This window comes from Hyperolius riggenbachi, chromosome 1, assembly GCF_040937935.1.
Source record: "Hyperolius riggenbachi isolate aHypRig1 chromosome 1, aHypRig1.pri, whole genome shotgun sequence".
Classification (NCBI taxonomy): Eukaryota; Metazoa; Chordata; class Amphibia; order Anura; family Hyperoliidae; genus Hyperolius; species Hyperolius riggenbachi.
Window position 1 is genome coordinate 445,262,125 of NC_090646.1, and position 102,066 is coordinate 445,364,190.

The 102,066-nt window shown below is 43.2% G+C and overlaps 2 protein-coding genes and 1 long non-coding RNA gene across 3 annotated transcripts; 2 read left to right on the forward strand and 1 right to left on the reverse strand.

Moving 5' to 3' along the window:
- Nucleotides 1–2,232: 2,232 nt before the first annotated feature.
- LOC137519668 (uncharacterized) lies at nt 2,233–31,783 on the forward strand. Its single transcript, XR_011021073.1, has 3 exons — nt 2,233–2,316; nt 19,935–20,084; nt 31,664–31,783. It is a non-coding gene; the product is annotated as an uncharacterized lncRNA (long non-coding RNA).
- On the forward strand, nt 8,462–18,604 carry PIK3IP1 (phosphoinositide-3-kinase interacting protein 1). The gene is made up of 4 exons (XM_068238632.1): nt 8,462–8,595; nt 12,878–13,066; nt 15,127–15,205; nt 17,670–18,604. The coding sequence occupies exons 1-4, from the start codon at nt 8,502–8,504 to the stop codon at nt 17,872–17,874; spliced, it is 567 nt and encodes a 188-aa protein (XP_068094733.1). The 5' UTR covers nt 8,462–8,501; the 3' UTR covers nt 17,875–18,604.
- On the reverse strand, nt 22,062–101,400 carry LIMK2 (LIM domain kinase 2). The gene is made up of 16 exons (XM_068238624.1): nt 101,250–101,400; nt 64,689–64,752; nt 59,692–59,791; nt 58,301–58,410; nt 47,756–47,920; nt 47,566–47,656; nt 47,267–47,430; nt 42,865–43,039; nt 42,699–42,785; nt 39,198–39,326; nt 39,021–39,077; nt 38,183–38,248; nt 34,580–34,754; nt 31,707–31,762; nt 28,911–29,068; nt 22,062–23,425 (listed from the first exon to the last, which is right to left on the reverse strand). Exons 1-16 carry the CDS (start codon nt 101,317–101,319, stop codon nt 23,266–23,268), a joined length of 1,827 nt encoding a protein of 608 aa, XP_068094725.1. The 5' UTR covers nt 101,320–101,400; the 3' UTR covers nt 22,062–23,265.
- Nucleotides 101,401–102,066: the final 666 nt, after the last annotated feature.

Below are 102,066 nucleotides of genomic sequence, written 5' to 3' on the forward strand. Positions count from 1 at the left end.
AATTACTGCATTTTTTGGCATATAAGATGCACTTTTCTCCCCCAAAAATGAAAAAAAGAAAAAGTCACTGCGTCTTATATGCCAAAAACAGGGAGGTCCCCGACTTACAAACCCCACCGTAATGTCAGTGACTCCCTGTATTTTCTCCATGTCTCCTCTGCTCCCCCTTGTGTTCTCCTCTGCTTCCCCTAAATAAATGCAAGCAGCGGCAGCACAGCTCACCTAATCCATCAGCTCCAGTGGTGATCAGAGACCTCTCCTATCTTCTACTGATCCCCTAGTGCCACTTCTGCTGATCGCGTCATCAGCAGAAGCCAGCACTAGGGGAGCAGTGAATGAGAGGAAAGGTCTCTGATTGCAGTGGGCTCCAAAGGTTTAGGTGAGCTGGGATGCCACTGATTGCATTTATTCAGGGGTAGAAAAGGAGACATGGGGGATAGAAGGGGACACAGGAAGAAACATGAGGTACAAGGGGACGCAACAATTGGGAGATAATTGCGTCCGCCTTGTAACATATAACATCTACAAGATGCTGCTGGACCATGGACGCACCAGGATTAGTATATTTTTTCCCCTGGCTTTTGTCCTCTAATCCTAGGTGCGTCTAATAATCCGGAGCGTCTTATGTGCTGAAAAATACAGTACTACATAATGAGTATATTTAGCATTGCTTTTCTCTCCTACTACTGTACATAAATACAATCCTGTTGACTCTGGGTCAACATGACTAAACTGGACTACTTCTCCAAACCTCGCTACATACAGGATCATACAAATACATACCTTGCAATGGAGAGAGGCTAATACTATTAAACAGCTTGCTGTAAATTTGATTAATGATTACCAGAATGTGCAATTAATGGCTATAAGTGTGCTACAAACCAGCAAGTTTGATTGCATTTTCTGGCTCACAGGTGTAATGAGAGTGTTATGCATTTCGCCACCCACTTTCCTGAAGTTATTTCTTGTGAGAAAAGTGATCACATGCAATTCTGTTTGAAGAAGGCAAAGGGAATTAAGTACTTACGTAATTTTTCAATGCTGCAACTATTCTACATACATACTACATGCTTTTATAACGCGAATGTTTAAGATATGCTTCACAAGTGCTGTGGCATGTTTTGATGCATTCATAGCATATAACAGACTATGCACACCAGTGTAATAGTATGTATATTAGCTCTGTTACAGTAGCATGGATGGACTATGTTACGGGCACACCAGATCATCCTGGGCCGAAATGACATTTTCTGTTTGCCTCTAGAGTGTTCAGTTTCCCCCTTCCCCCCACCCAATTGTTGTCCTTGGTGTCCCCTTCAGTGAATTGGCAGGGCTGAGGACTGTCCTCCAACAGCTTTTATCTCTCTACAGGCACATCAAGTTAATACTCCATGATACTGAAAGTGGTACAGGACTTTCAAATCACATTGTGCCACAGATTTTTTTTTCATTAGAGCAGGCAATACAGGCAGAACTGCTGCTTGCCTCAGAAGTTTCTTGTTTCAGATTGCAGTGCAGGAGGGCACATAAAATAGCTGGTAAAGGGACTCCTATCCAAATACTTTATGAATTGGTGTGCATGGTCATTGGCTGTATAAGTGTAAAAACTTGGATGTGTTGGTGTCGGCTAGTGATCCTTACACTGAGTTCAAAGCATTCAAGAGCAAACTGCGAACCCAGCACAATGGACCAGCCTTGAGAAATACAAGCAAACTGCAATTCTTAAATGTATTTTTTATGTTGACTGCTCCATTAAATCTCATTCCAAATGCAAGCCCTACCATTCAGAGTGCATTTATCAGTGAATCGAAGAGCTCCTCCACTGAACTAGGACAGTACACAGGACTAGAAGACATCTTGGCTTGGATTTGGCTTTTTAGAATGGTGACTTTCCTATACTGTCAGCTGCTGTGACTGCCTCAGCCGATGGCTGCAAAGGCTGCACTGATTAGTATGCAAAAGCTCACACAGACCCTGTGTTATAATTCTTTGTTGATTATGTTGTTAGTATGATTAGCTTTCCTTTAACAAAGAGCTCATGCTTCTCTCAGTATGTGGGATGGCTGCACTCTCAAACAAAACAATACAAAGCCATAGAACCATGCCACAGATTCACATTCCTGCATACTGTTGTATAAACACTTTAGTGGGGATCTGATTGGTTGCTGTCAGTTACTGCAGTTGGCACTTTTGTTAAATGACTGTTAGTGACTGTTTTCACTAGCTTTTGCCAAGGATTTAGGTCAGATGTATAAACATAGCGGGAATATTTGACCATTATCTTTTAATTTATCAAGGCATGACAAGAAAAATACGGTATGTTTTCTTTACGAAGTGAGATTTTACAGACACACTATATATTTTCTTGGTACAAGAGTATATTTCTTGTATAGAACAGTTGATTTGTGTTATATTTTTGTGTGTAATAATCCTATTTACTCATACAACTAGAAAACTTTTTTGTAGAACACACCAGTTTCCTAGTAGTAATGCAGGTTTCAGCAGAATCTGAGTCACATAACTGGCACAGGCATGCAGTCAGCACAAACAGGGCGCACATGCGCTGGGTCAGTGACTCAGATGGTACTAGAAGCAGATGGTCTGTCAATTCGGCCATATAGAAAGTAGAAATAGCATTGTTACAATCAGTGTTGCAGAACTTGCGGAGAAGCATGTGATCAGTATTAGAAAGCTCTGATTTGCTAATCAAAATCATGTGCAAAGCGGGAAAGTGTCACAGCAAATCATAGCCTTACAAATAATCACATGCTTTACCTTGAGTTCTGCTACACCTCAGTAGCTCCTAGATACCACTTGTACTTCACAGTTCAGGTTTCCTTGAAATAACATCTCCATGTAAGTGGACCTACAGGGTATAGGCCACATCTGTGAAATTGGCATCTACCAACTGCTTCTCATCACCCACAGTTTTAAAGGGCCCTTCCTCTCTCTTTGTGTCTCCGATGTGAGCACTCCTGGCACACACAGACAGCCAGGCCCACAGGTTCTTCCGTAAAGAGCCTGAGCATCAATTGGATGAGTTGGAGCAGTATAAGGCTCAACACACACCATACAATCTTGGTTGTTCAATCTTACCACTTTCATGTAGTATAAGGCTACTTACACACTAAGACGTTACAGGCGCATGTTAGTGCAGCCTGTAACGCTCCCCCAACGCACAGCAATGTAACACAAGTGGGCTGTTCACACTGCCCACATTGCATTACATGTAACGCTGCACGTTCTTCAGGAGGTGCAGCATGCTACGGCGTTACAGCGGCTTAAGCCGCGTTAGACTGTTTGCACATGCTCAGTCATGTTGGGGAGGAGCGGAGAGCGGCCAGGCACATGGCTAATTAATATTCACTGCACGTTGTGACGTGCAGTGTTTACTTCCTGATGCGGCCGCTCTGTGCGGCGATTGGCCGGCGGGACCACGTGATGCCGCATGCGTCCAAGAGTACGCATCACGGCAGCCAGAGTGAGCTGCACAACACGGCTCACTCTGACGTCCACATCGAAGAGCACCAGGCCTTGCGTTAGGTGCACGTTATGCGATCTTAACGTAGCACCTAACGCAACGTCTTGGTGTGCAAGTAGCCTTAGAGTTTATCCAATCAATCATTCAAGGTAGTTTCAATCTGTTGGCCCTTATACTACATAGATTTGATGAATCTGTACAACCAAGATTGTATGGTGTGTGTTGAGCTTAATCACTTAAGGACCAGGGGTGGTTTGCCTGATCTGTGCTGCGTGGACTCTCCAGCCCGCAGCACAGATCAGGATAGAGCCAGGGCGATCAGACTTACCCCCTTTTTTCCCCACTAGGGTGATGTCCTCCTGGGGGGGTCTGATTGCCGCCGGCTTGCTGCGCTTTGCGGGGGGGGCTCTTCAAAGCCCCCCTCCGCAGCGTTTTCGGCGCTCCATCCCTCTCCCTCCCCCTGTGAGCTGCGCAGGACAGATATCCGTCCTGCGCATTGTAGGATAGCCCTCAGCCTATCATATGCCGGCGATCCCCGGCCAATCAGAGGCCGGGGATCACCGCTCTGCCTTACGGCGCTGCTGCGCAGCAGCGCCGTATGATGTAAACAGCGGTGATTTCTTCCCCGCGTGTTTACATTTTGCCGGCGAGCCGCGATCGGCGGCTCTCTGGCTGTTCACGGAGACACCCTCCGTGAACTGACATGGAAAGGCCGTTTCCATAGTAACCCACTTAAGACCTGCTGACGCCTATGGGCGTTAGCTGGTCGTTAAGTGGTCAAGGTGTGTGTGTGTGTGTGGGGGGGGGGGGGGGGGGGGGGGTCGTGTGGAAAGGGGATGGAGCCTTCTTAGCACTTGAGGCTCTTTGATTGCCATGTGGCACAGACAACTGAATGCAGATGGATCCATAGGGATAAATCGCTTCAGTATGAGGTTTGTTTGCGGAGACTTAGGGCCCTTTTCCGCTAAATCGCTAGTGATTTTTAAATCGCTAGGGTTGTTACTTTATCATAGAAATCATGAGACGTATTTTCCACTATAGTGATTCAATTTGTAAATCGCAATCGCTTTCTGGTGCGATTTTAAGATGGATAATGCAATGTAAATGAAAAATCGCAATCACTGGCGTTTGTGATTGCTAGTGCTAATGGAAAAGGGCCCTCACCTTGTATCATTGTACCAAGTAAGCAGGATTAGTATAGGTGCACTTACAGTACTGCATTTTGTTCTATTTGTATCCCCTTTAGTTTTATGCTGCTTGGGAAAATTTGTATTGAGTCTTCATTGTTCCACAGATCTGAAAGAAGCTTGGAAAAGCTCAACCCCTCAAAAGCAACTGTCCAACTCCTCTCTGTGCTGCTGAGATATGACCTCTTTGTGGCTAGCATTGCAATGCAGTAGTTTGTCTTTAAAAGACTGAGTTGTAGCTTCAGCATTGACCACAATGAATTAAGGTAGCTATGCACATCGATTTTACTGTCTCTCCCAGCAGATGCGATCACTCTGTTAAAATATGCCAGAAATCGATCACTCCAACACATCTGATCAATCATTTTGACCTAAAATTGATTGAAACTATCAGACAGGATGGAATAATATTTGTCGATGGGGTAGTGCAGGAGCAGTGGTCAATCAACGAGCCGTAGTGTTTCATTGCATCGATGTTCAATACATTTCTTACTGAAAATGTATTGAAAATAAATGAGCTGTGTATGTTAGGAATCTATCCCTCTGTGATCAGATAGGAGAAGCAATGTGTTCCATGTCCAGTAAAACTACACTTAACCCTACAGGAATTGAAGATACAGGACTCAGCTAGGTATTTTAAAAGTGTGTGTGTGTGTATGTATATATATATATATATATATATATATATATATATATATATTCTTTGTAACAAAATACTCAATTGCAGCACAAAAACATGCATTACTAATTAATACAAATTTACTGCATTTAAAAATGAGTATAAGCCTCCGGTGATCATTTTATTTACGCCTGTTAGAATGTACCAGTTGTAGCTAGAGATGCCAATCAAGCATTTTAACCATTTGAGGACCACAGGCTGAACACCCCCCCCCCCCGCCCCCCCCCCCCCCAGTGACCATGGCCATTTTTTTTTTACAATTCAAGCCACTGCAGCTTTAACAGCTCGCTGCAGGGACATACAGCTCGGCACCCAAATAAATCTTGACTCCTTTTCTAGCCACCAAAAGAGCTTTCTGTTGGTGGCATCTGATTTGCTCCTGCAATGCTTTCTTTTTTTTAAATTAATTTAAATGTTATTTATTTTACAATTAAATGTCTTATTTTTCACCAACTGAGAGCCAATCAGCGTGATTGTCTCTCATAGCCTAGGAGAGCCTATTAGAGTGATCTGTTTGTGAAGCTCTCCTGGGGACAGCTCAGTGACAGAGCTGTCCCCCCAGCGCTGCACTAGATCGCAGCGCTGTACAGGTTTTGGCCTTTTAAAATTTTTTACAGCCTGCCAGCCGCGATCGCAGGTTGTTTACAAACTCGGTGGGGATGCGCGATTCCTGCTAATCTCCGCCCCAGGACTTGACGTCGATTGCCGTTAGGCAGTCCGGGGAAGCCACCTTCCCGACTCCCCAGGAAGGGGTTCATTTATTAGGCCCCGTTCACACTTGCGTTTTGCCATGCAAACGGACCGGATCCTGATTGGATCAGGACCTGATCCGGATCCGGTCCGTTTGCATCAGGCATGCATCAGGCTGCCATCCGGATCCGTGGGCAAAAAATAGCGAAATTTTAAGAAAAAAATGTTGGGGCCAGCAGAATGTGCACCTGTAGAATCAGGTTCCTCCGCTGTAGGCCTCACCTCCACCTCCGACATTCTGCCAAACAGCTCCAGCACGTCTGTCACTGCTGCTCCACTCCAGACATGCTTGGCCCATGTGTCCCCATCCGAAATGGCCGCTTGGATACGCATAGGAAGTGGGGTAGAACGTCAGGGTTTTGTAGGCAGTGTGTTCTGTGCCTTCCATTTCCCATTGGTTTCTGTGTTCCGGATGGTGCTGTCAGGCTCAGGTCCGGCTCCGGTCCGGGTGCGTGGGCCAGAGATCCGGACCCAAAAAATAGCGCATGTTGGAAAAGAGTTCGGATCCGATCCGGCTCCGGTACGTACGGAACGGACGCGTGTGAACGTCCGCATAGACTTTACATTGCTATGCGGAACGTACGTTCCGTTTGTACAGTATGCGGTCCGGATCAGATCCGGAAAATCCGGATAGCGAACGCTAATGTGAACCGGGCCTCAGTCAAATTTACTAATACCGAAAGTAAGCCTGGTACAGACACAGCTTTGTTACCTGAAATGATCTTTGCAGCGCTTATGTCCCTCTCTGTTCCAGGACCCACTGCATGGGATTTGTATGTTCTCTCTGTGTTTGCACATCTTTCACTTGGATTTCTTCCACATCTCCCCAAAAAAACTGATAAGTTAATTGGCTGCCCCGTAAACGACCTAAGGTCATGATAGGGACATTAAACTGATTAAACTGTGTGTTCCTCTGAAGGACAGTTAGTGACATGACTACGGTATATGTAAAGTGCCGTGTCACTGCTATATAAATACAAAATAATAATAAGTTCCCATGCAGAGTGACATCAGGCAATGTGTTCTGCCCTGGCAGGTCACAGAAGACACCAATGCTAATGCCTAGCACACACGTTTTTCAATCGATTTTCCGATCAGAAAAAAGATTGGAAATCAGATCGGTCCTGTCGGAAATAATCTATTTGCCCGTAAATTTTATGGAAAATTGCATTGTGTGCACTAGGCCTAAGGTTTCTGTCTGTGTAATAAGAATACTTTTTTATTCTGCATAATAAAGAGTTTAAATATCTAATAACTACGATTCTTAACTGATAGCACAGCTCAACAGATGCAAACAACCACATTGGGCCAAGGAAATTCTGAAATGTGTACATCCTTGCTAGCAGTGTTAAAAGCAGATTCTATAGTTATTTTGCTTTTTATGGTTGGTTCGGTCTATTTTTTCTTACTTCTCCCCATTATGAAAGTATGTAATTTTCCAGAGCAGGTTGATGATTTTTGTATTCCCAAATCTAACATTTTGCATTGAAAACGTCCAAAAAGCAAGAAAAGGAAAACAAACACCGTTATACATTGTCCATAAGAAGACAAGGGGGAAAATGGTTGCGATGTTGTTAGGAGATGACTGCAGCAGTAAGTTGAGCGGATGTAGAAGAGCCTTGCACAGAAATCCTGTCCAAACCGGCTTCTACTGACTGCTGCTGTGTGCTGTGCCAGGAGCCCCCCTCCCACCGCTCCCCCCACAGCACAGCTGAACAGCCTGTCCCTGCTGGAGCAACACAGAGACACAGCAACGGTCACCTATCACTGTTATCACACGGCCATGGCTACCTAGGTGAAGCGCTTACATGACGTCATTACATTCTTTACTTTCTTTCCAAGCTTGATATTAATTATGTTAGGTGCTCAATCCCCTAGAAAGATAGAAAGAATGTTGGATACAAGCTCCAACTTTCATGCTGTTTTAGTGCAAGCTGCTAAACAGCTTATTGTTTCTACATAAACCATATGATACAGTAGTTAATTAATATTGCCTACCTAGCTTCACATCAATCGGTACGATCGATACAATTTGCTATTATGTTGTAGAAGGGTCTTTTCTGGATACAATTACACCTTCATGTGGAATATGTTGACGCTTTACAAATCAATAATAATGCAATGCAGTCCTGGTATTACTAGTGATCGGGCAGAAGAAATCTGAGGGTCTGTAGCATGATTGCACGGTGGTGGGGGCACAAGCCTCATGCCAGGGAATGATCATCCATAATATAGAACACACACATCACTTGTTACAGAATAACTCCCCTACCCGAAGCATGCTCAGCACAATCCCTGCAGTGCAGACGTTTCCGCTTTCTGAGCCTTTCTATGCCGTGACGTCTGCAGGAGGAGGGGCTCGCAGCCAGCTAATGTGGAAAAACAACCCTGAACAACAGCACTGATGCTGGAGAGACTAGCAGAAAGCCAGCAAAGCAAGATGATGTTCCATGCACTGCTCCTGATCCTGGGCTGCCAGCTCATCTGCGGGACCCCAGGTACCCCTTCATATGCCTTATTATATATCTAGTCATTAGCAAGCACATCTCATTCATGGATGTGGATATTGCATGCATTTTAGTGTTTAAGACTGATAAAGAGATACAGATACAGTATATGCTGTGCAAGTGAAAAGTGTAGCACTGTGCAGTAATGCACACTAAGGTAGGAGGATACTTGTCCCTTGCAATATATAATGCTATTGATAGTGTAGTGCAGTACCCCAATATTCATGCATACATGTGAAAACACCAACTCTTCTGCACATCATTACAGAGCCTGATCAGGATAATGCATGTGCAAAGATAAGGGAAAACGGCTCAATAACGTCGGTTTTTAGTTTTAAATCACTTTTCTATGATGTATTTATCGAGTTTTAGTGCGTTTGCGGGGTGCACAAAGCCCTTACAGTTTAACCCTTTCTTTGCTGCAGTGCATCCACGGTCACATGACCTTGTTTTTCTGAGCTGAGTTCTGGGGCGGAGAGAACATTTGGCCTCCTCCCATGCCAGAATAGAGAAAGGATTGGGTGAGCTTGTCGTTGAGCTTTTCTTCACTTTCTATTGGAGGAAAAGTTAAAAGCTTTTGCCTCGGCCCATGCTACATGGGGATTTTAAATAACATATGGCACACCTAACCGCACGTTTCCTGCACCTGTGGCATTTAACTGTATACACTGTACTTGCATGAGAATCCTATTCTAAAATTTTAACAAAGGAATAAGTTTAGCACTGAACTAAGACGTTTATAGTCTGATTTGTCTCCATTTTATCAGGTCTTAACTCTATCTGTTGTGCAGAGTCTAGCTATTGATATAAATTCCACAAATAGTCTGTTCACTGTAACAAGCATCAAACAGTTTTTATTTCTTCCATATACCCTAAATTTCAGTTACTATATAAATGTATAATAATTTGGTACACAGCAAAAATTTGCAAGAAAGTGTTTAGCTTTTATTTTAAAACTATAGCGGCTGAAAACTAAAAATGTTCTTTTCCCCTTATCCTCATTAAAATGCATATAAAATTAAATAAAATCTTAGAAGATATAACCCCAAAAAAGCCCAGTTTGTGGAAAAAAAAATCCCCGAAAGAATGGGAGGAGCTCTGAAATGTGACAATTGCTCTGGTCCATAACGGAAAAACCCCTTATGGTACCCATACATGTAGCTTTTTTTCGCGATTGATCGACCAATAGTTCTCTCTCTGAATCTGATTAGAGAGATATGTTGGCTACCATAAGCTGCAGGCTGATTCCTGGTCGATTTGTCGGCATGAAACTTTTCAGCAATCAGCCTTGTGATGTACTCGGCTGCTGTCCCCCCTTATGTACCCACCCACCCAGGCACATGGCTTGAGATTTTCCAGCATGTCCAAACAATCCATGACCAATTTTGGGCCAAAATTGGTCGCATCATTGATCGGTCATGTGATTATCATCCAATTTTATAATTATCGAATCAGATGGTCGTTTGACTGCTAAATCTACAAATGTATGTCCATCTTTAAGGCTGCCATACACTGGGCGATTGCCACCAGATAGCTTCCTCTGATCGAATCTGATCAAAGAGGGATCTATTGGCTGCCTACACTGCAAACAAATTTTGAATCGATTTCACTATGAAACCGATTCACAATCTGTGGAGCTGCTGCTGTGTGTAAGTGTATGGGCCCTTTAAGTGGTGAAAGAGAAGTCCTCATTGTTTTGCAGTTGTAGTGCAAGTCTCTTTGTCCTCGGCCAGGCAGACCTGCTGCACAGGATGTAACAACAACAACAAAAGAGCATAGGAGGGAGGAGGCACACAGAAGGAGAAATACATCTCTTTATCTATTGCTAGACATATAAGAACTAATTCAGCTTCAACAAAAACACTAGAGGACCTGAAAAACATTTGCAAAATGTTCAGCAAAGCTTTCAACATTTTAGAAAATGTGAATGTTGCCAGTGCCACTGTGCACCATGTTTCAGGATTGTCACAGTATCTGTTCCTACACAACAGGGGTGGAAATACCCAAACCCACAGATTACAGATAAGGGCTCACCCTGACTTCACTACCATGCCTATGGAAGTCCTCAGAAGGATTACCTTCACTGCTTTGATCATTATATTGACCGTGAATATATAGTGTGCTCAACTACGTGCACATCATTTTTGCATTATTAGGTGCTGAGTTACAGCTATTGCTGTATATAAAGGACCAAAACTGTTCCTATGTCAGCACAGGCAGGATCGTTAAAAAGATAAACATTTAGCTTTGTCACATTAAGTTTGCTTATTTTGATGTCCCTGCAAATTGGAAAAAAACAACTGAATGCTATTCTCTACCCAGGAGCTGCTGTACCACCTCTTTGCACTCCCTGTTGACCATCTACAGGTGGCTATGCACTATAAGACACTCACAGTCTAGCACACGATTGAGATTTTAGGTCTTTCATTTACAAACTTGCCCCCTCTATGCACACATTCTGCGCAGGTTACAGGGGTGTCCTCTTTTTAGATGTCCTATTTTCACCACTGCATCAAATGATCCATGTAATGGCCTAAACTATTCCATAAAGTGCCAAAGCATTGCTATCATTTCTGACCTATGCAGAATTAGGAATCAGGTTCATCTTGCTGACACCCCAGGATGAAGCAGGATTAAGTAAAATGTTATGCAAATGTATGCAGCTTGAAAATAAACCAACTCCCACTTCAACTTTATTTCATTGGTCTGTTTTCAAGATGCATTAATTTGCATTAAGAATTTACATAACCTTGCTTCAACTTGGAATTATTGGCATCTAATTGACCATTCCAATTCAGAAAGCCTTTTTCAAGGAACATTGAGTTTGCTACATTGTATATTGAGCACTTTGAGATAGGGGTCCTTAAGGGCCCTTTTCCACTAGAGCGATTGTGATTGCTGAATCGCAAATCGCTATTGATTTTTAAATCGCTAGAGTTGTTACTTTAACATAGAAATCACGAGAGGTATTTTCCACTACAGTGATTCGATTTGGAAATCGCTAATCGCAAATCGCAATAGCTTGCTGGAGTGATTTTTACAATGATAATGCAATGCAAATGAAAATCACAAATCGCAATCGCATAACAGAATTAATGAAAAATCGCAATCGCTGGCGTTTGTGATTTGTGATTGCGATTGCTAGTGGAAAAGGGCCCTTAAGCTCTAAACTGCTGGTGATTGTGAGTAAAGATTTTGTCCTGCTTTGAAATGAACCAGAACTTGAAACAGAAATGTTCAGATTTTAAGGGCTAAATGCTAATTACTTGACAACTTGTTGCTTAATGCCTGGTACACACAGTGCAATTTTCCCATCAGATCGATGGGCCGATCGATCATTTCTGACATGTCTGATCTGCTCCCGATTAAGAAATTAATAGATGTTGTACAGTACTGATCTGAAAATTGATCGAGATCAGAATTTATCGATTGACCCATTGATCTAACTGAAAAATTGTATCAGCCTTTAAAGAGTCTTCACTAGAGCACTTGCACTTTGTCACTTTAGAATTTCAGTTAATGGGAGGAATCTATTTTGGTAATTTCTCTTGTATGGATCATTAGGTGCACAGGAAGGATTAGCACCCCTTGGAGGCCTGCTACACTATAGATAATGGCTGTATACTGCAGCATCTACAACTTGGCTACAGAAGAAGATAAGATATATTTATCACACCTGTCACTCTGAAGTCTTTACAGGCATGCCACCCCCATCTTTTTCTAAATAGGGGTGACGTGACAGGCAATCAGATGTAGCAGAATTCGGCCAATTGCATTGTCTCCAGCTTCTCCACCCTCTCTCCTAACCATAGGACAGTATTGCCACTTGGCTGAGCCAATTGTGCACAAACGGTGATAGGCTGCTGGCAGAGCATAAGCTGAAACAGAAATCTCCTTGTCTGTACAAGGCTTGACAAGAAGGCAGCAGGAGATATACACATTCAGATTTGCTGGCAGGGTGTGCCACTTGCTTCTTAAGCTTAAAGGTTGAGTGAGCTTGTTGTTTTTCATTTATCCTTAAACACACATGGTTACATGATTTTTTTTCCCTCAATAACTTATTGTTACACCTGCGTAAGTGAGAAATTTCTCAGGGCTATATTCACAGTACGGTTAAAAAAAAAAGTTATGTCTCCTTGAGCATTTGTGAATAACATGAGTTCTGGAGTCTGTTCTTTGTTCAGCCTGTCACATATACTGACATACTGTACATGAAGTACACACAATGGTAAGCAACGTATAATGCTGACTATACTGCTTCTTTGGCTTACAGCTCCAACAAATGACATACCAAAGTCTGACGAAATAACAGCAGAACCATCACACAGGCCGGAGGAGTCAACACCTCTCTACAGTGAGCCATTCCAACCTCCAGAGAAACTCAACATTGCACAGCCTGTCATCAGCATCAGCGAGAGAGTCCAGGTCAAACCCCGGGAAAAGAAGGATCTGGGTACATTAGGTAAATCAGAAATACTTTCCCCATTTTTTTTGTAGCACGTGTGCTTCTTTTATTTGCAAAAATAAAGAGCAATGCAATCACTTCAAAGCAATAATAAAAAAACAAAAAACCTACACTGATTTTCATTAGATTCAATGCTTTTACCAACCTAACATTTTATCATGTCAAAATCTTTAATTTATGCCTGCCTAAAAGACATCCAATGTGATATGAGATAGATATTTGTACATACTGTGCCAAGCACACACCAAAAAAAAACTGTGCTGCGTTCTTTTTTTTTTTTTCTTTACCTGAAAGAGTTAAGCATTAGGTATGAAAGTGACAGCTTTTGTCTGGGTTGGGACTGGGTTGGACTATGGCATAATAAGTATAAACTAAAACTGTGGGATGTCTTAAACAGCCATTTTTAGGAGGAAGAGAATAGATACTATTGTTTATCTCATCCGTTTGTTTTCACCTCGGATGTCCTTTAAGCCACTGCATAGATGTCCTATTTGTTTTGGGAGTGTCCGTTTATTGTAATCACTTTACCAGTCCTGTGTGAGAAAGTGAGAACATGAGGTTCCTGGCATGACTTGCAGATCTGCATAAGATTTCATAACATCAGTAAGCAGATCATGCCAGGTGACTTGGTGAACTTTACTTACCTCTCTAGGCAGGTTATAATTCATGCTGTAACATAGGACCATTCTGTAATATCAGACAGTGTATGGTTTACCATACACTGTTGTCAGATACACTGACAGGCCCTTAACGGTACAAGTATAACAATAAAAAAGATACTTTTATTAAGTGTAAAAAACAATATTTGTACAGGACTCTACTCTATAGAGTTGTCACTGTACTATAGGAAAACAAACAAATCACTGTTAATCCACTGAGTCAAATGAACTCAGGTCACTTGGGGTTGCAAAGGAGGTCTTTGCCTATCCCCCACTGCTCACAAATGTATTTGAGCGTGGTGTGGCTGTTCCCTCGCAAATCCCCGATCGGACTGAGTATGGACCGTTTGGGCCATCAAAGATCCAATGTGACCCACTAGTCTGTAGCTGTGTCAGTACACATTAGAAAGACCCATATCAACGGTAACAGTGATATAGAGGGGGTTCTCAGACAGGACAGTGAAGCTTATAAAGTGCTCATAATATATACAGTGCAGCCTAACCCTCGACCGGTTTCACCCTTATGGTTTCATCAGGAGGTGACAGTAGTGCAAACACACATATTTACAATATATACAAGTACTCCCCCCACCACTGTACACAGATAGAGTAACACCCCAAAAAAGCCCAAGTCAGAGCTGGCTGCACTGTATATATTATGATTATATATTATTTTCCTATAGTACAGTGACAACTCTATAGAGTAGAGTCCTGTACAAATATTGTTTTTTACACTTAATAAAAGTATCTTTTATTGTTATTATACTTGTACCGTTAAGGGCCTGTCAGTGTATCTGACAACAGTGTATGGTATCAGTTTCCTGGGTACCCCTTCGGAAAGTGTATATTATAGTGTATGGTTTACCATGGTTTTAAACAAACTGGAATAGAAAATACATAGCTGCAAATTAGCTTGAGTAGCATACATAGTTGGTTTCCCCCTTTTTACAAACTGTGGTGTTACACTCAAGTATAAACATTTTTCAAATCATCCCCCAGTAATCAATCGTCCAGTAAGGCAGAGTTTGAAAAGAGAACAATAAACAGGTTTCAGTATAAATCCTTGTCATAGCACGGTTTCGTGTTTGTCTGCTATAAGTGGGAGATAGTAGGAATTACTGGAGGGCCAGGGTGGTGCATTGTATAAATAGTAGCTGTCCAGAGATATTAGTGTGGAACAAAAGCTGTAACCAGAATTATCAGTGAAAATTAGCCTGGACCTCTGTGCTGCTCCCCATGTGACTTCATGCACATGCTGCTCCGTCAATGGGGCGCTGAGCTGTTCCACAAGTGTGCAATCTAGTCATCCATCTGAAAGAGGCCTTAGTGCAATTACCACTGATTAATCTTATGGTACTTGTGCTGAGTTACACTAATTTGTATTAATTCATTTCACAGGTTATGTCCTTGGCATCATAATGGTGGTGATAATTATAGCTATTGGCAGTGGCATTGTGGTTGGATACATATACAAGAGGTAAGTAATCTGCTGCAAGTAGCCTTACCTGAAATTTGACTTAAAAGTTAAAGGAAAGTTAGGGTTTATTTGCATGTAACTTAGCCTTACCTAAAATTTGGCTTAAAGAGCAACTATTAGCCTGGAATGCCTGGAAAAAAACCATATGCAAGTGGATAATTACTTGCTCTACTTACATAGCAGATGTATTGTACTGTCCACGTCTTGATTTCAGAGAATTTAAAATAGTAAATGAAGAGAATTCTGTTTGTGGCAGGGGCCATCTTGGGTCCCAGAGGCTGAAACTTTCCCCCCTCCGCATCTCCTCTCCGCACTATTACAGAGCACAGCGGGGAGGAATAAAGAGTGCACACAGACTCCCCTACTAATGGTTTCAAGCATAGTGCAGAGGTTATAGACGGGATCTCCAGCGCCTGGAACCATTAGTAGGGCGAGTCTGTGCACACTGCCTTTATTCCTCCCCGCTGTGTGGAGGTGTGGACAGGGAGAACTGGAGGGGTAGAGGTTTCAGCCAATGAGGCTGAGTTAATATGCACTGCAACTTCCCTTCTGTGACCGTCCGTACGATATAAGAGCCTGGGGGCATGGGAAAAGAATTTCCTGGGGGCAAAAAGTAAGATTGATTTTAAGCTTTTGAATTGCCTGGATAGCATCAATTTTCCATATTTAACAACTACTAATAGAGAACTGTTTTTGGATTTTATGCCTAACAGTTACTCTTTAAAGTGGGGGTGTCACCATAAAAATCAAATTTCAACAGCAACTGGTCTGAGTGTATTAAGTGATAAAGATGCTAATCCTGCATTCAAAAAACTTTTTCTGCTGTTATGATTTGGAGTTATCACATACTTTAGGAGCACTGGCCCTTTGCCAAACAGTTGCATGCTGGGGGTTATTTTTATCTATAATATATTCCTCCTCTTCCCTTTATTTCCCTGCCAGCTGCTTATCTGAAACATGATCCCCTGTTCACTTGTGTTTACAAGCAAGACTGAGGTGACTCAGTTATTGGAGGAGAAAAGAAAAAAAGTAAAGGGCAGAAATGACATCAGGGCTTAGCCTAAACTGTGGGCAAAAGACATGGCCCCCACCAGGAACAGAATTCTCTTCATTTACTATATAAAAATTCACTGAACTCAAAATGTGGACAGTAAGTAGATAAAGTATTTATCTACTTATGTGTTTTTCCCCCTGGCATAGTATGGCTAATCCTAGGAAAGTTAGGGTTTATTTGCGTGTAATAGAAGAAAAAGAAAAAAAAATATCGACTGATACGGAGTTCACTTTTTGCAAAAATAAAAATAGAATATTGCCACTGCATTCATTCATCAGTCCAGAATTATTTGGGCCACATCAAGCTGCCCGCATGCCCTCTCCCCTCAGACAGGCACCACAGTGACAGTGCACTTAGTAGGGGAGGGCGGTGGAATATTATTGGCTGCAGCCAAAAGTGGGTGGAGTTCTGAATAACCAGGAGGGGCAGTACAACAGGCAGCTGTGAGTGACTGAACTAATGCAGCAGGCTCTTCCTTTGTTTTGCAAACAATAACATTTTTAAAGGGAACTAGAGATGGGGGCATGAAAAAGATGTTATACATACCTGGGGTTTCCTCCAGCCCCATATGCTCTGATCAATCCCACGCCGCCGTCCTCCGCTGCCTGCATCTACGAGAACCAGGTCCCATCACTGACGTCATCTGAGACAGCTACGCAGAAGTGCGCCCTCTACGTATCTCTCCAGCGGCTACTGCAGAGATACGCAAACAGTGCACTTCCCTTAAAGGGAACCAGAGAGGATGAAGAAAAGATGTTATACATACCTGGGGCTTCCTCCAGCCCCATACGCCTGGAGCGCTCCCACGCCGCCGTCCTCCACTTCCTGGATCCGCCAGTACCGGGTCCCGTCATTGCCGCGAGTCGGCCGGACGCGGCCAATTCTCCGCATCACGGCGCTCCCTCCATACAGGTACGCGTGTGGCTGCTTACTGCGCAGCCGCATGCGTACGTGTATAGAGAGAGCCCCTGTGATGCGGACAATTGGCCGCGTCCGCCGGAAATGACGGGCCTGGTATCGGCGGATCCAGGAAGCGGTGGATGGCGGCGTGGGAGCGATCCAGGCTTATGGGGCTGGAAGAAGCCCCAGGTATGTATAAAATCTTTTTTCTATTTTACCTAAGCATTCCTCTCTGGTTGCCTTTAAGCTCAGACTGGCTCCGACTGACGGCAGATCGGGGTCCCGGTTCTCATAGCTGCAGCAGCGGAGGGCGGCGGCGTGGGAACGATCAGAGTGTATGGGGCGGAAGGAAGCCCCAGGTATATATAACATCTTTTTCCTGTTCATCTATGGTTCCCTTTAAGAAAGCTTTTACACTTTATAAATGTACTGTAAGTAAGTTTCTAATGAACTGTATGTCTGCATTCTCATAAAACATAGTAGGCATCATTTTCTCCATTTTCATTTTAGGGGCAAAGACATAAAGAAGCAACATGAACAAGAGATGGAGGAAAGGAGACAACAGAGGATTCATTTACCCCTGTCTGCTTTCTCGAACCCAACATGTGACATTATAGATGAGAACACAATAGAGGTGTCATCCAATCACACACCAAACACGGTTCCAGAGGGCGTGGTCCCTCTCATAGACAGTGCTGGCACTCCAGGGGCATGAGAAAATATGGTGCCCTATGTGGACACTCATGTGGATTAACAATGCTCCTCATTGTGGAAATGATGGCAGCGTTCTTCACTTCATCATATCGTGGAACAGGCCCAGGGCTCTGTGGCAGAAGAATTCTATTCATTAACCAGAGTTATCTCATTTGGAAAGGGATTATGGATTTTGATGCCACCAGTAAAGCTTAAGATCCATCTAGACTGATGTGGGCCTGTCTATTGTTTTGAAGGCCAAAAAATGATTACTATAATTGCCCCTTTAAGCTTTTGATCTTACTGTGGGGGCTGCTTGTACAATCTGAATGTTGGAATATTGCTGCCAGGGGCAGCTCTTGTTCTATTTAAGCTTTCATATCTTGCAGACTTACAACAAAAGGAGATGGAAGTCATTCTAAACAATCATGGCTGATGTTAGACCTGCAAGCTGTAAGAGCTTAATACCATGTTTCACCAGGTCACTTCACCTCCTGGATGTACAGCCAGGCTTGTCGTAACTCTTGCAGTACGTTTTCTTCCAGTAGAGTTACTCCTTAATAATGTACGTCACAATGTTTGCAAAGACCAGGGTTCTTCCTCTTTTAAGGGTGCTGCTGAGGTTTTTTTCATGGACAAAGATGGATGTATGAAATTGTATAGAAAAATGGTTTTGTTTTTTTTATTTTGTACACGAGTGTTATGTTTGTATAAATAAAGCATTTTCGGGCAGTGCCTGACAATCAGACCAATCTTGTGCGAATACAATGGAATTATTTTCAGATCTCCTCCACTATACAAGCAACAGTCACTTCACTGTGTAGCTAAAACATAAGTCTGCATTAATGTAAACAAAATAACCAGGAGAAACCAATCAGGAATCAGCTTTCATTGCTCAGCCCACATTCATTTGCATGTTGGTCCTAACAATGCAACACACAAGAAGCAACAGCATGTGGATCAGTCCCTGCAATAAACTCCACTGATTTAATACTTTTAATGTAACCTGCCCATCACTAGCTGGTTCTGTACATCAAATACTAAAGGGGTTCCAGTACCCATTTCTAATGCACAATTGGCAATAAAAAAAAAAGTGTCAATAGTGCTTACTTAAAAAAAAAAAACCCCGTAGCTGCAAATGTTATACAGGCTGCCATTTTTATTTCCTTTTAAAAAGAAAAATACTACTTTTCTGGCTGACGTGCCATTTGCCTTTAAGGCAGGGGTCTCAAACTCGCGGCCCGGGGGCCATTTGCGGCCCTCGATACAATATTTTGTGGCCCTCGCCGGCAAAAGCTTCCTTATAGTTTGCTTCAGTGCTCCCAAGTAATCCGCCGCATCCCCGCCGCTAAACGAGGGCTGCAGAACCCCCAAATCCGCCGGCATTTCCTGGAAGGGGCAGAGCTTTCAGCTTCAGCTCTGCCCCTCCTGACGTCAATCGCCGCCTCTCCTTGCCCCTCTCTGTAAAGGAAGAGTGAGAGGGGCGGGCATAGGCTGCGATGCGCCGTGATTGTGAAATCCCTTATGCGGCCCAGCCTCATCCTGACTTTGCCTCCTGCGGCCCCTCAGGTAAATTGAGTTTGAGACCCCTGCTCTAAGGGCTAGCTCACACTGCAGCCTTTTTCTGTGATTTTCAGTGCTTTGTTGATCATGGGTAATAAAGGAAGCACTGTGACAATTAAAGTATTTTCACTGCAGCGTTGCTATGTGTATGAAATCGCAATCGTGCTGCTTGCAGCATTTTTGTTCAGCCAAGCAGTATCTGACATAAGTCAGTATCGCAAACTCAGCCAGTCAGAAATATAATGTGCATTGCAAATTGATATAATTACATAATATAGTTTTCAAAAAGCAAAACTCAGGACTAAAGCTTGAAATTAGGACAGTGCTAACAGCGCATGTATCTCAGGGTAACCCATGAATATCACCATTCTTAACTTGTACAGCAAAGTGCATTCCTATAAGAATATTCTGATCTCTCTAACCTCAGTTCTATCAGTCTGTACCAGCAAAAGTGGATGGCTAAATTGAAGAGTATTTTCTAGCCCTGAATGATATGTCTTCCCCTCCTTGTTTATGCAGAATGTACAGTACAACAGTTAATAAGCAGCGCCACCTGTTAGTAAAATGAGTCGTGAAGAATCCTGCAGTCCCAAATAGTGATATGATGAATGTGCCCTTCATATAAGGGCAGACATTGCCTTGAGTCAAATCTACGCAAGATAAACACAGGTATGTCTATGCTGGATCCACACAACACTGTGCATCAAAACGTCTAATTTTTCAAGGAGTGATCGAGGGGTGGGGGTTAGGATAACACACAGAGGTATGTGGATCTAGAAATAAAAATACTTATCACTTCACTTTCTTTTAGGCTGGTTGCACACCTGAGGTTTGTAATGCAACAGAAATGAGGCTTCATATAACCCTGCACCACTGTGCGGCAACCGGGTCAGATGCATAGGCCTGCCTCTGGCCACTGACCCTGCTGGGGAGGAAGCAGGTCACTGGGGATTCCCATGGGGCCATGCATGCGCACCGCATATTGACTTGCATAGCTGCATAATCCATGCAGTAGCATGTGACGGGAAAGCATCAGGGAAGTGTACCGTGGAGCAACGCGTTGTGAAAACATGGAAGCACCCATCACAAACCACCCACAGGATTCTGGCTAATACCAATCCTGTAAATTAATGCTGTCATCTGGGACATATCTGCAGATTTGGTCTTGTGATAAGTTTTTAACCTACAAACTTGCTACAGTTCAACAACTCTGGTACAGTAGCCAAAAGAGGTACCTTACAGCCACGTAGCTAACATTATCGGCTTACATATCTCGCATGACACACGTAATGGTTTCTACCGCCAAGTCTAAACCCAGCCCTGGCAGAAGACAACAGAAAAGACTCATATTTACATATAACATTTGCCAAGCTATTCTCTCACATGCATCCTAGTCTCTGCATCAAGTACGGTGTTACCAAAAGCAGAGGAGCCGGCAGCCTTGCACTATGGGAGAATACTATGGCCATTGGATAAAAAAAGCCCAACATGGTCATTTGCCATGCGTTACCTTGAACAGGATTGGCTGCATATTAGGAGGAACACCTAAACAAGCATAGGTCTTCTGACTTTATCCTGACATAAAATATCAGACTGAGCCACAATAGTATAATGCCTGTACACAGCTGTACTGGTATGTGAGAGATATGCAAGGCCCCATCTCCGCTGCTGATCTGTAGCTTTCCTTCCATCTGGAAACCAAGTCAGGAAAATTAATATTTGTACGAACTATAAAATCCATTTTCTAGTCCAGGTCATGGAGAGCACAGCTTTGTTGTATGCGCTGCAGTCAGGTCTGAATTTACATCACAGGAGTCTGTAGGCATAAATGTCCTGGCACCCTAGACTTCGCCCTCCATCAACCTACAAACACCCGCCGAACTGCACCGCAAGTGTGCTGGCTGGCCCAGCTGTCACCTCTCCCTTCCCTTGCTCGTCATAGGTAGCTACAGGTGCCCCTTAGCAGTATGCAGCCAGAGCTATCCTCAGTATTAAGTAGCTAGAGGTGCCCCCAAGTATTAGGTAGTTAGAGGTTCCCATAACTGAAGGGAAATCTGGTCAATGGAATGCTGAGAGCTGGATGAGAAACCTCATTTACACTATGCTCGGGACTCTGCATATGTAAGGAAGGTACTTGGGGAGAGGAGTGAGCCGCTTTTCCATCAGGCGCCCGTAGGCATGCGCCTACAGTGCCTTATGGTAAATCTCGCCCCGGCTGCAGTACAGGTTAAACCTTTGTTATATGCCCTGCAGTACAGGTTACACCTTTGTTCTATGCATTGCAGTACAGATTACACCAGGGCTGTGGAGGAGGAGTCGGAGTTGGGGAAATTTTGGGCACCCAGAGTTGGAGTCTGAGGCGTGGTTTCATAAACTGAGGAGTCGGGAGATTTTTGTACAAAATCCACAGCCCTGTTAAGCATTAGACTAAGGAGTCGAGGAGTTGAAGTTGGAACCATTTTGGGTACACTGAGTTGGAGCGTGGTTTCATAAATTGAGGAGTCGGAAGATTTTTGTGCCGACTCCACAGCCCTGGATTACATCTTTGTTATATGCACTGCGCATAAAGGGTTGGACATCAGTTAATAACTCTTCAGCCATTGCTATATACGTACTGTCAGGCACAGTTTAAACACAAAGATTACATTTTGATGTAGAAACCCTTTAATGAACAATTTTCAGATACTATATAACCCTTACAATGTCATATGTACTCTAGTTTACAAACACAAGGATAGCATATCTCCTCACTACATCTTATCTTGTTTGAATATATTTCATACCTTACCTAGGAGAACCTCATGTCCAGCTGCCAATCAACTTTGTAAATACATTGTAGTGGAATTTTATACAGGTTTGAGGCCTCGTTCACAGGGGGATGTTAAGGTGCAACATTAGGCAGGCATTGCAATGCGGAACTAGCAACCGCAATGATAAGTCTATGCGACATTCACAGTGTGGTGTTAGCATTGTGGTGTTGGTGTAACATGTTGTGGTATGGTAATGCACTGCATGCAGTGAGTTACCGCTAAATGCACACGGAAGCATACTTTTCATTGTCTGTCTGCTTCACTGTACCTCACTGTGTGCGGCCGTAATGCGTGGTACGACTTTTTTGTCCTGCTGCATTGTGTTCCTGAACACAATGTCCCACTGTGAATGAGGCCTGAATCTAGCAAAACCTGTAGTGCCAGACAACATGATACACGTATCACCATCATTATATACATTAAGGATAAAAGTGCAGTACAAATGCTTAAAAAAAAAAATAATCAGAGTTGAAATTCCAGTTTTCATGCAGAAATGCAGCATCTCCCCCTAGTGGAGAACAATTGTTTTGCAGAAAGTGGCTATTAAAATCACATTATTTCTCAAGAAATGGTTCACATGCTTCTATTAGAATAAATATGTAACAGGCTTCCACTTCCTGATACTTGGCTGTATTGTGGAGTGCTTCAAGTTTTGCTGTATGTAGGGAACTGGAAAAGTGCTCATAGCAACAATGGTTAAGAGCAGAAATGGACACTACAAAACCACTTGACTTTTAAGACCTGTGGTGGTTATAAAATGTGCATGTTTGGAAGCATTAAAACCCCTGAGAAATCCTGAATCTAGCAGGGTCTAGAAATGTGCGCACTGCCTAGTGAAGAGTTTTAGAAGCTGATCCAGCACTGGAGTCAGCATTACATTTCCTACTCCCGGCCTTTTGTAGAATTCCAGCAGTCCCTGAACAGTGACAATCTGCCACCTCCAGTCCATTGATTTAACAGGCTCCTTGATGAACACTGAGAGCCTTGCAGAGAAGACAAGTCTGACCTTGAAGCATAATGGTGGCACTCTGCTCAGGCATCTAAGTCTCATTGCCGTCTGTAGAGTCTTTCCGAATCAGACCATGCTGCAACCTCAGATTATGCTCCATCATTTCTAGTTCAGAAGGTAGAGGGATTGCCAGCTCACCCAGGAACAGAGACAGAGCTGTGAGGGTATCTTGTAAATACTGGAAGTCAGGCCTACGACAATAGGAAGAAACACATTATTAGATCATTTTAATTTTTGTAGCCAGACTGAATGGTGGCTATGTCACTAGCATTCTTGCATTGCGGTGCTACAGTATCAGGTTGAAGATCTAAGCATGCTACTATGAGGCCCCTTTCACACTTGATGAATTCCATAGTGGTGGGATTGTTATACGATTGCACCGCAATGGTTCTGAAAGATTGCACTGCACGATACCGCTGTGGTGCGACCATACTGTGAGGCATACTTCCCAATTAAAGTGTGCCTCACTTACGAGTTAGACTGTACTCTTGCGTCGCCAACGACGGGACCCACCAAGCGTGTTCAATATGGTAGCCCCATAGGACCATAAGTGCTTCTGTGGTGGGATGCGTTTTTGTGCGACACGATGGCCCGTGGTTGGTGTGAAAAAGGGCCCTCATGCTGCAATAAAAACAGACAGTCATAATCGGGAGGTATCCAACTCCAGACTGAATTATATCCAGTTAAGCTTATACTTATTACCATAAAAAAAATATATATCAACAAGAGAGCACAGTGGGCCGCCACTCAAAGATGTTGTGAATGAACCTGCTGTGCTTAAGTATGCTGCGGCATCCCCGAGGCACGCCCCTAGAGTTCAGCCAATCATCGATGGCGAGCGTGCCCTCTGACGTCCTGTCTATGAGCGCTAATGCGACTCTATGTGCCACAGAGATGCCCTTCCTTGGTGCGCGAGCCGCCCGAGGTGCGGGAACATTTACAGGCCGAGAGGCAGAGGCAGTTGCGGCGGTAGCGCTGTTCGCCGCAGCTGCCTCGCTACCATTCATTACATCAATCATTCGAAAGCCATTTCAGACCAGTAGAAAAGGTCCACAGGAGAAAATGGAAGTAGTAAAAATGAATGGCTTCAAAATGCTTGTCATGTGCTGCTTTCTGAAATACTTCAGTATGAGCAAAGTTAAAATACCTGGCACTGTTATAATGTCCATTTGTGAACAAACCCTAATTGTATGGTCAAAACATGGCCCAAAACTATGATCAGCAGCCTTGTGGAATAAATAGCAAACCAATTCTAGCATCTTAGTCCTGTGCATTCTATGTCAGTATTCTAGGCTCCAGTAAAAGGAAATAGAGTATATATTTGGGCGTCGAGTAGTTCGTCGCAGGGCAAGCTGGATAACTGCTCTCCCTGCTGCCGATAAAGTCCCCGGTGGCATTAAATACCAAACTGTCCCAACGAATACGAAAATACGAATTGTCCCAACTCGGAGGGAGATGCAATTCGGAGTCTAGCAAATGGCGGAACCCAGAAATACCATTATGTGGGGCGCGCAGCATAGCATTGTTGCTATGATGGTGCCCAGCTTCAGCGCTTGGCGCAGCTTGCCGAAATAACCTGCTTCGGAGGAAATGTACGGAGTGCTGTTCCTTATTGGACTCAAATAGGATTAGAAAAATCAGTGCAAAAAGCTTGTGCAAAGAAAGACTCTAGGTAAAAGAAGGAAGGAGGAAAAAGAGGAAACCCTTGCAGCCTGTCACAGCTACTTTATTCTGAAGTACCTAGTTCAAAGGCGACTAATTCAAACCTTAAAGAGGAACTGTCACGAAAATCCTAAAATTTAAAACACATACAAATAAGGAGTAGGTTTCCTTCTGAGTAAAACGAGTTATCAATTACCTTTCTCCTATGTTGCTGTTACTTACAGTAAGGTAGTAGAAATCTGACAGAACCCACAGGTTTTGGGCTAGTCCATCCCTCCATAAGGGATTCTTAGCTTGACCTTTATTCTCTTTAAAGACACTCCCTGAAAATGATTTATACAAAGATGCTGACCAGCCTTCCTGCTCACCGTACACTCTTTTGGCAGTTGGACGGAGCAACTGCCATTCACTAAGTGCATTTTGAAAATAAAGAAATCCCTGTGAAACCCCCCCCCCCCCCCCATGAGGAGTTGGGCTACTCCAAAGCATGTCAGTAATATCAGATTTCACCTACCTACTGTAAGTGGCCACAACATAGAAGAAAAGTAATTTATGGCTCGTTTTATTCTGGAAGAAAAGTACTCCTTAATTGTATATGTTTACATGTATTTTACATTTTAAGATTTTCATGACAGGAGGTCCTTTAACCTCCCTGGCGGTATGGACGAGCTGAGTTCGTCCAGCAAAAACTTGCAAAAAACGTTAATGACGAGCTGAGCTCGTCCATGCCGACAGGGAGAATTCCTGTTTCTCTGCCCCGCCGGCTGCATTTTTTTCTCATCAGAAGGATTCCCCAGGATGGCTGGATGCCTGACTGCACGCTGTGGGTAGCTATCTGTGCTACCCACAGCGTGCAGAACAAGCATCCAGCCACCCTAGGGAATCCCTGGGCAGCCAGAGGGGCAGGGAATGTGCGGGGTTCCCCCCTGTATGCGGAGGCTATGTGGGCGGGGGGAACCCCCTCTGTGCGGGTGGGGGGATCTCCCTTCTATGGTGGCTGTTGTGAGTGGGGATCCCCCTCTGTGCGGGTGGTGGGATCCCCCTTCTATGGTGGCTGTTGTGGGCGGGAATCCCCCTTCTATGGTGGCTGTTGCGGGTGGCCTATTCCCCCCTCCCGATCTCCTCTCCCCCCCCCCCTCTAAGCCCGTGGAGTAAATAGTTGTACTCACCAGAGGGCTTTCTCCAGCGACGCAGCAGCAGCACTTCCTCCTCCATCTCCGAAGTCCCGGTCTCTGTACAGTTACATTACGAGGCTTGGTGACGTCACCAAGCCTCATAATGTAACTGTACAGAGACCGGGACTTCGGAGATGGAGGAGGAAGTGCTGCTGCGTCGCTGGAGAAAGCCCTCTGGTGAGTACAACTATTTACTCCACGGGCTTAGAGGGGGGGGGGGGGGGATAGATCGGGAGGGCGGAGATCGGGAGGGAGGGGGGAATAGGCCACCCGCAACAGCCACCATAGAAGGGGGATCCCCCCACCCGCACAGAGGGGGATCCCCGCCCACAACAACCACCATAGAAGGGGGATCCCCCCACCCGCACAGAGGGGGATCCCCCCGCCCACATAGCCTCCGCATACAGGGGGGAACCCCGCACATTCCCTGCCCCTCTGGCTGCCCAGGGATTCCCTAGGGTGTGCTTGTTCTGCACGCTGTGGGTAGCACAGATAGCTACCCACAACGTGCTGGGAGGGGGGGGGGGGGACCGGGAGGGGGACATCTGGCTACCTATAAATCTGGCTAAACACCTGGCTCACTATATACCTGGCTAAACACCTGGCTCGCTATACATCTGGCTACCTATACATCTGGCTAACTATACCTGGCTGCACATCTGGCTAACTATACCTGGCTGCACATCTGGCTAACTATACATCTGGCTAACTATACCTGGCTGCACATCTGGCTAACTTTACATCTGGCTAACTATAACTGGCTATACCTGGCTGCACATCTGGCTAACTATACATCTGGGTCTTATACTCACCATTGGCGTGCTGATCCCTCGTCACGTACCTCTGATAGCTTCCCCAGTGTCTTCTTCCATGTCCCTTGGCAGATTTTGCTTCTCCCTCGGCGATCACATGTCCCCCGTTGATCGGCGTATATGACACCAGGGTCACACAGCGTCATCAACATCTTGCAGAAAACACTTTTTTTTTAAAATTGAATTCAATCCAATAACCTGTATTGAATTCAATATAAAAAAAAAATTGGTTGCAAAAAAAAATGGTTGCAAATTATTGGAAATTAATTGAAACACTTTTTGCACGGAAATCCTGGGGAAACTGAACGCCAGGGTGGTTAAGTGTATCCATAAGCAAACTGGGTAAAATGTGACTTAAGGTAATATTGCCACATCAGCTCATCTCTATCCAGCAACAAACACAAATATTTAAAATGGGGTTAAAATAGCACAAACACTGGGATGACCTAATCCCTATTGGCCCCTACACCCCTACCAGTGTCATATCCCCTTCCTCTTATATATGTTGTTGGTGATGGTGTTATAGCCCTAATTTTTATAGTAAAATACCTAATAAAAGTTATATTTTAGGTATTCTATTACCATTGTCAAAGGGGCCAATAGGGATTAGGTTATCCCAGTGTTTGTGCTCCATCCAGCAGCCCCAGCTTGTATGAAACTTTTGCGGCAGTTTGGGGAGTTCATGCAGATGCGGCGTTGGCTGCTCTGATCCGGGATTTTTGGGGCATCGGTTTTATTCCATATTATCAGGATTTTTCTTGTAGCACAATCAGAGTATTTTTATTAATGTTCTTTTAGTATGAATGATACCCAGGAAAACAGACTTTGGAGTAAGAATGGCAGCTCCAGTATATCAGAAATTATTTTCTCCACCTTAACCAAAAGGGGCATAATTGGCTGCACAAACAAAACATTTATAAAATGTACCATCACTGGCATGGCGTCTGGGCAGCAGATGGGTTCATTTTATGTAATTACTTTATAGTAGACTCTTTGAGGGCTTGTTCAGACTGCAGGCGTTTTTGTTATTTTGCTTACACAATGATTCTGTATGAGATAGTTCACATATGAGCGGCTTGTTTGCATTCCGCTTTGTAAAGCGGTGCTTGAGCCATTTTTGAGGCGATTTTGCCTCAATGGAAGGTATATAAAAAAAAAAAAATGCTTACAAAACCGCTTTGTGGAGCGATTGCGTTCGCATTTTTAAGAATAAATACATTGTATTCTTTTCCGGATCAAAAAGTTCATTTCCTGGGAGAGAATTACCAAAATGCTCAAGAAAAATGCGTCAGAAACCACTAACCACAAAAACGAATTGCCCATCACAGCGCCGGGAATTGGGGAAAAAAAATCTCCTAAAAAAAAAAAAAGCCCACCGTGGGCGAGCGGAACGCAATGTGAACAAGGCCTGATAGAGATGGCCTCATTTATTTCAAAAACCCTCAGACACCAGTGCAGTATAGCAAGCCTTAAAGAGCACCTGAGACATTACAAAGATAAATAAGTACTTACTCCAGAGGCTTCACATGCTGTCCTCTAGTCCCCTGCCGATTGCCAAAACCCTCTTTAACATTGGGGATGTGCTCCTCTTCACAGCCACACCTGTGTAGTAGCACTCACTGCACGGCCGTACATAAACTAGGCCCAGTACAGCTGGGCTTTTGCCTGAGAGGAGCACAGCCCCGAAGTGATTACAGACAAGCCCTTGTGAGTAATTTTCTGGGGGTCCGCGCTCGGCAACAGGGGACTGGAGGATTGTGTGGAAAGCCTATATAGGATTCAGAGGCTTCCAACTTCTTAAGTATTTACTTTGTGACGCCTTGGGTACACATTTTAATGCGACACAGGTTCACTTTACACATACACAAAAATAAAAATCTGTGGAGTTTAGTGGCTTGTCACGGGCAATGACTTCACCTTTCCTTTGCACTGTGTTATGGCTTAGAATAATAATATTCTGCCTGACTGACTTGTGTAATCTTCTACATACAAAATGAGAAAACAGGAGAAGGGACAAGTAAACTCACCTCTGGTCAGGCTCCAGCTGGCAACACGATGCTGCCAGCGGAAAGAATCCAGAAGGACAGTCCTTTGTAACAAACTTTTCCCAGAACAGGCGAACATTCAGGCCATAGTCGAGTGTACGTGGCAGGCAATCTGGATCAGCATACACCTGCCCAATAATCTACAAAGTACATGGAGACAGGTTACCAAAGAAACCGCCATAATGCATACTGTGATCATATTCATAAACGGTAAAAGTCCTGCCCAGCTAAACAGGGTCTAATTATTAATTTTATTTATAGTTCCAACATCTTCTGCAACACTGTACAGATTTGAAAACTGCCATCAGGAATTTTCAACTAATCCAATACAATTTGATTTCAAGATGGTATATTACCCCTATAAGCAGGGCTGTGGAGTTGGAGTCGAGGAGTCGGAGTAATTTTGGGTACCTGGAGTCAGAATTGGAGGTTTCATAAAGAGTCGGATGGTTTTTATACCAAATCCACAGCCCTAGTAAGTATTAGACTAAGGAGTTGGAGTCGAGGAGTCGGAGCCAATTTGAGTACCTTAAGTTGGAGTTCAAGTCGTTGGTACAAAAATTATCCGACTGACACCTCAGTTTATGAAACCAACGACTCCTACTCCATGTACCTAAAATGGATCTGACTTAGACAACTTAGTCTAATACTAGGGCCGTTGATTTGGTGCAAAAATCATCAGACTCAGACTGCCCTGTTTACAAAACTGAATCCACAGCCCTGCCTATAAGTTACGTTCTACAGCCCAGTCAATCAGCTGCTGGAGAGGTCAGGTGGCAGAGGTTACCAACCATCCATAGTTACTGAAAAGAAATAGAACTTTTCTGCCAGAGATCTATTGACCTAAAAACTTACAGCACTGCTATTCGGAATCATTGAACTACGTAATGAGAAGGAATTCCCCAACCCCCCCACCCCCTCCCAAATCACCACTGACCTTCTCATAGCCAAGAAACTTATTGCTCACTCACTCACTCACTCACTCACTCACTCACTCACTCACTCACTCACTCACTCACTCACTCACTCACTCACTCACTCAAAATTGGGGGGAAAAACAAAACTAGTCTGACATTATTATATACTATTATATTAGTATGGAGTATTCACATCTAAGGAGATATCAGATTTTCAAGTGACTGATCAGAGCCCATGTGCAAAACAATCAAATTACCACTTCTTCTCAGCACCTTTGAGCAGCCACCTGTGGAGCACAGACGAGACAGACCAAAGCATATTAGTAAGCAGCTTTAAAGGACAACTGTAGTGAGAAGAATATGGAGGCTGCCATAGTTATTTCCATTTAAACAATACCAGTTGCCTGGCTGTCCTGCTAATCTATTTGGCTGCAGTAGTGTTTGAAGCACACCAGATACAAGCATGCAGCTAATCTCGTCAGATCTGACAATGTCAGAAACATGGTCTATGGCTAAGGCCTCTTTCACACCAAGACGTTGCGTTTTAGGGGACGTTAAGGTCGCATAACGTGCCCCTAACGCAACGCATGGTGGTGTTGAAGTTGGACGTCAGATTGAGCCGCGTTATGCAGCTCTTGGTGTGCGGTTTTCGTTCCATCTATACTGATAGAACAGCCGCTCCAGGATAGTGATGGGAAGTCCGGATCGTTTGAAGGATTCGGATGATTTAAATCGGATCATTGAAAAGATCCGGATCTTTGAACCAAATCATTTAAATCATTTTACTAGGGAAGCAGACTGGGGGTGAAATGACTAGCAGGACACGACTTTCCCTGCACTGTACATTCTGTATGTTCTTGTTTCTTCCAGACAGACATCCACTGTGAACCGAATCATTCATTGTGATGATCCGGATGATTCGACTCACAAAAAAGATCCAGATCAAATGAACGATTCATTCATGATCCGGACAACACTATGAGTCCAGGTTAGTCACCACAGTGCAGTGAATATTAATTAGCCATGTGGCTAGTTACTGAGCATGTGCAAGCAGTCTAACCCAGCTAAAGCCCAGTATAACGCACAGCATGCTGCACTTTTATTCAACGTGCTGCGTTACAATGTAACGCAACATGGGCACTCTGAACAGCACATTGATTTTTCATTACTGTGAGTTGAGCTGCGTTACAGGCTGCTGTAACGTGGGACTGAGGACAGCCAGGCAACTGGTATTGCTTAAAAATAAAAATGGCAGCCTCCATATCATCTCATTACAGTTGTGCTTTAAGCAATGTTTTTGCAAAGTATATTGCTATACTGGAGGGAATGATCTATCTCCAAAAAATGGTATTACAGTTTCAAGGCAAATTTCAAAATACATTAACAGAAGCATTCCCCCAATTTATATTAGTGCAACTTATTTTCAAACAACTTTTCCCCTGCATATAATCTGTTTGAAAACACTTTGTGTCTAACTTTTCGTTTAATATGTAGTTAATATGTACTGTAATTTGCTATTAAAAAAAAAAAAAAAAAAAAAAAAAAAAAAGGGATGAAAGACTTCTCCAACACAGAGTCTATTGTTCCTCTAGATCACACCATTGCGTTTGGATGGCAAGTATGGCTATTTATCCATCTGACTAAATCTCAAGCATTAATCGGCATGATGATTAACAGACAAAATCTGAAAACTTTTCGGAACTTTTTCTGCAGATATTTTTTTTGTCCTTCAAAAGTTAATAGGTACAAATTACAAAATGTTGGTTCTGTTTAGTGCTTAGTTCAATGTCACGCAGTGTAAACTCCCTTCTTTATCAGAAAGGACCGAAAGTTATGTCAACTCCATTATTGATCTGCCTACCTCACAGAGGACGATTCCAAAGGAAAATACATCCACCTTCTCATCATACAGTTTACCTGTAAAAATAAAGAACAAATAGCATGAGCTGCTTGGTCCAGTTTCTTTTTATGTTATTCCCTCCGTAGCTTAAAGTGAACCAATCTTGCCCCACCACACTCCCTGCAGTGCTTATTCCAAAAACATACGCTGCAGAGCCCTGACGCTAGTTTCTACCTCTTGGTACTGTAGTACAAGTGTAATTGGAACTGTAGCCTGACCATGAGCCTGCCTTTACTATGAAGCAGTGGCTAATTTGCAGTTAAGTGGGTGTGGCCACCTGTTTGCTCTTCTGATAATACACCAGTCTGATGAGTGTGGGAAAGGTTGGCTTGCAGTTAGGTACAAAGGCAGAGATTTGTTAGGTGTGGTCCTGCCCACTCACCAGACCATGAGCCACTCACTGCTCCAATAGAGGGCTGATGATGATCAGGTTTGTGTAGGTCCAATTGGTAGTGTTTGGCTTCAGAAAATATTTAGATGGAAATAGCACAGGTTTGTTAAAGAAAAGTGCTTTCTTGTTAATCTGATGTCAGGAGTGGCTTTTCCCACGTGACTGAATTTCTGCATACAATCTACACAGACATCAGGAATATGGTTTTTAAACACTGCAAAAAGGATAGAGGGAAGAGCTGTCTTTTATAAAGGAACATGATATAGCATCTCACAAAAGTAAGTATACCTTTCACATTTTTGTAAATATTTTATTAGGCCTTGTTTACATCTGGGCGCTTCTATCCGCTTTTCATCAACACAATGTTACAGATTGATACATGTTGCTGAAAATCGGACAGAAGCGCACAGATGGAAACAAAGCCTTAGGGCCCGTTCACACCGCGCGATTCCCGCTCACGGCAAACCGCTAGCGGTTCTGCAAGAACCGCTACACAATGAAGCGAGTGGCAGTGTTCTCACTGCCGCGGTTAGCGATAACCGCAACCGTGCTGCATGCAGCGGTTTGCCGGCAACGAGCGTCCCGCGATTTGCGATCGTGATTAGCGTGCATAGCACGCTAATCGCGATCGCTCCAAAACCGCCGCAGTGTCCAGTGATTTTTCCGCGCTAATCGCGGGAAAATCACTCACGCAAAACGCCGGCAGTAATCGCCGGCGTTCTGCGATTTTAAGTGTAAACGGGCCCTTATGTCGCTGGAGATTACATTTTGATACAATGAAAAGTCAGTGTACAGCTTGTATAATGGTGTAAAGTTGCTGTCCTCTCAAAAAAAGCTCAACACAACCATTTAATGTCTAAAACCTTGGCAATGAAAGTGAATGCATTCCTAAGTGAAGAATGTCAACATTCTGCCCGATCAGACATTTTCTTTCCACAGGGTCATGTTACTCAGTGCTACAAGGTCTCAGGTGTGAATAGGCTAGAAAATGTGTTAATTTAATGTTATCACTCTCATACTGGTGATTGAAAGTTCAACATGGCACCACATGGCACCTCATGGCAGAGAACTCTCTGAGAATCTTAAAATATGAATTGTTGATTTACATAAAAATGGCATAGACCATAAGATAACTGGCAACACACTGAAACTGTGCTGCAACACGGTGGCCACACAGCAGTTTAACAGGACAGGTTCCACTCAGAACAGGCCACGCCATGGTCAACCAAAGGTTCTGAATGCACATGCTCAGCATTATATCCAGAGGTTATCTTTTTCAAGTAGACTTATGAGTGCTATCAGAATTGCTGCAGATGTTGAAGGGGTGGAGGGTCAGCCTGTCATTGCTCAGACCATGTGCCCCACACTGCTTAAAACTGCATGACTGTTGTCCCAGAAGGAAGCCTCTTCTAAAGATCATGCACATAAAAACCCGCAAACAGTTTGCTGAAGACAAGCGGACTAAGGGCATGGATTACTGGAACCATGTTGTGTGATCTAATGAGAACAAGATAAACTTATTTGGTTCAGATGGTGTCAAGCATGTGTGGTGGCATCCAAATGAGGAGTACAAAGATAAGGGTGTCTTGCCTACAGTCAAGCATTGTGGTGGGAGTGTCATGGTTTGGAACTGGCACTGAGAAGCTACGATTCATTGAGGAAACCATGAATGCCAACATGTATTGTGCCATATTGAAGCAGAACATGTTCCCCTCACTTCGGAAACTGAACCAAAGAGCAATATTCCAACATGTAGGCAACCCCAAACACACCTCAAAGACAACCACTTGCCTTGCTAAAGAAACTGAGGGTAAAGGTGTTGGACTGGCTAAGCATGTCTCTAGACCTAAACACTATGGCGCATCTGTAGGGCATCCTCAAAAGGAAAGTGGAATAGTGCAAGGTCTCCTCAGCACCGTGATGCCGCCCTGGAAGATTGCAAGATGATTCCAGTGGCAACCTGTAAATCTCTAGCAAACTCCATACCAAACAGAATGAAGGCAGTGCTGAAAATTAATGGTGGGCATATAAAAAACATTGACACTTTGGCCACAATTTCATTTAGGCGTGTTCTTAAATTTGTTTTCAGTGGTTTGGACATTAATGGGTGATTGGCTGTGTGCCGAGTTATTTTAAAGAGACAGGAAATTAACACTTAAACAAGCTGCACACTAACTACTTTACATTATATCAAATTGGCATATTTTCAGTATTGTCCCATGAAAAGATAGAATTAAATATTTACAAAAATGTGAGTGGTGTACTCACTTCTATGAGATCCTGTATATCCAGGCTAAAAATTACCTGAAGCTCAACTGGAACAGCAAACTACCAAGTCTAGTAATCTGCAGCCTTACCATTAGTGGGCACTGTGAGAAATTAGACACTTTCTGTAATAAATACCCCGAACTGGCTTCAGTTACCCTTTGTGCAAACTACAAACCATTTAACATCTCTGGTGCCATCCAGTAAGGGTTGCCAACTACTGTATAACGTTTCTTGCGGTCTGGCTTGCGCAGAGTTCGTTTCTTAGTGGGTGGCCGATCTGGTGGGGGTCTCGGCTTTTCCTCCACAATTAGTCTGGAGAGTCCAAAGTCAGCAACGACTACTGTGCCATCCTACAATGGAAGAGAGCTGGCTGAGAAATGAAGATGTACCGAATCGGGGAGAGATGGTAAGTCACTCAACACTGCTAAAGATCAATGAGACTAATGTAGAGGAAATATCCAAAAGAAAAAAATAAGGTAGCTTCAACTGCACAGATTTTTGTGCTCTAAAAGTAGAAAATGTTTCATCCTATAAATCACTTTAGAGACTTCTTCAGTCCTAATACGTGAAGGAGTTACCTAATCAATTAGATGCTAATAATTTCAAGTTGGTGTAAGTGTTATGTTAATTTTATGTAAATGTATGTAGCCTTGAATTGGAATAATAAAATGCGATGATTTTGATTGGTCCAATTCAAAGCTACAAACCTTTATGTAAAATGGCCATACAATTTGCATCATCTTAAAATTATTGGCATCTCATTGACTAGCAGTCTAGCTAACTGACTGTCACTTTGTAGATGTATGACTTTTCATATATATTATCAGTTTGATTTTAGATAAAATATTGTAAAAATATGAAAGTACTAAAAGATCTTCACGTCAATAAAACAAAAGCAATTAAATATCAATTAAATGCAGTAGACTGGTGGTAGTTGCTAAGGAGTGAGAAAAACACGTTTTGCAGAAAACAGAAATGTAAAAAAAAAACAACTCTATATTCACTGCCATTCAATAAGTGGAAATATATGCAATGCTGGAAGTGGCCCAATGCCAGGCTTGATGCTGGGCAGATCTGGCACCCAAAAGCACACAATTTTCATCTTCCCTTTAACCTCCCTGGCGGTCAATTGATTTGTGGCTGCGCGACCGCAAGAGGTTTTTTTAGCCTAATTTTTTTTTTTTTTTATCATGTAGCTAGCCTAGCGTCATCCCTCCCACCCTCCGATCGCCGCCGGCAATCAAGCCCATCCGGAAATTACGTTCTAAATGGGATTTCCTTCAGGGCTTCCTAGTCACCATGGCGATTAGCAGAGTGACGTCATCGACGTCGTGACGTCACAGGGAGTCCCGATCCACCCCATAGCGCAGCCTGGCAACGATTGGCGATCGCAACAAACACGCAGCTAGCAAAGTGCTAGCTGCGTGTTTGAAAAAAAAAAATTATGCAAATCGGCCCAGCAGGGCCTGAGCAATCCTCCGTGGCGGCTTACCCCGAGCTCAGCTCGGGATTACCGCCATGGAGGTTAAAGTAACGTTTAAGCATTTTACAATTGGGAAAGTACCTAAAAAAGTACTATCAAAATTATTTTCTCTTACTTGCTGGTGGTTTAAAAGGCATTTTATGACAAGGTGTGAAAACATCACCTAGGAGAAAACTAGGGGAAAAAAAACTGAATTGCAAATGGACCAATAAGAGAAAGGGGGTACTGGAAGTGTGTAGAATTTATTACAGGAAGTAACTTTATGCACAGATTCACTGTAATCCCAGAGACAGCCTACATCATGCAATTTGCTTCAAAGGTGCAATTATCCTTTAAGGGTCCCCAAACGTTTTGGGTTGAGGGCCGGCTCAACATACTTCAGACTGCTGGGGGGCCGGAACATAAATAAAATTATGTAGAAGTCTTGGCGGGCTAGACAGTGAAGCAAACCCAGGTGACAACCTGCAGTCCAATTGGACAACAGTGTCAACTGATGTGGAATTTGATTGGAAACCAGCAAATTACTGCTTTCTGGCTTCATTCTATATGCGAACCACCAATATTGAAAGAAGTAGCGGACTACATCTATAATACACTTTGTGTGGGGGCCGGGAAAAAATCCTCAGGGGGCCCCAATCGGCCCGCAGGCCTTTGTTTGAGGACCACTTCTTAACCACTTGACGACCGAGCACTCATAACGCGCGTCGGCAAAGTGGTAGCTGCAGGACCAGCGACGCACATCTGCGTCGCCGGCTGCAGGCTAATTAATCAGGAAACAGCCGCTCGCGCGAGCGGCTGCTTTCTGTCAATTCACGGTGGGGGGCTCCGTGAATAGCCTGCGGGCCGCCGATCGCGGCTCGCAGGCTAAATGTAAACACAAGCGGAAATAATCCGCTTTGTTTACATTTGTACAACGCTGCTAACAGTAGCGGCGTTGTACTAGATCAGCGATCCCCGGCCAATCAGCGGCCGGGGATCGCTGTCACATGACAGGCCGGAGCCTGTTAGAGGCTGCACAGGACAGATCCGGGGCAGGGAGGGAGGAGAGGGAGAGGGGGAATCCTGCGGTGGAGGGGGCTTTGAGGTGCCCCCCCCCCCGCCAGCCACACGCAGGCAGGAGTGATCAGACCCCCCCCAGCACATCATCCCCCTAGTGGGGAAAAAGGGGGGCGATCTGGTCGCTCTGCCTAATGTTTGATCTGTGCTGGGGGCTGTAGAGCCCACCCAGCACAGATCTCAGTAATCAGCGCTGGTCCTTAAGGGGGGGTAAAGGCTGGGTCCTCAAGTGGTTAAAGGCTTGAAGCATCCTTAAGTTTAAGATTTTCAAGGTCTTGAAAAAAAATATATATATAATTGGTTATAGAGAGCAATAAAGCAATTAAAAATAAAGTTTAAACTCCTTGCAGCGTGACATTGTTGGGACCCATTTTTTTTTGTACCGTAAGTGGTTAACAAAGCAGGACTGCATTGTCACATGTATATAGCTAAGGTGACCTGATAGAAACTGAAAGTCATCAGCTCATGTTGGATGCTTAGGAACGGTTCGATTTGGACATTTAGAAAACCAGTACAAATTATTAATTCTGATAAATGTAATTTTCTGAAATCACAATCCTCTCAGTAACTCCCCCCGCATCAATCTGGAGCTTATATGATACAGTAAGAAGCCCCAGTGTACCATTATAGCTGGAACTTTGGGGGTCTCATGGGGGGGCGGGAGGGGTAGACAGTAATACACTTAAAAAGTGTACATGAGCCTTCAATAAATTGGCATCTATAAAAGAAGTGTCAGTTATCAAGACTCTTAGCTGGAGTAAGTGGATTACCTGTACTTATAAATGCCTAGGAATCCACCTCACGCATTAGACCTGAAGACATCCTATATAATAATCCCCGTGTCTCTGCGTCCCTCTGTGTGTCTGTGCTTTGCGCTACTGCACATGTGCCGCATGGTCAGCCTTGACGAAGGGGGCAGGACGGGCCAGGGGGCTAACAGGCATGTGTGTGCACGGCTGATTGTGCGGCGGTCACAGGGGAGGGAGGAGAGGGCCTCCTTCCGACAAAGACCTAGAGCCCGTTTTTGAAACGTGCTTAGCTCTACTAGTTGCTTTGTAAAAGCAGTGAAATATCTTCGAGATCTAGAAAAAAAAAAAAAAGTCCAACTGAAGCCAACCTTATTTTTAATTTGGAAATACAATGACCTTGATAAACAAGATCGTTCCCACAAATACTGTGAAGTGAAGAAAATTAGAGACATTAAGCTACTAAACAAGAAGAGTTACAGCAAGACATTACCATTTTAATGAGACAGTTGTGCGAGTTGAGGTCTCTGTGTATTATGCTCATTGAGTGAAGATAGGCCTGAAAAGAAGAGACAAATAGCAGTTAAAAACAAAAAATTCCAGTTACAGAATAGGCCCTTCTTTACTAGTGCGCTGTGTGCAACACAGATGACCATAGCAATGCATGGTACTTGCTCTGCCATTCTCCATAGCAGTGCATATCCCATTAATTTATACATACTGGCTTCAGAACATATGAAAATGCTTTAAGCCTCATCTACACGCGTAGATGACGCTGCGATCCGGTGGCTCGATTAGCCACCGGATTGCCTCTTCTGCGTACCCGCCGCTTCCCCGCTCGCTGCGCGGCGGACTCGATCCGCCCTCCTCCCCGCCCGGCGCCGCTTATCTTCCGCTCAATTCCCTGCCATTGTCCCCTCATGGGGAGCGAGCAGGGAATTGGCGTGGCAATATCCGCACTGTCGGATCTTATCAATCGAGCCGCAGATAAGTAACATCGGATCGTCATCTACGCGTGTAGATGAGGCTTTAGACCTCTTCCCCACTAGCATGCTGCATGCAACACAGGTGGCTGTAGCAATGTACATCACTTGCATTGCTCTGCGATTTTCTCCAATGCAGTGCAAAGCCCATTAATTTATAATGAATGGAGTTGCACTGCGTTTGCACAAAATTGCATGCAACCATGTGTTGTGTTACTATGCTGAAGTGCAACAAATGGTTGAAAAGATCAGACCGTGCAGTCTATGCACTTCTGCTGTCCTTTCATATCACATATACTGTCCAAGGCACAAGTGGTGGACAGTCCTTAGAAACATGGAAAGACTTACCATTCCACATGAAATATCTTTAGCAAATGAGACCTTTTGTAGCCAAGGGCAGGTTTCCTAGACAACACAGACGTAAGAAGAGAAAAAGCAATGTAGTTTAGATCTTCTGTAACAACAAGGCCATTTTCTCCAGATCCTGAACACATGATAATGAATTATGAATTCTCAATGTCTCACCCCTCTCAGGAAATCTTTTAGGGTCCCACATTCTATGTATTCAGTCAGCAGGTTAAGCCTTCGATCCTTATACAGAACCCCAATAAAACGAAGAACGTTAGGATGATCCAGAAAGCGCATGACCTTTACCTATAACAGCAAAAAGGCAACTGCAGTTCAAAGATTTGAACAACAAAAAGTTTAAACAGAAATAACAGGTAAACTGAACGGCCTGGTGCACACCAGAGGAGTTTTTCTGAGCGTTTTGAGTTTTTAAATCTGCTGCTAATGTTATCCTATATGTCTGTGCACACTGGAGCAATGAGGTTTTGTAAAAAACCCCATAGCATTACATTGGGAAGAGCTTTTAGAGGTTTTAAAAGCTCTTCCCAATGTAATGCTATGGGTTTTTTTTACAAAACCTCATTGCTCCAGTGTGCACAGACACATAGGATAACATTAGCAGCAGATTTAAAAACTCAAAACGCTCAGAAAAACTCCTCTGGTGTGCACCAGGCCAACAACAGTACTGAAATGCCTGCATTAGCCAAGGTTGTATATGTCCATACAGCCATATGCTATTCACATACCTTACAAATGAGAGAGATTACGTTAAGACTACTTTTTATGTTTTTAATGGTTAAACCTCACGGGGAAGATCACTCATGGAAAAATACCGTAAAAAAAACAAAAGCACCAGGAGCGTCTCCAAAACAAAAACCCTAACCCCCTCCCTCAATTAAAATGAGCCTTAAGTAACCCCCTGCCCCATACTCACTCCACAGCAGTCTGAATATAATCAATTGTATTTGAATGGCTGGCAGTGGATTTTGAATGACTCTCTTTAAACGGCATAGAGGAAAGAAATGTCGAAAGGGAGGGACTGCCTTGTTGACCGAAGCATGCATATATTGATGGGTTTGAGATGCCTGAGGAAGCCCTGATTAGTGGGCGATACATGTTGTGGTCTGCAGGCCCCCGCCCCCTTCCCACATGACCAGGAAGCAGGAGAGCCAGCACTGGTGTGCACACACACACTGTTGAATGAACTGATGTGGTCTGCTGGATCTTTTAGATTGGTAAAAGAGCAGGCACTCTGCAAGTCGGCTGTGTAACTGAAGTGGGACTGAAAGCCTGTGCAGGTACTGCTTTTAAAGAGAATCTGTATTGTTAAAATCACACAAAAGTAAACATACCAGTGCGTTAGGGGACATCTATTACCCTCTGTCACAATTTCGCCGCTCCCCGCCGCATTAAAAGTGGTTAAAAACAGTTTTAAAAAGTTTGTTTATAAACAAACAAAATGGCCACCAAAACAGGAAGTAGGTTGATGTACAGTATGTCCACACATAGAAAATACATCCATACACAAGCAGGCTGTATACAGCCTTCCTTTTGAATCTCAAGAGATCATTTGTGTGTTTCTTTTCCCCTGCAGCTATCTTCCACTGAAGTGTCAGGCTGTTTCTTCCTGCAGAGTGCAGACAGCTCTGCCTGTTTGTAATTCTTCAGTGTGTGAAAGCCCAGCCAGCTCAGAGAACGATTTATCCAGCTTGTAAAAGATAAGAGAGAAGAGAGAAGCTGCTCTAATCCTAAATAACACACAGGCAGTGTGCATAGAGGGGCCTGGAAGGGGGAGTTTATAACAGAACCACAACACTGAAGAACTTGGCAGCCTTCCAGACACAGGCCTGACAAGTCTGACAAGAGAGAGATAAGTTGATTTATTACAGAGACTGTGATAGTACAAAGTGCTGCAGTAAGCTAGAACACATTAGAATAGCTTTTGGAACTTGTAGGATGATAAAAAACAGGATGCAATTTTTGTTACGGAGTCTCTTTAAGCATTTCTTTCAACATTGGTATTAAAGGAATGCTGTAAAGGGATACCTGCAGTGAAGGCTGTGAGTGTTCAAATGGTACGGGAAGGCCTAGCATCCATTTTGCGCTTCTTATGAGGCTTCGCTTTGACTCAGAGCCTCAGAAGAAGCGTTATAGTATGAAACGTCCAAAGCCTGGCACTATGGTACTTTTGTTTATATTCATTATGGTTGAGCATCCATCTTGAGCTTACTTCTGCACAAAAACCTAATCACTCCAAAAATTGCAATCACTCAAATCAATTTAAAATTTATTGTATTACTTTAAAAAAAACAGAAAAACAGTCAGCCAATTTAAAGACATAGGCCTCGATTCATGAAGTATTACCGAATGCTTACTGAACGCTTTATCGAGCGGTCGGTAATTTAGCACTATAGTTTTGCAGAAGTTAGTATTCATGAATGACATCGCATGTCAATATCTTGTGCGCTGTTCTGGCGGTAAATTTTCCGAAACTAGTATTCAAGAAGCAGAAAGGGGGCGTGGCAGGGCAGTAAATTCCGAGTGCAATATCGCCCGCACCGCCCTATTGTTATTTATGTTTCTGCTGTCGGTGTATTTAACGGGAACCTGAACTAAGATTATTTAAAATAAACGCATGATGTAGCTGCAAATGAACATTACATCCTTACTTCGCTTTCAGTTGCTCTCAGAAATTCACCATTTAATTCTTACAGTGATCCCTTCCAGTTCTGACAACATTGTCAGAACTGAACGATACCAGTTGCTGTCAGTTATATATCAGCTGCTGCCAGTAACAACTGAATGTGTAAGGTCATGTCCATGTTTCCCTATGGCTAAAGTGGGCAATATCACATATGGGGTAATGGGCATTTTTTTTTTTGATTACGTGTTTATGTTTATTTTTACTTTTCATTTTCAGTTCAGGTTCTGTTTAAATTGCCCACAATGCACCTTCCTTACCCACAATGCACTTTGAAAACTGCTTGTATTCGCTAAAAGATCACTAGTGTCGATATTTACCACACGCTTACCGCATCATTACCGAACACTAGCAATCTTTTAATGAACAACTGCCGACAACTAAAAAAAAAAAAAAAAAAAATTGCTCAATACTACTAAGCATTTAGTAAATTTTGCATGCGGTAAATTAACGAACAGAATTTTTTTTACCGCAAACTGTTTGATGAATCGAGGTCATAGAATGTGTCCAGAGGTCACATTAGTGATAGGACAGGGGTCTGGAGACTAGCTGCCTGCGCTGCCCCTGCTACCACATTTCAATGTGAAACTGAAGGTCTCCTTCTAGCATAGGGTATATAGTGAATTTGGTTCAGCCCATGCATACATCATAACTGCAGATCTGAACATATACTGTGCCTTTTAATTGGCTGACTGGCTATGCTCTGCAGACAAGATTAATTGAGGTGCTATTTGGTGACTAAGCATTGCCTTCCATGTGAGTTTTTGCAAGTTAGACAAGATCTTCTCAGAACTGAAAGGAATTGTTAGAAGAAAAATGGTGAGCTTCTGAGAGGAACTGACTGTGAGGCAAGTATGTAATATTCATTTACAAGTACATCATGTGCTTATTTTAAATCATTTTACTTGATTAGATTCACTTTAAGTTGCTTCACTGTTATTAAAATGTTCAGACAAAAAACAAACATACTAACTTGCCTCAGTCAAGAACGTTTTCTGTGTTTCTTCGTCAAACTGTATCAGCTCTTTCATAACCATTACTTTCCCAGTAGCTCTATGTGTGACCTGTGAGGAAGAGATCCTTGTGTATAGAGTCAACTGAAGGGCACTGAATAACAAAAGGAATGCACTGAAAAATACCCACCTTAATTGCTCTTCCAAAAAAGCCTTTCCCCAGTTCCTCCCCATGCAGCAGTTCACATGGTCGGAAAATCTGCTGTGCTCCACCAGCTGCACAGCGCAGAGATTCTGAGCGGGACACAGAGCGGGGGTCTTTTGGAGAACAAGGCCCTGGAGAATGGCAGTTACTATTGCTGCGTCTATATAAAGGGGAGAGTATATTGGAGAAAAAGTTGAAAAAAAAGTTATAAAATGATAAGGTGGCCTGGATGATTTATGCGAAAGAAAATGTAACTGGTAATCAAGAGTGTTCAATACTGAATATTTACAAAGTCTTTAAGCCCTTTTAAAATTCAATATATTTGCATAAATATGACAAAATATAAATTATTTGTACACACAAGCCCTCAAACTAAATAAAAAAAAAAGTGCAAACCAACCAGGGTGTAGCTAGAAATCCCTGGACACTATAGAGAGTTGTATTTGCCACCCCCCCCCCCCCCCCGACTAGTACCCCATCCCTCAAAACTTATATACTTGTTTTCTTGTGGTCTATGGGAAATGCCTTCCCCTTATAATATTTCCCAATGGTCTAGGGGTCCCCCTTTCCCTTATAGGTTTCTGTGGTGATCTAGAGGTCCAGCCTCCCTTATAGTTTTTCCTGGTGGTGTAGTGATCCCCCTTATCGGTTTTCCTGGGTTTCTAGTAATTCCCACTTATATAAAATTTCCTTAGTAGTCCAATACCAAGGGCTCTTGCAGAGCCTTCAACGAACCCTAGTTGAGAAAGCCTCACCTATATACTGATCCCATCACAATCCTAACCACTTCTCCTGGTCTAACCAAGCTGCAGCCACAACCCTCTGTGAGCGAGTGGCTGAAGTGTTTACCTAATGACTTCTTCTACACTTGCGCTGACCAGAGACACAAGCACACGCTTGTTTTTATATGCATCTTGTCTTTTGGTGTTAACTTCACATTGGTGTGCGTTAGTTGAGCTTTTCTTAATTGCTGTGCCTTCAGATTCTTCAATCCAGTACTGTTCTCTCAGTCTCCACAAGGCTTTAGTGGGTTATTCTCACTCTGCTAACTGCCACATATGACTTTCTATTTAAGTCAAAAGTTCTATTGTCTGAAACATCCATAGAATACAAGACTATCTATCCTTGGCTGTCAAACACAGTATTCTGGCTTAAGAACTTCTGTGAAACGTGGTGTTGACAGCATCATGGTTTACATCTGCTTTATTACATCTAGGCCAGTGTGGATTGCCTTCTATGATAGTACTATGGGGTCTACCAAAAATGGGTAAAGCAGTTTAAACTTAATGTGTTGAAATAAAAAGAGATCTTCATGCTACTGAAATGTTGTGGAAGGATCTGAAGCACACAGTTCAGTTAGGAAGCCTACCAACATCCCTGAGATGAAGCTGCTCTGCAGAGAGGAATAAATGAACATTCCTCCAAGCTGATATGCAGGACTGATCAACAGTTACTGGAAACATTTGGCTGCGGTGGGTTTTGGCCAAAGGTAACACATCAGTTACGGAAAGCAAAGGATAAAATACATTTGCTACAGTCAAATATGTATCTCTTCACGAAAAATAAACGAACAAGTATACAGTACCGGAAGTCCTGGACCAATAGGTTTCCTTGTAATTGTTATATAGTTTTAAGACTTAGATGGAAAAAAAAAAAAATCACGTCTTGTCATATTTATGCAAAAAATATTGAAAATTCTAAAAGGATTCAAATACTAAAGCACCACCATACATTTTCACATTTTAAATATTCCTCACATTCTTCAGGATTAAAATACCTTTAAAATATTCTAAGCAAGGTAAAAGCACTGAAACAACCAATGAGCATCGAGACTTTCCAGTTGTTTGCTTTCTTTTTGTGGACTGTAAGCTTTTGATTTTAGATGTTGGAAAGTTTGAAAAAAAAAAAAAGTAGTAATGCCCTTATCAACTGCATATATAGCATTACATGAGGGATTTTAATATTCCCTAAGTTTTATTTTTACCGGCTAAAATGGAGAACACCCTTTTTGGACCTCCAATGAGTAACTGGGGTATATGGAAATGTCCATGTTTTCATATAAAAGCGGACCTTTAGTTTGTACAGCATGGAGAGCTGTGTCTTCATCCAAGAAGTTAAGTCATTTTCCAATGAAAGAATGTGGCCAGTGCCCTTGGAGGTGGAAACTTTGGTGAAATGCAATGACTTCTTTCCACCATGAAGGCAGAAGAAAATGTTCCTTATTCAATTCACTTTTTTCCTGAGTTTTCTCACCTTATCAATAAAATAGATTTTAAGCCCTTAACAAGCAAAGAATTACAGGTGCTGAAAATATATTTTGGAGATAAAGTGACATGTCCGAGGAGAAAGATCTGGAGAAAGGTTAATAAAGGTCCAATGGTTGTCTTTGCAGAAAAAAATATGAAGGTTCAATGAGCAAAGGAGGAGTTATGGTTGTGTACCTTCCAATAGATCACAAACTTTACATGAAAAGCTTATTGACCACAAAAAATAGAAGACAGGCAGCTAGACAGTGTTTTGTTATCATTCATCATATGTCTGCACATGCTTTTACCATACTAGGCACATTTTGACATGGTAACTAAGTATTCAAAGAACACTTGACTGTACCAGCTATACCAGTGGGGCTCTCTCTAATTTCACTGGACCTTTAGAGTTCATGGCTTACCCTGGTCTCCAACCTAGCCCATTGTCAGCTCAGTGACTGACTCATTTTTTAAACAAAAGTATGTGCTGGCAGTTGCAATGGTGGCAATGGTATTTTTAGTAGCCATAACTATACACAGTGAGTAAGCCATTCACACTTAGTGGAGTTTTTTCTTTACAGAAACATGAATATTGCAAGAAGAACAAACGATCTGCAAAGAAGCCGAGCTTTGTTATTGCAAGCACAGAATATCATCACTTAAAGAGGAACTATAACCAAGGGTTGAACTTCATCCCAATCAGTAGCCGATATCTCCTTTCCCACGAGAAATCTTTACCTTTTCTCAAACGAACCATCAGGGGGCTCTGTATGACTGATATTGTAGTGTAACCCCTCTCACAGTGTGAGGTCAGCACCTAGGTACTGACATCACACTGTGGGAGCCTTGTTGTATTGTGGGAAATAACAGCTGTTTCCAGCTGCCAAGCAACCAGCATCTCCTTCCTCAGACATCAATCACCTGCCAGCAGTAAAAATGTGATGCATTTCAGAATGTAAATCAGGGAAAGGAAAGATTTTACAATGGGCAAACACTGACTAAATCATTTATAAATAATTATTGTAAAAAAAATTTTTTCCCATTATGTTATTTTCACTGCAGTTCCTCTTTAATCTGGCCATATATAGGTAGACAATATATATGTGACCTTTACGGATCTTTTTAACCTGCTAAGTATCTCAAGTAATTCTGTAGATGTTGGGTCATCTCACCAATATACTGCACACTTGTATAGCCACAGGACTGGCTTTCTATGCCAGCTCGGTATATTCCACAGTAATCCTCAAATTACACAGAAGTGACATCATATTTTTGCTCTATCATACAATAAAGATCATTCAAGGTTTGTTATAACGTAAAAAACTGAAGGATTCAATGACATAGGAAGAGGAAATAGAAACTTCTTGAACCTGTCTTGACCAACTTTTTGTTTTCTTTTTTGTAAAATGACATTTTGTGGTTCAACAGGGTGATCCAATTGATATCACAATCTGTGTATTTAGTTTCTGTTTTAGAATACAGTTAAGTCCCAATTATCTGGAAATCAACTAACCAGCAGTCTCAGCCAACCAGCACAAATCGCCGGCAGTACTCACAATGGTAAAGGCCAAATTCTTAGGCTGTCTGTGAGCTCTTCTGTGATTAAAGACTGTGTTCCATGGTCTCCCCAAGGTAATATACTTTCAATTACTGTATTGTAACATTTAATAAGATGAAAATATTTTTATTTTTTTATAATATGGCTGGCTGGATTTACAATGCTGAATTTCTATCATATACTGCTTGGCTGGAGTAAATAGCAGTGTAGGAGCTATTCATACTCCTATCTCATGTCCGTTCTCTGAATGAGGCATGTTTTGCATCAAAGTATATTTCCAACCAATTAGATAACAGTTTAAGATCTTCTGCTGACAGTGTTTTTTTACCAACAGCCTGAAACTTGTTGAGGCTTTTCACAGTCTGACTTCTTAAAAGTTCTCAAGCAAAGGATTGGAAGTATAACATAGGGAATATTTATGTAGCAAGAGTTGTAGAGTTACATGCTGCAAGGTAGTGAAATGCATGGGTTAGTAGATTTCACTAGTGCCAGTAGATCTAAATGCAACAGTAAAAGAAAAGCTGGTGATTTCAGCAGCGGTAAACTAGGGAAAGGAAAGCAATTTAACAGAGGGAAATCTGACCGGATTGAGGACCGCTTGGCGCTGCTTTCGGAGAAGCCCTTTGCATCACGTGGGTGAAGAGAAGATTTAGGAGGAGGAGTTGTATTCACTGGGGAAGTAAGTGGAGGGTTGTGCTCTACCAGAAGCTGCAGGGTCCGGTCTGAGCAGGTAAGCAGATTATCAGCCTGAGGAAGGATGGAAGAATGGGATATTGATCAGGAGATGCCAATTTGACAAAACTACACGTATGAGTTAGTCTTCTTGCCAACACCATTAACCATATAAGGTGCATCGGTTTTGACAGAACATGAGCTTCTGACCTCTATTGGTGGTAATGAACTGACGGATGAGCCATTAATCTCCAAGATACGGTCGCCTGGATAGATGAAGTTCCGAGCTTCAAAATTTACCCTGAAAGCATATGAAATAAAAAGGAAATGCAACAAATTTTTTCATCACTCATACATTCATCAAATGAAGCCTATGAAAAGATAGCAAATTTCTACTCACTCGGTGACATGCATGTCCTCTAGTGACACGCTGAAGCCTCTGTTGCCAGATACATGAGGAGGCAGACGTAGAAGTGTGATCATGTGGGGGTGCTGTTCCTCAGCAGAATCATTGCAAAGGCCTTCAAACTGCGGCTGCAGGAGAAGCAACTTGTGGCATGGACCACTATGAAAATAAGCAACAAGTAACGGATTAGATATCTGTAAGACAACTATGCTGTACAACTTTAAAATGTGCCTCTGGGTTGATTACTATATGCTTTGCCTGGTTTATTTTCACTAGCTGTATGGTATAATTTTAGGTTTGCTTCTTTTCTGACCACATGCAGCTATAAAAATATAAAATATTTTAGCCAACAAAAAATAAATAGGGCTGAAAACATGATTTATGCTGCTCTAGAATAGTAAATTCACAGTGGAGATGTAAGCTGCCACTAGAGGGCACACGTTTTTATGACAAGCCACAGCTTGGATCACTTTGACATAAAAAAAGTTCCCCAAATTGGAATAGAACTGATCGGTAGGCAGGTGAACAGATCCTCTGCAAGGCAATAGTCTGTTTGGTACAGATCTGCTCATTCACTTCCCATGAGCAGGCCTGAAGGCCATGTGGCACACAATTTTGGTTGGGGACTGGTACTTAATGGAGGATTGAGAATTTAATTGAAAACAGTTAAAAAACATTTTCTGAACAGACTGATGAAAAAATACGGAAATTAAACAGGGCAGGCTACTTCCTGACAACTCTGTGGTATTTTGGATGCCATTTCACATTCCCATTTTATACAACACTACATTTATAGCTTTTATCCATTGTCTAGAAAGCTGGAGAGAAAAGACAGCTGGCAGTGCAAGTGCAGATGGATCTGCCAGCAAGCTGAGAGCCAGCAGGTATGTGTTGTGGAAAGGCAGCATGCCCATGGGAAATATAAATCAGAATACAATATTTGTGGTAGTGTGTGTGTTGTTTTGTTTTGGCTGGGGAAGGGGGGGGGGGGGGGGGTGTCCAGGCACTGCTACAATGTTTTCACATACCAGACTAGAAGACAGTGGGTGCAGAACACAAGTCTATTTTTAGCATCCTCTCCTGTCTGTTCAGAAACACAACACAGATGAAAAGCGGATGCTAAACAGAACAAATTGATCCATTTTTAATGGAAAACACATACAATAAAATGTGAACAGTTTTCACATTGGGTATCAGTTTTTCATCAGCGTTTTCCTTTCCATTGCCACCCGCTCGGTTTACCTGTCGCAGTAACATTCACGTTCCTCTACCACTGCTGGCACCACTGCTCACGTTCACTGCATAGTAAAAGTGCCAATATAGAGATTGGAGCCCCAGCACTGAGGCTTCCCATTGGATTGCAACAGACCAATGGGAATCCTCCCTCAAACCAGGAAGGATTCTCAATAATCTGCTGCAATCCAATGGGAGGACAGAGGACCCAAATATGATGGCAATAGGTCAGTAACAATATCTGAAACGTACGCAGCGACCAATCTAGTCAGAACGGCCACTGTCCATTCTCATAGGCTACCACCAAACCAGAATAAACGTGTGGGGCCCATACTTGTGTTTTGCTTGTCAAAACAGACCGAACAGATCTGTTCCGAACGGTCTATTGTGAACGGATCCTATTGCTTTGCATCTGTTCTGCTAAACAAAACATGTAGGTCAATGTTAACTCAGCCTTACACTGCTGACATTTCTAAGCTAAACCTTTATTGACACAAGCATCCTCCCTGACAAATCCTCCCTATTACATTTTACACTTAATGAAAGAACCATAAACTTGTTTTGTGGTTTTCCACATTCACACACTTTATAGTGTTTTATCAAAGGAGCACTATAGCGAAAAATTGTAACATCTAAAATACTTGTGTACACATACTTATAAGGAGTACATTTCTCCCAGATTAACATGCACTATAAAATTACTTTTCTCAAAATATGCCTACCGCTTACAGTAAGCAGTAAAAATCTGACAGGTTTTTGGACTAGTCTATCTCCTCACGCGGTATTCTCAACTTTTTTTTTTTCCTTAAACAAATCTATACAAATATGCCCCCCAGCTTTCCTATTCCCTTGCACACTATTTTGGCAGTTGAACTGAGTGAGCAACTACTGTGCGGTAAATGCTTTTGTAAATAAAGATATAAATAAATACCTGAGAATCCCCCATATGGAGATGGATAAGTCCAAAAGATTTGTTACAACTTATTGTAAGTGATTGACATAGGAAAAAATAAATTTAGTGTGCATTTTACCCTGGAACCAATGCATCTTTTATTCATATGCATTTTATAATTTTTGCAATAGTGCTCCTTTAAGAACTCCAAAATTGGGAGATAAAGGCTATACATTTTGGGGATGGCTGTATATCTCTTAACTTTGTTACAAAAAAATAAAATAAAAATGAAAGTTCAGATTTTTACCCATATTGTCACTTTGACCAAGGTGTATAGTATACTAGAAAGTATGTTGCATGCAGTGATGTGCATACGATAACACACTTGGATTTTGCTCTGGGTTTCTGTGGCACAGACTTACCGAGACATCTGGTTTACACTGGGATTAGATAGTGATTATATAAGACTGGTGAGGTCTGTTTTGCATTACTTATGGCGATCACATTCAATGTGACCCAAAATGTGACTTCTATGGTTTCATTTCTGTTTTAATCTTTCGTAAAGATGAATTCCACTGTATTGCGGTATTCTGGCTATCAGGCTGAGGAGGGAGAGGGAGGGGTATTATTATTATAAAAAGACTGCCTTTAACTGAACGTTAAAGGGCTACTATTGCGAAAAATGGAAAATAAATGTAAACACAAATAAGAAGTAGGTTTCTTCCAGAATAAAATGAGCAATAAATTACCTCTCTCCAATGTTGCTGTCACTTACAGTAGTTGGTAGAAATCTGACAGAACTGACATGTTTTTGACTAGTCTATCTCTTTCATCGGGGATACTCAGCATTTCATTTATTCTTTACAGAAGCACTCCCTGGAAAGGATGTATACAAAGACGCAGACCACCCCCTACCTGTTTGCACACTATTCTGGCAGTTGGACAAAGCAAATGCCATTCATTACGTGCTTTTGAAAATAAAGAAAACCATGAGAATCCCCCATGAGGATATGGGCTATTCCAAAACCTGTCAGTTCAGTCAGATTTCTACTACCTATTATAAGTGACAGCAACATAGTAGAAAAGTAATTTATAGCAAATTTTACTCTGGGAGAAATGTATTTTTTATATATGTGTTTTCATGTATTTTAAATCTCACAATGTTTTGGGATAGTGGTCCTTTAAAGCGAATTTTAAGCAAAAGTAAAGTTTAAAATTAAATAAAGTGTTATAAAGCACTTAGTGCTGTTTGTTGCTTCCAGGATCGCTTGTACAGTGCATTTAGTCACATTTACGGACAATGCATGGTTTGGAACTCTGGCATTCCCAGGGTGCAGCGCCCATGATGCCAAGTGACACATTTGCGTCAGCTGGCATGGGCACAGGAGCGGCATCTCACCCACCTCCCCCCACCTTCTTCCCTGCAACCACTGCTCATACTACCTTCCCAGTGGCCGTTTTATGATGGTCCTCAGCGCCATCAGCTTCCATCATAGAAGTGTATCAGAGCAGCGCAACCCAGCTGCTAGGTGCAGAGGAAGGAAGCGGCACAGCGGCTCCCTCCCTGTAGCGGCGCCGGCGATGAACAAGAAACTTCCTGTACATTGCCTATACCAGGGGAACCGGTGTGCCTCTTTCTTCCTCTGCACGCAACAGCAGGGTCACGCTGCTCTGATACACTTCTATGATAGAGGCTGATCGTGACGAGGACTATCATAGGAAGCGGCCGCTGGCTCAGTAGGTAAGACAACGGCCGCCGTGGGGAGGGAGCAGGCTGGGCACCTACCTGGCTAACATATATACTGGGGGCAACTATACTAGCTACCTATACTGGCCACTATACTACCTATTTTGGGGGCAACTATACTACCTAAACTGGGGCAACAATACCACCTATACTGGGGGCAACTATATTAGCTACCTATACTGGGGCACCTATACCTGGCTACCTACGCATACTAGGGGCGCATTGTCACAAATTCTCAGGCAGCAAAAAGTCTAGAACCGGCTTTAGGTCTGTAGCATGGCCACAGGCACATCAGGATGAGGCGATTTATCTGCCTGTGCAACTAAATAGTAAATCCTCCTGGAACTAAGAATGGGAGGGGCCCCAGGAAACAACAGACAGACGGAGGTGCTTTATAAGACGTATAGGAGCACCTCACTAACAGTTTTACATTTGTTATACTTACCACTGCCCTTCAATTATGCGTCTACATAATATATCATGTTCCTTGCCATGTGACTACAGAAACTGAGAAAGCCCAGTTACATTAGCGTGGGAATGGGTCTATATATATCCCACATGCCTTCTCAGAGGTTGTTTTAGCAGCAACCCTGCTTTACAAGTTCCCTCCCTTTGCTTTTTATTACCATAATATTGATCCATGGTTTCCTAGTGTCTTTATTGTTGGAAGGTTTCCAGCCTCTCAGAACATTTACCTGGAGGTCAGCAATGTTACCATCCATATTTCTCTCATAAACAATATATACTGAACATATAAATGATAAAGCTCATGGGATCAAATCATAAAAGAAAATAAATGTATTTGGTCTTTTTTCACATCAAACAACCAATGTGACTGATGAAAAATTCTGTTTCTACTTTCTGATTAGCTATTGGAAGTGAAAACAGACAAATGAAAATGTATTTTTTTTTTTTTAATCCAGCCAACAGCTACTTGGCAAGATTTTTGTTATTGCTTCAAAGATATGCCCAGGAGAATTGTACCAAAATTAGCTGAAGCCTGTACATATGCTAGATGGAAATGGGTGAAAATAAACTATGTCGAATCAATATCAGGAGCGATGTGTTGGGTAAATTATAGCATACACACAGTGCAGACAAGAGCCCAGAATCCTTGGATGGAAGCTGATCTTACCTTAGTGATGTCAGATTCATGAATGCTAAATCTTCATAAAAGGTAACAAGTTTTATTATGCACATCAGACAACGCGTTTCATGGTCACACAACGCTTCATCAGGTCAGAGTTCAAGTGCCTTTACAAAAAATTTTTTTTAAAGGCACTTAAACTCTGACCTGATGAAGCGGTGTGTGACCGTGAAACGCGTTGTCTCACTTGCAAAGAGAAAGAGGCCTTGCACATCCCAAGTTAAAACTTCACTTTTAATTAACTTGTAGTAAAACAGGCATACTTTACATATCCATATGATAGAAAGAGAGGTACAGGCAGTATGAAGGGAGGTCGACAGCCGTTTCGCGCAGATTAGGTACAGTGGCGCATCATCAGGACAACCACCCCCTTTGATATCTCCCCTTATATAGGTGTCACTTACCCCCAGAGGAGTCTGCACAGCAGCCGCCATTGCCAGGACTTGGGAGCGCCTGTCGCGTCTGGAGCGCACGCCGGCCGCCTAGCCAAACTAAGACATCCTCCCCGTGGAGCGCATGAGAAACCGGAAGTGAAAATTACGTCACATCCGGAAAGCGTCAAAAATGACGTGTTCCGCTAAGTCAAAGCGTCCGCTATGACGCCTTTGATCTACTAGTACGCATATCCCACAGCTGTCCACCAGAGGGTAGACGGCAACCAAATAACAAAGTGTATAAATCCCAGGCTGTAGAGCCAACCCATCTGCTGACATCCAGTGGGCAAATATATTATAACTTCTAATGAGAACATCCTGTACTTTACAGCAGCAGATGGATTTCTCTAATTGTAGTTGAAATGGCAGCTGCTCATCAGACTCGACAATAATTGGATGAAACCATACAAAAGTTGCAGATGTTAATCCATCCAATAACTATATAGGCATGCCCCATCAATTTACTGACAACAGTCCATCACATTGGGGGGGGAGCAAGAAGGCTAGTTAAAAGAATTAATTAATTGCTGTGATTACATTATTTACTCACCACCCACTGAGACGGACCGGACGCAAAGTCTAGGGCATATCTATTGTGGGAATAAACAAACAAATAAATAAAAACCAACAGAGAGATCAAAACAAACAGGATACTAATATCACTTAAAAACAAACCACTAATGCTCAGATGAATATAGCCAAATTATTCCTTTTGTTTAGGCCCAAAGGTCCAACCGCATCAAAATAAGAGATCCAATAACTCTCCCTCTGCAAAAGTTTGCGGTGCCAATCACCCCCTCTTCTATCATGTCTAACCTGCTCTAATCCCAGGAATCTCAATTTCGTCACATCTCCATTATGAACCTCCCGCATATGGCTAATCACCCCTGGGCAACCCTCTCCACTGTGGACAGACCTGCAATGGGCCTGATATCTATCCTTCAGCATATTTGTGGTTTCACCCACATAAATACACTGGCAGGGGCAAATAAGTGCATAGATCAAACCTCTAGACCGACAGTTAATGAACTGTCTAATCCTGCACGTTCGCCCAAAGCGGGTAAAAGTATCGCCCAGTACAATGAAATTGCAACAGGAGCATTTTTGGCATTTGAAATTCCCTTTTGGACGGTTAGAACCTAGCCAGGTCAAAGATTGAGGACTGGTGAATTCACTGTGGGAAAGTTTATCCTTTAAATTAGGGACTCGTTTATAGGAAACGCAGGGAAGAAGAGCACCTCTAGACTTTAACATCCTGTCCTGTTGAATAATCCACCAATTTTTTCTAATTGTGTTTTTAATTTACTGAAACATTGGTGAGTATGTGAAATGCATGAAAAACCTCTCTTGATGGTTGGTCTTTCTACACCCCCTAGTCTGTTCTAACAGTGAGGTCCTATTTCTGGAAGAGGCCCTTGAGAAAGCTTGCTGAATAGTGTGTAGCTTATATCCCCTACTTAATAACCTTTGTCCTAAATCCTCAGACTGTTCTAAAAAGTCTTCCCAGCAGCTGGCATTTCTCCTCAGCCTCAAAAACTGCCCATAGGGAACCCCCCTGAGCGTGGAGGTGGGGTGATAACTTTTGGCACTCAATAAGGAGTTAACCGCAGTAGGCTTCCTAAAGGTTTTGGTAGATATCATTCCCTCCTGTATCTTAATGTCTAAATCCAAAAATTCTAGTTGTTGGTCACCCCAGGTACAAGTGAAAGACATATTAACATCATTGGAGCCCAAATATTTCATGAACTGATTGGGCTCCAATGATGTTAATATGTCTTTCACTTGTACCTGGGGTGACCAACAACTAGAATTTTTGGATTTAGACATTAAGATACAGGAGGGAATGATATCTACCAAAACCTTTAGGAAGCCTACTGCGGTTAACTCCTTATTGAGTGCCAAAAGTTATCACCCCACCTCCACGCTCAGGGGGGTTCCCTATGGGCAGTTTTTGAGGCTGAGGAGAAATGCCAGCTGCTGGGAAGACTTTTTAGAACAGTCTGAGGATTTAGGACAAAGGTTATTAAGTAGGGGATATAAGCTACACACTATTCAGCAAGCTTTCTCAAGGGCCTCTTCCAGAAATAGGACCTCACTGTTAGAACAGACTAGGGGGTGTAGAAAGACCAACCATCAAGAGAGGTTTTTCATGCATTTCACATACTCACCAATGTTTCAGTAAATTAAAAACACAATTAGAAAAAATTGGTGGATTATTCAACAGGACAGGATGTTAAAGTCTAGAGGTGCTCTTCTTCCCTGCGTTTCCTATAAACGAGTCCCTAATTTAAAGGATAAACTTTCCCACAGTGAATTCACCAGTCCTCAATCTTTGACCTGGCTAGGTTCTAACCGTCCAAAAGGGAATTTCAAATGCCAAAAATGCTCCTGTTGCAATTTCATTGTACTGGGCGATACTTTTACCCGCTTTGGGCGAACGTGCAGGATTAGACAGTTCATTAACTGTCGGTCTAGAGGTTTGATCTATGCACTTATTTGCCCCTGCCAGTGTATTTATGTGGGTGAAACCACAAATATGCTGAAGGATAGATATCAGGCCCATTGCAGGTCTGTCCACAGTGGAGAGGGTTGCCCAGGGGTGATTAGCCATATGCGGGAGGTTCATAATGGAGATGTGACGAAATTGAGATTCCTGGGATTAGAGCAGGTTAGACATGATAGAAGAGGGGGTGATTGGCACCGCAAACTTTTGCAGAGGGAGAGTTATTGGATCTCTTATTTTGATGCGGTTGGACCTTTGGGCCTAAACGAAAGGAATAATTTGGCTATATTCATCTGAGCATTAGTGGTTTGTTTTTAAGTGATATTAGTATCCTGTTTGTTTTGATCTCTCTGTTGGTTTTTATTTATTTGTTTGTTTATTCCCACAATAGATATGCCCTAGACTTTGCGTCCGGTCCGTCTCAGTGGGTGGTGAGTAAATAATGTAATCACAGCAATTAATTAATTCTTTTAACTAGCCTTCTTGCTCCCCCCCCAATGTGATGGACTGTTGTCAGTAAATTGATGGGGCATGCCTATATAGTTATTGGATGGATTAACATCTGCAACTTTTGTATGGTTTCATCCAATTATTGTCGAGTCTGATGAGCAGCTGCCATTTCAACTACAATTAGAGAAATCCATCTGCTGCTGTAAAGTACAGGATGTTCTCATTAGAAGTTATAATATATTTGCCCACTGGATGTCAGCAGATGGGTTGGCTCTACAGCCTGGGATTTATACACTTTGTTATTTGGTTGCCGTCTACCCTCTGGTGGACAGCTGTGGGATATGCGTACTAGTAGATCAAAGGCGTCATAGCGGACGCTTTGACTTAGCGGAACGCGTCATTTTTGACGCTTTCCGGATGTGACGTAATTTTCACTTCCGGTTTCTCATGCGCTCCACGGGGAGGAAGTCTTAGTTTGGCTAGGCGGCCGGCGTGCGCTCCAGACGCGACAGGCGCTCCCAAGTCCTGGCAATGGCGGCTGCTGTGCAGACTCCTCTGGGGGTAAGTGACACCTATATAAGGGGAGATATCAAAGGGGGTGGTTGTCCTGATGATGCGCCACTGTACCTAATCGGCGCGAAACGGCTGTCGACCTCCCTTCATACTGCCTGTACCTCTCTTTCTATCATATGGATATGTAAAGTATGCCTGTTTTACTACAAGTTAATTAAAAGTGAAGTTTTAACTTGGGATGTGCAAGGCCTCTTTCTCTTTGCAAGTGGAACTGTTTCTAGACGTCTTGGCTGTTTGCACTCCCTCAATTTATCTACATAGCCCTCTTGTGCATGGTGCCTTCTCTGCATATAGTGAAACGCGTTGTCTGATGTGCATAGTAAAACTTGTTACCTTTTATGAAAATTTTCCATACTTGAATCTGACATCACTAAGGTGAGATCAGCTTACCTATTTACTTACCTATTTACTGATACCTTGGGCACCTCCTACCTCCCTTAACATATACAGTTATCTCCTCGAGAGGAGGTCACGTAGTCTGACTCCTTTTGGAATAAAAAGACCCCTTTTTTGTTTTGGAGTTGCGACCTCAACATTTGCGTGCCATAAAGGCCGAGTGGGGACGGTACTTCCCCACATGCGATGAAACAGTGATTGCCTAACTTGCAACCCACACTTGAGTATACCTGTACTTCATTATAGACAACTATCCATGACTAAACAATAACACACGATATTGGGCTCCCGGTGTCCCTGTGTCTTTTTCTCGCCTCTTAAAGATCGATCCTTACTGAATAGGTGCAGGCTTACTGAACAGGAACACACACACACACACACACACTTTAATGTGCACTCATGAAAGAAGTATGGAAGTAATGTGGCAGATGTAAATAGATTGAAACTAGGTTACTTCCTTCTTTTCATGCAGCTGCACTTCATAGACACATTGTTAATTTCTGTACATACTGTCAATCAATCACGATCGACTGGAGCGCTCCGCCAATTGGATCCATCAAAATGCCTTAATTGTTGTTTATTGTAATAATTTTGCCATCCTATACAGCCTTTGTTTGGGACATCTGTCATGAAATGTTTATTTTCTCAGCTCTCTTTATTACATCTGCTCTAATCACAGGAACTAATGAAAATTTAGACATATGGCCTCAATTCACTAAACTTATCTCCTGTCTTTAATAACTCTTCTAGAGTTGTTACCATGGTGATAAGGCATGTAGTATTCAGGAAACATTTTACCTCAGGCAAACTTAAAGTTAACTCTTCTGTCTTTAAGTTAACTCTTTAATCCTTAAAATAACTCCAGAGTTAAAGACAGGCTGTTCATTAACTGCATGTGAAAATAACTACAGAGGAGGTAAATTAACTACAGAAGAGGTAACGTAAGGAATGAAGAGATAAGATAACTCTCTTACTAGTGGAGGTAAGATTTCTCTTGCCTTATTATCTCCAGCATGATCTTAGTGAACTGAGGCCATAGAATCTTCCCTTTAGTTTTGTCACTATATAGTTCAGGATCGCTTTGAGCTGAGCAAATTCACTATCTAGCCAAATGAAACACACACATTTTGTCGCTTTCCCTCAAAGGTGAACCATAGTTCTTACCAGAAAAGTGCAGTGCTCTCCACAAAGCTGAACGACTCTCCCTCCTCTATCATTGCTTTGCAGCCAGAGCAAGAGAAACATTCGGGGTGAAACTTGTAGTGTGAGACGACCTGTAAGACATTGCGAAAAATTTGAAGGGTGAATCATGTATGCAGCACAAGCGGAGGTGATTTGGGAGATATTAAACTTACAAGATCAAGAAAGGCATTTTTTTGGCAAGGATGCAAATTACAATTTATACCAATGTTTATTTTGATTGGGTAGAGAAAGATAGGGTAAAGCACCATAAGAAAAGGAAAAAAATAAGTTAAAGGACAACTGTAATGAGAGGGATATGGAGGCTGCCATATTTATTTCCTTTTAAACAATACCAGTTACCTGGCAATCCTGCTAAACCTCTGCCTCTTATACTTTAAGCCATAGACCCTGAACAAGCACGCAGCAGATCAGGTGTTTGACATTATTGTCAGATCTGACAAGATTAGCTGCAGGCTTGTTTCTGGTGTTATTCAAACACTGCTGCAGCAAAATAGATCAGCAGGGCTGCCAGGTAACTGGTATTGTTTAAGAGGAAATAAATATGGCAGCCACCATATTCTTCTCACTACAGTCGTCCTTTAAAAAACAACTGAAGGAGGGCTGGGGGGGGGGGGGGGAAGAGTTAACCCCCCCCCCCCCCCAAAAAAACCCCCCCCCAAAAAAAAAAACAAACAAAAAAAACTTACCTGGGGCTTCGAATGGTCCCCTGCAGGCGTCCTGTGCCCGCGCAGCCACTCACCGATGCTCCAGTCCCCACCTCTGCTTCACTTCTAGAATTTCCAACTTTAAAGTCGAAAAACCACTGTGCCTGCGTGGCCACACCCTCGCCCCAGCTGACATCACCAGGAGTGTATTGTGGCGGCCCAGTACGGTCTGCGCCTGCGTAGCACGTTCCTGGTGACGTCAGCGGGAACGAGGGTGTGGCTGCGCAGGCGCAGTGGCTTTCAGACTTTAAAGTCAGAAATTCCAGAAGTGAACCAGAGGGAGGGACTGGAGCATCGGTGATTGGCTGCGTGGGCACAGGACACCTGCAGGGGACCATTAGAAGCCCCAGGTAAGTTCAACTCTTTTTTCCCCCAACAGTCGTCCTCTGACTTATAGGGGATACAAACCATAAAAACACAGATAATAGAAGCATCACAAAGCTGATCCAGTACAGTATCAGTTACAGAAATTACCAATGCTCTAACACTCGGCCTAACCAGGAGCACAAATTCCGTTATATGCCCTACACAACCCCCCTTTTTATCCTCTTCTCATTTCACTCTGCTGTAATATGAAAAGACAGGCAATGAACACTTTGCATTTTGCCTTCAGGGTCACTTTTAGAAATGACAGTGCAAAAAGATTACCATAGCTGGTCCTGTCAGTCGCAGTTTGCAACTCACACATACTTCAGGCCCTACAGTCCAGGGCTCCACAGAGAAAAGGGGTCCTGTTGTGTCACACTTCCTACAACACAAAGAAACACATTCATATTTCATTTACTTTTTTAAAGCGAAACCTGAACTCAGAACTTCCTCTCTGCTCTAAAAGATAAGTAACAACATAACATTTTAAAGAAAAACAACATTTGTTATACCTGATACAAATCCTGCAATAAATCTGCAGTGAGTCTAGTTCCTGCTTTCATGGAAGCTGACATAGTGTCAACATCCTGTGTTTACCAATTAGCTGCTGTGGCAGCCAGCGGACACCGCTGAGAGATCAAATTACACTGGTGATTAGTCACAGATAAGGGGAATTTAGAGAGGCTAAACTCTCTAAATACATATATGGTGCATTTCTCTATGTTCCCCTTCTGTACTGTGCAAGTGGTCAGGTCCACTTTAAGAATGTTTAGGAATTTACAATAAGAGTTTTATTTGCAAAACAATACAGAGAGAGTTTATGATATTCATGTTTTTATAGCTTCATGGGTTTTCAAAGTGAAAAAAGCACAGCAATGGTTAAATAGATGACAAAGATTACTGGACATACGGTAATTATGTCAATTTGTTTGCCTCAATAAAGCTTTATGTCACTTATTGAAAGTCTTTGAGGATTATTAACAGATACTGACTTCCACTACTCAAAATCTTGTTGATGTTGAAAATCAAAATATAGTAACCATACAAAGGTATGCAATCAACAATTGCCCTAGGCTCCACAACCACCTACTGCTCCTGTCCAAAACGCAATCAAGCCTGACCCCTGGCACACACATCTCTCTCTCTCCACCCCCTTCCCCCCCCCCCCCCCCTCCGATATTTGCAATCAAATAGTTTTTAGTAGATTTGTTTGATTTAAAGTTGTTTTTTATTATTTTTTTATTGAAAATGAGATGTGTGGGAACGACATCGTGGGAGGCAGGGTTAGTAGGGAGAAAAAGGTAATCTCCTGTTGCTCAACTGAACTGATCTGCCAGAAGGATCGCTGGCCGAGCGGTCAAAGGACATCGGGTGATGCTGTATATGCTGGATTCTCAGTAGAGACGCTCGTTATAGGCTGTCTCGCCAAAGTTTCATCTTTTTGTGTACGGGGCCTGGTCTTATAATCTGATCTTACAACAGCCAGAAACTGCACATTATCTGATATTGCAGAATCAATGATCTGAAATTGTTTTACAATTGTTTAGCAATTCACTTGCTTAAAGCGGATCCGAGATGAAAAACTAAACTATAACAAGTAACTTGTCTATTTATCTTATCTAAAGTTTAGATAGTTTACACAGCAAACTAGCTGCAAACAGCTTTAATAGAATATGATTATATTTCTTCCTGTGATACAATGACAGCAGCTATGTGGTTTGTAAACAATATACAGAGGCAGGCTTAAATCTTGAGCAAAAAAACAAACAAACAAAAAAAAAACACGAATCCCTCCTCCTCCCCTCGGCCTCTAAAATCTCTGGCTAGCAATACCTCCCCCTCCTCCTGCCCAGACTGAGCTCCTCATGAGCCCTTGCTACTGTCTGCAAGTGCCTTGGCTCTCTGAAAACCCGTGGGCGTGGCTTGTTTAGTTTATAGAGAATTAGCATTAAAACAAAACAAAAACAAAAAAAGAAGTATTTGGCTTGAGGAATGCCCTATAAACAAAAGGAAAGGAACACAATTATGCAATGAGTAAAAGTTCATCTCGGATCCACTTTAACCCTCCTGGCGGTTTGTAAAAATCCGCCAGGGGGCAGCAAATAGGTTTTTTTTTTTTTATTTTTTTTTTTTCATGTAGCGAGACGAGGTCTCGCTACATGATAGCCGCTGCTCGGCGGCATCCCCCCAGCCCCTCCGATCGCCGCCGGCGATCGGAGATCAAGAGTTCCCGTTCAAAGAACAGGATCTCTTGGAGGGCTTCCCCCGTCGCCATGGCGACGGGGCGGGATGACGTCACCGACGTCATCGACGTCGTGACGTCAAAGGGGACTCCGATCCACCCCACGGCGCTGCCTGGCACTGATTGGCCAGGCAGCGCACGGGGTCTGGGAGGGGGGGCAGCTGCGGCGACGCGTATAGCGGCGGATCGGCGGGTAGCGGCGGCGATCGGACACTGCACGCAGCTAGCAAAGTGCTAGCTGCGTGCAGCAAAAAAAAAATTATGCAAATCGGCCCAGCGGGGCCTGAGCGGTGCCTCCCGGCGGCATAGCCCGTGCTCAGCACGGGCTTACCGCCAGGGAGGTTAATCAGGTACATATGAGACACTCACATGTATATTTTATTTTTTAATTGCTGTAGGGTGTTTCTTGGGAAACAGCTTCACTCCATCCTTTGTATTGCTGCACCCCCTCCTATCTTTCAACCAGATGAATGGTATGTCTTTGCAATCACACACTTCTCTGCACGCACAGGTGAACAAAGGAGAGATTTTTTAATTTGCCAAAACGCTTTTCCAAGCAGAAGCACATAGAGTTAGGTCCATAAATATTTGGACAGAAACAACTTTCTAACCTTCTAATTTTGGTTCTGTACATTACCACAGTGAATTTTAAATGAAACAACTCGGATTTAGTTGAAGTGCAGACTTTCAGCTTTGAGTGGGGCGCACAAAACTATTGCATAAAAATGTAAGGCAACTAAAGCATGTTTTAATACAATCCCTTCATTTCAGGGGCTCAAAAGTAATTTGACAAAATAAATGAATTGGAAATAAAATATTTCTAATACTTAGTTGAAAAGCCTTAGCTCACCAGCCTCATGGAGCTGGAGGAATCCCCAGGTAAGTATAAATACAGCAAATTAAAACCATCTCATGTACACTTTAAAGGAATCATTAGGCAAAAAAAAAAAAAAATATCAGCGTTACTCACCTGGGGCTTTCTCCAGCCCCTTGCAGCCGACTGTCCCACGCTGACCGCTCAGCTCTCCGCTGCCGTCCCAGGCTCCCCGCACGATGAGCCGCTGTCCATCATGGCCATGTTGTCCGCGGCGCACTGCGCAGGCGCAGTACTATGCCAGGACGGCGGCGGAGAGTGGAGTGGTCAGCGTGGGACAGTCGGTTGCAAGGGGCTGGAGAGTAACGCAGATTTTTTATTTTTTGCCTGATGATTCCTTTAAGGAACAGAAGGCAACCCGTGGTGGTAAACAGATCATATTCAAAATGGGAAACTGTTAGCAGTTGGGTCCAGCAAGGGTCAGTACTAGGTCCAATTCTTTTCAATGTATTTATTAATAATCTAGAAGACTGAATACAGGAGCAATGTTGCCATTTTTATAATTTTATATAATCTGCCAAGCACGATAGTGAAATTGAACAAGATGATATCGGCAGCATGACCATGGGCCCGATTCACAAAGCGGTGCAAAGTGTTTGCACGCCTGTGAAAAGCCCTTTATCACGCCTAAACTCCGTTTAGGCGTGATAAAATGAAACTCGCGCAAAGTTTTGCGCGCGCAATCGCCTGATGCATGGTGCAGTTCGCGCGATGTGCCCATTAAACCCTATGGGCGCTGCGCACGGAGTTGCGCGATTGCGCGCGCGGAACTTTGCGCGCAATAAAGAGCACAAAACGTGCTAACTCAGTGGTGCAAAGCTTATCACGCCTAAAGTCTTTTAGGCGTGATAACGGAGTTATCACCGCTTTGTGAATCAGGCCCCATATGAGACAGGCAGATGGCAGAAATCTATTGTAGTTAAAGTATCCCTGAACCAGAAAATGTTTAAGTTACTTTTAACTCTGATTTATGTGCAGTAGTACGCGGATATCCCTAAGCCCCCATAAGTTGCAGTTCTTCTGCACCGTGTGCCATTACACATGCTGATGTCGGCAACCATCAGCAGGGAGGGCAGAGCTTTGGAGTTGGTACAAAAATCCTCTGACTCCTCAGTTTATGAAACCTCCGACTCCAGGTACCCAAAATTGGTCCGACTCCCGACTCTGACTCCTTAGTTTAATTCTTACCAGGGCTATGGAGTTGGTACAAAAATAAACAGACTCGGTTTATTGAAACCACACACTCCAGGTACCAAAAATTGCTCCGTTTCCAGAGAGGAGGGGAACTGCCACTTCCTCCCCACCCATATCCAACGTCGGAGATTATGGCCGAGAAGAGCAGGGGACACAGGGGCGCTGGAAGGTGTGGATGGTGCTGTGACATATGTCACATCACCACACATAAATAGGAATTAAAAGCAAGTTAAACATTTTCTGGTTCAGGGGTATTTTAAATGTAAGCTTATGCATCTTGGACGTTACAACAATAAAGCGCCATATAAGATAAATGGCATACAGCTGCGATCAACAGATTTACAGAAGCACTTAGGAAAACTGGTTGATAAATTAGGGAAACGTCTTCAATGCCGAGCATCAGCAGCTAAACCAAATACAGTTCCGGGATGCATAAAATTAGAAATAAAATCATGAGAAGCTGGCATACTCCTTCCGCATGAATCACTTGTGGTTGGAAATAGGTGACTGGGAGCCCTGGCAGGCACGCGCAGATTTTCAATTGACTGAAAATCTATGTAGTGTGTGGAGGGATTCGTCCAGATAAATCCCTCTCTGGTCAGATAATGAGAGGGATCTATCTGATGGCTACATAGACCAGCGTATGGCCTCCTTAATATAGGACGTTAAATGTATATGCCAAAACTCTTGACTGTCTGGGAAATTTGAGTGCCCTAACAGTGTTTTTCTCAATTCCAGTCAGAGATTCCGAAAACGCTCTTTAGATTTATTGCTGTAAATTCAAATTATACTGATGTGCCACCATTTCCGGCACTGTGTGGTTTACGTGACTTCATCAAGCAAACCCTCCTGTTTCGCACTTCACGATCAGCAGAACAGAAGCAGGTAAGAATGCATAATACATTTGCAAAAAAATCCTTGCAATAAATGTGGGTGCCCTGGATGATAATTTTAATAACCAACACTCACCGGGAGTCAAGTACCTCCATCTGGGCATCATGAGCAATTACAACAGTGTCAGCGAAGTTTTTGTCTGAAATTAGAAGCACATCATACATTTAAAATGAGTGCACTGAGATTCTGTATGCACACATTAGCTTTATTGCACTGCATGAGCCTTTTATGTTTGTTTTTAGGCAAGTTCGTTTGACTAGGGTGGTGTTCAGGAGTGTCTTTAGTAAAGAAGAGTACATGGGAGACCTCAGCAGCACAGTAATTCTCAGCCATAACCTAAAAAGGATGCAGGGAGGAGAACCTACAAAGGTACACAGAAGTTAGTTAACAATTATGCCACCCACCAGTCAGCTTTGCAGTGTAGTATTCCAGGGGTGAGTGAATCACATGACTGAAAATATTATTAGCAAAGCACGATTAAGCTAAAGTTCTTAAACTACAACAGACTTTCTCATACAGTCAGATTACATTTAAAGCTGAGCACCAGGCATGAGTTATCAGGTTTCCTTAAAAAGGGAAACCTTAAGGGCCCTTCCACACTGTATACGCTCTGATACGATTTTCAAAGCGCAAGCGTTTTACCGATTGCAAGAGCCCAGTGATTAACATAGTAATCTCGGTGCCCTGTACAGAGTGGTGAGACCTGTTTTTAAGCCAATCGCAAACGTAGTGCCTGCTGCAGTTTTCCACTATGAGAGTTGCTTTGCGATCTATTTCAAAAATCTTTTTCCACATCAAAAATCTCAAATCGCGTCTGCAGATTACACTTGTAATCATGGCGAAATGCGTGCTCAAATACAAGTGAAAAATAAACCCACGATCACAGCACACCGTGATTTTCAGTGTGGAAGGGCTCTAAAAACCTGCATAAAACAAGTTTATGCTGCACAAGTCTTTTTGTAATCTAAAGAATGTATAAAATATTCACCTTATAGACAGCTATTCGTTTCCAACACTGGACAGGAAAACTGGGGAATGGCAGAGTTTTATAGTGTGTGAAAAAAAACCATAACATGAGCAAGCTGAAGTAATATTTGACATTAATCCTTGCACTGATCATTAATCATTTATTTTTACCAGCAAGAGATGTATGTCTGTTTGTGGCTTAAAGACCAATCATTTTTAGCACCCAGGGCATCTCAATAGCATATTTAATATGCATGCCAACAATGTGGCTCATTACTTTAAAAAAAAAAAAAAAAACTCCCTTGTACCTCTTCCTTTTACATTTAGTTTAGCAGAGAGTTTTATTAGTCTACTTCCGAGGCCTGCCCGACCACAGAAGTTTTAGGCAGATAAGGATCTATGTAATTTTATTGCACACTTTAGCAAAGAGCAAACAAAAAGCCTTCATTAGCAAAGGGAAATGGGGGTAGATTGGACACTGTGCTTCAAAGAGTTTACAGAAGTCATATAGATGATAGATACTATCTTCACACCTTCCCCTGGATAAACAATGGGCAGCTAGAAGGGGAGAGCATAGCAGCTCCTATAGCTTTTAGAAACCAGGAGACAAAAAAGTGGTGCTTGGTTTCCTTTAGGCTAGGCAATACTAGCTATCATCAGTTAGCTTTTAATGCTTTCACCTGAGTTTACCTCATGTCATATGACCAAATATTTAGGAACTTTTGGCTATAGAAACCTCATTTGACACAAACCACCACCACTTGGCCTCTCCCCTTAAAAACCTGACAGATTGCATATTTAGATGTACGCCTAAAGCTGGGTTTAAATAACACTTGCCATAGCGTGGTCATTTATGGAATGCCCAGGCTGTAAGACATTCTACTTTTCCCTAGAGGTCTACTTCCTGTCCGTCTCTCATATGTTAGTGTTTTAGAAAAATCAGTGCTTAACCAGCTACGTGGTAAATCACATGAATGCTGAACCCGTCACAAGATGAAAAGACTTCTGTATCATTGCGCAAGCTGTACATTTCTAATCCAGATGTTCATGTCATAATAACCAGTCTAATAGAAGGAGAGTCAAGTATTTTTATATGCACATGCTGTTGTGAGATACATAAACATGTTTACATCATGCACACATAGTATCAGATGCCTAATAAAGTAGAACTATGGACCTCATTATTACTTAAACTTTCAAATGTGGAGTAATGCCATCACTACAAAAAAAAAAGCAAAAAAAAAAAAAAAAAAACACAAAGTACAGAATGGGAGGCACCTTCTGTCCTCCGAGAGACTTGTTGACTGGGTTGTTTTGTGCTTCAAGTAAAGTCGCAGCCGTATAGGTTTGCATAGCTGAGCAGCGATACTCTTCCGAGTAGCTACGAGTCCGTCGTGGAACGGATGTGAAGGGAATGGAACACAGAGGATACCGCGGACTTATGGGTAAGTTAATTCCCATCACAGCTGATTAATCAGCTCCTCATTAACATTTATATTCCGAGTAGCCACGGAATCGTAGCTACTTGGAAGAGCATCATTACCGAGAATGACTTTTAAAGAGACACTGAAGCGAAAAAAAATATATGATATAATGAATTGGTTGTGTACTATGAATAATTACTAGAAGATTAGCAGCAAAGAAAATATTCTCCTATTTTTATTTTCTGTTATATAGTGTTTTTTTCTAACATTGCATCATTCTATAATATGTGCAGATTACAGAACACTCAGCATTCAAAATGATTCTTTCAGAGCAGTCTGTGAAGTAATGACCTCTCCTCTAGCAGAGAAAAAGTAAACAGTTCAATTACAGTTGAGATAATAAAAGTCAGATAAAAGCCCTCTCCACGACTAAGTTAGTCGGAGAGCTTAATAGCTTTTTTGCATAGAGATAACAACTGGAGTTTCTCAACTCTTTCTGCACTGGAAACAATTAGACTGATGTATCTGATCTTAATGTTTTATTTATTAGCTGTACTACACATACAAATCATAATATCATCTTTTTTTCGCTTCAGTGTCTCTTTAAGTGGACCGTATTTTAAACCAATTTTAGGGTTAGTTCACACCAAAAATCTCAAAGCCTAATCGCAAACAATTTGCAATTTGTGTAGCGAATTGCAGTAGCAATTCCCGGCCTAGCGATTCTATATTTATGCCTTGTGATGTTGGAGTGTTTGTATTTAGCAATTTAGTAGTTCTTGTGGCAAAACAGGAAGAACACTGACCTGGAAGTGAACAGATTTTGGCATAAAAAAAAAAAAAGCTTTGAAAAATCGCTCTGTTGAGCATTTTTGAAAGTGATTTTACAGCTTTCCTAAATTTTACATTGAGGCTGAATCACCTCCAAAATGCTGCAGGACCCACATTTGTGTAAAAAACATAAATAAAAAATAAAATCACATCGCTTTGGTGTGAACTAGCCTATAGAAATACATTAGTCAAGCGCTTTTTGAAACTCTAGCGCTTTTGAAAGCACTCTTTACCTAGCCCTCAATGCTAACTAGCACTCATTGAATACCTTTTTTGATATATACGGTATGTATTAATTAAATTAGGAATTTATATTTTTCTCTAACGATATGCATTCTAAGGCCCCGTTCACATCACAAACGCGGATGGCCATGCGTGCGGAACGTGTGCGGACCGCAACGCGTACGAACGCACGCCATCCGCGTTTGTGTGCGTTGCGTGGCTGATCCCATCCCTGAAAAGTGAATGGGACAGCCATGCGTTTTTACAAAAAAATGCGTGCAGCATGCGTTCCCGGACCGCACAGGTCCGGAACGCATGCAGTGTGAACATCAGACATTGCACTCTATGCAATGTCTGATGTCGTGCGTGTCGGCCACCTGCACGCGTTTCCAAAACGCGGCTGGAAACGCGTGCAGTGTGAACGGGGCCTTAAGGTTATTTGATATATTATTTATGTCATTTTTATTAAAGATTTGCTTTCTTGCCTTACTCAAATGTTTCCCTACCCTCTTTCCACGAAATTAAAACATCCCCGAAAGTAAGCCCTACCAAGAATTCCGAGCACGCTGGAAATATAAGGCCTACCCCGAAAGTAAGCCCTAGCGGCAGTAAGGGGAAAAAGTATGGCAACTTGTGTTATTACTGGAGTCCGGAAACACAAGTTTTCCTTCCCCATAGGCTGAAGCATGGTGACACAGCACCATGGAGCTAGGGAAAGAAGAGGATGCAGGGAGATATTGGAGGACACGGGGGACAGCGGAAGACACAGCGGAGGACACAGGAGGATAGGATAGGATAGAGGAGGACACAGATACAGAGGGGGACACCAGGAGGACACTTAAGGTACAAGGGGGACACAGAGGCACACAAGAGGTGGATCCAGCAGAAGAAAAAGGACAGCACAGTGGGTAAGGCCCCGTTCACACTGCACGCGTTTCCAGCCGCGTTTTGGAAACGCGTGCACGAGGCAGACACGCACGACATCAGACAGAGCATAGAGTGCAATGTCTGATGTTCACGCTGCATGCGTTCCGGACCTGTGCAGTCCGGGAACGCATGCTGCACGCATTTTTTGTAAAAACGCATGGCTGTCCCATTCACTTTTCAGTGACGGGATCAGCCACGCAACGCACACAAACGCGGATGGCATGCGTTCCGCACGCATGGCCATCCACGTTTGTGATGTGAACGGGGCCTAAGGCAGGAGGACCAACAGCACAGGAACTTCTATGTTCATAGAAATGTAAGACATCCCCTGAAAATAAGCCCTAGTTAGCACATCTTTTGGTTAAAAATTAATGCAAGACACGGGCCACTACACTACAGAGTCTTTTTTAAATGAAGAAAATGTTAGCAAAGTAAGCAAAGCCCCATGCAGCACTATGGCTGTATTTATAAGCCAGTGCCAGATGTGTTCCTAGCTCAGCTTCTTATATTCTACAACAGTGAATTTGCATTCATTTGAAATGCATGGCTGCTATACTTTTATAATAATTTTAGTGCTGGATGGTTTAGAAAAGCATTAGGATCACATGAGTCTTCATTGAGGTCTGTGTCCCCATTTGGGAGAATTCCTGTCCCAATTCAATCTTGAAATTATTCATTTTAATCTAATGCTAAAGAACAAAGTAAACAATACAACCGATTCCATGTAATCAAATTTGTCTATCTCTTGACTCATACAGCAATCACATCTGATCAAAAACAATCACAACTGGTTGACTGTTTTCAAGTAGGGATGATCAATGATATGCAAATACTTCTGAATTTATGCAAATTAATGTACATTTTTATGCAAATATACTGTATGCAGCTTGAAATTAAACCAATCAATTTAAACCTGGGTAGGACTTATTAGGTCCATTTTCAAGCTGCATATATTTGCATAAAAATGTACATACATTTGCATAAACTGACGTATTTGCGTCTCATTGATCATCCCTATTCTCAACTTCGATTTTCCATAGATATAATTGTTTTTATCAAATTGAAAGTGCCATTGAAGAAATCAAAAATTGAATGTGTGTGGCCAACATTACTACTTTTCACACAATTCAAAAGTAAAATATGTCCTGCAGACATTCACAAACATTTTAGGAACAATTTCCACGATTCCCCTAAACCAGGCCTATTTTGCAGCTTTTCCCTGCAGGCAAGTGGGGCAAGAAAGGATGCCTGTTACATGGTCTGCCGTCCAGATTGCACTTCGGTGCAAATCTTGACAGCATCCTGCAGATTTCAACAGCATGCAGCCAAATCACTAGAGTGCAAAGCTAAGCAGCAGAACAGGAGTTGTGGCCGAACCAAAAACAGCCATGGCCCCCAGTGGAAATAAGCCCTTAAAGAATACATGAGAGAAAACTAAAAAATGCTGAACTACTTACCTGGGGCTTCCTCCAGGCCCTTGAAGTCTCTGTGTATCTCGTCGCAGCTCCGCTGGTAGCCACTCTTCTGCAGTTCCCTCCGCGTAGCGCTTCAGCACATGAGAAAGTGTGCCACTCTGGGCCGCAGCTATGTGACCTGGAGCGTTCTAGGCAGGCGAGTACTACTGCAGAGAACACTCGCCATGTGAGCACAGCTGGAATCGGTGCGTGCACACACTGCCGCATGCACAAAACCCGCTGACCTTGTCTGGGACCCAGCTACGGAGGGGACCGCAGGAGAGTGGCTGTCAGCGGAGCTGCGACGAGGGACACAGACACTTTAAGGGACCGGAGGAAGCTCCAGGTAAGTAGATCAGCATTTGTTATTTTATTCTTCTCATGTTTCTTTTAGGCTAGGCTCACAGTGGGGAGATGTTCGTTGTAATTTTGAATAACACGATCAGTTACAACACAGTATTGTGAACAGGCCCATAGAATTGCATGGGCAGTAAGTTGACAGGCAGAATTATTCAGTCACACAATTGACCAGGGCCTGAAGATTAATTTACAAATGAAAATCAGGTGAGTGAGTAAGTAAATCTTTTACTGCGTTGCATGGTGGCTTTGATTTAACATCTATGTCCATTGCAGTTTTGTGTTATCCAATGCACCACTGTGCACTACACACATTTAGGGTAGGTTCACAGTGGTCAGTTGCATAACGCAGACGTTAAAATGTGTGACCTGCACTGAAGACTGGACATAGACTTTCATGTAAAGCCTGTATGCAGCTAGTTAGAATAACGTGATCTGTTACTGTAAACAGGCCCATAGAATTATATGGGCAGTGAGTTAACATGCAGAATTATTTTGCAATGCAACTGACCATTGTGAACAGGGCCTAAGGTACAGATTACTTTATAAATAGTAAAGAAGTTCAACAGAAACCTCTGCGCTTTCCTTGGAAATAAGAATGTGCTGATGTACAATTTGCCTGTTAAATTACTTTTGCTTTTTTTTTCTCCTCGTTCCCTTTTGCTGTGTTTATGCAGGCTGCCTTGAAACAGACAGGATACCAGCCCAGTACCAGGTATACACAGCTGAATTTACTGGCCAGGGTTGACTTCCTGTCTGGCCGATTCTCGGTGAGGCATGCAGGGAGGTGTACTGGGTCTGTGTGCCAGATGGAGTATGCTCACTCCTGGGCCTGCTTCCTCTGTGTTTAATAGCTTTGTGTGGAGGAAGCAAGCTTGAGAAACACAATCTTAGCCAACAAGCCTATAATACAGTTTTTATTTCCTGCTTGCAAAAAGGGAAACTAAAGTCTATACCAAGTATAACAAAAGTTTGCTTTCCTAAAACAGAAAGAATTTGCGATAATTCAGGTTGGAGTGAGCTCGAGATGTCTCCCAGGCACCACTGCTGAATATATGCAAATTAACCATTAGGAAAGCAAACTTGTTTTTCTTAACATCTTAGTAAGGGGGCTTTTAGGACCATTGTAGTCCCTTACACACCCCAATGAGTTCTGGGTCACCATGAGCTTGCTGGTTAGTCTATACCAAGTATCAATTATATGTCAAATAATTAAAAAAAGCAAACTGAACACAGAAGAAATTGTTGATGCAAAGTCTTGCAGCAAGAAAAAAAAAAAAAAAAAAAAAAAAAAAGGTATACGTTACATTTGGCAGCATGGAATGTTTGCTTTCTCCCACACATACGCAGGTACTGTATCTGTACACTGTGGAAATGGCTGTGGACTCCTCTGAGGGATCCGTTAGTAGAAAGATAATGCTATGTATACACGCTGGAATGGACTTGGTATTGGTGAAGGATAAAGACCGCCTCCGCTGAGAATCATGAGTGGCTCCAGCGCCTGTACAGCGACAGAAGATGTACAGCATCTTCCAGTGCTGGCCTCTCTGGCAATTCTATTTCCCTATCAGTACATTCTGAACCACTGTATAGAAGCAAGCATGCAAGGCCCAGCCTGGGATGTGGGAGGACACCGGAATACCTGAAAGAAAACTCACCTATGCACAGGGGGAACATACAAATGTAATGCAGATAGCATCCTGTCCCAGGTTTGAAATCTGTTAAAATGAATCTGTAGCCCTTTTAAAAATACCGTATATACTAGCATATAGGCCGAATTTTTCAGCTCAAAAAAATGCGCTGAAAAGTCACCCCCTCGGCCTATATGCGAGTCACCAACTGGTGTCTGTGTCCAGTCTTATCTGTCCTGAAGGATTGCAATGTCGACGCGTGGATCAGCTTTCCCTTGCATAAAGGATTCATCACAGCGGGGAAAAAGGGCAGAGCAGGAGCGCTCGTTCATTTGCTGTTACATCGCGCTTCCTGCTTCTGGCTTTCCTGCACGTGGGTCACTGAAAGAGGATCGGGCTACTGGACCAATTTGCAGCTGCCGCGGTCACAGCTGTTGAGCACAGCGGGAGAGCACAGCAGGAGCGCTCGTTCATCTGCTGCTAGATCGCGCTTCTGGCTTCACTGCACATGGGTCACTGGAGGGCATAGAGGATCGGGCTATCGGGCCAACTTGCAGCTGCCGCTATCACGGCTGTGTACTTGTACCAGCATTGCACTCACTACCTCAGCCACAGCAAAGGATCCTGATCCCAAACCCTCCAGTCGCTTTGTAGCTGCCTCACTATAACTACCGCTCCAGACCAGCCTGGGAACACTAATTTGGCCCCCGGCTTCAGCACCAGAAGTAGGCTGCATCCCTCAGCTGTACCTGCAGTGTCTCCCACATGCTGTCCCACCCGTCATGATTTCCACCTCCTGAGCCCATCTGGGAACTGTATGACAATAATAAAGCAGCACATGGATACCTTGCAGTGCAATACACGTGGACTTCCGGGACCACATCAGCAGTTGCCAGCAATACCTGTCTGACTTTGCCAAAAGGACTTCACTGGGCACAGGCCAGCCTTCATGTTCTGGTAATGTATGAGTGACCATTGCCATTTATCACACCAGCTTGCATTTGAATTTGCTTCAGCTGGTGCCGCATCTGTAACTTTATATGCTGGACTATTGCTTAAAAGCGTATCTATGTACTGCTGCCTGGGGTAAAGGTCTTAGGAGCCACTGTATTTACTACCCCCGGCCTATGTGCGAGTCAATCATTTTTTCCTGTTCATGGTGGGGGGAGGGGCTTATATGCAAGTCGGTTTATATGCGAGTATATACGGTAAAAAACAGATACTCACTAGGGATGCTAATTTGTATACAAATATATGAACCTTGAAAATGGACCAATCAATTTACACCTGGGTTTAAATTGATTGGTCCGTTTTCAAACTGCATACATTTGCATAAAAATTTGCATCTCATTGAACATCCCTAATACTCACCTAAGGAGATGGAAGAATCTGGGTCCTATAGCGCCTTCCCATTCTCCTGCCAGTCTCCTCGGTCCCCCGCCGGCTGCTCCATTCGAATTTCCCGCCGCGGGAGACTTCGGCAGTGTTCGGAAGCAGGCTCCCTAAGACCAGCGGTTCTGTGCTGCGCACGCGTGAACGCACCAGAGAGGGCGCTCGCGCAGTACAGAGCGGCCTGTCTTCTGATGAAGTATCCCCAACCCGGAAGAGAGCAGTCCACGACCAATTGGTTATGGACTGCTAACGGGGAGCAAGGACAATCGGGAAATGGGATGCACCTGAGCTCAATTCATGGCAAAGGTTGTGAATACTTATGTACATGTGTTTTCTCAATTTTTAATAAATTTGCCAAAAACTGAAGTAAACTTTTTTTCACATTATTATGGAGTGTTGTATGTAGAATTCTGAGGAAAAAATGAATTAAACCCCTTTTGGCAAAAGGCTGTACTATAACAAAATGTGGAAAAAGGGATACACTGTGAATACTCTCAGGATGCACTGTATGCACACTTGCCCATTAACCACTTCGGGACCACAGTCTTTTCGCCCCTTAAGGACCAGAGCCTTTTTCTCCATTCAGACCACTGCAGCTTTCACGGTTTATTGCTCGGTCATACAACCTACCACCTAAATGAATTTTACCTCCTTTTCTTGTCACTAATACAGCTTTCTTTTGATGCTATTTGATTGCTGCTGCGAGTTTTACTTTTTATTATATTCATCAAAAAAGACATGAATTTTGTCAAAAAAATGACTTTTTTAACTTTCTGTGCTGACATTTTTCAAATAAAGTAAAATTTCCTATACATTTGAGCGCGAAAGTTATTCTGCTACATGTCTTTGATAAAAAAAAAAACATTCAGTGTATATTTATTGGATTGGGTAAAAGTTATAGCGTTTACAAACTATGGTGCCAAAAGTGAATTTTCCCATTTTCAAGCATCTCTGACTTTTCTGCGCACCTGTCATGTTTCATGAGGGGCTAAAATTCCAGGATAGTACAAATACCCCCCAAATGACCCCATTTTGGAAAGAAGACATCCCAAAGTATTCAGTGAGAGGCATGGTGAGTTCATAGAAGATTTTATTTTTTGTCACAAGTTAGCGGAAAATGACAGTTTGTGACAAAAAAAAAAAAAAAAAAAAGTTTCCATTTCTTCTAACTTGCGACAAAAAAAAATGAAATCTACCACGGACTCACTATGCTCCTCTCTGAATACCTTGAAGTGTCTACTTTCCAGAATGGGGTCATTTGTGGGGTGTGTTTACTGTCCTGGCATTTGGGGGGTGCCTAATTGTAAGCACCCCTGTAAAGCCTAAAGATGCTCATTGGACTTTGGGCCCCTTAGCGCAGTTAGGCCGCAAAAAAGTGCCACACATGTGGTATTGCCGTACTCAGGAAAAGTAGTATAATGTGTTTTGGGGTGTATTTTTACACATACACATGCTGGGTGGGAGAAATATCTCCGTAAATGACAATTTTTTTATTTTTTTTACACACAATTGTCTATTTATAGAGATATTTCTCCCACTCAGCATGGGTATGTGGAAAAATACACCCCAAAACACATTATACTACTTCTCCTGAGTACGGCGATACCACATGTGTGGCACTTTTTTGCACCCTAACTGCGCTAAGGGGCCCAAAGTCCAATGAGTACCTTTAGGATTTCACAGGTCATTTTGAGAAATTTCGTTTCAAGACTACTCCTCACGGTTTAGGGCCCCTAAAATGCCAGGACAGTATAGGAACCCCACAAATTACCCCATTTTAGAAAGAAGACACCCCAAGGTATTCCGTTAGATGTATGGTGAGTTCATAGAAGATTTTTTTTTTTTGTCACAAGTTAGCGGAAATTGATTGTAATTGTTTTTTTTCACAAAGTGTCATTTTCCGCTAACTTGTGACAAAAAATAAAATCTTCTATGAACTCGCCATTCTCCTAACGGAATACCTTGGGGTGTCTTCTTTCTAAAATGGAGTCATTTGTGGGGTTCCTATACTGCCCTGGCATTTTAGGGGCCCTAAACCGTGAGGAGTAGTCTTGAAACCAAATGTGGCAAAATGACCTGTGAAATCCTAAAGGTACTCATTGGACTTTGGGCCCCTTAGCGCACTTAGGGTGCAAAAAAGTGCCACACATGTGGTACCGCCGTACTCAGGAGAAGTAGTATAATGTGTTTTGGGGTGTATTTTTACACATACCCATGCTGGGTGGGAGAAATATCTCTGTAAATGACAATTATTTGATTTTTTTTACACACAATTGTCCATTTACAGAGAGATTTCTCCCACCCAGCATGGGTATGTATAAAAATACACCCCAAAACACATTATACTACTTCTTCTGAGTACGGCGATACCACATGTGTGACACTTTTTTGCAACCTAGGTGCGCTAAGGGGCCTAACGTCCTATTCACAGGTCATTTTGAGGCATTTGGATTCTAGACTACTCCTCACGGTTTAGGGCCCCTAAAATGCCAGGGCAGTATAGGAACCCCACAAGTGACCCCATTTTAGAAAGAAGACACCCCAAGGTATTCTGTTAGGAGTATGGTGAGTTCATAGAAGATTTTTTTTTTGTCACAAGTTAGCGGAAAATGACACTTTGTGAAAAAAAAAACAATACATATCAATTTCCGCTAACTTGTGACAAAAAATAAAATCTTCTATGAACTCATCATACACCTAAAAGAATACCTTGGGGTGTCTTCTTTCTAAAATGGGGTCACTTGTGGGGTTCCTATACTGCCCTGGCATTTTAGGGGCCCTAAACCGTGAGGAGTAGTCTTGAACCCAAATGTCTCAAAATGACCTGTGAAATCCTAAAGGTACTCATTGGACTTTGGGCCCCTTAGCACAGTTAGGCTGCAAAAAAGTGTCACACATGTGGTATCGCCGTACTCAGAAGAAGTAGTATAATGTGTTTTGTGGTGTATTTTTACATATAACCATGCTGGGTGGGAGAAATATCTCTGTAAATGACACATTTTTGATTTTTTTTACACACAATTGTCCATTTACAGAGAGATTTCTCCCACCCAGCATGGGTATGTGTAAAAATACACCACAAAACACATTATACTACTTCTCCTGAGTATGGCGATACCACATGTGTGACACTTTTTTGCAGCCTAGGTGCGCTAAGGGGCCCAACGTCCTATTCACAGGTCATTTTGAGGCATTTGTTTTCTAGACTACTCCTCACGGTTTAGGGCCCCTAAAATGCCAGGGCAGTATAGGAACCCCACAAGTGACCCCATTTTAGAAAGAAGACACCCCAAGGTATTCCGTTAGGGGTATGGTGAGTTCATAGAAGATTTTATTTTTTCTCACAAGTTAGTGAAAAATGACACTTTGTGAAAAAAACAATAACAATCCAATTTCCGCTAACTTTTGACAAAAAATAAAATATTCTATGAACTCATCATACACCTAACAGAATACCTTGGGGTGTCTTCTTTCTAAAATGGGGTCACTTGTGGGGTTCCTATACTGCCCTGGCATTTTACGGGCCCAAAACTGTGAGTAGTCTGGAAACCAAATTTCTCAAAATGACTGTTCAGGGGTATAAGCATCTGCAAATTTTGATGACAGGTGGTCTATGAGGGGGCAAATTTTGTGGAATCGGTCATAAGCAGGGTGGCCTCTTAGATGACAGGATGTATTGGGCCTGATCTGATGGATAGGAGTGCTAGGGGGGTGACAGGAGGTGATTGATGGGTGTCTCAGGGGGCGGTTAGAGGGGAAAATAGATGCAATCAATGCACTGGGGAGGTGATCGGAAGGGGGTCTGAGGGGGATCTGAGGGTTTGGCCGAGTGATCAGGAGCCCACACGGGGCAAATTAGGGCCTGATCTGATGGGTAGGTGTGCTAGGGGGTGACAGGAGGTGATTGATGGGTGTCTCAAGGTGTGATTAGAGGGGGGAAATAGATGCAAGCAATGCACTGGCGAGGTGATCAGGGCTGGGGTCTGAGGGCGTTCTGAGGTGTGGGCGGGTGATTGGGTGCCCGCAAGGGGCAGATTAGGGTCTAATCTGATGGGTAACAGTGACAGGTGGTGATAGGGGGTGATTGATGGGTAATTAGTGGGTGTTTAGAGGAGAGAATAGATGTAAACAATGGATTTGGGAGGTGATCTGATGTCGGATCTGCGGGCGATCTATTGGTGTGGGTGGGTGATCAGATTGCCCGCAAGGGGCAGGTTAGGGGCTGATTGATGGGTGGCAGTGACAGGGGGTGATTGATGGGTGGCAGTGACAGGGGGTGATTGATGGGTGATTGACAGGTGATCAGTGGGTTATTACCCGGAATAACAGATGTAAATATTGCACGGGCAAATTGATAAGGGGGGGGGTCTGAGGGCAATCTGAGCGTGTGGGCGGGTGATTGGGTGCCCGCAAGGGGCAGATTAGGGTCTAATCTGATGGGTAACAGTGACAGGTGGTGATAGGGGGTGATTGATGGGTAATTAGTGGGTGTTTAGAGGAGAGAATAGATGTAAACAATTGATTTGGGAGGTGATCTGATGTCGGATCTGCGGGCGATCTATTGGTGTGGGTGGGTGATCAGATTGCCCGCAAGGGGCAGGTTAGGGGCTGATTGATGGGTGGCAGTGACAGGGGGTGATTGATGGGTGGCAGTGACAGGGGGTGATTGATGGGTGATTGACAGGTAATCAGTGGGTTATTACAGGGGAGAACAGATGTAAATATTGCACGGGCGAATTGATAAGGGGGGGGTCTGAGGGCAATTGAGCGTGTGGGCAGGTGATTGGGTGCCCGCAAGGGGCAGATTAGGGTCTAATCTGATGGGTAACAGTGACAGGTGGTGATAGGGGGTGATTGATGGGTAATTAGTGGGTGTTTAGAGGAGAGAATAGATGTAAACAATGGATTTGGGAGGTGATCTGATGTCGGATCTGCGGGCGATCTATTGGTGTGGGGGGGTGATCAGATTGCCCGCAAGGGGCAGATCAGGGGCTGATTGATGGGTGGCAGTGACAGGGGGTGATTGACGGGTGATTGACAGGTGATTGACAGGTGATTGACAGGTGATTGACAGGTGATCAGGGGGGATAGATGCATACAGTACACGGGGGGGGGGGGGGGGGGGTCTGGGGGGGGTCTGGGGAGAATCTGAGGGGTGGGGGGGTGATCAGGAGGGAGTAGGGGGCAGATTAGGGACTTAAAAAAAAAATAGCGTTGACAGATAGTGACAGGGAGTGATTGATGGGTGATTAGGAGGGTGACTGGGTGCAAACAGTGGTCTGGGGGGTGGGCAGGGGGGGGTCTGAGGGGTGCTGTGGGCGATCAGGGGGCAGGGGGGGGGGAAATCAGTGTGCTTGGGTGCAGACTAGGGTGGCTGCAGCCTGCCCTGGTGGTCCCTCGGACACTGGGACCACCAGGGCAGGAGGCAGCCAGTATAATAGGCTTTGTATACATTACAAAGCCTATTATACACTGTTGCAGCGGCGATCCGGATGCCAGTAACCCGCCGGCGCTTCCGAACGGCCGGCGGGTTACGGCGAACGGGGGGCGGAGCCAGTCCCCGGCGGCTGATCGCGTCACGAATGACGCGATCGCCGCATAGCCACTCCCGCAGCCGCCCCCGCCGATGGGCGTATTGCGGTCGTTTGGGACCGGTCTTTGCCGCCGCCCATCGGCTGGGGGCGGTCGGCAAGTGGTTAAAAGGCGCAAGCTTCACAAAAGGCACATGCACACCATCATTAGAAGTTGCATTATTTTCAGGCAAACTTGCGCTGCAATTTGTTAACATTAGTGCTTTATAATGCACAGTTGACGCATAATGCATTGCAACTGTGCTTTGGGTCGCATCGCAACGTAGTGGGCTGCAAACAAAGAATAATTTGTATCGCTATGAAAAAAAGTCGTATTGCATTAGTGCCTCTGTTTCAATGTGATTTAACGTTACATTCGACAAGTAAGGGCACCAAATCTATATACACATCCAATTTTTATTGGCCAACTTTACTATCTTGATGTAATATGAGGGCACACAGATTTAGAACTATGAACAGATTATTTAGGTAAGCTCTTATACTACATGAAAGTGGTAAAACTGACAAATCATTGTCCAGTTAAAATTAGATGTGTGTACACACCTTACTGTAGTCATTGCACTTTGTCTCACGGCCAGAAGACATCTATTCACCTTGCTGTATTGAATATGTACAGAGGGACCCTGCACTGGAATGGTGGGATGACCCTAGAAGGCTCTGGACCATCCAGAGGTTTCCCACTAAATCCATACATCAGAAGATTAAGGGCAGATTCGACAAAGAGAAAAATGTAGCTCTACTTGAATCTGATTAGAGAGAGATTTGCATCTTTGTCGAAGCTGCCCATATACTGCAGGCTGATTCCCATCCGATTTCAGCAGAGAGTGAGAGAGTGAGTGAGTGTGTATGCATTACCGATCGTGGAATAACGATTAGGAAAAGATCCTGGATGAATTTGTAGTACCAAGTAGAAGTACCAGTCTCCATTAGAAGTACTAGTTTCAGCAAAGAACCATCTGAGATACGCCACCGCTACGCCAATGAAAGTCTATGGGGCCCCTTTCATACCGACGTGGTGCGACACAAAGGAAGTGACGTTTTTTGCAGCATCCACGATGCAAGCGCATACCTACATTACTGTGCGACCTGTGGGGGACTGGAAGTCATGTAAGTCTATGGCGACGCGTGTTTTTTAAAATGACCAATGCAAGTTTCCACGCAAGTGGAGAAACATTTTTTAGCAATATGCTTCCGCGTACATCAGCGATACGGCCACAGGGAGTGTCACTTCCTCTTTGGCCCGCTGCCAGACCGGGATTACCGCATAATAACACAGTAATCCCCAAAGGCTGTTTTCGGCAGTGTGGTGCGCTCTCCAGGCCGCACTGCAATCACAGATGTTCAGTGTGAAAGCAGTCTAAAGGTTGTTACATGCCCTAAATGTAATGTAGCTTTAGGAGCTTACTGCCACTTGTTCTGGAGCTGTCCAGTTATAGATCACTTCTGGAAAGCAATATTTGCTGCTCTCACTGACATTTAGCCAGTACATCTATTGATCTCCCCTAGCATAGCACTACTTGGTATTTCGGATGAGATCCCTGCTGTGAAACATTCCCAATATCTGGGGAAAAAAAAATGAAAGTGTTTCTACACTTGTAAAGAAATTCTGTGAGTTTGTTATACATGCCTCTGTCCCATCTGCCCCCCCCCCCCTCCGTTTCGGGGTACACTAAATAATGCCCTTCTGCTATAAAATCGCTGAACCTATAAAAAGGTAGGAACTGTCCACGTAAATTTTGATAAAGTATAGTCACCCTGGTATAAGATCACTGATACTAATACTGTACTACGGGCCTGGAGGATTGATATTCCTATTTGTTTTTGGATTATATCTGTGTCATACAGTTGCCTAGTGTGATGGAGGTATGGGAGGAGTTGGAAGCCAACCTTTCTTGCCTCTAACCCTTCCGACTTCAGCGCTAAGTGGCACATGTGCTGTTACAGGTGTTACCATGTACAAGCATGGAAATGCATAATTTGTCAAGATAACATTGTACATGTATAATATTTGTTATGTTACAATGTGCATATGTTTGTAGTATGCCGTTTAATGCATATAGCACTGTGTGGCTTGGCACAATACCAGAGTAATTCTCTACAACTCTGGTTGTATGTCCTTCTTGTTGTATTAAAACAAATTGATTTGCTAAAAAACAATATAAGCGGATTCTAGCATGCTATTATAATTAGCCTGGAAGACCATCATGTCAATAAACGAATGGTTTGGGGAAAGGAGACAAGTCTTTTTTTTCAGCGGTTACATGCAGAACAATGGCTTGTTGAAGTATTGTCATTAGATACCTTTTACAATTTCATATTATTTTGTTTCTAAGCAGACTTCAGAGAAACACAGGAATTTATCTCTGCAATCTGTACTTGGAAGAACAGCAGTAAATCATGGATATGGTCAATGACATGCAATCATGGCTTGCATGCATTTTGAAACAACTTCAAACAAATGCACTTCCTGACAATTTTACTAGCCCAATTACAAGCTGCATATAAGTTACATTTAACTTACATGCAAGCTGGCATTGTTAGCAACTCAATGGCCATATCTACTAACTAGCTCAACATATCCTCTGCAATGTATTCCTGAGAACTGTGTCACAGGGTTTTCTATGACATTCCTTGCCAAACAACATTTTTACACCTAAAGATACAGTATAAGCTACATACTCGCCGCTGCAATGTAGGAAGATGGATCCAGCGACGTCCCCCAATGACGAATGCTCCCCAATTCATCTTGACGGTAGGTATAAGCAACACCATGCAACATTACAGGACATTCCCGAATGATACTTCAATCGATCACAGTACGTTGCACGGAGTCGCCTGGGATCTTAAAGATCCAATCTGCCGTGACGGTCGTTGTCAGGGTGCACCGCTAAATGTCATTAGCACGATCACACAAAGAAAAAAAAGACAAAGAAAAAAAAAAACCCTGTGGGCCTCTGAACATCTGATCTACAGTCCACCTTCTCTCTCTGTTCCATCCCCTATAGTCACCATCAATGTAGAAAACACCCCAATAACCTCAACTCTTTAAGCTCGCTGTTTGGGGGTAATTCTAGACTCTGAGCTCTCATTTAGACCACATATCCCGTGGCTAGATAGTGTAATGGTTAAGGGCTCAACCTCTGACACAGGAGCCCTGGGTTCAAACCTCAACACTTCTTATTCAATAAGCCAGCACCTATTCAGTAGGAGCTCTTGGGCAAGACTCCCTAACACTGCTACTGCCTACTGAGTGCGCTCAGTTGGCTGCCTTCCAAGCACTTTGAGTGGGGCAAGAGAAAAGCACTAATTATTATTATTTTTATTATTATTATTATAACACATTAACTACATCCTGTTACTTTCGTCTCAAAAACATTTCCAGAATTTGTCCTTTCCTTTCACAGAAGGCAACCAAAATGCTTGTATATGCTTTAATCATATCATCTCGACTACTGTAACACCCTACTCTGTGGTCTACCAAAAAGCAGACTCGTACCTCTACAATCCCAAAGAAAGTAAAAAAAAAAAAAACTTTGCTGCCCGTATCATCCACCTCTCCTCCTGCTCCACTGAGGCAGCCCTCTCTGCCAATCTCTCTATTGGTTACCAATTACCCAAATGATCCAGTTTAAACTCCTCACGCTTTCGTACAAAGCTCCACACAAGTTGTCACCTCCATATATTTCCTCATTAACCTCTATATACCATCCCATCCCAGGAACTTTCACTCCTCCCAGGAGTCCCTTTTGTCCTCTAGCTTAGTCACCTCCTCTCACTCCCGCATCCAGGACTTCTCACAAGCATCCCCTTTCCTTTGGAACCCACAGCCTGTTCATCGTGCTCAGACCCTGGAAACCTTCAAACAAACATACTCTCAAAACACACCTATAATTCATTGTAGGTCGCAATAGAGGCTCATGGATTCATCTGCTAACTCCTGTGTCTCTTCTATTGTTTCCACCCCACTACACTCTAGACTGTAAGCTCACAAGGGCAGAGACCTTCAATTTTTTCTTATTTTGCTGTAATTGATCATATGAACATGTACCAACTTTAGGGATATCTCAAACTACACATTATGTATGTATGTATGTATGTATGTATGTATGTATGTATGTATGTATAGTGCTGCCCGTATTTATTCATACCCCTGGCAAATTTTGACTTAAAGTTACTTTTATTCAACCAGCAAGTAATTTTTTTTTATTTTTATTTTTTTACAGAAAATGACATAGGTGTCTCACAAAAGATAATAAGCCGATGTACAAGAGGCATTATTGTGGGAAAAAAAAAACATTTCTCAGCTTTTATTTACATTTGAGCAAAAAGTGTCCAGTCCAAAATTATTCATACCCTTTACAATAATCAATAGGAAAGCCTATTACAGCAATCAAACACTTCCTGTAATTGCAGGCCAGCTTTTTGCCCATTCATCTTTAGCAATGAGCTCCAAATCATTCAGGTTGGAGGGTCTTCTTGCCATCATCCTGATCTTTAGCTCCCTCCACAGATTCTCAATTGGATTCAAGTCAGGACTCTGGCTTGGCCACTCCAAAACGTTAAATGTTGTTGTCTGCGAACCATTTCTTCACCACTTTTGCTGTGTGTTTTGGGTCATTGTCATGTTGAAATGTCCACTAGTGCCCAAGGCCAAGTTTCTCTACAGACTGCCTGATGTCATTGAGAATCCTCATGTATTGCTCTTTTTTCATGGTGCCGTTTACTGTGATTAGGTTTCCTGGTCCATTGGCTGAAAAACATCCCCAAAGCATTAGGTTCCCACCACCATGTTTGACAGTGGGGGATGGTGTTCTTTGGGTTGAAGGCTTCTCCATTTTTACCCCAAATGAAGGAGTCATCATTGTGACCAAACACCATCATCATCTGACCATAACACAGAAGACCAGAAGTTTTCGTCTTTGTCCAGATGAGCAATTGCAAAGGTCAATCTGGAGAAGTGGCGTCCTCCTTGGTCTGCATCCATGGAACACAGCAGTATGCAGTGTCTGTTGGAATGTCTGCCTTGAGACATTGCCACCAGCAGAGTCCAGATTCACCAGGATGTCCTTAGTGGTCTTTATCACCTCTCTCACTATCCTCCTGTCCAGTACAGGTTTCACTTTTGGCTTCCGACCACATCCTCTGAGATTTCCCACAGTGCGAAACATCTTGTATTTTTTAGTAATACTTTGCACTGCAGCCACTGGAACTTGACAACATTGAGGGCCCGTTTCCACTAGAGCGAATCTTTATGCGTTTTCTGCATGCAGATTCGCATAACCAATACAAGTGGATGGGCCTGTTTCCACTTGTCAGGATTTCTTAGCGTTTTTCTGTACAGAAAAAATCTGCACGGCAGAGCCATCAGAATTCGTACACCGCAAAGCAGTGTGCGAATCGCATACAATGTAATTAAATAGGAAAAACGCATTCTTTTTTTGCCATGCGCTTTTCTATGCGTTTTTGAATAAAAACAATGTAAAAAGCACACCAGCACTGACATGGTTAAAACCGCTTGGCCACAAAACGCATGCGAAATCGCATAGAAAAACGCATGGAAAAATGCATCCGCATGCAAAATCGCACATGTGATATCCGCACTGGAATCGCACCGCACCAATGGAAACATACCCTTAGAAATGGCCTTGTAGCCCTTTCCTGATTTGTGAGCAGCCAAAATATGCAGCCGCAGGTCCCTGCTGAGCTCCTTTGTCTTAGGGCCCGTTTCCACTAGAGCGAATCCGCATGCGTTGTCTGCATGCGGATTCGCATAACTAATACAAGTGGATGAGACTGTTTCCACTTGTCAGTTTTTTGGTGCGTTTTTCTGTGCAGGATTTTTCTGCACGGTAGGTCCTGCAGAATTCGCCTGCGTGTGGAATGCAGGCGATTCGCAGGCAATGTATTTAATAGGGGAAAACGCACATGCGTTTTTTGCAATCGCACTAAAACTAATGTACATTGAGCCAGGCAGTGACATGGTTAAAATCGCTGATAGCCTGCCTATGCGAAATCGCGGCAAAAATCGCATGCGGAATCGCATCCGCATGCGATTTTGTCAGCGGTGGAATCCCAGCGATTCGCACCGCACTAGTGGAAACGGGCCCTTAGCCATGTCTGTCCACAAACCAACTGCAGAGAGCTGCTGATTTTCATCTGCTGAGTTGATTAAAACAGCTGTTCTCAATTAATCAGGGTAAGTAGGATGTTTTAGAACAGCTTGGACTATTTGGAACGGGGTATAGAACTTTGGATTTTCCCACAGACTGTGACAGTTTGTGAAGAGTATGAATAATTTAGGATTGGACACTTTTTGCTCAAATGTAAATAAAAGCTGAGAATTTTTTTTCCCACAATAATGGGTCTTGTACATTGTCTTATCTTTTGGGAAACACCTATGTCATTTCCCGTCAAAAAATTACTTACCGGTTGAATAAAAATAACTTTACTTCAAAATTTACCAGGGGTATGAATAATTATGGGCAGCACTGTATGTATGCATGTATATATAAAGTATATTCTGGCATGTAAGACTACTTTTTAACCCTTGAAAATCATCTGAAAAGGTAGGGGTCGTCTTATATGCCAGGTGTGTGTGTGTGTATATATATGTGTATAAAATATATATATATATATATATATATATATATATATATATATATATATATATATATATATATATATATATATATATATATATATAATTTTTTTTTTTTAAATATCTCTCTATCTCTCTATCCATCTATCTATCTATCTATCTATCTATATCTATATATCTATCTATCTATCAAAAAATTTTGGTGTGCGTTGGAAGAGGGGTAGTCTTATATAGCGAGTATATCCATCCCAAACTCCATATTCTAACTGGAAAAGTTGGGGGGTCGTCTTATACGCTGGAATATACGGATACTTGTATTGCAGGATGTCATGAACTTCTCATGTATATATGTTCCCCAATATTAGTTTTGCACTATATACAGCGCTACCAAAGATGTTGGCACTATATATAAATAAAAAAAATAATAATCAGAAAAATTTGCATGGAATTTAAAAAAATGCTATTTTAATGTTGGCTAAGGACTGGATGTTCCAAGAATGCTGCCAATTGTTTTGTGCAATTCTGACATGTTTAATTAGATGCAATTCATGTAATAATACTATCTGAAGAAACAGGAATTGCTATAGCTGGCAACATTCCTTAGCAAAACTAAATTAATAAATGAATGACGCACAAATCCAGCAATTCATGTCTTTCAATAATAATGCTTATATTGCTGGCTCAAAATGCTGAAAATAAGGTTTCAAGTTTCAAAGAAATACTGCATTTTATGAATAGATTATTACTATGGAAAAGGTTAGCAAGGAGCTTGGAGCTGGTTCCATTTGTGGTGGGTCTGAACCCGTTGAAAATCCTTTTTCATGCATATTAGATTTTCATCACCTCAAACAATCATTCTTGGTCATCTTGGATGAGGATCTAGCGAATGTAAAAAGATCCCTCACAGAACTGTCCTCCCCATCAGTGATAAGGGCTCTTTCACATTAGACAACGCGTGCAGGAGCCTTTCTCCTGCACGCGTTGTCTGCCTGCGGCGTGTCGTCGGGTATCTGCGGTGCAACGCAATCAGCGGCGGTAGCTGGTAATTAAACCCGACGGAAACCACCTCGCGGGTGCGTTGGATGAAAAACTGCGCCCGGGTGCGTCGGAACCACAACGCATCGAAACGCAGCGTCGGGTGTGAAAGGTAAAATGAAAGTCTATGGACTTTCATCTTACCTTGGTTAACGCAAACGGCTGCCGTTTGCGTTAACGCATAAAGTCTGCCCTAATGTGAAAGAACCCTAAGGACTTCTCTCAACTAAGGCTAGGTTTGCAGTGGTCATTGCGGTTCCTGTAGCAACAAGAGCTTCATGCCTGTGCATTAGCATAAGGCTGCTCGGGCGCGGAAGAAAAAGCCATTCACAAACAGGTCCCTACTACTAGGCAGGCTAGGACCATACTGGCGGCCGCACTCATACATAAATGGGAGCCAGGCAGCGAGCAACATATTTGAACATTTTGTTGAATATGTTTAGAGGGACTCAGCTTTTCAACAGAGCGGTATATTTATATTGGGGAAGCTTCTGGACCATCCAAAAGGCTTCCCTCTACTGAGATGAGTATCTAGTTTTTGTTAACAGCTTAGGTATGTTTATTACACCAAGCAAGGAGGAACTAGACTGGATGATGAGCCTCAAGGTGCCCATACATGGTACAATTTTTTCAGTTAGATAATTTAGTTTGATTATTCTGTTAGATCGAATATAAAGATTTTTTTCAGCAGGTCTAATTGGATTTTTATTGAAAAATCAAACTGGATAATCCCTCGCTTTTCTTGATCGGAAAAAAAAATCCTTTTTGACTTTCATTCGATTGTTTCGGACGCGTAAACGGGAAAATCGAACGTTTTTATTTTACCGTGTATGGGTACCATTAGAAAGACTTTCATCAGCACAGAGAGATAGACAAAGTCAATTGTGTGTTTACAGTGAAAGATTAGCCAATACCAGTGATGGGATGGAAGGAGTTTGGACAGTTCAGAGATTGATATTCACTTTAAAGGGGCCCATACTCCTAAAAATTCGATCACAGTGATAGAATCGGCTGTGAAATCGCCGCGTACACCGCTGACAGAACGATCGATTTCCGTCCGAAATCGATCGTTCCCGTCGATTCGTCCGTGTGGAAGATTTTTCTCGGTCGCCGGCGGGTCGGGAGTGAGTCGATAGCAGCGTTCGATTGCCCGACGAAGTACATCGGGTATACATTACCTGTTCCAGCCGGCGCGAGTCCCCGCTGTCACCGCTGTCTTCTTTCCGCGCTGGGTTCCGAACCAGCTGCTGCTCTACTGTTTAAACTTCCCCTGAACAGAAAGTTCAGTAGCTGCAGGAACGGTCTGGAGCCCGGAGCAGAGAAGAAGACAGCTGGGACCAGGGGACTCGCGCCGGGCGGAACAGGTAATGTATGCAGGGGGGGGGGGGGGGGGGGGGGCGGGCTTATGCTCCACAGATTGTGAATCGATTTCAGCCTGAAACCGATCACAATCTGTTTGCAGTAAAGGTGGCCATATGACCCCTCTCTGATCAGATTCGATCAAAGAGGGATCTATCTGTTGGTCGAATCTGATGGCAAATCGACCAGTGTATGGCCACCTTAACCTAGCTGCTTCTGACATTCACAGAGGTAGCATCAACCCTATCTAAAAGATTAGGAGCACACATCCTGACATCTCCTGGGACAGATAGTGCATCAAACTAAACTCACAAGGGAGCTAACGAAATATATTATTGGCCCCTACGCACACACCAGCATAAGCCGCGTGTGCCCTGGCAATGGTCATAAACAGAGGAAACGGAGTGCAACTAAATTAACCACCCTGGCGTTCTATTAAGATCGCCAGGGCGGCTGCATGAGGGTTTTTTGTAAATTAAAAAAAAACTATTTCATGCAGCCAACTGAAAGTTGGCTGCATGAAAGCCCACTAGATGGCGCTCCGGAGGCGTTCTTCTGATCGCCTCCGGCGGCTAAAATTAACACGGAAGGCCGCAATGAGCAGCCTTCCGTGTTTGGCTTCTCCTGTCGCCATGGCGACGAGCGGAGTGACGTCATGGACGTCAGCCGACGTCCTGACGTCAGCCGCCTCCGATCCAGCCCTTAGCGCTGGCCGGAACTATTTGTTCCGGCTGCGCAGGGCTCAGGCGGCTGGGGGGACCCTCTTTCGCCGCTGCTCGCGGCGAATCGCCGCAGAGCGGCGGCGATCGGGCAGCACACGCGGCTGGCAAAGTGCCGGCTGCGTGTGCTGCACTTTATTTCATCGAAATCGGCCCAGCAGGGCCTGAGCGGCAGCCATCGGCGGTGATGGACGAGCTGAGCTCGTCCATACCGCTAAGATGGTTAAACCCTGGTCACAAAGGTCAGTTACAAGAAAAATAAATATACATATATCCAGGCACATCCCCTCAAGTTAGGACATTTACTATAAGTTATTAGGAAGGTGCTAAAGGGGGAAGGGGGCATGGCCAGAAAAATAGCACCAAAAAAAAGTTAACCCTTTGCACACTCACGTACAAATGTTCAAACAAATGCATTCACATGGATCAATCATCCAGGCATCACCACTCTCCTTACAGCTAAGTTAAAAGCCGGAGTCTTTTTAGGGCTGGTTCAGACGGACGCTTGCAGAGCGTTTACTGCCAGCGTTCGGGGCTTGGTGTTAAACGCTCCCATTCAAGTGAATGGGAGCGTTTGTACCAAGCTTTCACGTGAGTTTACACGAACGCGTCGTTCGGGTCCCGATTTCCACTGGCGTTCAAGGAGCCCCTGGAAGCTACATGTTGCTTCCAGGGGCGGTTAACCAAGACGGGTAATGTTTCCCTAGGGGAAGAAAAAAAAACGCGACCGCATCCGAACGCAATGCGAACGCTGCTGAAAGCCCGAACGCATTGCTGCTGCGACGCCAACGAACGCGACGCCTCCAAACATGCGTCTGAACCAGCCCTTACAAAAGAGTGCATTCCCTTGCGTAGTCACCTACACTGTGCAGAAGTACCCATTATTTAAATGTCCTAACTTAAGGGACTGTGCCTGGATAGATGTATCTTTATCTTGGTATTAGTGCACAGACCTGTCTGTGTCTGCAGACTTGTCTCTGCTCAAACTCACAATCCACTTAACATGGTGCTATTCACCAGAGTAGTAACATTGGTGAAGAGATGGCATGGAGGGCTTCCAACAAGCTATAAGATACTGCTGAGAACTGCTAACCTGGCCTGAGAAGCTCAAGTACAAAAAACAACAACAAAAGAAATCTGATTAATATTATATTTCTCAAACAAAACACTTTTCAACCTAAATGCCACAGGATCAGGATTACACCCAAGTGGCACTAAGAAACAAAGTAGTAACTCACCTACATTAAACGTTTCTAAAAATATATGACTCATAATGAGTTTCAAAGAAAATAAAAGCAATTGATGTTTATTTTACTCCTGTGTTCTGGCTGCCTTGGAAAATAAAGCTGCTTGAAGGGTAAAATATCTGCTGTGAACAGCGCTACAGCCCAGAAAGCAGTTTACCTACACCGCCCCTCTAGAGAAGGAACCAAGTCACTTTTTAACTTTAATGTTAACGATTATTATTAAGAGGTGAAAGTACCAACTATTTTGCACTTTGATACACAGTTTAATCTCCCTAGCATTCTGATTATTTCAGTATTACTGTATGTACATTGTTGCAACTTTACATTCAGAAATAGTAAAATAATCCCACTGTCCGTATAAGTAGCCATTGAAGCCCCTCAGCGTAGGTAGCCAGAGTGTGCTCCACCCCCCCCCCACCCCCGGTATGGGTAGCCAGAGAGTGTTTCCCCCCCGGTATGGCGGTATGGGTAGCCAGAGAATGTGCCCCCCCCCCCCCAGAATGGGTAGCCAGAGAGTTTCCCCCCGGTATAGGTCGCAAGAGAGTGCCCCCACCCTCGGTATGGGTGGCCAGAGAATGTGCCCCCCCAGAATGGGTGGCCAGAGTGTCGCCACCCCCGGTATGGATGGCCAGAGAATGTACACACACACACACACACACACACCCCTGGTATGGGTAGCCAGAGAGTTTTCCCCCGGTATGGGTAGCCAGGGTGTGTGTGTGTGTGTGTGTGTGTGTGTGTGTGTGTGTCCCCAGAGTGTGGGTGCCCAGAGAATGTACAACCCCAGAATGGGCAGCCAGAGCGTGCCCCCCCCCCCCGGTATGGACCCCCCCCGTATGGGTAGCCAGAGAATGTGCACCCCCCGAATGGGTAGCCAGAGAGAGAGAGAGAGAGAGAGAGAGAGAGAGAGAGAGAGAGAGAGAGAGAGAGTGAGAGAGAGTGAGAGAGAGAGAGAGAGAGAGAGAGAGAGAGTGAGAGAGAGTGAGAGAGAGTGTGTGTGTGTGTGTGTGTGTGTGTGTGTGTGTGTGTGTGTGTGTGTGTGTGTGTGTGTGTGTGTGTGTGTGTGTGTGTGTGTGTGTGTGTGTGTGTGTGTGTGTGTGTGTGTGTGTGTGTGTGTGTGTGTGTGTGTGTGTGTGTGTGTGTGTGTGTGTGTGTGTGTGTGTGTGTGTGTGTGTGTGTGTGTGTGTGTGTGTGTGTGTGTGTGTGTGTGTGTGTGTGTGTCCCAGTATGGGTGACCAGAGAATGTACACCCCCCTCCCCCCCGATATGGGTAGCCAGAGAATATGCCCCCCCAGAATAGGCAGCCAGTTTTCCCCCAGTATGGGTAGCCAGAGAGTGCTCCCCCCCCAGTATGGGTAGCCAGAGAATGTGCCTCCCCAGAATGGGTAGCCAGAGTGTCCCCCCCCCCCCTCCCGGTATGGGTGGCCAGAGAATGTACACCCCCCCCCCCCCCCCCCGGTATGGGTAGCTAGAGGGAGTGTGTCCCCCGTGATGGGTAGTGTTACCAGAGAGTGTTCTCCCTGGAATGGGTAGCCAGAGAGGGTGCCCTCCCCCCCCCAGTAGAAGTAGCCTGAGAGGTCCCCTAATATAGATAGCCAGAGAGTGCCCCTTCCTTCAGTATAGGTAGCCGGACAGGGCACCCCAAATCTTATGCAAAGTTTGCAGAGGAGCTGTATACAATTCACGACTCCAGCATCCAGCAGGCACATGCAATCAATCTTCATTGTGTCCTCCTAGGCGTGCTGTCTCTATGGTAAAAGTAGCATCTGTCGTCATGACAATGCTCTCACCGTAGAGCCGGAGTGCCTTGGAGGACACGAAGACAGGCTGCATGTGGCCAGATCCTGGGGAAGCTAGTTGTATACTGCTCCACTGCAAACTCTGCACATTCCCTGACCGCTGGTATCACGAAGTGTGACTCAGGATTACTGCTTTTGGCACGCTGAGCTACACTAGGGGTGTTAAAAAAAATCTATTATACAGATTTATTTCACATTAAGGTAAGAGGAGAGGAGAGGCACACCTTGCCATATCAGGTCGTGTGCATAACCAGGGATGCTGAGCGGTATCCCAGAAGATTCAAATCAGTGCACTGTTCTGAAGAAGGAGACCCTGTGCGGCCCGGAAACAATTGTCAATGTGGTGTTTGACACCTGATTGAAGAACAAAGGCTCCATTGAGAAGCTAGTGTGCTAACCAATCCTTTCAATTATTTTTATTTCACATTAGTCCAAACAAACACTCACAAATATAGATTAAAAAAAATGTCCTTCTACTCTACCAAGCATCTAATAAGAGCTGGAATTGTGCAGCTAAGGGTTACATAGATAAAAAGATAAAAGATGACACTTCTGCCTACATTATATTTGCTACTTTTACAAAAGCAACAGAAACAGCTATGGTAACAATCCTTATTGGTTATAGATCTAAAGAACCCCCAATACCCCTTTCTTCCCTAGTCCCTCCCCTACTGGTACCCCTTCCGTGGCTAGACTGAGGTGTAGAATACTATGCTGGTAACTTGTGCATCCAACCTTGCTCATGTCTTAGGGCTTGTTTCCACTTGTGCGGTGCGAATTCATTGCATAAAACGACAAAATGAATTTGCATGCGGATGCAAATTCGTATGCAAATTTTACCACGAATTCGCGTACGTTTTTGTGTAGGTTAGTAAGTATGCACATTTAACCATGTTAGTGCCTGTGTGTTTTTACATTGATTTTATGCGAAAACATATGCAAATTCACATGGAACATTCGCATAGCGAAAACGCATGTGAATTTCCTATTAATTACATTGTATGCAAATCGCACACCACAATTCTGATGGCTCTGCACAGAAAAAAAAACGCTCTGCTTTCCTGGCAAGTGGAAATAGGCTAATTAACTTGTATTGGTTATCAGAATATTTTTATTTCGCCAAGCACGACTGGGCCATGCCCGGAATTGGGTTTGGCAAGTACAGGGCAAGTGTGAAAAAGAACAGGACATACAATACAACTACATGTACGCATGGTTATGCGAATCTGCATGCAGAAAACGCATGCAGATTCGCGATAGTGGAAACGGGCCCTTAAGGTGGCCATACACTTAAAGATTTGCAGCAGATTCGACCATCCGATAGTTTTCTGTCAGATGCCTGTCAAGTCGAATCTGACAGGATCCTACCTGATGTGTGGTGGTAAAAATATAAAGTGCATGGTAACCAATGCTCGGAGCCTTGCAAATAAAATAAAATAGACGAACTAGAGTTCATTCTGAATGACAAAGGCTAAGACATTGTGGGAATAACCGAGACATGGATGGATGAAAGCCATGACTGGATAGATAATTTAGAGGGATACAATGTGTTTAGGAAGGATAGAACAGGGAAAAAAGGTGGAAGGGTTTGTCTCTTTGTGAAGAATTCTTTTACAGCTGTCCTCAACGATGAGATGGAGAAAGATTGCGAAGATGTGGAGTCCGTTTGGGTAAATATTCATGGTGGAAATAAAAGTTGCCAATTGCTTATTGGGGTATGCTACAGGCCACCTCATATTAATGAAGCTACAGAACTGCGATTGCTACAGCAGATTGAAAAAGCTGCAAGTAAAAATGAGGTCATAGTTATGGGTGACTTCAACTTTCCAGACATTGACTGGAGTACTGAGGCTACCCATTCTGGTAAAAGCAGCAGATTTTTGGCAGCACTACAGAACAATTACTTGACTCAAATGGTAACGGAACCATCTAGGGGAATGCGTTACTGGATCTGATCATTTCTAAAAGGCCAGATAATGTATCAAATGTGCAGGTTCAAGAACATTTGGGAAATAGTGATCACAAAACGATAACGTTTGATCTGGTGACTGATAGGCCACGGGGCAGCGGGACCACTAAAACTATGAATTTTAGAAAAGCAAAGTTCAATCAACTTAGGCAGGCACTAAGTTTGGTGAACTGGAATAATATAATACAAGGGGAGGACACTGAAGGGAAATGGCACGCTTTTAAAGGGACTCCGAGCTCACCCAAAAAAAGAAAGTTGTACTCACCAGGGGCTTTCTCCAGCCCAGTGCTGGTCGGGAGGTCCCACGCCGGCGTCCTGGCTCCTCTCCTTCTCCCCGCTCCGGAATGGCTGACAGGCCGCAGCCTGGGCGACACTCGGCAGAGTGTCGGGCTGCTCCTTCCGCGTATGACGCGGCTGACGTCACACGCCGGCCGCCTCGTGTCATCACGGCGGCCGGCGTGAAAGTACTGCGCATGCGCGATTAAAGCCACGCACTGGGTTGGAGAAAGCCCCTGGTGAGTACAACTTTCTTTTTTTGGGTGAGCTCGGAGTCCCTTTAAACTTATTCTCAATCAATATTGTAGTATGTATATCCCATATGGAAACAAAATGTCTAGGAATAAAAAAAGGCCTCTAAGGATGAATAGAAAGGTTAGGGATAAAATGAAGAGGAAAAGGAATGCCTATAAGGTCCTAAAACAGGAGGGGACCGAGGCTGCACTAAGCAAATATAAGTAATGCAATAAAAAGTGTAAAAAAAGAAATTAGGCTGGCAAAGATCGAAGCTGAAAATCAAATCGCTAGGGATATCAAATCAAATCTAACCCAAAAAAGTTTTACAAGTACATCAACTCTAAAAAAAAAAAGAAAGGTTGACTGTATAGGACTCCTAAAGGATGAGGGTGGGAACTCGATGGTGGATGACCAAGGTAAGGCAGAGTTATTAAATGCCTTCTTTGCTTCTGTCTTCACAAAGGAAACAGCACTGTTGTAAATTACAGATGCAGAAGAGTCTCAATCTTCCAACGGTAATATTAAATACTTAACGCAGGAAGAAGTGAAGGCAAGACTAAATAAATTAAAAATAGACAAGGCACCTGGCCCGGATGGCATGCATCCTCGGGTCCTAAGGGAATTAAGTTCAGTTATAGATAAACCCCTTCATCTTATCTTTTGTGACTCTCTTTCAACTGGCAGAGTCCCAGTGGATTGGCGTACAGCCCACATTTTCCCATTATTTAAGAAGGGCAAAAAAAATCAGATCCAGGAAATTATAGACCCGTAAGCTTTACATCAGTTGTATGCAAACTATATGAGGGGTTACTAAGAGATATTATACATGACGTCATAGTAGAAAATAATCTTATTTCTCAGCATCAACATGGGTTTACTAAAGACAGGTCCTGTTTGACTAACATGCTCAGCTTTTATGAGGTAGTGAATGCTAATATGGATATTGGGAATGCTGTAGATGTGATATACTTGGACTTTGCAAAGGCCTTCGACACTGTTCCCCACAAAAGTCTGGTGCAAAAGTTGAGGATGCAAGGATTGGGGAAGAAAATCGATCAGAAAACCGACTGAAACCAGATCAGACCTGTTGGAAACAATCTGCAGCAAAAAAAAAAAAAAAAAAAAACCACACACACACACACACACACACACACAGTATTCCTAGCATAATGCTAGGTGCACACTATACAATTTTCTGCTAGATTTACCATAGAAGTAAACAGAAATCAATCGGAAAAAATTGAGAGATTAAGATCGGACACATTAACCTATTTTGGTTCCTGGACGTAGTTTCTACGTAAAGGAACCATGCGCGCTACCGCATGGTAGCGCACTCCCGGCCGCGGATTCGGTAGCCAGGGAATCAATGCATCGGGCTATGGTACCCGATCATTGATTCCTCTCCCCCGCTGAAAAAGCGACAGCTTCTCTCGGAAGCTGCGCCTTTTCTGGCCGGTCCCTTCCCGATGCGTCACTGTAAGCGTATGTTACGCTTAGAGTGACGTCATGTAAACAAACTCATGGCCGCCATCTTGTGGCCAAAAAGTAATACTACACCTGTAAAAAAAAAAAAAAAAAATTAAAATTAACACACATTTACATTATAAATCTATTGTTTACCTCCCACCCTCCCAAAACTACCCAAATAAAATGTTTACTATAAAAAAAAAAAAAACCATTACAATAAAAAAAAAAAAAATGTAGATATTTACCTAAGGGTCTAAACTTTTTAAATATCAATGTAAAGATGAAATATTTCTATATTTTTTTATTTTAAACCTGTAAATAGTGATAGATGCAAAACGGAAAAAATGCTCCTTTATTTCCAAATAAAATATTGTCGCCATACATTGTGATAGGGACATCATTTTAACGGTGTAATAACCGGGACATATGGGCAAATACAATACGTGAGTTTTAATTATGGAGGCATGTATTATTTTAAAACTATAATGGCTGAAAACTGAGAAATAATGAATTTTTTCCGTTTTTTCTTATTCTTCCTGTTAAAATGCATTTGCAGTAAAGTGGCTCTTAGCAAAATGTACCCCCCAAAGAAAGCCTAATTGGTGGCGGAAAAAACAAGATATAGATCAGTGCATTGTGATAAGTAGTGATAAAGTTATAGGCTAATGAATGGGAGGTGAACATTTCTCACGTGAAAACGACGGAACCTGAATGGGTAAAAAAAAAAAAAAAAAAAAAAAAATCGATCTGACTGGTAAAGCTAACGGAAAATTGTACTGTAAGAATACAAAGGGTTGTCTTGTTGGCTTATCTCTTTAGGTTTACTTCACCACCACTCACTAAGTACACAAACTGTGAAAGGTCAGTATCGTTTGCTGCAGTGTCTGCAGAATGAACAATGATAATAGATCATGCTCTTATTAAACAATAATCAAAAACAATTAAAGCTACGAGACACCTTAAAAAGATTTGTATATCTTTAAACAATAAGCATTTACATATAATCCCAGGTGTGTTGAGTATATGGCAGTTCAGGGAAATGGGTACAGTTAAGTGACTGTAATTCAACTCTAAACCCGGCGGATCGCTCAAAACCAGTCTTATCACCCGAACGACAGTCTGTACACACACCCGATTTGGCGTACGGACGACTGAACGACGGGACGTTGAAACGACCCGTCGTTTGCAAAAATCAGACGTGTGTATGGGCCTTAATGCTGGGAATACACCATGAGATTTTTTTGGCAGATAGATGGCTCAACAGATAATTTCCGACAGGTCCGATCTGATTTTGATTATTTTTCTCACAGAAGTGAATGGAAAATCAATCAGAAAAACGATTAGTCGATCGGAAAATAAATCTGCCAAAACTCATCGTGTTTTCCCAGCATAAAAGTTGTCTGTCAGATGGCACACATGGTCCCATCCCCATACACTTTCTGTATTACAGGGCCAGTTTCCACTACACGCGGTGCGATCGCCGCATCACATTCAAAGTAGCTGCATTCAATGTAAGTCAATGAAACCATTTCCATTGACACTAAGTTTTGGTCGCAATGCGATGCATATCGGTGCTGCTACATTTATGGATAGCATGCTGCAGTTTTCCGCAGTTCGCATTCGGGTCCCATATGGATTGTATTGAGCTGCACTGGTACGCATCGCAGCGCAACCAGAAGTGCTTGCGGGTGTATATGGTGCGGCGATCGCACGCTAGCAACGCGGCCAGTGGAAACAGACCCTTACATGAATGTCCTTTTCATGCCTACTTGACAAGAACAGCAAACAAGATGGCTAGCTATAGCCACAATGCTGAAAAAAAGTCACCCGAATAGCAAAATAAAATATTTGCATTATCATAGATTGGAAGGTTTCACAAGGATAATTTCTGAAGCTGCATCCTTCTCTCAACACATTTTGAGCTGCCTGCCCACTCATTAGCTAGGAAGCTGAGCATGAGACGTACTTGGACATTCCAATATGACAATGATCCAAAGCACAAGGCCAAGTCAACCTCTCATCGGCTACAGCAAAATAAAGTGAAGGTTCTGGAGTGGCCATCTTAGGGCTAGTGCGCACTGGGTGCTTTTCCAGCGATTTTGGCAGCGTTTTGGATCACTGGTGATCAGGCAAATTGCTAAAAAAAAAAAAAAAAAAAAAGCGCTACAGCAATGTATTCCAATGGAGCTGTTCTCATTTAAGCGATTTTAGGAGTCACAAACGTGGTGCATGCAGTGTTTTTGAAGCAATAGCGCTTCCATTATAAGTATATAATTGCTTCAAAATTGCTTTTTATTTTTTTTAAGTGCAGCGATTTTTGAGCACTTTTCCCATCATTTTTCAAATAAAAAACAACTACCCACCAATCACTGGCTGATTGCTACACTCTGAAATCGTTCAAAAATCGCTTTTGTACTGGACACAAAATCATCCCAAAAGCACTAGAAAAAAAAATTCACAAAATCGCTAGGCGATTGCGCTAGCATTTAGCAATTGCCAGTGTGAACCAGCCCTTTGTCTCCTGACCTCAATATCATTCAGCCACTCTAGGGAGAACTCAAACCTGTAATTCATGCAAGACATCTCAAGAATTTATGGGAACTGGAGGCTTTTTGCCAGACAGAATGGGTTGCTTTTCCGTCTGAGAAGATAAAAAGCCTTATTCACAACTACCACAAAAGACTGTAATTGAAGTTAAAAGGGGCAATACACAGTATTAAGAACTAGGGTAAGGTCTCTTTCACACTTGGAGCTGATCAGAGCATTTTGACGGAACTCTCCTAGGATGCGGTAAACGGGGTAACATTAAAGTCTATTGACTTTCATGTTACCTTTCACATTAGACAAAGTGTTCCTGAGTGTTACGTTGTAACGCTTCTTGGAGCTTTCAATTGTCCGCCGCAAGCGTTGTTCCGTCGGGTGAATTAGAACTAGGATCACTGATCAGCGTTGAACCGCAACTTCCCGACGTCACGCCGTAGGTAATAACACATGCGCAAAATCAGGTTAGTGCACGTATTGCCTAATGTGAAAGAGCCCTAAGCTAACTTGTGATCAGGGTCATTTGGGTAGTTTCCGTAGTGATTATGATTTAAAAAGAATAAACACGGTTGTTTGACAATAAAGGTCTTCAGCCAACCACTAACCATAAGTGAAAAACGTTGGTGTGTTAGCATTCATATTCTATGAAAAATGGTTAGAAATTATAACTTCTGCCAGGGTATGTAAACTTATGAGCATAACTGTATGGTGTATGGACAATTAAAAGCATACTGTGGGCAATGAATCCACCAAAAGCCCAGAAAATACAACACTCTCCTGAAAGCCATTAAAAGCATTCAAAAGCCATTAAAAGCTTAACTGTTAAATACTGGTATTCTTGGGAAGAAAAAAAAAAGCAAGGCGTTTGAATGAAACGCTAAGCGGAAGCTCAGCAGAAGCTCATGTGAACCAGCCCTTCATAGCACCACTCCACAACTGTCGAAGTACAGTTATGGTGCCCATGCACATCATCTGAAATATACCTCTATCTAATAATAGAGGAATCTATTGCTGCCCCACTTCAGCACACAGCTTTCCAACTGATTTCAGTATGAAAACTATTGGAAATCTGTGCAGCCACCTCAGCCTACAAGCCACCCCCCCCCCCCCCATGTGACATGTCATCATCCAACCCAATAACCCCCCCCCCCTTTGTACGTGATGTCACGGGGAGGCAATGAGGCACACGCCAGCAGCCAGGTGAGCCAAAACTACACTGCAACACTCATCCCTGGTCCATGGTGTACACATTAGATATAGAGGGGAGACCAACTGGGGATCTGTCGTCACAGGCACCCGAACAAGGAACGATGATCAGACAGCCACATTGCAGCACTGATCTCTGCTACATTCCAGCAACATAACTGAATTTCTGGAATATCAATGCTGATAATCAAGTAATGTATAGTCACCTTTAAACTGAACATATTCTCCAACACTTCTGAAAACATCAAGAAAGAGTTGGGAGTACCAACAGTGATTTGAAGCACCTCTGTAGACCAGCAACCTGAAAAGTATAGGTCAACTATAATAGGATTTTTCAAAAGCACATCACAGCAATGCACACAGATGTCATCTGTACTCACAGCAATGGCAAACTACCTATCTCCATGCACAAAAGTTGGATTATTATGGCTCTGTACAAATTAATAAGCTGACACATCATTGCATTCCAGCGGTTCTGGAGGTGTGTTTAGCTTCTAAGGGTAGAATGGTTAATTTGCATATATTCAGCAGTGTTGCTCTGGGAGACATCTCAAGCTCACTCCAACCTGAATTATCGCAAATTCTTTCTGTTTTAGGAAAGCAAACTTGTTTTTCTTAACATCTTAGTAAGGGGGCTTTTAGGACCATTGTAGTCCCTTACACACTCCAATGAGTTCTGGGTCACCATGAGCTTGCTGGTTAGTCTGTGCCATGCACAAAAGTGCACATGACTGAAAAGGGTGAAATGTTTCAGTAAATGTGGTTTCAACAACAAAGTATTTGCCATAATAAAGTGCTACATGTGGAAGGAAGTGTTCTTGAGCAAAAGATAACATGCCAACATCCGTGCGCTTTCTGGTGCCCAGGGGTTATTACTATAAATGTGTGCATTGCCAGAGCACAGGCAGCAGGAGGAGCTGTGACCATGACCGCAATATCTACACATTTATGGGAAAAAAATCCACCACACTTCAGACAATAGTAACATGGTACAAGTAGCACTACATGCTAGCACCAGTCACTGCACACTGGGGAGTGCCCTCCTGGCTATAGCCCTCTTCAGGATGCTGGAAATAACTATCAGCTCCCGGAACACGAACTGGCAATCATCAAATATCCCGAGAACAAAGGAATTCCCAGCTAGGATTATACAATTGTTCTGCTGCCTGCTGGAAGCCAAGTATGAAATAACAAGCACAGGATGTGCGCTGGACACGCAGTGCTGCTGCCACAAGTTCTATTCCCCGAGGGAAGAGCTCAGGTAGGCAGAGCTCGGGGACTGCTGCACTCAGCTACAGTGACACGGGAGTCCCATCGGCAGCCTGGCCAGTTCCTCCCGCCACCTCCCCCTCTCCCTCTCCGGTACATCTCCTCACTGCTCCACATACCGACAGCTCCGATCTCCTCCGGCCGCTCCCGACTCACACACACAACTTCGCTGACATCTTCGGGTGACATCACCGTATGGAAAGCGCTGCAGATCAATCTGTACCTGCATCAGAGTCACCTCCCTCTCGCCCAATACTTCTATCTAAGCCACACCCACCTGGCAAACTATTCGGCAGCCCCAGCCCTCGTTGGGCGGCACCAGTGTGGGGCTGCTGCAGGCTGGCCGAGAGTTCGGCGTTAGCTGTTATCTCTATAGGAAGAGAATTAGTTCAAACACTGTAAAAGATGATTCAACAAAGTTTACAGAAGGTATGCGGAAGATTATGCAATAATTTGTCTTGAATTACAATATTGACACAGAAAGGCGTCAGCAGGCTTTATTTTATGTGACTATTAAATAGGAAATAAACTGCTGCATTGAATGAAAAAAAGAGTGCATAAATTCATCGTTAATTACTGTTTTTTTGTTTTATAACCTGTAAGTACCTGGAGCTATTTTTCACTTCACATCCACTTGTACATGTAGTCTAGACTAGAGCCTCTTGAGCTGTGTCTGATGGCCTTTGGAATTTTTCCACAAAAAAAATCAGAATCATACAGTAAAAAGGATCAATTATCCATCGGATAAAACGATCCTATGTTGTCGTTTGGCACCATTACCACTATCCAATTCAATCAATCAATCATTCACTAAAATTGCATCCTTAAATGTAGCTATGCGTAATTTGATAACAATACTGTTGTATCAGCAATACTGTTGTTGCATCATTAGGTTGTAGTAATCAATGCACTTTTATGCATTTCCGCTAGATTTTC

Bases quoted from the DNA above. Each gene is read 5' to 3' on its own strand.
- PIK3IP1 (XM_068238632.1), top strand. From the start codon at position 8,502: ATGCTGGAGAGACTAGCAGAAAGCCAGCAAAGCAAGATGATGTTCCAT. The intron at 13,067-15,126 runs GTAAATCAGAAA...TTCATTTCACAG, and splicing joins GAAGGATCTGGGTACATTAG to GTTATGTCCTTGGCATCATA. The intron at 15,206-17,669 runs GTAAGTAATCTG...TTTTCATTTTAG, and splicing joins GTTGGATACATATACAAGAG to GGGCAAAGACATAAAGAAGC.
- LIMK2 (XM_068238624.1), bottom strand. From the start codon at position 101,319: ATGTCACCCGAAGATGTCAGCGAAGTTGTGTGTGTGAGTCGGGAGCGG. The intron at 43,040-47,266 runs GTCAGATTTCCC...CCCTTTATATAG, and splicing joins GCCAAGCGGTCCTCAATCCG to ACGCAGCAATAGTAACTGCC. The intron at 39,078-39,197 runs GTGAGACATTGA...TGTGTTGTCTAG, and splicing joins TAAAAGATTTCCTGAGAGGG to GAAACCTGCCCTTGGCTACA.